At 34.8% G+C, this 138,071-nt stretch overlaps 8 protein-coding genes across 12 annotated transcripts; 3 read left to right on the forward strand and 5 right to left on the reverse strand.

Moving 5' to 3' along the window:
• Window positions 1-11,359: 11,359 nt before the first annotated feature.
• Window positions 11,360-31,933, forward strand: LOC121253988 (guanine nucleotide exchange factor subunit RIC1-like). 2 transcript variants are annotated; one of them, XM_041153979.1, is made up of 23 exons: window positions 11,362-11,769; window positions 11,927-12,034; window positions 13,342-13,490; window positions 14,154-14,235; window positions 14,385-14,800; window positions 15,496-15,928; window positions 16,020-16,243; window positions 16,498-16,693; window positions 16,818-16,963; window positions 17,043-17,217; window positions 17,348-17,401; window positions 20,001-20,180; window positions 27,117-27,229; window positions 27,650-27,826; window positions 28,564-28,621; window positions 29,504-29,563; window positions 29,685-29,726; window positions 29,808-29,935; window positions 30,040-30,175; window positions 30,261-30,338; window positions 30,613-30,729; window positions 31,330-31,392; window positions 31,496-31,933. In XM_041153979.1, the coding sequence occupies exons 1-23, from the start codon at window positions 11,623-11,625 to the stop codon at window positions 31,580-31,582; spliced, it is 3,369 nt and encodes a 1,122-aa protein (XP_041009913.1). In that variant the 5' UTR covers window positions 11,362-11,622; the 3' UTR covers window positions 31,583-31,933. The 2 variants fall into 2 exon arrangements, with proteins under 2 accessions (XP_041009980.1, XP_041009913.1); XM_041154046.1 differs by lacking the exons at window positions 29,504-29,563; window positions 29,685-29,726; window positions 29,808-29,935; ... (3 more) ...; window positions 31,330-31,392; window positions 31,496-31,933 and adding an exon at window positions 28,731-29,497 and having other exon boundaries at window positions 11,360-11,769.
• A 2,719-nt stretch (window positions 31,934-34,652) lies between these two features.
• LOC121242701 (ferric reduction oxidase 2-like) lies at window positions 34,653-39,954 on the reverse strand. Its single transcript, XM_041140635.1, has 8 exons — window positions 39,676-39,954; window positions 39,226-39,331; window positions 38,849-39,043; window positions 38,398-38,632; window positions 36,369-36,696; window positions 35,903-36,152; window positions 35,087-35,796; window positions 34,653-34,990 (listed from the first exon to the last, which is right to left on the reverse strand). Exons 1-8 carry the CDS (start codon window positions 39,899-39,901, stop codon window positions 34,851-34,853), a joined length of 2,190 nt encoding a protein of 729 aa, XP_040996569.1. The 5' UTR covers window positions 39,902-39,954; the 3' UTR covers window positions 34,653-34,850.
• Window positions 39,955-49,873: 9,919 nt separating this feature from the next.
• On the reverse strand, window positions 49,874-56,626 carry LOC121260444 (probable receptor-like protein kinase At5g24010). Its single transcript, XM_041162361.1, has 2 exons — window positions 56,608-56,626; window positions 49,874-51,788 (listed from the first exon to the last, which is right to left on the reverse strand). Exons 1-2 carry the CDS (start codon window positions 56,624-56,626, stop codon window positions 50,137-50,139), a joined length of 1,671 nt encoding a protein of 556 aa, XP_041018295.1. The 3' UTR covers window positions 49,874-50,136.
• Window positions 56,627-59,729: 3,103 nt separating this feature from the next.
• On the reverse strand, window positions 59,730-61,915 carry LOC121260530. Its single transcript, XM_041162481.1, has 3 exons — window positions 61,190-61,915; window positions 60,121-60,687; window positions 59,730-59,834 (listed from the first exon to the last, which is right to left on the reverse strand). Exons 1-3 carry the CDS (start codon window positions 61,913-61,915, stop codon window positions 59,730-59,732), a joined length of 1,398 nt encoding a protein of 465 aa, XP_041018415.1.
• Window positions 61,916-76,072: 14,157 nt separating this feature from the next.
• On the forward strand, window positions 76,073-83,466 carry LOC121268590 (mechanosensitive ion channel protein 1, mitochondrial). Of its 3 annotated transcripts, none has more exons than XM_041172922.1 (7): window positions 76,073-76,177; window positions 76,719-77,632; window positions 77,731-78,008; window positions 78,599-78,699; window positions 79,390-79,497; window positions 82,405-82,626; window positions 83,139-83,466. In XM_041172922.1, exons 2-7 carry the CDS (start codon window positions 76,833-76,835, stop codon window positions 83,259-83,261), a joined length of 1,632 nt encoding a protein of 543 aa, XP_041028856.1. In that variant the 5' UTR covers window positions 76,073-76,177; window positions 76,719-76,832; the 3' UTR covers window positions 83,262-83,466. The 3 variants fall into 3 exon arrangements, with proteins under 3 accessions (XP_041028856.1, XP_041028849.1, XP_041028863.1); XM_041172915.1 differs by lacking the exon at window positions 76,073-76,177 and adding an exon at window positions 76,186-76,357; XM_041172929.1 differs by lacking the exon at window positions 76,073-76,177 and adding an exon at window positions 76,206-76,382.
• A 13,874-nt stretch (window positions 83,467-97,340) lies between these two features.
• Window positions 97,341-101,759, forward strand: LOC121241005 (probable polygalacturonase). The gene is made up of 6 exons (XM_041138559.1): window positions 97,341-97,501; window positions 97,728-98,063; window positions 99,249-99,369; window positions 99,467-99,641; window positions 100,027-100,097; window positions 100,858-101,759. Exons 1-6 carry the CDS (start codon window positions 97,466-97,468, stop codon window positions 101,556-101,558), a joined length of 1,440 nt encoding a protein of 479 aa, XP_040994493.1. The 5' UTR covers window positions 97,341-97,465; the 3' UTR covers window positions 101,559-101,759.
• Window positions 101,760-103,846: 2,087 nt separating this feature from the next.
• Window positions 103,847-106,182, reverse strand: LOC121241006 (protein BPS1, chloroplastic-like). Of its 2 annotated transcripts, none has more exons than XM_041138573.1 (2): window positions 106,027-106,182; window positions 103,847-105,147 (listed from the first exon to the last, which is right to left on the reverse strand). In XM_041138573.1, exon 2 carries the CDS (start codon window positions 105,132-105,134, stop codon window positions 104,094-104,096), a length of 1,041 nt encoding a protein of 346 aa, XP_040994507.1. In that variant the 5' UTR covers window positions 105,135-105,147; window positions 106,027-106,182; the 3' UTR covers window positions 103,847-104,093. The 2 variants fall into 2 exon arrangements, with proteins under 2 accessions (XP_040994507.1, XP_040994513.1); XM_041138579.1 differs by having other exon boundaries at window positions 105,785-106,111.
• Window positions 106,183-128,232: 22,050 nt separating this feature from the next.
• On the reverse strand, window positions 128,233-131,244 carry LOC121267457 (probable serine/threonine-protein kinase At1g01540). Its single transcript, XM_041171319.1, has 7 exons — window positions 130,435-131,244; window positions 129,791-129,895; window positions 129,575-129,697; window positions 129,320-129,490; window positions 129,074-129,203; window positions 128,773-128,982; window positions 128,233-128,664 (listed from the first exon to the last, which is right to left on the reverse strand). The coding sequence occupies exons 1-7, from the start codon at window positions 130,992-130,994 to the stop codon at window positions 128,503-128,505; spliced, it is 1,461 nt and encodes a 486-aa protein (XP_041027253.1). The 5' UTR covers window positions 130,995-131,244; the 3' UTR covers window positions 128,233-128,502.
• Window positions 131,245-138,071: the final 6,827 nt, after the last annotated feature.

Raw genomic sequence — 138,071 nt, forward strand, 5'->3', positions numbered from 1 at the left:
TGTTGAGCAGAGAATAGTAATAGCTTCTATAGTTATTTTGTAAGCTTCCAATTGCATTCCATGGCATCATATATAATGCATAGCAAACAAACAATGCAACACCAATCCCAAATAGCCATCAACTATTATGACAAAGATCATGGCACATACATGCTGCTCGAGATCGACGGGAAAAATATTCAAAATTGTTGAATGTATATTAATGTTTGGTAAGCTTCCATCAAGAAGATGCTCAAATCAATTCTTTAATAGATTTAGCACTCCATGATCTAAGAATTCTTGTTGAAACTGCTTATTCGAAAGGACCTCAGTCATAAGGGACAGTTTTTTGAGATTATTCACAGCAGAGTTTCTCTGTCATGTCCATCTCATCTCATCATTACAATTTTTTCAAATTTGCACACAAAATATAATAAACAATTCAACTTTTTCAAATCTCAAAATAATAATAATATTATTAAAAAATAGTATTCTAACAATATTTTATTTAACTTTCATCTCATCTCAACTCACTATTCAAACAATACCTAAGTATCCAAACAGAGCTTTAATGGGAGTAAGCCATTTGCAACTTCTTGCAAGAGAAATGATATTTGCAGTCATAGAGTGTGCAAGTGCCGTACACTCTTTTTAAAGAAAGTGAATAAATATGAGATTCACATAAAAAATTAATTTTTTAATAGTGGGCCTCACTCTTTTTCAAAAGGAGTGCTCATCGCTAATACAACTCATGATTATATTTAACATTACTCAACAAAGTAAAAACTATCTCACAACTCCGTATATGAATAAATAGACTAAAATATGGATGAAGTTTAAAATGACAAAATCTTCTTTACCAACTTAAGCATCGAATAGTTCCTCCATTAACACTAAGCCACAAGTGGACAGTGGTCATACGTCTCATAAAACTATTGAAAATTCCCTCCCTTCCCGAAATTTAGAAAAATCCTCAATGCCCCCCAAAATTGTAAAACCTCATTCTACTAGCTCCTCTAAAAAGTTTTCCTTTGCTCCCTCCCAAAATTTAAGAAAACTCCCTAGCCCACAAAATTAATAAATAACCTTCATAATGTGCAGAAATTATACCAAAACTCCATATTTTCTTCCATGTTATTCCACAATAATAATTAAAAAAATACACATTTTTTAAAGCTCAAAACTTTGCCCTCCAAGAATTTATAAAAGCGAACAAATATATATTCTTTTGAAAGAAAATTGTTTTAGATTGAAGATGGAAAACCATTATTTGTAAATCTGTGATATTTCATTGCATGGACGCTCTCTCACATACTTCAATTAATTTTCTTTTTCTTTTTTTTTTTTATCTTGAATTATATTTACAATGTTGTTTTAATATTAAATAAAAAAAATAAAAATGCGTCATATTAAAAAAATTTAAGCTGGTTTGGGGGAGTGAGATGAGATAAGAATTTTATGAATAGTAATAAGATAGTTTATGAATAGTAGTAAGACAATTTGAATTGAGTATTTTTTGAGTTTTGAGAAATGAGAGAAAAAAAATTGAATAAGCAATATTATAAAATTAAAATATTGTAAGAATATAGTTTTATAATATTATTTTTGTTTGAAGATTTGAAAAAATTAGAATTATTTTTTATTTTTTATTTGAAAGTTTAAAAAGTTGTAATGATTAATTTGAGAATTTTGTATTTGAATTATGTTTGAGAATAAGGTGAGATCAGATGAAAATTTTGTGTCTCATCTAAGGCCCCAAACGAATATAACATTGGTCATCTGATCCCTGAGGATCATGGCTTGGTCTTTGCCAATGGGCTTTCCTTGTTCAGGACTTGTAGCAATGGGCCTAATTAAGCCTGGAGATGGATCACATCCTACATTTGTCAGAATATATAACATCCTATACATTTGGGCTTTTCCCTTTTTAGTCCATTTTTGTATGTTTGGATTCAAGACTGTGAGTTTGTTTTCAACAGTGGGCATACAAGTTTACAACTTAGTAAACTGTAAGGTCCCGTTTAGATATTGAGTTGAGTTGAGTTCTTTATGAATAGTAGTGAGTTGAGATGGTGGAGTGAGTATTGTGGGGCCCACCTAAGACCAGTTTATATGTTAAGATGAGTTTAGATATATTTATAGAAACTTGAAAAATGCTATGAGCCCCACGTGTAAAAAAATGTTGAATTGAAAAAGGTCGTGGATCCGACGTGTAAAGAAGTTTTGAGTTGAGATGAGTTAGTGATTTAAGAGTTGAGTGTTTGAATGCTAGACTCAGCTTAAAATTAGACTGAACTGAGTTGATCACAGTTTAGTCCAAGTTCCAAATGGAGCCTAATTCAAACCTCTGTGTGTGTTTGTAACTTTGTATTTTCCTTGTAAAAGCTTCCATGTTAATTCAGGCCATGAGCATATATCATGACATAGTGAGACAACAATATGGGAATCTTTAAAGTATTTTCATCCGCTCCTCATTCACTCATTTTCTCCAAAATATAGGAAAGATTTTGGAAAATGCTATATTTTGGGAAAATGACAAGTTTCACCTCACATATGGCATCGGTTTTGATTTGGGATGCTACAGTAGATTCCTATATTTGGAGAGCTATTGTAGATCCCATTTTTCATTGTTTATTATTTCCTCCTCTGTACTTTGTTCACCCTCCTGCACACACATTCTTTTTCATGTTCTATACAAGAGAGAAATCAATGGTAAAACCTCTCTTACTCTCGCACAAAATAAGTTGTGTTTGATTACTGAGTCGTATGATGAAATCTCATAGAGTAATTGCTTTGGGTCTTTGTTCTTACTTGTCTAGGCTTTCTAAATATGAGATTTTGTTTGTAAAATATTTGTGATAGATCGGTTTGGTTCCCATTCGATTCTTTTCTGTGTGATTTGTGCTATGTTCTCTACCTTGGCTTTCCTAAGATTATTGTTGGATTTGTAGAGCCTGGTTTAATGTTGTGGCGACCCGACTTGACAAAAACTCATTATGATTTTTTGAGTGGATTTTCAATGATTTTTGTACCTTGGAGCGCATGCTTGGGCTAATAGGCCCAAGCCAAAGTGAAGCGTAGACAGAAAGTGTTTTACTCTATTTTTGGCACTGTTCTTTACTTGAGAAGTGTCAGGTAATAAGTTTGCTTGACGTTCACGCGATAGGTAGCTCGAGCGAAGCTTAGGCATAGAGTTTGCTTTACTCTCGCTCCACAAATCCCTCAAGTAGACATTGGACAAAGAATTCGCATGAGGCACGCTCTAGCGGATATCGAAAAGTGAAAATTAGGATTTCCACCATGTAACCCTATTAATATGCTTGTTATGAATAGTGTGGCCGACTGAACAGTAAAACTTCCCCCCAAAGTATATTTTGTGATTCCTCATCATAATAAAATCTTCTGCAGCTCTGTGGACGTAAGCATGTTGTTGAACCACGTTAATTCTATGTCGTGTTTATTTTCTTGTTTACTTTTGCTATTTTTTTTTATTATCGTTTTCAAAACAATTACTGGCGTTGTGTGATCATATAACAATTTCCATTGTTGTTTGATAAATTTTTGTAACTCAACCAATTTGGGTGAGCTCAACATATTCTTTGGCTTTACTGTAATGTTTTGGCTTTGTTGTTGCTATGATATTTGGTTTTTACTGTTTCACAATTGCTATGATTGACAATTTATAATTTGTGAAGGATTGATTCCTCCGTTGTGTTGTCGGGTTTATAAAACAACGTTCATTCTCACAACTGTGAGTTATATGTTCTTGTGGTTTATGGATTGAGTATATGTGTTTGAGTTGTAAATCACAAATTGTGAGAATGATTGTTGTTGCATCTCTTAATAACGTTAATTTGATAACTCTATTGGTAAAGTTCGTAAATTTGTTATTGGAATTGAGATTTTGCAACTTATGTTGTTGTCATGTTGATGTGCACGGATTGTCATTGAGGTTGTATTTGTAATGTAACGAGGCTGTAATAATGGTTGAATTGAATGTTAAGAGTGTAAAATCAGTAGGTATTGTGAATTAGGCTCAATCTCTATGGCAAGATAACCCAGATGACCATCTTGATTGTGAAAGTTTCACAAAGGAAACTAGGATTTGCAGCCATTCAAGCTTGTGCTCCTTTCCTATGCCTAACCTTTGACCATTTTGAGCCCCATGTTCTTGAGTTATACCATTCATTGATTTTGAAGTCCTTGAAAATATGTGGCAGCCCCTTATGGTTGAGAATTTTGTTTTTCTTTTGCTTTGTTGGTTGACTTTTTTTTTGTGTTGTGATATATTCATGGTTAACTCAACCTATTCTTGATTAAAAATGGTAGTCCCTTGTGCTCAATAAAATAACCTGTTTTGTGCTTTTTTTCTTTAATCATTGATATTTGGCTATGGTATTTGACTTTTTCATTTGATTTTGAAGTCCTTGGAAATATGTGACAGCTCCGTGTGGTCGATAATTAATCCACTTAACTATGTTGTTTTTATTTTGTTTTGTTGGTTGGCTTTTCTTTTGTACTGTGATATATTTATGCTTAGCTCAATTTTTTCTTGATTAAAAATGGCATTCCCTTGTGCTTAATACGATAATCTGCTTTGCGCTATTTTTTCTTTAACCAATGATATTTGTCTATAGTATCTGGCCTTGTCATTTGATTTTAAAAGTCCTTTGGAATATGTGGCAGCCCATTGTGGTCGAGATTGGTCTACATAAGCCTGTTGTTTTTATTTTGCTTTGTTGGTTGGCTTTTCTTTTGTGTTGTAATATATTCATGTTTAACTCAACTTCTTTAAAATCTCAAATGGCAGCCCTTGTGCTCAATATGATAACTTGCTTTGTGCTATTTTTTCTTTAATCATTGATATTTGGTTGTGGTGTCTAGCTTTGTCATTTAATTTTGAAGTATTTGGGAATATGTGGCAGCCTTGTGTGGTCAATAATTGATTCACTTAACCATGTTATTTTTACTTACTTTATTGGTTGGCTTTTTGTTGTTGTTATGATATATCCATACTTAACTCAACTTCTTCTTGACTAAAAATGGCTGCCTCTTGTGCTCAATATGATAATTTATTTTGTATTATTTTTCTTTAATCATTGACATTTGATTGTGCTATCTGGCTTTATCATTTGATTTTGAAGTCCTTGGGAATATGTGGCATCCCCTTGTGGTCAAGAATTGACCCACTTAACCATGTTGTTTTTTTTTTTTTCTTTTTGCTTTGTTGGTTGATTTTTTTTTTTGTTTTGTGATATATCCATGCTTAACTCAACTTCTTCTTGATTAAAATTGGCAACCCCTTGTGCTCAATATTATAATCTGTTTTGTATTGTTTTTTCTTTAATCATTGATATATGATTGTGGTACCTAGCTTTGTTATTTGATTTGACAAGTACACTTATTTATACCACTGTTTTGGGTACCGTTCCGTACCGGCCAGTTGGCCAGTATCGAAAATCTACTATTCCGTACCGGTTTAAAAACCGGGTGTACCGGCCGGTACCGGCCTGTACCGGCCGGTATTTGATGTTTTGGCCGAAACAGAAATTTCGGCCGGTACATATTTCGGCCGGGTCAGTCGAGTGTTAAAGCTGATGGCATTTTCGAAATTATGGCAAATAGTTAGGGGCAAAGTTGGAATTTCACCTCAAAATTAAAACCTAAGGCCTCAGTTTCTTTTCTCTTCTCTGTCTATACTCTATTTCTTTAAGTTTTTAGCATCTTCCTTCATCACGTAGCTGCAGCTTGCAGCGCCAGCACCCGAGTCCCAAACCGCAGACAGCCAGCCAGCTGCCAACGTCCACCGCCCTCCGTCTCGTCGCACCGCACGTCGCCGACCACCGCCCTCATATCGGTATTTTACTATTTTTTTTTGTTTATTACTTAGTTTGATTTTTTTTTGTTACTTTTTTTATAAATAAATCATAATTGTATTTTTATAGATGTTTTAGATTATATGTTTGTAGATGTTTTAGATTATATTGTTATAGTGTTTATTTTTATAGATGTTTTATATTATATTTTTATAGATGTTTGTTTATATTTTTATAGATTATGTTTTTATAGATGTTTGTTTATAATTTTATAGATGTTTTATAGATGTTTATTTATATTTTTATAGATTATGTTTTTATAGATGTTTGTTTATATTTTTATAGATTATATTTTTGTAGATGTTTTAGATTATATTGTTATAGTGTTTGTTTGTATTTTTATAAATGTTTTAGATTATATTTTTATAGATGTTTGATAGATGTTTGTTTATATTTTTATAGATTATATTTTGATAGATGTTTGTTTATTGTTTATATTTTGATAGATTATATTTTTATAAATGTTTGTTTATATATTTTATAGATCTTTGTTTATAGTTTAGATTTGATTGAGTTTCTTCTTAATGGCTTACTTATAAGTGTTAATGTTTTATACTTTAATAGTTATAAATGTCTAGTTGTCAATCAACTGGTAGTATGACTTCAAGTTCAACTCCAGCACTTGCTCCTGTAAGATCAGAAGATCCAGCTTGGGCCCATGCACGTGCAGTGCCAGGGGCAAGAAATAATACCGAATGTTTATATTGTAATAAAGTAATTAGAGGTGGCGGAATCACTCGGTTGAAGTATCATCTAACTGAGATTCCAGGCGATGTAGAAGCATGTAAAAAGGTCACTGAAGATGTAAAATGACAAATGAATGAGTTGCTTAATGAAATGAAAAAAAGTAAAGAGAAGAAAAGAAAAATAAGTTCAGAGATTGGATGCGATATAGATTTAACATTTGATGATATTGATGATGGTAATAGTATAGAGAGACAGTCTCAGCTTTTAAAAGGTAAGGGGAAGTCGAAAGAATCTGGAACTGGAAAGTCAGTGGGTGGATTGAGTAGATTTTTTGCTCCAAGAACAACTCCTGGGGCCCAACCTTCAATTAATAGTTCTATGTCTTCAAATGAGATGATTGTAAAAGCAAAGATGGCTGTAGCACGTTGGTGGTATGATGCTAATCTGCCTTTCAATGCAGCTCAATCCAAGTTTTATCAACCAGCTATCGATGCCATGACTGCCATCGGGCCAGGATTCAAAGGCCCATCTTTATATGAGTTGAGAGGAAATTTGTTAAAGATGGTTGTAGATGAGGTTCAAGATTATTTGCAACAAATTAAGAAGGTTTGGAATGAGACCGGTTGTTCACTAATGGCAGATGGTTGGACAAACCAGAAGCAACAATCAATAATCAACTTTCTAGTTTATTGTCCGAAGGTACAATGTTTTTGAAGTCTGTTGATACATCTGGCCTTAGAAAATATGCTGAAACATTGTTTAATATCTTTGATGAGGTTGTTCAAGAAATTGGAGCTGAGAATCTTGTGCAGTTCATAACGGACAATGATGCAAGTTATAAAGCTGCAGGAAAAAAGTTACAACAGAAGTATGGCTCTTTCTACTGGTCTCCATGTGCAGCTCATTGCATAGATTTAATGTTGGAGAATTTTTCTGATCCAAGATGTTTTCCCCTTATTGATGATGCTATAAAAAGGGCAAAAAAGATAACAAAGTTTATCTATAACCATGGTTGGGTTTTGGCATTGATGAGAAAAGACTTTACCAAAGGTCATAATTTGTGTCGTCCTGCAATTATAAGATTTGCGACAAATTTTTTAAGTATGCAATGTTTGCAATTGTTTAAGAAAGAACTCAGACAAATGTTTACTTGTGATAAATGGATTGCATCAAGTCATTCTAAGAGTAACATAGGGAAGGAGATAGCTGAGATCGTTTTAAAAGATAAAGAGTTTTGGGCTCAATGTCAATTTATTGTCAGAGTTAGTGAGCCTTTGGTTCGTGTTCTACGACTTGTTGACGGGGATGAGAAACCTGCAATGGTATACTTGTATGATGCAATAGAAAGAGCCAAAGAGAACATAAAAGCAAGATGCAATAATAAAGTTAGTTTATTCAGTCCATTCACAAGGATCATTGATTCAAGATGGGATAGGCAGCTTCACAGTCCATTACATGCGGCGGGTTGTTTTCTTAATCCTAGAATTTACTATAGCCCCAATTTTAAAAATAAAAATGATGTTGTAAGAGGCTTCAACAGTTGTGTTATGAAGATGGAACTTGATCCCGATAATCAAGATAAGATCATTGCAGAACTTGACTTGTATAAGAATGCAATAGGTGAGTTTGGACATTCTTTAGCAATCCGCCAGCGTGATAAGATTAATCCAGGTATTATCATTTATCAATATCATTTGTTAAATAATGTGACTTTGTACTTTAAATTTTATCTTATTTTATTTTTACTGATTAATAATTTATAATTGCATTATTGTTATAGTTGCATGGTGGATCCAATTTGGTTGCGAGGTTCCAACGCTTCAAAGGTTTGCTGTTCGAGTACTAAGTCAATGTTGTAGTGCAACTGGATGTGAGAGAAACTGGAGCACATTTGATTTTATTCATTCGAAGAAGAGAAATATATTAGTGCATAAACGTTTGAATGACTTAATATTTGTTCGTTATAACTTGAAGCTAAGAGAGAGGTAAATTTTTTTAATACTAATGTTTTCACTCTTGAAAAATATATAATATTTTCACTTATGTTTGATTTTATTTTTACAGGAGCATAAAAAAGGGAAGATATGCTTTAAATCCAATCAATCTTGAAAACATTGATTTGATGGAAGAATGGGTGAGTGAAGAATCTGAGCTTCTTGATGGAGAAGATTTTGATTGGGCAAATATTGAGGAGCCGTTAGTCTCACTAAATGAGGAAGACAATGATAATGTTGGTATTGATGTTGATGACAGTGATGACGTTGATGAAAATATTTTGATTAACATGTCGAATCCTGATCCTTATTGTCTTTTTGATGATGATGAGTATCTTTGATGACGTGGTGACGTTAATGACTTTATCATGATAATATTGATGTTTATAACTTTATGTTAGTTGTAACTTAAAACTTAAGACTTGTATTGAGAAGTATTGAGTTTATGACTTATTCTGTTGTTATTTTAAAATACAGTTAATGCTTGTATATATATAATTTATTCAAGTATAAATTATTTCGAAACGGTATACAAAACAGTACCGATAGGGGTACCGAAACGGTATTGGGACCGAAATATTATCCCGAAACGATACACGAAACGGTACCGGTATCGAAATATTTCGTTCCAGTGCCTTGACCGGTACGACTTCCGGTACGGTATTCAAAACTTTGATTTATACACCAAAATATTACAATTTGAAAATATGAGTGTTAAGAAAATAACAAAAATTATTTTCGTTAGGAGAATGACAAAAATTATTACCGTTGATAATTTTGCCGGTAGAAAATATTACCGTTGGAAAAGGCAAATATTGGAAAAAAAATGTAATATTTTTGAATATATTATCGTACCCGTTAAAAAATAATTGAAATTTTTGTTTAAAATATTCCCTAGAGATCAATAGTTCAAAACAAACGAAAAATAATAAAATAGTGAGTAGTTAAGATTGTGAATAGAAGTGAATTAAAAAATAATAAAAAAAATATAAAAAAATATTATTTTAATAGAATATAGAAAGAACAGAGAGTGAGACATGATATTTTAAAAAAATGAGTAGTTAAAATAGAAAAAAGATGATTTTTGAGTAAAATTTTAAAAAACTTTTGATCATCCCAATGTGGATGGTCTTAGAAAATGATACGAGTGAGACAACAATATGGGGTCTTTAGAAAATGGTAATGACAACTTTCTTTTATAAATTATTTTATAACAATATTTTAAGTAGAAGATATTTTTAACGAAATAGAACGGTAATAATGTTGTTATTTTATAAAAATATCTTCCATATAAAACTAAGTTGCTAAAAAAAAATTGCTGAAAATGTTGTGTTTCTATCATTACTTGAAACTTCTACGCTATAGCCAACATATAGCATAACATGAGAGTGTAGGACAATGTGATAGCATCATTTGTGACAACATGACTTTATTGGAAAGCTTCTAAAGACTGGTTGGTTCATCAGGCAGTTTGACATGGACTGTAAGAGGTTATTCAAAAGGAAATTTTATTCTTACATCTTTTACAAAATTTTATTTCTAATAAATGGTACATTGATTTATGTAAAATAAAGTTGGAAAATAGTGATAAAAGAGTTTGTATCATTAACCTTCTCAAAATGCTAGTTTACGTTATGTGATATTAGGCTTGAATTATGATTTTAATTTAATAAATGTATTTGAGTTGTCAGTACGTGGTTTAGGTTCCGTTTAAATATAAAAATAGTTTCATTTCATCTCATTATTATAATTTTATTAAATTTTCTTATAAATATAATAAATAATTTAACGTTTTCAAATCTTAAAATAATAATAATATTAAAAAGTAATATTCTATAAATATTTTATTTAATTTTTATCTAAAATTATTTTATTTTATCTTATCTCATTATTCAAGCCGGTCATTAAGTTTTACTTTTGTTTTTGCCAGCGTGCTACAACTTTGAAGTGCCTAGAAGATGTACTTTCTTTGGTATTCACGAAATCTGTTTTTAATTTTCTAAATTCTTTATTAATAATGAAATAGGGACATTATCTTAATATCATTTACAATGCAAAAATGAAGGATGGAAAATCTCTGAAATCCAATAGATTAAATTCTACCTTCAAATTCTAATAATTATTTCGAAATCTAATATTCAATATCTTTTGATGTCAATATTGTTTTACTTTCACAATCAAATTTGATTTTTATACTATTTCATCGGTCATCCTTTCTATGCTTATCAGTTATCAATTTTTTCTTTTTTTTTTTTTTTTTTTTTTTTTATCTTTCTTGATTATTTTTTTTTGAGTTATTTTATTTATTGCATTAACTAAGACGTAGTTTGAATATTGATAGGTATTTTCAAAATATTTTATTATTATTTATTATTTATTTTAGATTAATATTTAATATTATATCATTATTTTTTTAATACTTTTTTAATTATTATTTATAGAATATCTGAGAATAATTTACTACCCAAATACAATCTTAAAGTGTTAAATATATATTTATTAACAAGTATTAAATATATTATTATTTACTTAATAAAAAGATGTTTGGATTATTTCACTTATCAATTAAAAGATAATAAATAAAATATCAATGTGTTTTAAAAAATAATTAAATATGTGAATCACACAAAAAAGAATGAATTTTTTAAAAATAAATTTTATTCTTTAAAAAAAAAAAAAACGTGACGCTGACATAGCTCACAACAACAAGATTACTCGGGCTACTTTGGTACAACGTCACGTTTGCAAAATTGCACTGACAACAGATTAATTTCAAATTTCCTTAAAAAAAACAAAACAGATTATTTCAAATTTCCTTAAAAAAACAACACAGATTAATTTCAAACCAAAAAAAAAAAAAGAAAAGAAAAGAGAGGAAAAAACACGAGAAATTGGGAAAGAGGAAAGAGCTATGGTGTTCAGAACTCGGTAGGTTGAGATCCAACTGAAAATGGGTGCATCACTGTGTTTTAGTGATAGAAAATGTGTCAGATCTCTCCCAAATACCATAATCTCTCTTTGATCCAAGCTGTCTAAGTCCCAGATCTCTACTACACCGCAATAACCAAAATAGCAAATCGAAGAAGATGTATATGGCATATGGATGGCCCCAGGTGATCCCACTGGAACCAGGGCTCTGCCCCTCTTCCCAGAAGATCATCTACCTCAAGGTCAATAATCGCCTATTGCTAGTCGTCTCCCCCTCTCATATAGAGCTTTGGAGTTCTTCCCAGGTACCAAATTTCCTCTACAGAAGGATATATTATGTGTGTGTTTGTGTGTGTGTGTGTGTGTGTGTGTGGGTATTTTGTGGGTACGGGTTGTTTTTAATGTGGGCATGCTGAGTATGTTGGGTTTTAACACATTTTCCTTGTTGGTTTTGGGGTTTAGCACAAAGTAAGATTGGGGAAGTACAAGAGGGGTTCGGATTCGGTGCAACGAGAGGGGGAGAATTCGCAGGCTGTTTGGAGCCCTGATGCCAAAATAATCGCTGTTCTGGTAAGTGTTTCATTACTTACTGTCTACTTTTTTGTTTCGTTTTGTTTGTATTAATATGTTCTAATGATCTCAATTTGTCAAAACAAAAAAATGTGTTGTAAGGAGTCCAAATTGTGTCATAGAATCTACTGGCATTAAGTTCTCCTACATTGTGATGCTTCGTGGGAAGGTGTTTAGCCACTTTTTAAATGTACATACATCAAATCCTTTAAAATCAACTGTAAAGTGGTGGGCATTATGCTGGGAAATGAATTCCCCGTGTACTTGGGCAACATCTGTTACTTGTTTCAATAAGACTTTATTTTACTTGTCAAAAGAAAGTGTTGGGAAATGAATGGACAAAGTGTTTACCATGTCAAATGGAATAGGGAGTTGGGATTTGGAGTTGGCTGTCCTGCGTTGTGCTGTTTATGTGTAACCATGAGAGTTTGTGTGCACCTTTGGAGAGAGAATGAGAGAATTGAATTTTATTTATCACTTAGTTATTGGGGTCAAAAAGTCTCCATACTTTTTTTTAATAATTAAGGCAGATTTTATTCAAAGCGCAAAGGGGCACTGCTCAAGTACACTGGAAATATACAATAGGGAAGAACACCCAACTATAGGGATGAAGAAAATAACAAAATTCCCTAAACTCTAGGAACCTATGGGAGTGGAACCTGTTGTGTGCTTCCATCCATACATAAAGACAGTCAAATGTAAGGGCTGTTAATTTTATTTCCGTCTTCTCGCAATCTCCAAATGTAAGAGCATTGCATTCCCAACAAATACTAAGTCTCCTTGCTCATGAATATTGTTTAAGATTTTGTGTGACATTAGTAGTTAGAGTGTATCTGCATAAAACTTGATGCCATTTGTGAAACAGGTGTTTTAGAGTCAATCTAGTGTCCTTAGCTATAAAACAAGAAGATTCAATCTGGTGTGCAGGTGCCTGACTTGTATATTACCATATTTAACTGTTAATAGTAAAAATGGGAAGAAGTACAAATAGAAATAATATTTTAGCTTGGTTGGTTAGAGCGTGTGGCTGTTAACCACAAGGTCGGAGGTTCAAGCCCTCCTTCTAGCGCTTCCTAGCTAATGTGAGTGATTTTTTTCAATATTATAATTATATATAAAAAAATAATATTTTAGTAAACTATAAGCATTTTTTGACTGAAGTGATGATTATCTTGGCTAGAGGGATGTAACTTCATTTTCTATAGGGCTTCATGCACTTCATGTTGTGCAATTTCTTTCTTCATTCAGATCTAGCTCTAAAGTATTTTCAGATGTCGCCCTGTTGCTGATATATTCTTTATTTGCAGACATCATCTTTCTTTCTTCACATTTTTAAGGTTCAATTCACTGAGAAAAGAATACAGATTGGAGGGAAGCAACCCTCTGGCTTGTTTCTTGCCTCCATATCTCTTCTTCTGAGTGAGCAGGTGCCTTTTCCAGAAAAGGTCCTTGCAACGTAAGTACCCTTTGACTTTAATTTACAAAAAATGAATTTCTATGTCAGATATTGTTCTTAGTCTCGATAAATTGGTGAGATATCTTTGGTGTTTACATAATTCCATCTGGTCATATAAAAATTATGCATTCCTTGTGTAATAAGGGAAATCAAATAGAAATAGAATGTAGTCTTTACGAAATGGAGTATCAATTGATCCCTAATTTTGCATTACTGGCATAAAGGCCTGAATGGTAGTACCTTATGCTTGATTTATGTTTCTAGAATAACTTGACTACATTGCTTAACTTCCATCTTTCTCTCATCCAAATAGCTTGCAAAGAAAAAAGAAAGAGAAGAAAAGTGATATATAAGTTCTATAAATGAAACATGGTAAAAAAAAGAATCTACTTGCTCAAATTTTCCATTGACATGAATTTTTTTCCTACCTTTTGTTAGATAAGCATCTTGTCGCTTTACAATGGGGTTAACTTGCTGATAATATGGCTAGCTTGATTTCTAATTTTTCAGATACTCTTTGCTTGTGATATTTTTATATTGTGTTAGATATTGATATTGATGTTTAACAACATAATAGTTTTTAACCTTTATTTTAATGATGTAATCTTGTAAGCAGTTTTTCCTAGTTTTGCACTGATGTCTGGTAATATTTTTTCTTGCCAGGAGCAATATTGTGTGTGATAATAAACACATGCTAGTTGGACTTTCTAATGGATCTTTATATAGCATCTCATGGAAGGGGGAGGTAACGCTAAAGTGATAGGCATAATCAGTTTTTTAGTTGTTTGCACTTATTTTTGGAGCATTGATGCTGTATCTCCTTTTCTAGAATTGAGTGATGTTTCACTGCTAGTTGTGTTGATCTGCTTACAATTATAGTCTTCTCCTTGACAGTTTTATGGATCATTTGAACTTGATCATGACCCACATGATAGCAGTGAAGTTTCTCAACCACCACCTTCTTTGGATAATGGCCTGTCTGCTGGTGGTGCTCCAGGAGTTGTTATCTCCAACCATAATATCTCCAAGAAGTCTGCTATTATCCAATTGGAGATTAATCTTCCATTGAGGTTGCTATTGGTGTTATATTCTGATGGACAACTGGTGTTGTGTTCAGTAAGTAAGAAAGGTATAAAGCAAGCTGATTGTATTAGAGCTGAAAGAAAGTTGGGTTCTGGTGATGCTGTATGTGCTTCAGTGGCTTCAGAACAACAAATCCTTGCAGTTGGTACCAGAAGAGGGGTTGTTGAGTTATATGATCTGGCTGAATCAGCACCACTTATTCGTACTGTGTCTTTGTATGATTGGGGGTAAGCCTTGTATAATAAAATGAGTAAAGTTAGGAAATTTGTGCCATAATATAACAATTATTGGTTTTACTCATGGCGCCAGATACTGAATATCCAGCAGCTTCCATAATGTACATTTACCTCCTAATAACATTCCTTTTCAAGTTGGGTTTATATTAACTTAGACTTCCTCCTTTCTTTTCATCTTCGTGTGATGGTTTGTACTCATGCATGATGTGTTTCTTTCATCTCTATTGAGTTGCAAGAGGGTTATAAAAAGAGTTGTACAAGTCTCAAGAGTTATGCTAGGACACCAAATGTGTCCAAGGAGGGGTTGAATCCTGTAATTAGTGCATTATAGCAGCTGGAGTGGAACTGTATTAGATCAGAGAATTGTAATGTGGCGCATATATTAATCATATGAGGCTTGATTTTGTGCTAAAGTTTGTGAATTTCCAATTTTTATTGGTTTATTCAAATCGATCAACCATGGTGCTCCAGTGGATTGTATATATCTTATACTGGATGAGTCAATTTGATTTTTTTTGCTAGTATCTGCTTCATGTTGTTATTTGTTGTGAGAAGTCCAAAAGTTGACTGAGGAGGATTATTGACCTCAGCATTAGTTTGCAGTTTGAATTGAAGTCTTTCATATAAGCTTTGGTCTAGGTTGTAGTTCACGAAGAATTTTATGTCCTGGTGCTGTTAATTTGCAGATATTCAATGGATGACACTGGTTCTGTCAGTTGCATTGCATGGACACCTGATAATTCAGCTTTTGCAGTTGGGTGGAAGTTAAGAGGACTTACAGTGTGGTCTGTTTCTGGGTGCCGTTTGATGTCAACAATCCGCCAAATTGGTTTAAGTTCTGTATCTTCTCCAGTGGTAAAGAGAAACCAGGACAGTAAGTATGAACCTTTGATGGGCGGCACCTCGGTGATGCAGTGGGATGAATATGGATATAGGCTTTATGCTATCGAGGAAGGATCCTCTGAGAGAATTCTTGCATTTTCTTTTGGTAAATGTTGCCTAAACAGAGGAGTTTCTGGCACAACATATGTCCGTCAAGTGATTTATGGTGAAGATCGTTTGCTTGTTGTGCAGTCTGAAGATACTGACGAACTTAAAATACTCCATCTTAACCTTCCAGTTATGTTTTGACTTGCAAACTTGAAAAGAAAATTTCTCATTGGTATTCCAGAAATATGGATTTTGCTGATTTAGATTTTCATTGGCTTAGGTTTCATACATCACCCAAAATTGGCCACTTCAACATGTGGCCGCTAGCAAGGATGGAATGTTCTTAGCAGTTGCTGGTCTCCATGGGCTAATCTTATATGATATACGGTTGAAAAAATGGCGAGTATTTGGAGACATTAGTCAGGAACAAAAGATACAATGCAAAGGTTTGTTATGGCTGGGGAAGATAGTTGTCGTCTGCAACTACATTGACTCTTCTAACACGTGAGATGATTACCTGTATTTTCTTGTTCTGTTGAGTTAATCTATTCCAAGTTTGGTTTGGTCTGTCGGATGTCATTAGTTTATAATTATCACTGTGTACTTGTTAAACTAAGGTAAGCATATTTGATTGCCAAGAGTTTCCATTGCTTTGTCAGTACGGATTCTGTTCTTTAAGTAGATGAGAAGTTTTGTCTGTTTATTTTATGCTGCAGGACATCATTATAATTAATGCTGATTTAAAATATCCTTTGCAGGTATGAATTACTTTTTTATCCGAGATATCACCTTGATCAGAGCTCACTGCTTGGTCGTAAACCGTTGGTTGCCAAACCAATGGTGATGGATGTCTATCAAGACTTCATTCTTGTCACATATCGGCCATTTGATGTCCACATATTCCATGTTAAATTATTAGGTGAAATGACACCTTCTAGTACTCCAGATTTAAAGGTAGAGGAATAATTGGAATAAATACTAATTTCTGCACTCCTGAAGTCTCAGTTTGTACTTTGAATGATAGTGCTTTAATGAAACTTTATTCTTCTTCATTTTTAAGTGATTAAATGACAAACAGCTTTCTACAGTACGGGAACTATCAATCATGACTGCAAAGAGCCATCCTGCAGCTATGCGTTTTGTCCCTGATCAGCTTCCAAGAGATGGCTTCCCAAATAATCATTTTTCTTCTTCTTCAGATTTGTTATTTAGAGAGCCTACAAGGTATGCATCCTCCTAAGTGATAGGTAGACTTTCATAAACCACTTGTGACATGCCTTTTAATGTATGTGTTCTATGCTAGATGTTTGATATTGCGGGCAAATGGGGACCTTTCAGTTCTTGATTTGGATGATGGACATGAAAGGGAGCTTACTGACTCTGTTGAATTATTTTGGGTCACTTGTGGTCAGTCAGAGGAGAAACAAAATCTAATCGAGGAAGTTTCATGGTTAGATTATGGTCACCGAGGAATGCAGGTAATTAATTGTAGAGATCTATGTTAGTGTTTATTACACTTCTCAGTTGTCATTTGCTTTATTGTTTAACTTGGTTTAAGTAATTTGTACTTGTCTGACATAGTTTCTTCTCGGAAGCTTCCTTTTACAGGTTTGGTATCCATCTCCTGGTTTTGATCCTTTCAAGCAGGAGGAATTCTTGCAGGTATGCATGTCTCTAAGACCATGTTGTGATCTTTTGGCAAAGAGTGCCAAACTGGGCAAGGGAGTTTATGTGTAACTTGTTTGTTTGTTCGTTTTGGTTTTGGTAAGTAAGCTAATTTTCAAAGTGCAAAGGGGCAAAACCCAAGTACACGTTGAAATATACAACAGGAAACATCCAACTACTAGACGTATGAAGAAAAAAAAAAAAACACAATTCTATAAAATTAAGAAAGCTAGAGGAACATGAGCTATAGTACACTTTGATCAAAACACAGAGAATTGAACATAATGGCTCGTAATTTTAATCGTTATCTTACAATCTCCTATGGTCTAAACATTTCGTTCTCGCTATACACCCATCCTCCAATCCGCTAAATTGCTATGGATCTAAGGGGACTTTGCCAACATTCCATCAAGTCCAACACCAACTGGGGCATGACCCACTTAGTCTGAAAGGTACCACATATCAATTTCCATAGGTCCTTAACCACCTTGCAATGAAGCAAAAGATGACCAATGCTTTCTGTACCCTACTTACACATATGCCAACAATTCATTGCTACGACATTTGGCTTTCTCAAGTCATCCATCATGCCAAAGGATGTTATTCTCGATGGCGCCTTATTTCTCCAAATATTCTTCCAAGGAAAAGCATGGCCATCTTAGGTGAAGAGCACATGGTAGAGCGACTTTTTCTTTTAATCAGTAAATAAGGATTTTATTAATGAGAAATAGGCATAATCCAAGTACACGGGATATATACAAGAACAATACCTAGGAATGATTAACTAGGGATACAAGGAGTTCGTGAACGTTTAGACCATTGAAGTCTATTACAATTAACCAATGGAGTAAAGTATTGAAAAAGAAAACTCTAAGCTCATCCATTGACCACTCTTGATCTTCAAAGCTTTTCTTGTTCCTCTTCCTCCAAAGACACCACCATTAGACAAATGGGGGCCATCTTCCATATTGCTGTGATTTGTGGATTACCACACAAGCCTCTCTAATTTGCTAGAAAATCAATTGCCTTCTTGGCATCACCCAAGCTAATCTCATTTTAACAATGAACTCATTCCATTAGATCATGGCAACCTCACAGTGGAGAAGTAAATGGTCCACAATCTCCCCTCTCTTTTTGCACATGCAACACCAATCCATTATGATGTGTGAAATCTCCCTAGATTATCTAAAGTGAGGATCTTCCTCGAGGAAGCCGTCATACAAAGAAAGCCAAAATAGCTAGTTTGGGCAGTAGAGTATTCTTAAGAATACTCCACTACTATTCATTATTTTATTATTACTTTTCACATACTTTTTACTACTATTCAATATTTTATTATTACTTTTTCTTTACTATTCACAGAATATCTGAGATCACCTCACTACCTAAACGCACAATTAGTATTCCAAATACTCTTCCACGGGAATGGATAGCTATTGTTCATAATGAGGCTTGTTGAATGAACGAATAGAAAACTTGCCTTTCTTCAATGTACTCCATATGATCCTATCTGCCTCTTCCCGCCCTCACTCTAGTAGAGTAGACAAGATTGCAAACTCAAGGAATGCCTCAACTTCTCAATCTTGTGTGGCTCTGAAGAAAGTGACATTCCATTGAGGAACACCGCTATACAGCTCTAGAAGATCCGCAACTGAGGTTTCTTGCTACCTGTGATTCCATCAATTCCAGGATAAGCTTCCTTGAGAGCCTTATCACGGGCATAGTATGTGGTAGAAAGACTTGACCACAAAGGTCTATCTTTTGGAAGATGAAAGGAATCCAGCATAAATGCCATCTTCACCTCCTGAAGAGTGTAAACGACTAAAGAACGAGGAGATTATCTCCACCTCCCAGTCATGTGCTGCTTTGATAACATTCCATGGGGTCTATTCTCATAGATTTGCAAAAGTTCTGCTATCGACTTCGTACAGTGGGGGATGCCAAACAATGCTGGGAGAGCTGTCTTCAAGGGCTGATCACCGCACCACATATCGTGCAAAACCCGATCTTAGAACCACCTTCACCTCAAATCTAACACAACAAAAGTGCCCCCACCCTCGCCTAATGTTTTTCCACACCCCCCACCTTGAAAGACCCACTAACCTCATTTGAATGCTAACCTCCTGGCCTTCTCACTCTTTTGTTTGTAACTTTTTCATATTTTGGATCTAGATGGAGTTAGTTCTGTTTTATGCTCTCATTCTTCTTTGATGCAAACAATATGGCTGTAGATGTTTTTACCTTTGTTTATGAAATACTAAGTTTTCTGATTATTGAGATGAGATACTAAATGAATTTAATTTACCTATTGTTTGTGTCTAATGTGCCTAGTTCATTCCTTGAAAGTCCTAATGTTACATTTGCATCTTTAAAAATAAACTTGTGGGATATAAGTTACTTCAATTTGTTATTTGGTCAACGCAGCACGAGTTGGTGCATTTGGCTTTGATGTAAATATCGATAGGTGTTTGTTTTATAGCTTCTTGTGTACTTGGGCTATCTATACGTATTGTTTTAAATTAGTTAAACTTATTGATTACTTGTAAAAAAAAAAATGTACCACAAGATGGTAAAGTAACTTGGCATTAATTTTTAGTTGGATCCGGAGCTGGAATTTGATCGTGAGGTATACCCCATGGGACTTCTACCAAATGCTGGCACTGTTGTTGGTGTTTCCCAGAGGATGTCATTTTCAGCCTGCACAGAATTTCCATGTTTCGAACCTACTCCGCAAGCTCAAACTATACTTCATTGCCTACTTCGACACTTACTTCAGGTACGACTTTTGCCTTTTTGTTAATGCTTTTAGTAGGGACCCCACTGAAACTTAAAGAACATTATTCTTCTCCCCAAACCCATCCTCCTCCCCCACTGTCTTTGTGATTCATGAGTTTTTTGCTTGTCTAATGCAACATCTTTTTTCCTTCTTATACTGACAAATTATATAACTGTAGTTAATGGTTATTGAACCCATGACCTCAGTCTCCATTCTATACTTATAGGGGAGTGGCTACCTATTAAGCTAGTGCTTAAGTGGCAATTCTTTGTAGATGCATAAATAATTTAAAAATTGACATGCATGATATGGACTTCTGGCAACCAATTAGGCTATTGGGTGGTACTTCAGATATTAGCAAGGCCAACATCTAGGCAATTGCACTTCAAAAACTTTGCGAAAATCATAGAAAATATGGGGCTCAATATCTTTGAGGATGGTTACCTGGTTGGTAGGGATTTGACTTCTTTCAGGTATTGCTATGGTCTCAGAGCTGCAGTATTGTTTTGTGAAGCTATGCATTGTTTACTAATGCTCCTGGATTGTCAACGATAAAATTATTATTGGTTGGCCCCAACCTTTTCAATAAAAGGCAAGCTCTTGCATATTGAGTAATCATGAACGTCAACCAGATTATTATTACCACACCTTGGGTTAGTTATTTAAAAAAGAAAAACTCCTATTATTCTTCTTAGTTTTCTGATTTCTAGTTTGTTTATCAGATGCTTGCTTAGCCAAATCCATTGCTTGTTCTTGTTGGAATATTAACTTGTACAGTAATATTCATGAATATCCTATTTGAATAATCATGAATTACATAGGTACTCTCAAAGTTTTCTATACTCCGTACAACCAAAGTTTTTCTCTCTGTACAACTAAAATTTTTGTACAACCAAAAACTCTGATGAGGCCTGGTGGGATTAAGTGGTGAGATCATGACTGAGCAGTGAGTTTTAGGGGTCGCAGAGTAGGATGGGGTTCAAAAGAAATCTAGCTATAGAATCAAAAGCATTTACTTTGAGGAAGGAAGGAAGCTCCTTGCTCATTACAGAAAGTAGTTGGAAGATAGTGAAGGAAGTGAGACTTGGGATGGTATAGGTGTAATGGTTTGCAAAAGTATTGGAGGAGTGTTTGAAGCGGGGACAAGGGATTTTTATACCACATCAAGGGAGGTTGCCAGGAGCTTCATTGCACAGAGGTGCTCAAATGCCAATTGCCCTTTCGTGGCATTAGTAGAATACGGTGGGGGTAGAAGGCGAAATTTTATTTTTATATTGGAAGACATGGAGAGGACGGGTTGGAGGAGGATGTCAAGTGCGTTGAGGGAGGCCATTTTGGGGGAGGGTATCGTGTTTTGTAACACGGGCGAAGTATCACAGATACCATCGAGGATGGGGAGCCAAACACAAAGTCGGTTGTACAGGTGCAGGCGACAGTGCCGGTGTAGTCCCGAGTACAATATACGTGTGGCGGGGCCCGCGGTGGTAGAACTCAACAACAAACCACGGTGAGATGCGTACAAGGTCAGGGGACAAAAATGACCCAACACACTACTGGTTCAAACTGTGTGAACTGGAAGGGTGGTGGTGGTAGGCCTGTTGTTGCTCTGGCAGGCGATGGCATGCACAATACTCTGAAGGAGATGCAATCCCAACTGACAGATCTGCAGGAGAAAGTGGCTGCTCTAATACGTTGTGTTGAGGAGGATAAGGCTATAGGCCTGGGCACTTAGGAATGATATTGGGCCTAATAAACATATGGTTGTAGGCAATAAAGCTGGGATTCAACCCGTGGGAATTAATAAGCACCCAAGGGATTTTGGCACAATCTGAAGGGCCTCGGGCAGTAGGGTCGTCAAAAGAACATGAAAGGGCAGGTGGCCCAAAGGTACGTAGGGGCCCACAATCTGGGCTTCAACCCATAGGAGAAAACAAAGGGAAGGCCACGGTGGGTATTCGGCTTGTGTGGAGAGTTAGAGGTGGGGACGTGGTTGGGCCTTCCACCGGCGGGAGGCTCTTGACCTCACCGGCAAAGATCCCCGACATACAAGGCCATATCCACGGAATTGTCGACGATGGCTCAGATGATGGACCTGATAGAGAAGGAGGTGTTGGCAGAAGAACCCAAAATTGATCTCGTGAATCTTGCTCCGGCGGATGTTTGATCCCATCCCAACTGGGATAGACAAGGCTGACATATAGTAAGGGCGAGTCTTCACTCGAGACCCAGGTGGTTTCCTCGCTGGCGAAGGTGTCGCAACATCTGGAAGTGGCCCGTATGTTGTTTACTGAAGCTGAGAATACATATGAGGTTTCAGACGGGCTTTCTCAGATGTTAGTGCCTATAACCGACCCCTTGGAGTGGGATGGTAGGTCCAACTGTGTTGAGGAAGAGATGGGGGTGCCGTTGAATTCACAGTGGACACCCAGGGATGAGATAAACATGGTTGGGGAGCCAGTATCCCCGAACTGCTTTCTGCCAGGTTAGTAAAGTGTCTCTGATTGGGTTTTACACGAGGTGAAGGAAATACAAAATTGTGTGGGCATTGAATGCGGGGGTTTTGAAGAACAATTCATGGCTTTGCTCACAGCCGTTGAAGATGGACATGTTCAGCAAAAGAAATTAGGTTCTAAAAACAGAGAGAACTACTTATAAAAAAAATAGAGGGAGCTCAAGAGATTAACTTGGTCTCTAAATTATGAGGGCAACTCAAGCAGAGAAAGAACCAAAGGGAAGGGAATAACATTGTCTTTATGAAGCCCAAAATTATTGCTTGGAATGTTCGAGGGCTCAATGAGGCAAATAAGTATCTTTGGGTGAAAAACTTGCTTCATGAATGGAAGGCGGACATTATCTTCAAGAATGTTGAAGATAATTTTTTATGGGTGTTCACTGGCATTTATGGGCCGAACTCAAATAGCAATAGAGGATTTCTATGGGAGGAACTAGCAGGAGTTCATAGTTGGTGGGACACACCATGGTGCATAGGCGGTGATTTTAATGTTATAAGGTTCTCAAGCGAACGATCAGGAGAAAGTAGGATGCGACTTGCAATGATGGAATTTTTGGAGTGTATTTTCGACTTGGGATTGGATTGTGGTGGACCGGTGGTATTCAAGAAGGGTGTCGGTATTTTAAATTCAAAAATATGTGGCTGAAAACTGAAGGCTTTGTGGACAGGGTTAGACAATGGTGGTCCTTATATTGGATTCATGGCACTCCTAGTTTCATGTTGGCAAGTAAATTGAAAGCCCTGAAACAAGATTTAAAGTTTTGGAATACTCAGTCCTTTGGTGATATGGGTGACCGGAAGAAGTCCATGTTGGGATAGATACAAGAATTAGAAAGGATACACGACAACAGGGTCCTTTCCTTGGAAGAGTTATCTTAGAAGGCAAAATTAGTGTTAGAATTAGAGAGGGTTATGTTATTGGAGGAGATCTCTTGGCGCCAAAAATCCAAAGCATTGTGGTTGAAAGAAGGCGATCGAAGTACAAAGTTCTTCCATAGAGTGGCCAACTCTCATAGGAGAACTAATACCATTGAAATGATGAATATAGACGGCATGGTTTGTACAGAGACTCCTGTGATTCGAGAGCATGTAGCTGATTTTTTTGAACACTTAACTGAATAGGTGGGATGGCGGCCAAAGTTCGATGGACTAGCCTTTGAGTCCATTGAGCCACAGAGTGTTTTGTGGTTGGAAAGACCCTTTGAGGAGGTGGAGGTTCATGGTGTGGTGAGGAAAATGGTTAAAGATAAAGCACCTGGTCCTGATGGTTTCTTTATGGGATTCTTCCAAACACGTTGGGATGTGGTGAACGAGGATTTGATGAAGGTGTTTCAAGAAGTTTTTTTGGTTGGAAAATCTGAAAAAAGCCTAAATGCCACTTTTATTGCACTTATCCCTAAGAAGTTTGGGGCAACAGAAGTGAAATATTATCAACTCATTAGCCTTGTAAATGGGGTGTATAAGATCATATTCAAGGTCCATCGTCTGGGGGAGGTGTTGCAAAAGATCATTTCGAAACCCCAAAACGCTTTTGTAAGGGGTAGGCAAATTCTGAACACAGTTCTCATTGCCAATGAATGCCTCAATAGTAGATTAAAATCCAACAATAAGGGGATCTTATGTAAATTCGATATGGAGAAAGGTTATGATCATGTGAATTGAGATTTCTTAATTTACTTGCTTGGGAGATGTGGTTTTGAGGAGAGATGGTGTTCGTGGATCAGATGGTGCATCTCAATGGTAAAATTTCCAGTGTTAGTAAATGGCAGTCCAGTTGGATTCTTCAACAGCTCGAGATGCCTAAGACAAGGGGATCCTTTGTCTCCACTTTTATTTGTCATAGTTATGGAGGCACTTAGCAAAATGATCTCGGCCTTGTTTAACAGTGCTTTTGTGACTGGTTTCTTGGTTGGTGACCCCAATTGGGGTACTATTAACATTTCTCACTTATTGTTTGTAGATGATACATTGATTTTTTGTGAGACAGAACAAAACCAAATGCGGGCATTGAGGGCTCTCTTACTTTGTTTTGAAGTGACGTTTGGTCTGAAAGTGAACTTCGACAAATCAGAGTTGGTGCCAGTTGATAATGTTTGCAACATCCGACAGTTGGCTAACATTCTTGGATGTAAGATTTCTTCTCTTCCCAGGAATTACCTTGGTCTTTCGTTGGGGCCAACATCACGGCTAAATTGATTTGGGATACAGTGATTGAGAAGATTGAACATAGATTAGTTGGTTGGAAGAGATTGTACTTGTCAAAAGGTTGCCAGATCACCGTAATCAAAAGCACTCTATCTTATTTACCAACGCATTTCTTATCTCTATTCCCCATTCTAGCAAGTATGGTGACTCGGATTGAAAAATTGCATTGTGATTTCCTTTGGAATGGTATGGGGGATGAATTCAAATTCCACCTGGTTAAGTGGTATAAGTTATGCTCTCCAATTTCTTCAGTGGGTTGAGAATTAGAAATATGAGGATCTTTAATAGAGCTTTACTTGAGAAATGGTTGTGGAGATACACTATGGACCGGAAACTCTATGGAAGTTGGTGATTGACCTTAACTATGGAGTTTTTTTTTTTTTTGGAGGGGGGGGGGGGGGGGGGGGGGGGGAGGGTGTTGGAGCACTAGAGAGGTGAGTGAGGCTTATGGAGGGGGAGTTTGGAAGCATATTAGACGAGGGTGGGGGGTTTTTACTCGTCATAACTTATGTTGGGAGATGGTTCTAAAATTAAATTTTGGAGTGATGTGGTGATAATGCCCTTAAGGATTAATTTCCTTCAGTTTTTAGGATTACTTATGAAAAAGAAGCTTTAGTGGCTGATGTTATGGTGATTTCTGGGGATCAAGTCCAATGGAATGTGAACTTTAGTAGGGCTGCCCAAGATTGGGAAATTGGTAGCTTAGAGGATTTTTTTCGTCTTCCTCCATGAAACCAAACATTCGAGGAGTTGACAGGTTGTGGTTGTTACCAACAGGTAAAGGCATATTCTCGGTTCACTTTTTCTATAAGTCTCTCACACAATTGCAAGACAATCAATTCCCATGGAAGAAGATTTGGCGAAATAGGGCGCCTCCTAAAGCGACATTTTTTGTTTGGTTAGCTTTTTTGGGTAAGATTTTGACAATGGACAACTTACAAAAACGGGGGGTGATTGTAGTAGACTGTTGCTGTATGTGCAAGAAAAGTGGTGAGACTATGGATCATCTTCTACTGCATTGCGAGGTTGCTAGAGTGCTATGGGATAATGTGTTCTGCAGGTTAGAGCTAGCTTGGGTCATGCCCGCCACAGTGGTTGAGTTCTTGGCCAGTTGGACAAATCGAGGAGGAGCTCCACAAATCACAGCTGTGTTGAAAATGATGCCTATTTGCATCTTGTGGTGCCTATGGTAGGAGCGAAATGACCGGACATTTGAAGACAGAATGCTCTATGGAGGAACTTAGATAACTTTTTGTTAGAACATTATTTTTATGGGCCATAGCTGTAGATTTTAATGGCCTTGGCCTTCATGACTTTCTTGTTTTTTTTTTCTTCTTCCTAGATAGGCATTAACTCGTGTATACCATCTTGTGTACTTGGGCTAAGCCTATTATTATTAATACAATCGTTTACTTATAAAAAAAAAATTATAATCATGAATTGATTCGTCCATGAACAAGTGATTGCAAAGACTGGTTATGTATTTGTCACTGTTTTTCACCATGGTTATATTTGGAGATAGATGGCAACTAATTGACAGACACAGTGAGTAATTATTTATTTTTTGGTTGCTTTACTCGTAACAAACTTAACAATTTCCATTTTTAATGCAATAACTGGTCATGATGTTTGTTCAACGAAGCAGGTACAACTTTATCAGGTTAAGCCAAACTCGAAAGGTGTAACACTTATTATTTTGGATTTTGATTACTCCATGATGAGGTTTAAAGTGCTTTCACCCTAAAGGAACTTTATGAAATTTATTTTTGGAGGGCTAGCGGAGAGATCACTCAAGCACTAACTCAACAATGAGCTTCGCGAATAATAAAAACTCTTATTCTCCTTATTATTGGCTTATGATACCTATTGTTGAACAGTTCTCAACATCAAGCTGATGAAGTGGAGCTTCAGCTAGAATTTTGAAACCTAAAAATGATTCCATCAATGTATAATGTGATTGTACTTAATTTGGAAATTATGCTGGTTTACAAACCTATTTTGGTCCAAAAGTATACTTTAAAAGATAACATCTCCCTACTATAAAACACGTGCTTTCTTGGGTTTGTCAAAAGGTGCCTCTCTAGTCCCTGGCTTGATTTTGTAGGCTTCATCCAATATCCCAAGTGGTGCCTGAAGTTTGTGTGATTTAGTAACAATGTTCTTTCGTATGTTTAAGATATTTTTTACACTTTTAGTTCAGTTTGTGTGTCTGTCTGCAGAGAGATAAAAGGGAGGAGGCTTTACGGTTGGCGCAACTGTCAGCAGAAAAGCCTCATTTTTCACATTGTCTGGAGTGGCTTCTTTTCACAGTATTTGATGCTGAAATAACCAGGTATACTAAGGGAAGGAAGTTAATCTGATTTTGAGCCTTGGTACTTCTCTACTGTATGGAGTTGTAGAAAGTCAGTCTCCAAGCTAGGTTCTTGTGGACTGTATATGAATGTGATGCGCTGCTCACTTTGTGGCCTTAGTGAAAGTGACTACTAGTGCTCTAGGGAGCAGTAGGTTACTCAATGTGGTAGGCTTCTCCCTACTGATAAATCACCCTACCTTAAAGAAGGTAGAACTTGATAATGGGTCTTGAACCATTATGCCGACATGCCAGTTGGAACCATAATCAAGTTTTCTGTTTTTTGACATTGGCTAATGAATTCATCCTTAAATGATTTTACTTTTAGCATAATTTTATTTTTTGGGGAAATTACTATCTTATAATTTCAACATATTGCTTACTATGTCAATTGCACTGCAGGCGAAATGTAAACAAGAGCCACATCTCAGTCCCTAAATATGCTAACTCTCTTCTGGAGAAGACCTGTGATTTGATTAGAAATTTCCCGGAGTATTTTGATGTGGTTGTAAGTGTTGCAAGAAAAACTGATGGTCGACATTGGGCAGATTTGTTCTCTGCTGCTGGAAGATCAACAGAGTTCGGTGTTCCCCTTTTAGTTTTTTCTAGTGATTTTTTTTAATATGTTTACTGCATGCTTGAAGTGTATTAGAATATTATATATACCAGAGGTTTTGCACTTTGCACCCCAAAGTGCATCCACAAACAATCAAAACTGGCACATTACATCCATAAACTATCGAATTTGACACTTTGCACCCTCCCTTAAAATCCAACGGTCAAGATTTTGTTACATAACCTATTTTTCTTTTATCTTTACAGTTAGAATTAAACGAGGGTGTAAAGTGTCAGTTTTTGGTAGTTTAGTGGTGTAAATTGTCTGTTTTGGTAGTTCGAGGGTTCAGTGTGTTAGTTTTGGTAGTTTGAAGTGCAAAGCTTTGATAATTTGAGGGTGCAAAATGTGTTTTTCCCATTTACTTGTCAAAATGCAGTTTTGAAGTCTTTCAGATCTCCTGCATATAGACTTGGTTAGCCAGTTCCCAGACTCAGCTTGATTAGTCCATAGTTTCTGCCTCATCAAGAAAAAGTTTTTACCTAGACATATCTTCCAAATTCCCCAACGTTTGTTGTCCATAAGATGCCTCAATTTGCTGCTCATATTTAAACTGATTTTTCCTCTTATACTAGCAAGTGTTAAATTTTACTCTTATTTACACATCTCCATTCTTGAAAACATTACTGGTGTCATTTAAGCTATAAGCTCCATTTGCTCAACCAAGAATGTAAGCACTCCCATTGTTTTTCCCATTGTTTAGGTTGTTTGAGGAATGCCTCCAGCGAAGATGGTACCGAACTGCTGCTTGCTATATACTTGTAAGAAACACAATGTTTCTTAAATAACTGATAAGCTTCTGGGTATTGAAAATTATCATGGTTTTGGTTCTTTTTCCTCTAATTTTTTCCATTACCTGTTTTTCTTTAGTACTGCTTGAGGTTAACTGTGAAATGGTTAAGGTTAACTGTAAAAATGAGGCCATCCATCTTTCTTCTGATTAGAGAATGGTAAGCAGTTGAGCCCCACAATTTATATCTCCAATAGATGAGCACATTTTCTCTCTACAAACTACCACAACATTGTTGTTTACTGAGCTTGACTCGGTACAATTTGGAAATTAATTTGAAATTTTAGTATCAGTTACACCCTCCCCCATGGGTCAAAACACCATATGAGTTCAACGGAATTATACAAAAAGACCAAATTACCCTTCATTCCATTAAAGGGCTTAGTTTTAATATTGAGGGTATTTTTATCCTTTTATGCATATTTTCATTGAAGTCAATGGTGAATTTTAACAGACAGCGTAACTGATGCTGAAATTTCAAGTTAGGGTCTGAGTTGCACTAATTCAAGGTTTAGGGGATAAGTGACAACTGACAATGGGGTGGTAGTTCGTAAAGGGAAAGTGTAATTAACTTTACTTTAATGTAAGAGGTATTTTAAAACCTCTTCTGCTGTGGTTAGAAGGCTATGCATGAGATGTAAAAATATAAGTTCCCAATGTAATGAATTGCATAATCTGGTCAGAGGAACTATAAAAGTATCTTGTGCCCGGTGTACTTTCATGAGGCTTTTGGCTTTTTTGAAATTATCTTACTTACAAAAAGAATCTGGTGAGTGGATCTACTAAATGTATATCTGAAAGTTTCCACCTATCACTGTCATTTTATCAATTTATTTTGTCTTGAACATTGCAGGTAATTGCTAAACTTGAAGGCGCTGCTGTTAGTCAGTACTGTGCTTTACGCTTATTACAGGTAGAGACTAGTATCTGGTTACAATTTTATTTCAGTTTTATTTTCAACCTTTGTTTTCCTCTTTTATTCATTCTCTTTCTTTAAGATTTATTTTTGACAATGATTGTTAAACCTTCTGCAGGCGACACTTGATGAATCATTATATGAACTTGCTGGGGAGCTGGTATGAGCAAGACATGATCATATGCTTCTATGATCGATGTATTTTAAACAGGGTATAGTAACTTTTTAATTACGTTTTTAGGTGAGGTTCTTGTTGAGATCTGGAAGGGAATATGAACAGGCATCTACAGATTCAGACAAATTATCTCCTAGATTTTTGGGCTATTTTCTATTCCGTACCAGTTTCCCGAGGCAGTCCTTGGAGAAAAGGTGGTTATAAATTGTTTGATATAATTTTCTATAATTCTCAGTAGGCAGCTTTGACATTCCAAATTTTACTAACTACACTTCTCTTTCTGCCCCTGTTGGAGCAGCAATTCAATCAAGGAGCAGAGTGCTCATGTTGCTTCTGTTAAAAATATTCTAGAAAACCATGCTAGTTATTTAATGTCGGGAAAAGAACTTTCCAAGCTTGTGGCATTTGTAAAAGGCACTCAGTTTGATTTAGTGGTAAGAAAGGCTTCTGTTTTTCTTTGTGCTTGATTACGTTCTAATGAGATGTGATATTATGTTTTCTGATGACAATATATTGCAGGAATATCTTCAAAGAGAAAGACATGGATGTGCTCGCTTGGAGAACTTTGCTTCAGGGCTTGAACTTATCGGGCAAAAGGCATTACTATCTGAAAACACTCTAAATCTATTTATCTCTATTGTTAAAAACTTCAAAGTCGTATAGTCACAGCTTAGTTTCCTACATGAGGAAAACACCGATCATAGTGTACAGGTCTTAACTATAGAGGAAATGATTCGGAGACTTGAATATTTATGGGGATTTAAGCATAAAGCATGAAAAACAGATAAAGCATTTACTTCCAGAATATTACCTTTTTTTCATCACACAAATTTCCTCTCTCTTCCCTCACTGAATTATTTCGTGTGCCCAGCTTCAAATGGATACGCTGCAGAGCAGGCTGGATGCAGAATTCCTTTTGGCTCATATGTGCTCTGTTAAGTTTAAGGAGTGGATAGTTGTACTGGCTACACTTCTAAGACGATCTGAGGTACAGTTGGATTCCTTTATACAAACCTTGGTATCTAATAAATATATGCATCTGCATTATTTGCGTAACATGTACTGGGATCAGTTTAGCCTTCATGAACTAGGAAGAACTCACAAAATAACTTTTTTCTGTGGGGCGGTAGTTTCTATGATAAGAACTTCCAATCTGGAACAGCAAGTATAACTTTGTGTTCACCCTGGAAGGGGAATTATTTGTGGAAATTTCGTAGTCTGACAGTTTTCTTTAGGGAAAAATGTATATAAATACAGTCAACTGAGTTTTTGTAATATATTGCGAGATTGTTTCTTGTCAACCTAGCATTGTGCCAGTGGAAAGGTCTTTGACTGTTGCATGTGCGGTAGTTTCTTGTCAACCTAGCATTGTACCGGCAGAAGGGTCTTTGACCTGTTGCATGTGCAGAAGGCCATTGATGCATTCTGCAGCATCTACACACATGCATGAGAGAGCAGCATATAGGTGTCATGGGGATATCCTGTTTGAGAGAGTGAAGTAGAAAGGGGTACTTAGATCTCATATCAGGTTGGTCTTATGCCAAATCTGGAACCTTTATCAACCTATGTTCATTGTAAATTTGCGCAGGTTCTTTTTGATATTTTCCGGCATGATATGCGGTTATGGAAAGCATATGGCATTACCCTGCAGGTATTTGTGCCTCAAAGCTTTCACGATTTTAAAAATAATCATGCCATTGATCATTTGTGCATTTATATCTCCTCATTGTCCTTTGTTGATCAATGATTGTTAGTCCCATCTGGCATTTGCTGAATACCACGATCTACTTGAAGAGTTGGATGAGAAACTTTCAGCAGTTGTGAATTTGGAAGAGAAATGAGGGCAGATTTGGATTTCCAATCTAAGCTCTGACCACATATATGTTGCCAAATGAAGTATTCCGACGGTCAAATCCAGTACACATGACCACGCATGCATCAGTAAATGGAGCAGACAATGAGCACAGGGAAACACAAAAAAATGATGGTGACCGTTTGGTAAATAATCAATTCAATAAAAATGATGGTATTGATGGTCTCATTGGGATTACAGAATTGTTCATTCTTGTAGAATAGGAGGAAACAAACATGTGGAGACCTATGGGCAGTTCATTTCTAATTTTTTGATTGTTTTTTTTTTTAATTATTTCACACTTATAATCTCTATACATATAAATGGCTTGTTCTTCTATATCTGATTTGTGTATAGGATTTTCTTCTCTCTGAGGTTGGAAACTAAATATATATTGGACGAGAAGTTCTATTTGCAGTCCTGAGTGGGAGATTGCTTGTGCAGTCCCATTAATGAATGAGAGTAAAAGGAAAAAAATCATCATTTTAAAAATGATATTATTGTAATTTTAAATTTTTTTAAACATAACTATATGTGCTTGTATGAGCAGTCCGAGGACTATATGTAGACTAATTTATATTAGATTGACAAGAGTTTTGTTCCAATTTCTCTCGATTCAATATGAATTTTGCAGGCGTAGATCTACTTGTTAATAGATCCATATGAATAATGATTCAATAAATATATATTATATTATATTTGTTAGGGGGAAAAGATTAGAGCTATAAATTCATAAAAAAATAAAAAATAACGGATATGAGCTCGAGTGAGTAAGAAATAGAACATATCTATTGGTCAAAACTTCCTAGGTTTTTTGTTTTTTCTAGCCCGGTTTGGATATAAGAGTGATCTCAATTATCTCAATTCATCTTATCTAATCATTACATTTTTTTCAAATTTTCATATAAAATATAATAAATAATTCAATTTTTTCAAATTTTAAAACAATAATAATATTAAAAAATAATATTTTATTTAATCTTTAACTTTTATCTCATCTCAATTTACTATCTAAATGACACCTTAATTTCTTATACAATCTCGTACTTTTTTTTTCCCCTATATATCTTGTTGCATGCCCTTGGAATAATTTACCTATACTTCTATTATATTAATATTGATTAATTTGTTCATACATAATATTACTAATATCATTGCTCAGAATGATTACCATGAGTATTTCCAATGAAAAATATTGTATTTTCTATAAATAATGTTTCTATCCCTATAATTGAAATATAAATTAGTTCTAAGTTCTCAACGTCTTGGGAATAAAATATTTTCAAAGAACAAAAAATCTTGTTCTTTGAACTTAAACTTAATTCTTAAAACAAAAAAGCAATTTTCTATGATTTGTTTATCTCTATATCTCTATCCTCTATTCAATCATTTTCCTCCTCGTTGAATATCTCTTTTGTGAATCCTGTGTTGGGGAAATCCACCTTGGTGCGGGTGGTGGGATAGATACCCACGCACCCGAGATAAGGCAGCGGCTGCCACAGGATGGTCCAACGAAGTCAAGGGGTCGGTCACACCCTTTGGGGTGGGCAACCACCAATTGCATGTTCCTTCTTCCTCTTTTTTTTTTTTTTTTTTTTTTTTTTTTTTTTTTTTTTTTAATTTAATTTTATAAATTTGTTTTTAATTGTTTGTGGAGATTCGAGAAGTGTATTTTACATGCTGATATAACAACTTTTGGTTAGAATGTGTAAAATATTTTTTATGCCGCATCATGTTGTAAGATTAATTAATGACATCAGGATGTGAATTAATCTTAGAGAGAGAGAGAGAGAGAGAGAGAGAGAATAAAAGCTAAGGTAAAATTTCCTAAGATCAAATTTGAAGTTAGATATACTAGTCAAATATATATCATTTCATAAAAAAATGCTAATAAACCTTTTTGAGTTTTCCAACAAATTTGAATTTTAAATTACATGAATGCATTCCCTTTATTTAAAACTAAGTTGTAAGAAGTATGTATATGTATCATTACTCAAAAGTTTTATTTATTCATCATTGAATTTTGTATTATATGTCACTATGATCAGTGCTTTGACATGAATTGTGAAGTGGGAAATATTTGGTTGTACCAACTTATGATCAAGTTTGCTCCTCCCTCCCTTCTCCCTTTTGGCTTGTCCAGAAATTGTTTAGATTGTTTTCTATTGGTTTTTCTCTAGTTTTTCGTCCATATCAAGGAGAAGTGCGGATCTACTACCTTTTGACCCTCTAAGACTGCCATGCACCCCACCGCAGGACTCCCTTGCCACTGATCTTTCAGACGACAGAAGCCAAATACAAAAAGAAGTAGCGCGTGAGCCACACGTGCGGCTCAAATCATGCCTGAGATTCATGAGCTACCGCATTGAGGAGTGCTTGTTGTCGCCAAGTGTGGCATTTTCAGGGCCAATGACCTCGGATCATTCAGACCCGACCATCCGCCACTCTCCTAGTGTGGTGCGTGGCCTTCACACGCCACCATAGTCCCTAACGATCATCCGTCAGCAATTCGATGCATCTCCAGTTTGCTATCTTTCTACGTTCTTACTTTTCTTACCAAAGATCGTGGGAAAGAGGTAGTGGAAGTTTCCGACAGCCAGTCCAGACTAGCGAAATGCAACACACATCATTTCATTGCAACTTCCAGTCACATTATTACAATCCATTTTTGGTTTGTATCAAAACCTCTTCAAGCGACTTCCTCTTGTAGGAAATGGGTGAGAGTCAAGTCATTAACTCCAAATTCCTTATTTATTTATTTATGTCTTATATTATATTTGCTAGTTTGGAATGAATACGAGACCTCTTACCCTGTTGGCTATTATATTCCGTAACTATTAAATATATATTACTTGCTTAGCTAAAAAAGAAAATAAAGAAGTACTTGATTATGATTCAGTATGACTGAAAAAGTACTGTACCAGCCAAAATGGGTGTTTGCCTTTACTTTTGTCTTTCTATTTAAAATATATTTGAAATTTGTCTTTACGAGAGATGATCGATCAAACAGATATATTCTTAATTAATATTTTAACAAATAAAAAAAAAGGGCCAGCAGATTGACAAAGCTGATCCTCTCCATTTGATCCGTTTCATTTCAAATGAAGAGTATTTCAACATAGACTACATGCACCTCTGATTATTGTATCGAACAAAAACACGAAGTTGCAACTTCTACCAACACACACACACACACACGCATATATATAGACACAACCTTAATTCTAATTTGTAGCAGAGCCAGACTTTTGAGGATTTCACCAAGTAAAGCTAATGGATTCAAAGTGCAGATTATCTGCAGAACCTGACGAACAAATGGCCGCAACCTCATTTCTCAACCTCTTCGGGCCTGATGCCAGAACTTTGATACTTGATTCTTTGCACCCTAGTAGCATTCCTGCAAGAGAAAGTTCGCGTTCGTTGATAGGTGAAATGACCAAAATACTCCATATATAGTTTATGCTTAATGGATTCTACTGTATTAATTACTCACTCTTTAGGTCGGGTCTTCCACCAAAGTGCACGTTGATAGCTTGGGCAAGAGACTGGTGAGGGAGGCTTTCCAACTCCATATCATGATAAGAGCTCGGAGACCCCATTGCCCCTTGTTCCATGTTCTGAACTTGCTTAGCTTCAATGGCATTCTGCCTCTTGTTCCAAAAAAATGCTACACTGGCTATCATGGCTATGCAGAAGCTCAAGACTAACATATTAATCACTGCTCTCCAAGAGGTCGAGAATATGTTATTGGTATTGTGGTCGATAGGATATATATAATAGCGAGTAATGATTCCCGTCAACAAAAGGAAAATGACAAAGGAAGATGCTATTATCATGCCAAGCCAAAGCCAGCTTTTGGGACCTAAAATGGCAGACAAGGGTGCATCTGTTGCATGGGGCTTGAACCATATGGCTCTAAGGCCGGGCATTGAGTTATCCGTTTTGGGTTCTTCTTCTCTTGTTATGAAGGCTTCAATCTGTAGCTGCAGTTTGGAGATCATGTCAGAGCTGGCCGGAGTTGCAGAGATAGGAAGGATGAGGTCTAGCATGGTGAGGTCGGAGGAATTCTTGAATGCAGAGATCAGGATCACTTTTGGAATGTTGCAATTCATGGGCGTATTGCTCATGAACATGAGCTCTCGAATGATAGATATGAATGGAGTAATGCCGCTGCCTCCACTCACCATCACAAGAGTGTCAAACCTGCAGAATCAATCACTAATTAATAATTTTTAATTAAGGAGGTAAAAAACAAAGCTATGGAATAGTTTCGAAAACAAACTTGAGATGATGAATAATATTTTTTAACCTGAAAAAATCTGTTGAAGCCGGCCCATACGGTCCTTCAACCGAGACCTCGAGGCGATGGAGGGAATTATTAGTAGGTGATGAAAGCATGTGGTAGAGCTTCTTGGTCCAACTTCCATCGCCTTTAACAACAACGCTGAGCTTGTCGCCTTCCAAATTGCTGTTGGAAGTCACAGTAAATGGATGCCACTGTAACTTGGAAATGCTAGGCACATTTATGAACACCACGCTCAAGGGATTATATCTCAAACCTGGCAAAAATTATCAAATCCAAATCTATCTTTAAAAAAATGCAAGACTCTCGTATTAATACTAATCATGAGCATCTATTATTCAACTTAATTTTATCATCTTTAGCCACGTCGACTAATATACGTCAGCATGTGACTAATTAAAGCCGATAGATATATAGTAACTGAAAAAACAACATTTGATACTAAATATTATCAGGCATAAGCTAGCTTTACCCAAACTCTTGGCAAAGTTGAGTTCCAGAGTTTGACCAGGCAGAACTCGGGCAGAAATCAATCGAACATTTTGTCGTGACTGTAGAAACCTGAGGTAACGGTCGACAACGAAGAGATAGAAAGAGGGCAGCATCATGGTGCAGAAGGTGAAGCCAACATGGAGAATGAAGAAGATCATGAAGAGAATGTAAAGGTAATGGGTGTAAAAGAAGAGCTCGAAGAATTTTCTGCGTATGCGAGGGAATGTTGTAAACCACATGGCTAATCCGGCTAGCAAGGCTAGCTCTCCTGCCACGTTTGATACCCCAGTTTTTTCCCAGTGAAGCATCTGCATGCATGCATGCGTTTCATTAATATCATCATGATCACAATGATCAAATTCCACAATATCCCAAGATAATTAAAAGGGGAAAAGGTTAACATTCATGCATTAATTAGAAAATAGAATAAAAAATAAAGTTGAAATTGATCCATGATGACTTGACAGTACATGAATCTCACCAAGGATAAAGTGTTATTAGCCATGCAGTTGGTGGCCAGGAATAATGAGCATGAGTTGTCCCAAGGCGATTTACATATCTATAGTAAAGTACTACTGTATATCACTTTCACAAGCTTGTTTAAGTTAGATGGGCATCATTACCAATTCGTGGGAAGTACTGTAGAAAACACAAAGCACTTTCCAATAAATATGGATGAAAATCAAATTCATGAACTCTAATAATTCATCGAATCATCTGGGTCCAACATCTTTGTGGTGGTCCCAAGCAAGCAGCCATTAAAATCAAAAGAAAAGGAATAAAAAGCAATTTAGAAGCTCCTTCACTAGTAGTGCCGGATGAACAACCTTTTTGGACAGACCTAGCTAGTTTGACTTCACACACACTCACGAATATGGGTTGATGGTATATATATCGTGTGTGTGTGTCTATATGGCCTAAGCGCAGGCTCACTTACGCACGCGGCCTCTCAGGATGGCAGGACCATTTTCCTCTTTTGCAGAAACCCCATTCCTTCTGCTCTCTATCCATGATCTGATCAGACAGAAAGAAAACAAAAAAACAAAACAAAATCCTGGGTACTAAGTATAAAGTTGATCTTCATGATCCACCATAATATATAGACGTGTTTTCTGCACTATTAATCTCTGGCTCCTACCAAGAAAGTCAACCTACTGTAACAACCCAAAACCATTCAATTTATGAGCCCCTACCAACAGTCTTGTCCTAGCTGAAACAGTTCATGATTTTCTGCATGGAAAACAGGTCATGCATGTGAAATATCGACATAGCTAGCCACAACAGCAAAGCAATATTGACGCGTAAAATATATGTAACAGACGTCTGCCTCTTTGCAAACCATACAAGGAAGCTAGGCTAATACTTAATTGTCGAGCAAAGCACTGAAGCCGAGTTTACGTACGAGTGGGTCCAACCATGCACTAACCGACCTGCATACCGACCTGCATACCATCACGATGATCATCATGTGAATACCACCGTAACCACTTCTTTCAGCATTACTACTTTCGGCGTTCATGATCTTTCATGACATGGGGAAGGTCGAACCTAGACGCATGCATCATCTCCCAATTAAATGTATTTCTTTTTCTGTTTTAATTTGTCACTAAACAGGCCCAATGAAAAAAGTATCTTAGGATGTTCTGAAACTACGTACATGCTAATCATGTATTGATCTTTGTAATCGACCAGTACTTTAATTTGTATTAATCTGAGATGGGATTATTAGTCTTGTACTTGATTGAATAATTACCACCGGAATAATTCGATAACAGAGACAATCTACTTAATATAATAAAGAGCAAGCTAGCTTATACCCTAGTGGACGAACCCTAATAATCAAACGCAATAAATTACATACAGTTAATTATTTGATCAAGAAAATAAAAAAACAAAATGCTATATAAAAAGCTTCAGTACACACACACACACACAAGGATTGTATCTATTGATCAACCAGTAGTACTACTTACGGTAATAAAAGGTTTCTGTAAATATTAATTAATTACCCGGGAAATGTTATTGGTGAAAGCCCAGTAGACAAGGTAACAAATGCCATGAGCAGTGAAGAAAGTCATGACGATGTGACCAAGCCATATGTGGTACTTGATGCTACCCTCTGAGGTGAGGCCGAATATTGGCAGCACCGATGACCCTCGAGTCACCGGGAAGAACAGAAATGCCAAACATAAGTTTCCGACCAGTCCTAGAATTAAACCTGCTGTGTCCAACTTAGATTGCCATCTGCACAAAGATCACGGAACAGTACAAAGATCGATTTCAGTGGCCTGAATCATGAGAAATAAATTAAGATCTTTGTCAAAATTGACAATTAAAATAATTTAGTAATTTTAAATATTTCAATAAGAATAATAATAATAATAATATTAAAAAAAGAAGATGATGAACACGAATATCATAGTTCTGATGATCTGCAGGTCGTTCATCAGTACTACTTACACTTCCTCGCCGTTCTTTGCTGCTGATGATGGGGTGATTTTAGCGAATTTGTTGCGTAGATAAGTTGCAAAAGACCAAACTAAGAGTGCAATGAACATGATGAAAAACCCCAGCTCTATGCCTGAAACTATCCCCAGTGGGCCTTTTACCAGCGCCGGTTGCTTCCAGGTTGCAAACTTATGATTTTTGCCATTGCTGCTTATCAATACTCATGATGATCATAGAAAACTGTATCAGGTCGAGTTTTCGTTCTTATATTCATAATAATTCGTGCGGAAAAATAGAAAAACTAGCACCCTGGCCATTATTCTTTATTATCAGTATTAGCCATAAAAAAAAAAAATGTATAATATGACATATTTGTAGTACTGATCTACCTTTGCATGTTACTAACGTTATTCAATTTGGTTCCAAAATGGAGGAAGACACAACCCACGGCAGCAATAAACAGAACGGGAAAGGTGTAAATCAGAAGTGTTGCACCTGTGAATTAAGGCATATATGTAAAACTATTAGAATACTAATTATGATAAAAAAAAAAGAAGGGAAAGTGTTAATTCTCATCAAGACACATCAGTACCGGAAATAACTGATCAAATGGAAAAGGGAAATGCTTCGTCCGGTAACAATGTCACAAAAATAAATTTATAAATTAATGTGATTTGATATACGTGAGAGTTGAGTTTATAAACTTCATTTTGCAATTAAATTTGATATATCACGTTAAGTCACGTCAATTTGTAAATTTATTTTTATCAGATTCTTTTGTGGATATAACATTTATTAATGAAAAATGAAAGGAATATAAATAGTATTGGATTGTTAACCTTCCGTCCCAAAATATGTGGAGTTAGTCTTTGATCGGATAGTGGGCAGCCAGTCCAGCTTGTATGTGTTGGTGGGCATCATGATCCACATCAAAAGACTCCCCAGAAAGACTGCCATCAATACCAGCCTCATGGCTGCCTTAACTTTCAGCTTCATGATTTCTTCATGCGAAGAAGAAGAAGAAGAAGAAGAAGGTGGCTTTTTGATCACCATGTTTGCATCCATCTCTCTCTATATCTATGATCTCTCTCTCTATTCTTTTTTATTATGTATGGGTAATGCAAGAGGAATTGCCCTTTTATAGGGAAGAATGTGTATATGATTTTATATTAGATACAACAACAGGAGTACTTTGGTCATGTGGGCAAAAGCAGCATGATTCATATCTTTTGTCCCAGTGTTAGAATGTCAGCCCCCTTTTTTAACCACAGAAATCAAAGGGCCAGCCAGCATAACATATAAGACAGACGTCTGTACGTTATGCAAATTAGGAAATTAATTAAATGGTTTTTTCAATAATATATATTATCTGAGATTTTTTTTTATAAAGAATAAAAAGGAAAATAAAATCTAATTAATTACATGATTTCGCCTACATGCAATGTGCATGTGGGGATTACTGATTAGTATGGATTTATTTCTTTTTTTGGACATGCGTGCAGTGTGTTTAGGGTGTGGCTGCTTGTGTTGCCTTCTGGCTTATTTGTAAGCACGCCTTCCACGTCATACTTGCCACATGTCCTATTTTTAATTTCGATTTGTACAAATTATATATATATATATATATAATATCTTAGCTTTAAGAATGATTTTTTCTTTTTAATAATCATCTAATATTATTTTTTTTTATCTTAAATTTGATATCATCAATCACATCATTCAACATATTATAATTCTTAAATTACATTGTATCAATTATTGTCCTCTAAGATAACAAAATTTACAACAAAAATAATCATGATTATTTCATTTCTACGCTAAAAGATTTTTATGACGGAGTATTACATACCATCTTGAGTCGATTCGAAAGCGACGCTAAAAAATAATTGTGATGTACATGATCATATTTTTTACGACGATTTTAAAAACCATTTTTTTTGTAATATCATTTCTAATTTGATAATACAGTGAAGAATCGAGACTTTTGGAAGAAGAATTAGTATTGAGTATGCTAAGTGAGTATAATTATTGAGTAGTTTTGGAATACGAACATGTAATTAGGATTCTTACTCTATCATAAGATGCCATGTCACAAAAAATTAATATTTTTATAATAATTTTCATATCATGATATGCTGTAAAAAGTTGAAAATTTCATATTATGATCTATATAACACTACAAGAAAACTTTTTATTTGTGGCCAGTTAATTCCAGCGAAATAATTATTTACAGTCAAAATGAATCTGTTTTGGTCACAAATAATCTTTTCGTCGCAATTAAATGGCCACAAAAACTCATTTTTTTTTGTAGTGTAATTTTGGGATTATCTAATAATTATCTCTATTTAAATTATGAATACGTGTGTAGTAATTCCACCGGTGATAGTGGGGAGAGGCAACCGGATCGAAGTCGGATTGTGAGTTGACGATTAACACTTGCATGAACCTTGCGGTTGGCCCACGTCACTCACACGGTTGACATGACTTAGAACAGAATTTTGTCAAATTGCTTTTCCATTCCCACTAGTACGTACGAAGTATTAATCTTCTAAGGTGGAATGGAAACTACACATCTTATTCTTTCTAACAACACACACAAGCAAAGGGACGTGATCCTTTGTTTCTTTGATCTTCTCATTCTCTCTCATATGAATTAGGGTGTAATCGGTTCAATCCAGTCAGGTTCGATTTAATTTTAGATAAAATTTAAGATCGAACCGATAGGTACTAGTTTTACATTTTCGAAAACTGATTACGCACATATTATCCTTCTAAACTGATACATTCGGTTTTACCAGTTTCGGTCCAATTCGGTCCGATTTTTCAATTTTAATAAATGCATAAAGATTGGGAGAATCGTTCAAAGTCAGACCAATATATTTTGGGCAACATATAAAAGATTGTCGTTTGGGAAAACTTCATTTGGATAAGCTTCTAAATGTAAACATATATAAAATAAAATGCTTCTGATTGTAAGGCTTCGATGATTGGACTCAATACGACAACATATAAGGGCATGCATATTTCATGCAACTATTTATATATGATAGAATTAAATTAACTGAAATTAATAATATTTCTTTATAAAGATCATATATATATATATATGCATGCCAGCAAGAATATTTGTGGATTCGCTTGGGAATTAAAACAGTTAAGAATATATATATATATATATATATAATTTGTCCCCAAAATATGTTATTATATATATGAATAAAGATCATCATCTTTTATATTATTCTGTATATTATATATATAAATTTTATATAATATAAAAAATATTATATATAATATTAAAAAATTAATTTAAAATATATAATAAAGTGAACCGGTCCGGTCCGGTCCTAAAAAGTATAGAACCAAAACTGGACCGGTTCTACCGGTTTGGGCAGGTCTGGTCAGGTTTTCCAGTTTTTCGATTAAATTTTACACCCCTAATATGAATTGACATATTATTTTTTTGAATAATGCTAGTATGCCTTATCATTTTGCCTCCTCATTTTGACAACTATTGCACTTAATTTTTTTTTTCTTGGGGCTCGTTTAGATAGTGAGATGAGATGATTTTAGATGAGTTGAATAAACTATTGTTAGAATATTATTTTTTAATATTATTATTATTTTATGATTTGAAAAAGTTGAATTGTTTATTATATTTTGTATGAAAATTTGAAAAAGTTGTAATGATGAGATGAGATGAGATGAAATGGGTTGAAAGTATTTCTGTATCCAAACGGGACCTTAATAGTTAAAGAAGCGACTATTAGTGTATCGGTGTTTTTCTTATTTTTTAAAAATGTTTGAAAAAAAGAGAAAAAAAGAAAAGAAAAGTGCAATTTGTACTAGGACACACCAAGTGGGCACATGCAAGGCGGCAGAGTAGCACCACTTTATTTTTTAACCAACTATGCAATAAACAGTGGTACAAGAAGAAGGTGTGAGATGCCACATTAATGCAATGCTCGGGGAAGAGTGAGTAAAATAAAATAGAAAATGACAATGAATCATAGGTTCAAAGCCATGTTGCTTAGATGAGTTAAGGAGGAGACCACCAAAAACTGTTTGCATTGATCTAACAATATGTATTGATTGATTGTGATTTCAAACAACAAATGATACAGAGACACTGCAGTTTACTGCTTTGTTGTATTAATTTTGTAGGAAAATTCCACTTCCACAACCTCCATATTATCCTTTTAGGGAAAACAAAATATAATGAAATAACTAGAGATGGAAAAAATGATCATCATGAGTATCAAATGAGCGTTGACAACTCTATCGGCACATAGGGCTCACACGTTGACAAGAAATGAGTGAAGTTAAGTGCATTTTGAAGATCTAATAAGGCCAAAGAATCCGCCAGTGCCACGAGTATAATCGTTAGAATTTGCAGAATCATAGTGTCGCATGCGACTCATGTACAACTTGGACAGTGCATGAACCTCACGTGCTAGTCAATCGATTGTGTTTGTTGGCCTATTTTGTATATCTGTGTCTAGAAAGTGCAGTGGTGTGGCGGGTGTACAGACTTGCCCTGGCTAGAAAGAAATAAATTAGACATTTTCTGACATAATAGAGAAAAAGAAACTAGAAAATAAGAGAGAGGAAGCTCTTCCCTTGCCCTGGTCGGGAAAAGTAGCCCAGGAACTCTTGGGCTTTTAGAGAGGAGAATTTTCTGAAGAGAAATGGAGGGAAATTATTGTAAACTTTGCTTTCACATTCTCTATATCAAAGTGCTAAAACTGGCCTTACAAAATTTAGTAATTTATCTCATAAAAAAATTCAAAAATTATGTTTGATTATATGAAATTTTAGGGATGAAACTGTGTGACATCTTGAATTTTCGTAAGAAATTGTATTTATATTTTTATATGGATGATTATGTGTCTTTGGAATTTTGGATAAGTATGGAAGAGCTCATTGGACTAAATTTTATTTTTAATGGTATATAGATATTTTAATATAAGGTTTGTTAGCCTCAAAAGGAAATAGAGGGACTTGGCCCAAGGGAATATGCCCATGGTAAGTGTTTGGTTTAGGAGGCCCAAGTTAGGTCATGGGACAAGGAGGAGGCGCCATTTGGTTTCTAGAAGGAGTTTTTGGGCTTTTGAAAAAAGGCTAAGTTGACACTTGTCAATCACATATTGGATCCTTAGGTGAAAAGTTAAAGAAGCAAAAAGAGGAACTTAGGGTTTTAGTTTTGGAGTGTAAGTACCACTTCAAGTTACCATGGACACATGACAAGTTAGGACAAAAAGTAGGGGTGGGCAGCGGGGCCCCGCCCCCGCCCGGCTTCCGCCCCGCCCCCGCATGGGCGGGCGGGCTAACCCGCTCCGCCCATGCGGGGGCGGGGTCCCCCGCCCCGCATAGAGAGGGTATAGTGGGGGCGGGGGCGAGATGACCCCAGCGGGGCCCCGCCCCGCCCCCGCCCCGGCCCCACATTAAAAAAATTTTTTTATTTATATATATTAAATAAATATATTGTATATAGATATACACAATTTATAAAAGACTTAAAATTATATTCAAGTCATTGGATTGTTTTGGCCTCCTAGGCCAATCTTTATATAGGAGGCCAAGGCAATACAATAGTCATCCTTAAGCAATGTGGGACTTAGTAGTAAGTCCCACATTGCTTAAGGATGACTATTGTATTGCCTTGGCCTCCTATATAAAGATTGGCCTAGGAGGCCAAATCAATCCAAAATCTAACTCTAATGAGTTTAAATTTTTTTATATTTATAAATCTTAATTTATTATTTAAAATATATTATAATTTTGGTCTAAAAAAATATTTTTAGACTAAAAAAATTTTTTTTTTAACATAATGGCGGGGGCCGGGCGGATGGGGTTTTTCCCCCGCCCCCCGGCACCGGGGCGGGGACCCCGCCCCCACCTCCCGGGGGCAGGGGCGGCGGGCGGGGGGAAATCCCCAACCCCGCATGGTGTGGGCGGGGTGCGGGGAAGGGCACCCCCCGCCCCGCACCATGCGGGTAGCAGGCCTAACAAAAAGTAGTTTGTGAGTTCCAAGATGCATCATACTAGAGAAGACAAAAAACATGTTTCTAGAAGACTTTTTGAAAAAAAAGAAGAGCATGTGACCGACGGCTACAAAGGGGAAGAGAAGAAATCCAAAAAGCACTTAGGAAATGACACAAAAGTCATCTCAAGTGACATGGGATTTCGGCAAGTCCAATAACACACCTACACGCCACTTGTCAACCATGCACATTAGAAGAGTGTTTTGGAAGATTAGGGTTTTGAAAAAATTACCTTTTAACTTTTTGGTGCTTTGAAGTTTTGAACCTAGACATAATTGGAAGGGAAAAATGAAGAATGGAGGAAAGGAGAGTTTCGGTTTAGGGGAGAGAAGGCCACAGGACAGCACCAACCCAAGCCATCCTTTGGTCTTCCCCATGCAAGTCTCATCTTGCTTGTCTTGCATGCATTTGTTGGTGAAAAGCTTAGAGGGGCTATATAAGGAGGTAGCTGAAAATGAGAGAGACCTTTTGGTAAAAAGTTTTCTTGTTTTCCTGGTGCATTTTGGTCACCACCTTTTCTCTCTTTAGTCTTCACTTTCCCACATTTTCTCACTAGCTAAACACCATCACACCTACCACCATTTTCGTGTATCACCAAGAAACCACTCACCATATTTTGAGTAGGAGCTCTACACTTGGAGGTAAGAATCACTTCACTTATTTTCTTGATACACAAACATGCCTAAGTGAAGAACTCATCTGGTTATTTTTAGTTTATGGTTTTTCTCACACAACCACCCATTTTCACTCTAGACTTCAAAGAAGATGGGACCTGAATTATTCTTAATATTTTGAACACATGAACACATGATCTAGGACAGTGCAAAAATCAGTTTTAGCTCAAAAGAAAAACTAGGGTTTTTAATCTTCAAAGGTTTCGGCCCTAGGGTGATTTTGAAAATATCACTACACAACTCATTCACATTTTCGAAATCTAGGATTTTTGGTGAGTTGATTTCTAATATGCTACGTTATATTTTTTAGATTTTGCTAATATTATCGTTGGACTTTTGTAAGTAAACTTCCAACCTATCTTTGATATTATTAGTATATATTATGTGAACTCTTGTTTCTTTACTTGCTTGAACCATGTGATTATTTGTTTGACTATTGCTATTATTTCATATATGTGTATTCGGCCTATGTGATGCTATGAATATTTGTATGAAATTGTGGTTTGAAGCATGATATTCCATGATGATATATTTGGCCCTTGTGTATTTATGCATGAAGTTGTTGCTAAAATCTAGTAGTTCTATGATGTTATTTTTGGCTAAGGTTAGAAGTGATGAGATACAATTCTTGTGAAGTATGATTAAGCTAAGTCTCAAATATGATACATGTTAGTTTCGGTTTTGTCTTATACATTGTTTTGTCTTATACATTTGTTTTGCATGTTTGTTTGGACATAAGAGCTAATGGAAGCATAATGTTATGAGTTGGATTGATGAAAATACATAGTTTGGAAGTCCTAGATGGATCGGCCAAGACATCTTTTGGGTTATAAAAATATGTTTGGTGTTTGGATGAAGAAATAGATTATGTTTGCATGAAATTATCCTTACTTATATGTTTTAATATTTTCAAGCTATGATATGAGATGCATGCTATGGAATGAGCTATGTTTTTCGGCTTTTACATGTTGCATGAACAAGATTTATGTTTCGTCATGAGTCCATGTCACATGTTTCATGCATTTGGGTTCATGTTTTAAAAGAAAAGTCAAAGATATTTTATAAAGATCCCAAATGCTAGGACGGAGAAATGCTCTAGTGGAACTCCCTATCCACTATGGAGTGTTTAAAGTCGAGTGGAAACCCCTAAGTCGACGAAATACAGTCGACGGACTTCGAATGGTTCCTATGGAAGGATACCGGAGCGGGGTTGCATCTAAAACTAGTGAGTGCATATTACGATGAAGGCGAAATATGCGAACTGCTGTAAATGAATATGTTTATGACGTAGTCACCTCGATCAAGTATATCGTTGGTTAATGCGGTAACTAGCGGAGAACACACGGTACTTAGGAGAGCCGTGAGTATCCATATATGTGAATGATATGATATGAGCAAGACATTTGAGCTCCATGATATGAAATGACATGATATGTTATGAAATGATATGACATGATATGTTATGCTATGAAATGCTATGATATGATATGAAATAAATGATAAGGAATGATGAGACTTGTTCTCAATATGATATATTATGACATGATGTGAATTGACATGATATGTTATGATATGAACAAGAACCCGAGCTCAAATGATATGAACATGTGTTAAGAGCTTAAAAGATAAAAGTCATTTTTACAAGAAAATTCCATGATGCATAAGTCAAAGTTTTATGTCATAAGTACATGTCCACGCATTTGTTTGTGTTTGCTTTTATATGCTTATGATATTTGTGGTATGTTGTTTGTTTACTTACTGAGATTTCTCGAAATCTTACTGTGGTAGTTTCCACTACTATTTCCCACCCGAAATGGTAGAAGTTATAACAGGTACCCCGAACTCCCAAGAATTATGAACCTAGACGGTTCTATGATAGAGGACGAGTATACTGTACAGGCTCGTTACGACTATATTGAAGACAAATTGAAACATACGACCTCGCTTCTCAGAGAAATTCTAACTAGTAATAGTCAGATCGAGATCGATGACACAATCTCCCAACCATCCAAAATTCTAAAATTTTGGTGAAATATGGATCAGCTGTCTACTTTTCTTGAGTGAGCCTCAAAGGCCTCGACTAACGCAAAGGCAATGGTGGAAGACTTAAGACTGTTACCACCAAAGCCTCAGAAATCCCATGGGGTCTTTTGGTGTCTGACTCCTGATGGGACAGTAGTAATGAAGAGGACAGGAACCTAAGATGTTTTGTGGGAAAATTTATGACTTAAGGTTACACTTTTTGAGGAACAATATTTTGATGGATCCCGTGTTTTGGGAATGGTTTAAAACACACTATCTTATTTTGGAAGTCTTTTGAAAAACACAACTCTTTTTTTGAAGTGTTTATGCTATATGAAAGCTTTGGGATATTTGGACTTATTGGTACCGTATCTCTTTTTATTTTGCCATTATGCTTAGGTGAGATAGGAAAAAAAAAATTCACTGCGATTTTTATTTCATATTGCTAGATGCTAAGTGCATTACATCTTAACTATCATGTACGAGCTTGTGTTATATATCCTGACGCATTCAGTCACCGTCAAATCCTAAGCGGGGGGCTGGGGGTGTCTCAAATTGCCAGGAGTATACGTAGTTGAGCCGTAACCAAGAGTCTATAGGCAAACTTCAATGAGAAGGCACTGGCTCCTAGATGATGGTAACAAAATTAGTTTATCCTCGATCCTTTGGATGTGTACTTGCAGTTTGAATACTGTTTTTCAAGTTGTTGATTACAAGGACTAGTTTGTACAAAAATGAAAATTGTAACATAGGAGAAAGGGTTTGGTAGTGGTCAGACATAAGTAGAGATGGTGTCTTGGGTATTTGGAATGCCCCTCTAAATAAATCCAAGACGAGCTTGTGTTTAGAGGGACTTGGACCTTGGAGAAAAGAACATTTGAAACTTGTAAGGTATTTTTCCTCGAGGCAGTGAATCTTCAGGTTCCTTTTTCATTTTGTAAATTATTTCGGCTAGCTGCTTGAGGGCCCAAAATTGATAAGCCTATGCTCAATCAACATGCCAAGAAAGCTAAAAGCGCAGGCCTCAAATACCCCCTAATCCCATATATACCATAACAGCCTGATCTCACCAATATAGACATTTATGAGATATTTTGGTTATTTCAAACTATGTTGACAAACCAAATTATCAAAATACCTATGCTTCAAATTAAATGACTATCCATTTCATTTCACTTAAAACGGAAAAATCATTATCCCAAGTCGAACATAAGCCACTGCAAGTCCAATACACAGTGAAGGGTAGGTGGATAAATCGTAGGAAGACTATAGGGTTCAAAGAAAATGGTTTTTATAACGATTTATTATTTAAAATAAGGAAAATGAAACGCATACAACTATTTATGTTATTTGGGGTATCACAGTGTAATGCCTCAATGGAAAGCCCAAACCACATGACCTATACTTCAAATGAACTAATCAATGATACAATTGGAACCCTTTTAGAATCTTATAAAGAGCAATAACTTCTCATTTTCAAGCAATGTGAGATCTTATACACCATCTACCCATATTCTTATCATATGTGGTATCACAATCTACCCCCTTAAATTCCCGACGTCCTCGTTGGGCCAGTCTGTCGTAGGTGGCATGGCTCAAGTCTCACATTTCTCATTGACTAGTCCTTTTGGAGTATAAGTCATGTGATTTGAGTCTTCCATTGAGGTATTACACACCTAACTAATGGTAGATTCTGACTCCAACTCTAATTGTACATATTAATCTGTTGCAAATTTCTTAATGGAAAAAACTTGGGGGAAATAATCCAATTTCTATCTAATAACTACTTTTGTTTAAGCATCAACTACTGAAAATTGGAGAGATTTTCCAGAAAACCATCCAATTGTATCATTGACTAGTCCTTTTGAAGTATAAGTCATATGATTTGGACCTTCTATTGAAGCGTTACACACCGAACTAATGGTAGATTCTGACTCCAACTCTAATTGTACATATTAATCTGTTGCAAATTTCTTAATGGAGAAAACTTGGGGGAAAGAATCCAATTTCTATCCAATAACTACTTTTGTTTGAGCATCAACTACTGAAAATTGGAGAGATTTCCCAGAAAAGCATCCAAGTTATTCGAACCACCCCTGTAACATTAAGCAAACAAATCTGGTTCAAGCATGCCACAAACAGAATTTAGATAATCCCAGAAGTTGAAGCATTCAGAATGGATAAATATGGCACCATTTCATCCCTACAGGCTTATTGAACAACCTCAGGTCTCTTAGGCAACATCTGGGGAAGCGTTAGATATTTAAGACCTTTGACTCTGAAAGTTCAATACAACGTTACAAAATAACAATATGATACATACCAATTACATGAAGCTCTTTAAAGACTTCAAATTCAAACTTACACTTGCCTTCTTCTAGCACAGAAAATATAACAGGGAATTCTACTATCCCTCCTACAGACAACCAAAAAAAAAAAACCGGAAAAAAAGTCATAAGCACTATACTAATTTTCTATGGCATGCGAAAGTTTTATGTTACATAAACCCTTGGGACTCTTTAGAGGTAACCCAAACTACCTCTTATGGCTGTGGCTAGCCCTACTTGACATCAGCACCAGATACATCCGTTGGCAATTTTGACCACGTCAGAGAGTTCTTTAACCCAGTCATCCTCCCACGCAAGAGCATAGATAGGCTTACCAGCAGACAAGCAGCAGCTACCAAAGGAATCAAAACACCAATATTTCTTTTGGGCCAACTCTTCAAAACCAACTCTGCAGGCAACTTGCCAGCAAGACTGCCCATCGAATTATTCAACTTCATAACCTCAACCGCATTCAGCATACCAACAATTGTATATGGCATGCTGATATTCGAAGGCCCAACACTGACACTCAAAACCCCAGAGGCATCTCCATCGACAACGAAGTCGGCATAGAAGGGAGAAGCCAATACATAATTGGTAGCTCTCGACAAATCCAAATCTTTATACGCCAAATTCCCATTAACATACACGTTGAAATACAGCAAACCGAGTGAAATGCTAGCAATATCACAAAAATGCAACCGAACAAGATACTTAAACCCTCCAGTCACGGGAAACACCCATGTAATATTGACATCAGGAACTGAAGCATTCGTACTACGAATCACTCGAGCAGTGTTATAGACGTTATCAGGAGCAACCTCACGGCTTGCACCTCCCATCTGATACCAAATTCGACCACTAAAATACACCCTTTTTGACCCAAAGCTCGAAACCAAGAATTCATCATCGGGAATCCAAGTCCTCCACAAAGTATCGTTAAAAGGGGTCACTTTAGGCCCTCCCACACTTACCCTATGCACAACTTCAAGCGCTTGCATAGCCAACCCATCAAATTCGTCAGTTTTCACAGAATTAACATACTCTGCCGTATCTAGGATCAAATCTTTAGGCGCAGAAAGCACTTCAAGTGCGTTCACAAAAGCAAATTTAGACGTTTTAGCGGGAATAAACGTGATTACAAGCTTTTCAGTATCAACCCAGATCAGGTACTCCTTCACCCTAGGGCTTACTACCTCCCCACCGATAAAATCGCTCAGAACCACAAACCCATTGACCAAAACGTGAAATTGCGCATCCCCAAAATCAAATTTCGAAGAATTGAGCTTCTGGAAATGGAAGCGTACCATGTGGGTCCCTTTTTCTCTGATCTCAAACTCGTACCTGGAAGGCCTGGTGAAGACCCTGGCCGATTGATAGATTCGGGGAGAAACATCATAAGGGTTCTCGTTTCTGAGCAAAGCGGACCGGCTCGAGTGGAGTGAGTACTTGTTGCGACAAGATGCGTCAGAAACAAATCGGCGATTGTCCACGACAGAGTCCACGATGGATCCGCAGTCGACGAGGTAGTTATCTATGGGGAGAAGAAGGTGTAAGAGAGAGCTGAGAGGGTACCGAGAGAGAGTAGGAGGAGAAAGAAAACAAACTTTCCATGTGGAAACTCCATTAGAGAGAGATTGAGAGCTGAGCTGAGAGCCTGAGAGGCCAAAAGTTTGGGGTTTGTAATAAGCTAGCTCGCTGGGGAGGATGAAGAAATGGGAGTCAGAGAAGACCGAGGTTACGGGTCCACGCGCACTGGTGTGACTGGCTAAAACAGCCTGGCAAAGTTGCGCAGGACGCGCATGAAAGCGGGACCCTTCACCTTTCAAAGTGGGATTCACTTTGGACGACAATGAGAGGATGCCGTTTTTGACGGGGTTCAAGTCTTCAAGACCACACCGCACAATTCTTATTGATGTATAGATATACAATTTTTTATTATTTTCTATTATATGAAAATTATTTTTATTATAAGATAATAAATATCATTTTTTTATAATGTCTCACAAATTTACTTTTCTTATTGACATTGACTAAAGAAAAAGTAAACCTTTGACCTATTGTAAATCTATCATTACTCTTTTTTATATTAAAAATAGTCGAGGTTTTGATTTTTTTTTTCTTGAAAAGTAGAAAAGTATCACCATTCAAAAAATTATAACAATTTTTTTTTTTAATCATCATGGGTTTATTAAAAGCTTTTTAAAACAAGTAATTTAAATATATTTAGATCTTAAATTTATTTCAAAATTCTCAAAATGTTAATAAAGTCAACACAAGAAAACTGCTTATTTATTGTTATTTATTTTTTTACAAAAATTACTATTTTCTATTAAAATGAATCTAGTATCGTTACAAATAGACATTTTCTTCACAAATAACTCGTTATAACTAGTTTGTAAAATTTTCTTTAAATTATAAGTTCTTACGCAAAGTTTAAGACCTCGAGCAAAAGAGAAACAAACCCATTAATTGGGTTTTATAATATTTATACAAATATTAAAAAGACCCACTTCATAGGTCTCTTCTACTTAAAATCTCTTTCACTTAGACATCTTTATAAAGTCGGTATTAGATCATGTGTTTTTTTTTTTTTGGGGGGTTAAGAGGGTATATAAAAGAAAGAAGGGGAGAGGAAAGGGATTAATGGATCATGGATGCCTCCAAAACTACAGAAGGTTAGCTCTCATGTAAACAGCGAGTGGTCTTACGCGGGACTTTGGTTGCCAATCAAAGACAGAAAACGAGGTCTAGTGGATGTCATTATACGTAAGAACTCGTTTTCTTTAAGGTTAGGGGGTAACCCAATTTTATTTTTTTATTTTTTTTTCATTTTTAGGAATTAAGTGGACACTTATTTGAGAATGTCTCTAAATAATCAAATTAATGAAACCTCAAACAAATTCTTGATAATTTTCACATTATCGGAACTCATTTGAAAATTAATGCAACATAATCGTGTGTATTATATAAATATGAATTATGTATTGATTCGTTCACATTCAAGGATAAAACATTAAAAATATATTTCAATTCCACGTCCTTTTGAATGGATACTTTGTCTTTTCCTGCATTATTCTTAGTTGTGCACAATTTGCACCATACACTATAAGAGAAAGTACCTTTACCGATGATTCATTTTCGCTGGCAAAATCAGTAAAATCGCCGCCTCTCACATTTCCTTAAATCACTGGAGGTTTGCCAGTATTAAAGTCCAACTTTTGATCTACTCTAACGGAAGTCAAAAATTGCCGGCAAAGATTTTTTTACCTGCGAATTTTATTTGCCTCAAATAGTGCCTTTAATCGCCACAATTTCAAGATACGATTCAGTTATTAATCGTTGGGAAAGATTAATTCTAGCGATTCATTTATATCGTTAAAAGAGGAAAAATCGCTGAAAATATACTTTCCCAACGATTTTTTGAAATTGCCGCAATAGAATTAATGGTTTTAAAATAACAATTGCAGCGGTAAAAATCCGCCGGTATAGCTTAATGCCAACGATTTTCATATCGCTGCAATTGAGTTATTATTTTGGAGAATTCGGTTGCAGCGATCATAACATCGCTAGGAATACATCAATTACGGCGATTATAAAATTGCCGTGAATTAGCTTTTCGTTTTGAAAATTAATTGGTGGCAATTTTTAAATCGCTGATATTGATATTTTACCAACGATTTTCATATCGCTGGTAATGACTCATCAGGTTTTTAATTTATTTCCCAGCGTAAAATTATCACCGATAAAGATCTAAAAATCGTCGAGAAAAGAGAATTCTGGTAAAACTTTTTGACCCAATTTTCTTACTAGGCCTGGTTTTTGGTTGTTCATAAATGCAACATTCAACCAACTTCTGCTTCATTCATTCAACTTGAACATCGAAAACACATGAAACAAATTAAATCCATCAACTCATCCGAACTCATATGTATTTATATACTGGGATGGTACATTATATTCTCATATCAAGTACAAATTGAGCTACATCTGAAATAATAGATAACCATCACGGCCATAACAAATTGTTTAACTTTACTATTCACTGAAATAACCACTACCAAGTTCCACAACTCTAATTAAGTGGGACCGTTCATCGGCATTAGCACCTATAGTTTTGCATATCGTCTTCGATCGAGAAAGGTAGCAAACACGAAGATATATATCTCACGTCACTTCTCATACTCCTAATCCGTGTATTTGACAATATCAACAGACTGCACAACATTAAGAAAAACTAAAAAATTCAGTTATGATATTAATCAAGATAGGTTTGATGACATTATGACTAGAAGGAAAAGCAATGAACCAAAAAAAAAAAAAAAATCAAAAAATAATATTCGTTTAGCTTATAAAGATAAGTACAGTAAATATCCTTTAAAACCATTGCACAAAGATGAAAGCAGATGTGAAATACTAGTTGCACGTTTTCTTTTTGCACTTAGCTTTCAATTCCTCTCTCTCTCTCCTTCTTCTTCTTATAATACAAAAAGATCCCTCTTTATTGATTCAAATACTGGTTGGCTTATTCAAATACCAGGTTTCAAATTATACCACGACTCATTTTCGATCAAAAGGAACTTGATAATTTGGTGCTACCATGTATTTAGAAAATAAAAAAGGAACAAGAAGGAAACATAACCTCTGGAATGGGACCTGGGGCATATATGTCATAATCCTCAGCTATAACAAGGACTTCATCCCCTTCTTTCAAAACATAACTGTCATATGGATTTAAAATTATCTTCCCACATCTGTAGCCACCTTAATTCCACAAGGAATTGCATCAGGAAATGAAATATATGCATCTTCAAAATGCAGGCCATCCAACCCCAATACATCCTCCCAAATCTGCCACAAGAAACCAAATAATACAAAATTTAAAGACTAAACAGTTGTAGTTTCAATTTGTGAAATTAACACTCTAGTATTTAAGAATTGCATAATCAAGTTTCCTGCTTAAGGCAATAGACCTCGAAGCCATAGCAAATATAATGTTCAACATATGTATAAAATGTAAAATATGTACCTAAATTACAAATGTGACTCTGTTCTGTAGATAAACTGCATAAGGTACATATACACAAGTGAAACTGAGTTGCAATAGAAAATGAAAAAAAATAAATTAAAATCAAATAATAAAAATTTTGAGAATCTCATCAAGATTTTCCAAATAAAGAAAAGGAGAAATCTAACTACATCAATGTATTGAATAAAAAGGAAAGTTTAAATTCAATAACAGGGTGATATGCTTGTGAAAAACTGGTATTATAAATGTGAAGAGCATCCATACCTTGTTTTATATTTTCTTGAGAACCTAATTGCAAAACCCTCGAACAAGTTTTTTTTCAATGACAATATTTTCGTGTAAAAAAAAAAAGCAATAAATTATTTAACTTGCTTTAGGTGACTTTCTACATTGGTTAACCAAAAGACATGTACCTTGAGGTTCAATCTTTATTCTCATCCTTTATTTCTATTATCCCCACTCCCTAAGAAACTAACCAGTCTTTATTCTCAAAATGCATATGGATCTGATTTCTACTACCAGATCCAAATTAAATTCCCCTACCACACACACACACACAAACACACAGAGCATATGAAGCAAATGTCTGTCATTAAATAAGTGTCTATATGTAACACTTCTCCAGAGAGGGCTTGGGAATTGAAATGGACTTCTCACTTAGAGGGTGAGGGCCTCCAAGATTCAGATGAGAGGAAGAAGAAGGTAGAATTGAGGGAAATCAACTAAATATTACCTTTTGCATAGAACTGAACAAATCATCCTTCTGAAAATACATACAGTAGAGGTAAAACAGAAAACACATTTCAACTTCGTCTTGTTCCTTCTCAAATTCACCCAAAAACTCTGAGTCTTGGTCTGAAACTATAGTTAGAGGAAGGCCAGGTAGTTTAAATATATGTTTGAGGAAGAGTTGGGCTATGTGTTTGGCTGTGTATGGATGGGAAATGGTTGTGAAATGGTTGTATTTTGTGAGTCGATTCACCACGAACCATAGGCTATTATACCCTTGTGAAGTGGGGAGGCTCTCAATGAAATCCATGGTTATGTTCTAAAATGGTTGCTGAATTTTCTGAAAATTATTTGGTAATTTTTATTAAGAAACTTCTATAGTAAATTAAGAAACTTTTGTTTTTTAATGTAAAACAAAAAACAAATTGTGTAGTCTCTGTTTAAAACCTGGCCAAATGCTATGTATCATTGATTAATCTTTGGATACAGACCTTCCCTTGTCTTCCATTGTGTTCGTAAAAGGAAATACTGTACCATTTCATCAAATTAATTACTATTCTAGCTTCCAAACTTTAAAGGGACAACATTATTGCCAGAGACTGTGTTGCTTTCAGTTGTTTGTCAAAATGAAAGAACATCATCTTGATTCTTATCACAAAGAACAAACCTACCTTTAATTAAATATAAACAGGATTTTGTCAAATGAATTTTTGGATATCATGTGGTACGGAGTGGAAATGGGGCTAAGGCCAGTTTAGGGTAAAGTCTCAAAGTATAAAGCAGCTAAACTGGTCGAAGATTTTGGTCATGGGGTTAAGGCCAAGTGCTCAATTTGGCTTATACACCTTGTGGTTGACATAGAGAATTTGTATTTTTGTGATAAGTCATACAAAGCTTTAGACATAAAGAATAAAAATAAAATCAAGAGATAAATAAGACAACTTACTCTTTGAATTGTTCCCCATAGTTCAGCCAACTCCAATTCATCAAGTGGCATATTTCGTACCTACAGACAGAATACATAGTGCCAATCTATCAAGACAAATCTGGGTGCCAATCTCAAATAAACAAGCAGATGTGAGTCAAGCATGTGTTACGATATGTGGTCATGAATTCATGGTGACATGCAAATGTACATCAGCACAACAGACTTTGAGTATGTTATACCACCTAGCCCGCTTCATCATCCAAGAAAAAAATTACAAGAATAACTAAAAAATAAAAAATTCAAAAGTAAAAAAATAATTAAAAAAACATCATTTTTTATTAAGCACCACAGATGCCAAACAACAATCTCTATAGTCAGGTGACTTGACTAATGTTAAGCATGTTACTTTACACCCATGTCTAGTAGGACTATAGACAAATGATTTCCATCCAACGCTCATGGATTATACCTCATAATATAATCCATGAGCATTGGATGGAAGTACAAACAACAAATTGTTTAAAATAAACCTTTGTCCTGCACTGTGTTGCAAGCCACATCCCATCAGATGATTCACACACCACATCACTGCAGAGCATACCAAGCCGAATCAAATGTGAAATAGGAAGAAAGAGTCAACAAGTATTTGTACCATTTGGGTGATAATTTTATTTTTGAATTAAGGAACTTACACTGGGATTTAACTGTACTATCATGATCGTGATATATATCTCTGCCCTGGTTTACTTGTGAATAAAAGGGACATGGACACTAGATAGCCATATGAAGGACCAGATTTTCACTTGTAAATTTCATTTAGAGAAGAGTCTGGTATGGTGTACACTACAAGGAGAAAGCTGACTTTTCTTTTATTGATCTTACCCTCCTAATTGATTTTCCATATGTGGTATTGTTTAGGGCAATATTATAATCCTGGCCTTGCGCCTGTATACAATTTTTCTTATAATGGTATATATATATAGTATTCTTAGTTGTCCAGAAAAGTCCAAGCTGCTAAACTATTGTTTAATTCCAAAGGCTCAAATTATATTCTTATAATATATATCAGCTACGTGTATATAATATATATATATATATATTCATTTATATATAATAGCTAATTATAGCATACACCCATTAATGATCTTCCACCTCGATCCATCACTTTGATCTTTCAACGATGATGACAAATCACATCATCCTTCTTTCTTCTTTTTACTTAAATTAATTGCTTCGAATGAAATCTGAATTACGACATTATGAATTCAGAATTACAAGCAGCTAGCAAGTAGATAGGTAGAATGCATGCATGCAAACAGAAAGAAGAATTGGAAGAAAAGCAATGAAATTCAACCAAATTTCTAAATCAATCTTCCCTAACTGCTCTCTTAGCTAGAAGCGAAGGATCTTGATATCTCATCACGAGTTAGGTTTCAATATTACTTTCCGCAAGAAATTAATACACTTGTATGTTTTCTAATCTAGAGTCTTGTTAACAAGGCATTTATTTCTATTTCTAATAGTTATAGATGATCAATTTATCATACAAAACTAAGAGAGATGGATCTAAGTATTTGTATATATCTAAAACAAAAAATCGAAGGGCAATAAAAAAAGGCATTTATTCTATATGGATACAAAAGAAAGAGTTAACGTACAATAATTCATGATCAGCAAAACAATTCTCACAAAACTCTAAGAAATGCACATTCAAATAAAGCAACATTCTTTACAAAAATCTTCTAATTACATATTAGAAGATACCAAAAAGGGCCATAAACCCTGCAACAGAAAAGGCTCTGTTTTTGCAAGAATATCACCCACGAATCGCTACATTATGGTAATATCCACAGCTTAGACCACCACGTACACAAAAGGCATAATACAAAAATTAAACCTCAAGGAAGAACATGGGAATCAAATTGACAGTGACAAAAAACTATTGTACAAACAAACAAAAAACCTATGAAGCACTATAAGAAATGCAGGAAGGTTTCTCTGATAGAAAAATTAGACCCCAAAAATATACCTGAAAGAGAATTTATTCCTTTAAAATCAGCTTCGGTCGTTCGCAAAATAGAGCCCAAAAACTTAGTTCCCAACCGAATATGGAGGCACTATTTCCCAATCTAATTCAAGGGGCAGGAAACGACTCGAAATATTGGAGCGATACCGCCGAGGAACTCAGAAATTAGCGTGTAAATTGGGTAGGAGGAACTTTAAGTTGTAGTTGAGCTATCCATGGAGGAACATCAAAGTATAGGGGGAGTTAGAGAAGGGCGCTGGGAAAATGGGACTCCGAATGTGAACGGAGGAGCTTCGACAGTGAGGCCTTCAAGTGGCGTTCCGTCCGTCACAAACATGAGTGACCGTCGGCATAAACAGGAGGTGGAAGCATCGGGAACGTATTTGGCGAAGTGGGTTTTCGTATTTCTTGGATTTCGTCGAAGTGGAGAAGAACAAACCGTGGGGGGGAAAATGCTTGGGGGGAAATTTATCTATTTTCATGTTTTGGGGCGAATCAATCCCGACGTAAATTACAGCGTCGCAACAAGTTAAAACCTTTTGTGGCGCACACATTCGCTGCTAAAACTAAAACAATCGCTGCAAAAAACTTTTTAATTGAAGTCTTGGACTGTTTCGTGTTAAAACCTGCGGCGAGTTGAAAATCGTTGCAAATAATGTCCATTTGCAGCGATTTATAAATCGCCGGTAAAGGAACTTTTTCTTGTAATAATATGTGTTAAAAACAGTATACAAATAAGATTAGAATGTTTAGAGTTTTCCGCCAAATTAATTAACCTATTTATAAATATTTTGCATGCTTTTTGTTAAGATATAAATTAAATAATAAAATTTAACAAGTGTTAATTTCACATAATATCTATTTATATTATATCTTAAGTTCGAACACTGATTTTATACTTTATCCAATTTAATTAAATATTTTATCGTGTGTCTAGATTAATCTTACATGATATTTAAGGAATCTGAGATATTATGGAAAATTTATATAGACATAAGACATATAATATATTGAAGAAAACTTTCTACAACCTAATTTAGAGGAAAACTCTATTGGTAAAGGAATCAACTTACTAATTAAGAAGACAGTTAAAAAAAAAAAAAACTTGTTTTTGTCAGCGAAATTCAATAATTTCATCCTCACTGCATTCTCCCACGTCAATAACCATTGTGCCATTGTCCTGAGTCGGCAAGATCCTGCAGCAGTTTCTTCTTGGAGACTGCTCAAAACACAAAGATTAATCTAATTAGTTATTACTTATAATCAATATGCAGATCATTGTAATTAATTAAGCATCTAATTAATTTGGTCCCCAATTTGAACATCCTTTTTTTTTTTTTTTTTTAAGTCGGGGAGGGGGGACAAACCCAAGAACTCCATTTTGGAGTTTGGATCATGTTATGCCATCAGGCCTTTGCAATTTGAACATCTAATTAAATTAACCATATATATGCAACAAGTTTTAAAAAATAATTTTAAAAAAAAAATTCATCAATTACGTATACCTTCTCCCATATATATGGGTTGGGCTTCTTGTAGACCTCCACTTTATCAATCCGAGAAGGGTCCTCCATTTTCCAATTACAGTGTGGATGTGGACTTTGATGAAGGGAATAGACGCTAAATATTGTTTGATTATTTTGTGCATCATCATCACATGATGTGGTAGTAGTGGCAGCGTTGGAAATGTAATACACAAAGGGGTATTGACAGGGGCTCTTGCCTAGGGGACGAGTGTTAAAGGCAAAGCCTTTGTAGTCAGCTTTGGGGTACCAATTGTAAAAGGTTCTGGCTGGAATCTCTAGCTCTCGAGCTGTCAAAATGCCCCGAAATATCTGAATTGCGTAGCCCCATGACACAGATACTGTCCATCTCCGAGTCTTGTCGTAGCAAATGGATTGTTGCATGAGCCCCGCTGAGTCTAGCTTCATGGGGAGCGTCAGGCGTTGGAGGGCTCGGAATCGGTCCATATGAGGGAATATCGGCTCAATCACGTCTAGGTGGTGGAGTGACACCAATGGGGCAATTGGGTGCGCCGCAAGGAGTCCGAATATGTTGCCGTATACATCAAACTGAAATTAGTACAATTAATCTACCAATAAGTAAGATCATGCAAAATTCATATATATATATATATATATATATATATATGAGTTTTGCTATGTATAAGCAAGTTTGCTTACCAATCTGGGTACTAATATTGTTGCCTTCATATTCTAAATTTAAATTAGAACTGTTTTCAATAAAATCTACTTTTTGACCAATCATATTGAATGAATACGCATATTAGTGATCATAATTGCTTACAATTAGATTTTTCATATATATATATGCATATCATCATGTGGTGTGGAGTGGAGGGTTTGTCCAAGCTCTCTGCCCAAATTTACGAGTAAAAAGACTTATATATGTTATACACCTCTAGATTCCCAAGCAACGTTGCTTGGGAAAAATAATTTAAGCTGATCATTGCTCTGAAATATGTACCGGACATGATGAGAAGTAACACAGTATATATTGCATGTATTCTAAACAATTAGCAAAAAGAAGCAAGTCATGATATGAAAGAATAACCTGGTGAAATCCTTGTTCCTTGGTGAGAGGAACACCAAGCTCCGCTATGCAAGCCTGAATCCGATCATCCGATCCGTACAAACCCGGGTATCTTTGTATACACCTATCCTGCATTTTTTCAAGCGCCTTTGCTAACCCATAACTAATAGCAAACCCTCCACCGCCATACGCCATATTGTACGAAAAATGTATGTTCTGCAGATGACTCTCGGACGTGCTACCAATATAATAGTAGTGATTATGATCGTATTTCTGTAGAACTCTGACCAAATTGTCAGGAACAAAAACAGTGTCATCATCCCCCATCACAAACCACCTCACATCCTCCAAACCCAGCCTCAAAGTCTCCGAAACTATGCGCGATATGCGTATCGCCGATCTGTGGCCTGCTGGGTTTTTGTACGTGAACTTCGAGGTGTCATTGGAGAACTTCAATGGCGGTAGAAGTTTTTTTTCATCAGCTTCTGTTTTGACACGCTTGTCCAACCAAACAAATCCACGCGTTTCGTTTGGTCTCCACCATATCTTGACATAGTTTTTCCTATGATCCCAGAGCTTGGCTGAGGCTCCAATGCCGAAAACTACGTGGGAGAGGTTCGTTTTGATCTTTGGGGGTTCAGGATCATGACCCTGATCAGTTCTTGGCAGTCCGGATGGCGATAAGATTATGTCGGATCTGTGATGAGTGGTGAGATCTTGTTTGGTACAAAAACAGGAAAGATCCATGAATCTTAGGGAGCAAAAGACGTATATGACAGGAATCAAGAGGAAAAGGTAGGCCAATGATTTTAGAACAGACCAAGTCGTGCGAAGTTTTTCTGAATTTTTTGTATTGGTTTTCATGGTGTAGGGTATGCAGAGATTAGAGGCCGGTGCATGAAGCTTTTTCATGGTGTACTAGGGTTTACAGATATTAGAGGGGAGGGTTTGAGAATTTAAGAGGTGATCAGATATTGATATGAAGAGGCTTATAAATTTGTAAAGTTGAAGTAGCCCTCTGAAAACAGAACTCTTTTCTAAATTCTACCGAGTTATCCAATTCAAGTTGAACAACGTATAAGTTTAATTAAGTTTATCCAGAAAACTGAAAATAGTATGTGCTATTTTCGCGTGGGAAAAAAAGTTTCAAATCCTTCCCCTACTAAAACCAAAGTAATTTAATCCCATAAACAGCTAAGAATTGGGTACGTCCCTATCCACATGAACATTTAATCTTATGTACCTCTCTCTCATTGAATTAGGCATACGATTAGAGTGGAATAAAGGAAGTAAGGTAAGTAATTCAGATATTCTATGAAACCCAAATAGCATAGTCTCTCCAAATACTACAGTGAATCTGGCCTTTGCAATGTTTTTCACGGTACAGGGGTTTATAGATATTTGCAGTTTTAGAATGTGTAAGTTCCGTACATTTTCATTGAAAAAAATTGATAAATTTGAACATGAAAATTTTATCTTTTTTAATGGTAGATTCTACTTTTTTTTTTTTTAAAGATAGTGAGTGAGACTTGCACACTCTATGACTTATCAAGCATTACTCAATTTATATTTAATTACTTTCTCTACCTGCAGAATTGATTTACTTGTAACTAGGGATATTGGCAATTCTGTTTGCAGATCGTGTTCGTGTTGCATCAAGTCATGGACATTTAAATATACAGGTTAACCTAACCCCGATCCCGATCCGTTAAGCTAAACGTGTCAAACTCAAACTCAATTCATTTAAATAATGAGTCGTTTCGTGTTACTCGTTTAATAATTAATTAGAAAGAGGTCAACACAACACGACTCATTTCAACTCGTTTCATGTAAATATATTGAACTAACACGCATATCTTATTTGATATGATTAACATAATTTCATACAAAAATTAAAATTTATATTTATTAGTAGTCACAATATTTAAAAAAAATTATATATAAGACTATCTACTAATAAAAAATATCAAGATTTTTTAAATTTTAACCTATAATAAAACCAACATTACAAACCCTGTAATAACAAATATGAGCATAGATCTAGAATTACAATCCCAATAATAAAAACATAAACATATTAAAAAATACCAATATTACAAACCAATAAATATAAGTATATTGAGAAATATCAATATTACTACGTAAACATATATAGTATTCGTCTTAAATTTATAGGTCGTGTCACGTATTATCACCCTACCCATGACCTAGAATTATTTTCACAAATTATTATGCAGTCTTTGGGTTTGGTTTTTTTCAAACTAATTTCCCGCGCTGAAACAGTTCTAAAGGATTATTGGCTTTAGTTTAGTGACGCAAAATGCTAACGTGACGCATACATTGATACTTGTCATGTCATAAACAATATTCATACAACGGGCATATCTTCTTTGAAAAATTTTATTGATCATCATTTTTATATTATATATTTTTTTATTAATTTTTTTCTTTTAAATATATAGTGTAAGATGATAAATAGAATAAGTTAATTATTATAACAAAGAAAAAAAAATGAAAACATGTATGATTTGCGTTGTAGGCCGCTATAGGAAAGTTCATCCTCTTCGCACATAGTTAGCATTTAAAAAAAAAATTTAAAATTTCCAAGTCAACATGTTTGGTCAACATAAATATTAAAAGGTAAAATAAATTTAAAAATCAACTAAGTCAAATATAAAAATACCCCAAAAAAAGTAAACTTCAAAAATGAAAAATCTAAACAAAAATTCATAAACTAAATCTAAGAAAAATAAAATGGATAAATTATAAACTAAGAACAGAAAATAGAGAACTAAATTAAAACCCAAAAACTAAAAAGAAAAAAAAACACAATAAATTAATAAAAGAAAAAACTTTAAATTAAAAATAAAAATAAAAAAAAGATGCCACCCATAATAGACCTTGGGTAGGGGTGGCGAATCATGTTTTTGGATCGTGTTCGTGTCATGTCAAGTCATGAACATTCGATTATATAGGTCAACCCGAACTCGACCCGTTAAGCTAATCGTGTCAAGCGTGTTAAATTTTGACCCTCAACCCATTTAGATAACAGATCGTGTGACCCATTTGGACCCGTTTAATAATTAATTAGAAATAAATTAACACAACATGACTCATTTAAATCTGTTTCATGTAAATTGATTGAACTAACACACAAAACTCATTTGACCTAATTAACATAATTTCACATAAAAATTAAAATATATATTTATTAGTAACAATAATATCTTAAAATATATATATATATATATCAATATTTTTCAAATTTTAACATATAATAAAATCAATATTACAAACTATACAATAACAAAAATGAGCATATGTCTAAAATTACAATCCCAACAATAAGAACAATAAAAGCATAAGCATACCGAAAAATATTAATATTACAACTTAACAATAATAAAATTTAAATTTTGAAATAAAATCTAAATGTGTCAAAACAGGTTAATTTCTTGTTAAGTGGGTTGACCCGTTAATAAATCATGTCTTAACGGGTCAACCTGTTTTGACTCAAATCCTTTAACATCAAATCCAAACCCGGTAATTTCGTGTTATGTTCATGTTGGGTTCATGATTTTTGTCACATATTGTCACCCCTAATCGTGAGTGAACACCTTGGTTTCTCGCCGTTTTAGTTTATTATTTTAGGTATTAGTATTTCTTAAAAAAAATATTTTATGAATTTAATTTAATTATTTTATATTTTTAGGTGTTTTATTTTTAGTTCAGCTGTTTTTTTTTAAATTTTATTTTTTGACTTTAAATTAAATTTTATTTTATTACTATTTTATTTTTTAAAAATGATAGTATGACTCTCAAATATGCCCATCAAGTGTGCCCATTTATATATTTTATTTATTTTTATTTGTCCTTAATGGTGTGACTATTAATAAATTTATTTATTTTTTTCTTAATGGTTAAGATGTTTAAAAAATACTTAAAGAAAAACAAAACAAAAAAAATAAAAAAAATTCATTTACACTAATGTGCATATTTGAGATGCACATTTGATCTGCACCCTAACATTGCCCTTTACTTTTTAGCATTTTATGTTTCCTGGGATTTGATTGTGCTTTTATATTTTTTAAATATTGGCTGCGTATATATGAAATGTGTCATTTTATAATTGATTATGATCAAACAAGTATGTGCCATGTCAATATTTTTGTCAATAAAATAACAGATTTTGAACAAATGGATCAATTTGGATATAGAGAAATGATATTTACAATTTAGGGTGTATAGGTCCGCACACTCTTTTTGAAAAAAAAAAATGATACTTGGCCCCATGATTTTGCCCCTCACAGTTACCGTTCGAGTATTTTAATTTTTTTTTTCATAATAGCTAAGGAATTGATTATTAGTGAAATGTAACACTCCGTATTTTAGTGTATTTTTACTAAAGGATTATTTTTATTTATTTAAATTTTTATTCTCGTATTTTAAAATTGGTTGGATTTTTAATGAGTTTATTTCTATGATTTTAATTGGTGAAAATTAATTTTTATGTGCTTTCTTAATATTTATTTATTGTTATGCATTTAAATTATTTTTTATATTTAATTAATTACTGTGGGATTTAATTATTTTAATTTGACTTTACCATTACGTTTAAATTATTTTATTTAACTTGAGGTTTTGAAATCGTTTCCGTTGGATTATTTTTGTGACCAAAGTTATGAGGATTAGACCTCATTTCTTTTCCCTCTATTTTTCTTTCCTCTCCTTTTCTTTTTTTTCTTTTTTTCTTTTCTTTCCTCCTTATTTCCCCTCCCCGCGCGCAACTCCCTCTCCCTCCCTCTCTCTCCGTCCGTTCTTCCTCTCCCCCAGCCCGCCGCCGTGCGCCGGCGGTGGTCGACACCGCCTGGCTCCCCAGCTCCCCCAGCCACCGGCGACGCCACACCTCCGTTTCCAGCTCCATTCGCGCCGCCGTTAGCCACCACGAGCCCATTGAAGCCGCGGCACTCTTTCCGCCGCTGCGCCGCCGTCGCACCACCATTGGCCACCATCTTCTTACCACATCATCCTCGACCTCTTGGCAACCCATTGGACCCAACCCCACCTCCGATCCGCCACCGGTGAAGCTCCACCATCCACATTTCCGATTGGGTGTTTTTGGTCTTCTACCACCTATTTCGCCGCCACCCACGGCCAACCACCACCACCACTAGCTTCACCGACCTCCCTAGGCCCTACTCTATCAATCTTGGGTCTTCGTTTGCCTCCGTTTGAAAGTTGGTATTGTGACCCACGACCACAATGTATTTTACACTGTGGTGTTGCTTAAACGTCGTCTTTTTCAACTTCGTGATCCTTCGAAAATTGTTATATTGCACTGTAAGTATTTCTCCAAAGAACTTTCGTAATTTAAATGTATTTTTGCACTAACCCATTTCAATGTATTTTTTGACATGCCGGACTGAGTCCGAGGAGTTCGGGGGTCGGATGGATTTGTGATTGGAGTTGTTTGGTTGGATTTGATTGGATTGGTAATTGTTGGTTTGGATATTGTGTTGGTACATGTGCATTTCATTATTTCATGCATGATCATGTTTGTAAAAGAAAACTGGATTTTCGTGTATTGCATTCATGTTCATGTGTTTATGAAAACTGGATTTTCATGTGAGAATGAATTTTTGGTGCGTGTGTATCACGACCCCAAGTCGAGATGGGGCATTAACTCGGTGGAGCTCCTCTGGTTACTCGGGAGCGGAATATACTGAGTAACGTCCCCTGGATTGTCGTCGGGCGACAATGGGATCGGACGAGATGGTCTTGTGCCGACTCCGTGGTCCTTTTGCTGGCGGGGACTAGAGGATGTCTGGCCACGTACGCGCTGGGCGCGGAACTGAGCATCGCTCGTTGCGTAGTGTGGGTGCTTGGTCATGTACGCGCTGGGCGCGAAACTGAGCACCGCTACGAAGCCAGGACGTGCGGATGGTCCATAGGGGAGGCCATGGTGCATATGGAAATAATGCATGGTGCATTTGGAATTAATGCACTATTTTCTGGGAAAATAGTGCGAGTTGGATTTTGGGTAAATCATTTTTTGAGAAAATGTTTTACGGATATTTTGGGCCAAAATGGGATTTTGGCGTGTGTTGGAAAATTACCATTTTAGGGGAAAATGATGTTTTGTGGAAAAATGCATATTTCATCATGTGCATGCATGTTAGTTGCATTTAATGCATTTTATATTACGTTGTTATTTGAGGTCATACTTACCTGCGATACCATTTTGTGGTAACGCAGATTTTGATGCAGATGAGGAGGAGGAGGGCGAGCCTGAGGAGACGGCTCCGCCTGAGGAGTGATCTGGGATCACTCGTTTGTTTATTTGAAAACTATTGTATTATATTTTTATGGATGACTGTATAACTGCTATTTAAATTTTTACTGATGTTTGATTGTAAATAAATTCTGGTACTTAGTTGACTATCCGCTGCGTTATTTTATTTGTACACTGTTGCATGTACACACACTGGTACTTCGTTGGGATGTGTGACCGTGTTGTCACCATCCTGGCGTCTCGATCCCTGTATATTTATATAAGGGGGATTGGGGGCGCCACAGGTGGTATCAGAACAGTTCGGCTCTGGGTAAAACCACATGTCCCTTAGGATAGTACCAGAAAATTATTTTTATTATTATTTTAAAATAATAAAATTTTTGTTTAAGTGGTGTAAGTTAAGTTATTTATTTTATATTATGAGTTTATTGCTATTTTATTTTTATGTTAATTGATGTTATTTGATTTTATTGCTTTAATTAGTGTTTACCTTTGGTTGAGTATGGTTTTATTGGCTTTATTTATTTTATTGTATAATAATTCTGTTGTTTATTTATTTTATTGTACAATAATTTTGTTGTTTATTTATTTTATTGTATAATAATTTTGGTGTTTATTTATTTTATTGTATAATAATTTTATTGTTTATTATTTATTTGTATGTCATTTTAATTTAATTGTTTTATTTTATGGCGGATTATTTTATTGTTATATTTATTTTCTGGTGAACTACTTCATTGGTTTTATGCATTTTGTCGTATGTTATTTTATTTATGGAATTTTACTTTATTTTGTTTTGTTCGAAATTGAAAGGCGGGTTAAGGGTTATGTTATGACAGGAAGATGGTACAACTGAGAAGGCCATTGTTAGGCTTAAACATTGGTATAGTAGGCCTGAACTCTTGGTGATTGGTTGTTTTAATATCAAGGCTTGAACATCAGGGTCTGGGTGAACTCTTTGGATTAGGTACTCAAGTTGCTGCTAAGGAGGGGAATAGTTTTTAATTGCTTAGGATAATTGAGGATTTAGGTTCCGTAGAATTTAGGTAATGAGTCTTTGGGGTAAGAGGTTGTAAGTTCAACGAATGTCAATGTTAGATTTATGAGAAGTTCATCTAAGGTTTGTGGCCCCATAGTTTTTTAGAAAATAAGTTAATGGGATTTAAGCTGGTAGGTTCAACAAGCAATTAAGAGATTACTTAGACTAGAAGTTTTTGATCTTGCCGACCTCGATAAGCAATTTGATAATATTTGGGGTTTTAGAATTTACAAGTTTTATAAGGCGAATGTTTTAGATTTGAGTTCATCGATCTTGAGGATTTCAGGAAATGATTTATATCTGGATTAAGGTTTTAGAATTGCAGAGTTGAATGGCTGCATTAAAATATGGATCTGAGTTAAGTTACTGATATGAGAATTTTTTTTTTAGGGAGAATTTCTTTGGAGATGGAAGATGTTGATCTAGTTCGGTTAATAATTGTTTTTAGCTTGAGGTTACAGTGACAGGTTAATGATTTAATCCATACCAATTTTAAGGATAATAGATGGTGATGATTTAAGAAATGATTCTTATTGATTTCGAGGATATAGGTTTAGTGATGGAAATGGTAATGATGATCACCTGCACGTTTGGAGGATTATTGATTTTGGCTAAGGGTGCGTAAGATTGATGTATAGTAGTGGTGAGTGGTTATGGATTTCGGAGAGTATAGGTCCTAGTCTCATGTGGTTTGGAAGAAGTGGTTTTAGTTGGTGTGGAAGAGGAGTCAACACAATAGTAGTAATTCAAGAGACCTTGGCTTGGAGTTTTTGGTGAGTCGATCGAAGTGTGCAATTGAAGTGGGTTACTCAATGAATCATGGTTGGGAATAGTTATTGTGATTATATTCAGGAATTAATTGTGACTTGAGGTTACCTAGGAATTTAAATTTTTGAGGCTATACTTTCTTTTGGAGTTTGAACATCTAGTTGGTTGAATGAAGGACATTGTTATTTAACTTGAAGAGATTGATGGGATGTCATGTATGGTGTATGAAAAGATCTTCGAAGTTGAAGCTTAGGCATCAACAGTGGATAATATGATCAAGTATGTGGGGGTAATAAAGCATTAGGATCCTTGGGTGCTTTGCAATGGCTTTTGGTAGATTGAATATTTGATCAGTATGGTTTGCCCTGAGGTTTAATAGTGATGTGCTATTGAAGGAACTAGTTGTGTTAATACTAGCTTATTGGAGTAGAAATAGGTGGGCGAGTTACCAAGGAGGTTTTGTTTATGTTTTGGTGAAGTCAATGGTGGTTCGTTGTGAGTTTGGTCACCGTTAGATTAGATGATGTTTAGAATGTAGATGGTGAGCTTTCGGGTTTAGGTTGTTAGGTAGAAGTCTCTAGGCACTCTTTTGATTCGCTAGGTTGGAATTGAGTCTTTTAAAGTATGTTTCTTATCTTAGAGGAGATGAATGTATTTTGGGTTGACGTTGCTTATTTTCAATTTGAGATGTTGAGGTTGTTTGATATTGATTTTCTGTCAATGATCATGGGTGTATTTTATGGAATTTGATTTTGATCAAGGCAGCTGGAGTTAATTGAGGAATTTGAGTTATAACTCATGGTTTTGGGAGAGAGTATTTTTTTCTACCAAATTGTGATAAGAGTTTTGGTTAGTAGGAATGGAGCCACCTTGAACTCGATGGTGTTAGTTTCATGAGGATGTAAGTTTTATGCATGTGGCGAATATCAGAGTGCACAGCAGAAGCGTGGTATTTTTGTTGTAGTCAGGAGTTCAAATTGTGCTGATTTGAAGAATTAATGGTGACTTGAATTTTGAGAAGATACTTGTAATTGAAGTTTAGTTCGGCGTATCACCCCCAAACATACGGCCAATCAGAGCGTACTATTCAGACTCTTGAGGATATGTTGCGGTCTTGTGTCATGGAATTCTCAGGAAGTTGGGAGAATCACTTACCGCTTATTGAGTTCTCTTATAATAACATTTTTCATTCCTCCATTCAGATGGCCCCGTATGAAACTTTGTATGGAAGGAAGTGTAGATCGCCCTTGTGTTAGGATAAAGTTGGCGAGAGCAAATTGTTTGGGCCTGAGATAATTCAAGAAATGAAGGATCAAGTTCAGTTTATAAGGACTAAAATGGCGGAAGCGCAAAATCGCCAGAAGAGTTATGCAAATACAAGAAGAAGAGACTTATCCTTTGAAGTAGGTGATTGAGTTTATCTTAAAGTCTCTCCTATGAAAGACGTTATGCGCTTTGGTAAGAAAGGAAAGCTTAGTCCAAGATATGTTGGCTATTTTCAGATCGTAGAGAAGGTTGGGCTTGTTGCTTATAGAGTGGCCTTGCCGGACTATTTTGGCGGTATATTCTTAGTCTGCTCTTAGTTGAATCTTATTCCTGTCTTAGTCTTAATGTTGACCTTGCCAATTTCGAGGACGAAATTTTATTTAAGGGGGGGAGGATGTAACACCCCGCATTTTAGTGTATTTTTACTAAAGGATTATTTTTATTTATTTAAATTTTTATTCTCGTATTTTAAAATTGGTTGGATTTTTAATGAGTTTATTTCTATGATTTTAATTGGTGAAAATTAATTTTTATGTGCTTTCTTAATATTTATTTATTGTTGTGCATTTAAATTGTTTTTTATATTTAATTAATTACTGTGGGATTTAATTATTTCAATTTGACTTTACCATTACGTTTAAATTATTTTATTTAACTTGAGGTTTTGAAATCGTTTTCGTTGGATTATTTTTGTGACCCAAGTTATGAGGATTGGACCTCATTTCTTTTCCCTCTATTTTTCTTTCCTCTCCTTTTCTTTTCTTTCTTTTCTTTTTTTTCTTTTTTTCTTTTCTTTCCTCCTTATTTCCCCTCCCCGCGCACAACTCCCTCTCCCTCCCTCTCTCTCCGTCCGTTCTTCCTCTCCCCCAGCCCGCCGCCGTGCGCCGGCGGTGGTCGACACCGCCCGGCTCCCCAGCTCTCCCAGCCACCGGCGACGCCACACCTCCGTTTCCAGCTCCATTCGCGCCGCCGTTAGCCACCACGAGCCCATTGAAGCAGCGGCACTCTTTCCGCCGCTGCGCCACCGTCGCACCACCATTGGCCACCATCTTCTTACCACATCATCCTCGACCTCTTGGCAACCCATTGGACCCAACCCCACCTCCGATCCGCCACCGGTGAAGCTCCACCATCCACATTTCCGATTAGGTGTTTTTGGTCTTCTACCACTCATTTCGCCGCCACCCACGGCCAACCACCACCACCACTAGTTTCACCGACCTCCCTAGGCCCTACCCTATCAATCTTGGGTCTTCGTTTGCCTCCGTTTGAAAGTTGGTATTGTGACCCACGGCCATCGTGTATTTTACACTGTGGTGTTGCTTAAACGTCGCCTTTTTCAACTTCGTGATCCTTCAGAAATTGTTATATTGCACTGTAAGTATTTCTCCAAAGAACTTTCGTAATTTAAATGTATTTTTGCACTAACCCATTTCACTGTATTTTTTGGCATGCCAGACTGAGTCCGAGGAGTTCGGGGGTCGGATGGATTTGTGATTGGAGTTGTTTGGTTGGATTTGATTGGATTGGTAATTGTTGGTTTGGATATTGTGTTGGTACATGTGCATTTCATTATTTCATGCATGATCATATTTGTAAAAGAAAACTGGGTTTTCGTGTATTGCATTCATGTTCATGTGTTTATGAAAACTGGGTTTTCATGTGAGAATGAATTTTTGGTGCGTGTGTATCACGACCCCAAGCCGAGATGGGGCATTAACTCGGTGGAGCTGCTCTGGTTGCTCGGGAGCGGAATATACTGAGTAACGTCCTCTGGATTGTCGCCGTGCGACAATGGGATCGAACGAGATGGTCTCGTGCCGACTCCGTGGTCCTTCTGCTGGCGGGGACTAGAGGATGTCTGGCCACGTACGCGCTGGGTGCGGAACTGGGCATCGCTCGTTGCGTAGTGTGGGTGCTTGGTCATGTACGCGCTGGGTGCGAAACTGAGCACCGCTACGAAGCCAGGACGTGCGGATGGTCCATAGGGGAGGCCATGGTGCATATGGAAATAATGCATGGTGCATTTGGAATTAATGCACTATTTTCTGGGAAAATAGTGCGAGTTGGATTTTGGGTAAATCATTTTCTGGGAAAATGTTTTACGGATATTTTGGGCCAAAATGAGATTTTGGCGTGTGTTGGAAAATTATCATTTTCGGGAAAAATGATGTTTTGTGGAAAAATGCATATTTCATCATGTGCATGCATGTTAGTTGCATTTAATGTATTTTATATTACGTTGTTATTTGAGGTCATACTTACCTGCGATACCATTTTGTGGTAACGCAGATTTTGATGCAGATGAGGAGGAGGAGGGTGAGCCTGAGGAGACGGCTCCGCCTGAGGAGTGATCTGGGATCACTCGTTTGTTTATTTGAAAACTATTGTATTATATTTTTATGGATGACTGTATAACTGCTATTTAAATTTTTACTGATGTTTGATTGTAAATAAATTCTGGTACTTAGTTGACTATCTACTGCGTTATTTTATTTGTACACTGTTGCATGTACACACACTGGCACTTCGTTGGGATGTGTGACCGTGTTGTCACCATCCTGGCGTCTCGATCCCTGTATATTTATATAAGGGGAATTGGGGGCGCCACATGAAATGATGTATTTTTTTAAAATGTTTAAAAGAAAAAAAAAAGTGGAATTGTACTAATGGTAAGTTTGCGGACGCAGAATCATAGGGCCCATTAGCAACACTATTTGAAAAAAAGTGGGTAAATTTGAGATTTACAAGAAAAAATTATTTTTTTAATAGTAGATCCCATATTTTTTAACTAGAGTGCGTAAGACCTGTACATCCCAGAACTGAATCTAGCATTACTCTTTAGATTAATATCCAATACTTGTAAAGGTTTCACATTTTAAAAAAATTATCTTATGGACACATTTGAATCATAAACTGACTGAGGAGAAGCTGGAAGAGGCAGCTAGCAAAAATAATTTGGTCAAGGAGGAATTCAATTACACATGGAAAGGGCTTCACTCACCAAATACGCTTGTCAAAAAGGCTAAGGAGGAGATACATGCATTTAGGAATGGCTCATGTCACTCTTATGTCCCCTAGACCAAATATCTTACAGGTGGCTCGGTCATAGAAGAAACCTCCAGTAGGAGCCTATAAAGTCAACTGAGATGCAGCCTTAGATAAGTCACAACGGTAGCCCTAGTTTCTTAGAGAGAGCAACTCCTCATTCTCTCTAAAAACTCCCTCCCTCTCTCTCTCATCTCTCATTCCTCCCATCTCTAGTTTTCTCATTTTCTTTTTCATTTCTTGGTATTTTTTAAGGTTAAGTATGGAGGAAGGCCGATCTGCTACTCTCTGACATCCGTCGACCACCACATGCCCCACCGCAGGCTTCCTAGAAGCCGATCCTTCAAACGGGCGAATAATTTTATCGAATGGAGCAACGCATGTATTTCACGCACCGCCATTCAAGGTGCCTTTCTGCCGCCACATGTGACATTTCTGAGTTCAAGACCACTAGTTACTTCAGACCTAATCGTTCGCCATACCTCCAGCGTAGTGTGTGTCCCTCACACGCCATCACAGTCGTTGTTTGTGTTATTTTTTTCTTCCAAGGTTGAAAATCCAGATCTATATCTTTCAAAGATGTAATCTATTAGTTTTCTATTTTTTTAATTTTTGTAATGTCTTTTATTTTTAGAAAAATAAAAATAAAAAAATACAATCTCTTAGATTTTCATTTGTAGAGTGCGTCCTCAACTCCGTCTTAGCCAGAATGCGGTTTACTCTACTCCTTCTTAAACGGAGTACATGGTTTGATTAACTCTGTCTTGATCAGAATTGTGCTATTTCTCAAACTTTAGATCTATAGAGGTTTTCAATATTGGATTAGAACATGCCAATCATGTGTGTATTGAAAATCTATTAATATTATAGTTGACTTGTAATATATGTTTGAGATTAGTTTTTAATATTCGTTATTAATTAATGAATATGTTTTTTTTTTTTTTAAAAAAAAGAGATAAGTCAGAAGGGAAAAATAGGCATTGGGTCCATAGTCGGGACGAGTAATAGACACTTTTCGAGTATTTAGGGTGCTGCCTGCAAGTGCTTTTCTTGCAGAAACCTATGCATTTATGATGTCTATCAACTTCTGTCAAGACCTTGGTCTAATCAGATTATTCTCAAGGGATGGCTTCAGGTGGTTAATGCACTAACCAAGGAGACAAGAGATTGGAGCCAGATTGGTTTTCTGATAGAAAATAAAATAGATATATATATATATCTATCTCTCTCTCTGAATTGGTTCTCAAACTGGTCAGTCCAACATATCAAACGTGATGATAACACTGCTGCTTATAAGCTTGCTAAAGATGCCTTAAATATGAAGATTGGATAGACACTGGGGAAGTTCCAGTATGTATTTGTAAAAGAGTCGGGCTACTCATTGACCGACAATTGCTTTCTGTAATTTTTTTTTATTAATATATTTAAATATTTTTAAAAATTTTAAAAAAATATACAAATATAGTTAAAATCACTTTTTTAATTATTAAATAATTTTTTTTTTTTTTTTTTTTTTTTTTTTTTTTTTTTTTTTTTTTTTACGAACGGTGAAGTAGAGCAGTCAAGTAGAGTTGGCAAACTAGCTTTTTCCTTTGTAAAAGAGTCGAACTACTCTGCTACCCAGAGTAGTCCACTCTAATTGACCGACAGTTACTTTCTACAATTATTTTTATTTTTATTTTTATTTTTTAATATATTTAGATAATTTTAAAAAATAAAAAAAATACACTAATACTTTTTATAAAAATATAGATTCTATCAAGTAAAAATGAGCTTTTTGTACTTTCTACAGTGGAGTCCTTTTTTTATTATTTATAAAAAACTTCAGTAAAATTTATACATTTTGAGATTTATATATATTATTTTTCATATTTGAAACTCTTATACCATCTAATCTGTGATACTTTTATCGTTTTTTATATAATTCTTTATCTGTTTTAAAGAAAAATAAAATTAAATTGTTGGTCAATGTAATTTGATCATAAACATAAATATATGAAAGTCGGATAAGAGTATATTACCGATAATTTTCTAAAATTTATATTGTTCCAAAATCTTAGACGAGCTCCATCAATCTAGAATTAAATCATCCGATCACAAAGACTTATTGTCTATTTAACCAGCCTGTTCTAGTCACTCTTTTAAATATCATACCGGCTGGTATCGTTGAAATATGCCGTACTGGTTATTGGTCTGATACAGACATTACATAAATTTCGTATAAATTGTATTGGTTTATATTTCAATCCATATTGGCTTGTATTTCTATCCGTATTGGCTGATGTTTTGATCTTTAATATATTTTTTTACTTATAAGCTCATTTTTCGATTTCTAGTTTAGACTAGTCTGTTTATAATTTATATATATATATAATTTATTTATATATTGATTATTATTTTATAATATATATTTATATATAATTTATTAGATTATTTCGAAAGAGACTGAAACGGATACAATCCCTTAACCGGTACTGCGTCCAGTTAGATACTTCTTCTAGCTGTTCTTGTCGTATTTTCCAAGCAAAGAAGCTCTCTTTTTTAGTTTCTGAAATTTCATCCATTGAAAAAAAAAAAAAGAAAAAAACCATAGCAGGTCAGTTCCTCTAAATTTTCTATTGTTTGGTTCCGGAGAACGCGATTAAAATAAAGATAAATGAGAAGAAATTGAAACAGGGCTGTTGTGTATTTTTGTTCTTCTCTTTTGGTGTGTTCAGGGCCATGCTGATTTCTATCTTTAGCTGAATCTAGGACTGGTGAATGTGTTCGTGGATTGGTATGTCCAAGTTCTGGAATAAAATGTGAGAAAATATAGGATTTCAAGTTCTATTTTCTTTTCTCCCCCCTCGCCCAACCATTTCTCGGCATTCAGACTGGGGTTTAGAGTTTATGTGTAGTTTGGATTTCATCTTGTTATATATCTGAGTTTAGGATTTCTGTTATGTTCTTTTCCTTCGTTTTACCATCACCCAAACAGAGGTTTAGGGTTTATGTATACACGTTTTCTCATCGTTCTTGTAGCTATAATACTGGTATTTATAACGCCTAAATCTGATTACATTGCCATTGGTAAGTTGAATTTCTCGTAGCTGAAAATAGTTTGATGATATTTCTTTTGCATATTTTATAATTTGCAGATTGAGCTTCTTTTTGTAAGTTACTTGATCCCGTTTGGTCCGATCTCGCAAGTTGGCATATATCATTTTCAACTGATGTCTTCCTCAACTCCTCTGATTTACTAAGTTCCTATTATGGCTGGAGTGAGGTTTTCCTTTCTAAGATCACTGCATAGTTCGGTGAATTCTTGTAGGAAAGTTCAATCATGTCGATCATACAACTATGATTTGAAACTTGTGAAGTATGATAACCTGATTCATGTAAGACCGTTGCATGGTATTGTGAATCGCAACTACTACACAAAAGAATCACAATCTCCTGAAACTCTTACAAATAACCATTTTAGAGCAGTAGGTTCTCAGTCTTTTGTTCATACTCAACACTACAAGATCAGACGCTCAACTCTGTTTTTACCTATCCTATCAAACTTGCGCTTCCAAAGTACTAGTCCTCTTACATTGATCAGCCCCTTGTCCAATTACCGGTCATATTCATCATCTTTTGGTAGCAAAGCTGATAGAGCTGGGGACACAGGAGTTCCTGATGGTTCTGGTGCAAGTGGTGTTGTTGCAAGTGATTTTGTTGATAAGGCTAAAGACACCTGGCAGAGTATAGTGGATGCGGCAACTTATACTGGGCAGAAGGCCAAAGAAGCTTCTGATGAACTGACCCCCCATGTTCATCAATTGCTCGATTCCCATCCCTATCTAAAAAATGTAATTATTCCAGTTGGTAGTACTTTGGCTGGTACCATATTGGCTTGGGTGGTTATGCCTAGGCTTTTGAGGAGATTTCACAAGTATACCATACATGGTTCTTCTGCTTTACCAATTGGAAGCCTGGCTAGTGAGCAAGTTCCATACGAGAAAAGTGTATGGGGTGCTTTGGAGGATCCAGTGCGATATCTAATTACCTTCATGGCATTTTCGCAGATGTTAGTGGCTCCCAAACATATGCCTCATCATATTTTGATTTGCATTTTGTATCATCTTTTCTGTTGTCTGGGATAATCATGACGACTTTGATTTGTAGTTGTGTGATGGTTGCACCAACCACTGTAGCATCACAGTACCTTGCACAGGCATGGAGAGGTGCAATTATCCTTTCATTTATATGGTTTTTGCATCGGTGGAAGACGAATGTGTTTACTCGTGTGTTGGTGGCTCAAATTTTAGCGGGGCCTGATAGGGAAAGGTTGCTGGCTTTAGACAAACTTTCATCCATTGGTCTATTCGTGATTGGTATAATGGCTTTAGCTGAGGCATGTGGGGTTGCTGTGCAATCTATTTTGACTGTTGGTGGAATAGGAGGTGAGTATTAGCTGCTAATCTAGCATGCTCTTTGTTTCAATTTCATAAATGATGATCTGTTGGTGGAATGGGTGGTGAGTGTTAGCTGCTAATCTCTTATGCTCTATCATTCCTTTTTGCAAATGATGATCTTAACCTTATTGTGGAAAAAACTTCTGAGAATAAACTAAAATTTTTGCAGTCCTATGTCTTTTACGTTTCTTATTCTTGATCATCCATTTGTTTTGGACGAGTGCTATTTAAGCCAATACTCATTGGATTTTTGCAACACTATATGTTTCTGTTTCTGATGTATCACAGGAAAATGAAACCTTGTCATTGCTGCTGTGTGAGGCCTTTCACATTTTGTGCATTAATATTTCTTCTCCTATTTTTTTTAATTAGTCCTTACATGTTGGATGTGTCTTTTCTCTTACCTGTATTTCTGCTGCAAATTCTTGTGGTTAATTGATTATAATTTAACTATCAAATAATTATTTTTTTGTATGGTAGTAATTCTGTCATCCTTACCTATTAAAATATCATTCTGCCATCTTGTTTAGAGATGTCATATATAAAACTAATTTTTGCGTTATTGTATCTTTATGCAGGAGTTGCTACTGCATTTGCTGCCAGAGATATCCTCGGTAATGTACTCAGTGGGTTGTCTATGCAGTTTTCAAAGCCGTTTTCACTTGGAGACACAATAAAAGTATGTTTATTATTTCCTGTTCTTTAGTGGACATAGTACCGATTGATCTCATTAGTTTGCTTTAGATAGCAAAAATGTTTTCTCACTTGCAGCTTTTCTTTGGTTTTAGTATGAAAACATGCCCCAACTCCAATGGATCTTTCTTAGTTTGCTGAACCATGATGGAGTGAAGAAATATTCTAGTTGTCCACTTAAATAGTCCGTTCTGCCGAAAAACAGAAGCTCCCAGCATGCCAGGATTTGAAAATTTGCAAAATGTGATAATGTATTTATAAAATTTTAGACGGTCACTGCTTTCCAACTGCCTGTTTTCAATGTGTCTGAGTAACAGCGTGACTTAGCCCTCAGTTGGCTACATATTAACCATGGAATGTTCATTAAAAGATAATAGTTCAACAGTTATTATTCGATGGCTCATCACATGACAAATGGGGATCTAGCATCTGTCTGTTTTTTGTCCTTCATTTGGCCGTCGCATGGAATGTAGATGTGTAATCTTTTCGTGATCCATATGATTATGGTTTTTCTGTTTGCTTATTTGACTGAAAACTGGAAGAGAATATTTTTTATGATCTCAACAATCTTGAGCAATCTCTACATTCAAGAGATCTATCTGATTTTATTTTTCACTGTTTTTATATTTTAGTTTTTGTTTCTTGTATGAACTATCAATATGTTTACTTATTGCAGGCTGGTAATATAGAAGGTCAAGTGGTGGAAATGGGGCTAACCACCACATCCCTATTGAATGCGGAGAAGTTCCCTGTCATAGTTCCAAATTCACTGTTTTCTAGTCAGGTGGGTGCTTCTCTCTTTTTCCTGTTTTTCCTCTTGTTTCCTCCTTTTGTGTAACTTCTCAAAAGCTTCATCAGAAAATCACACTGTCATTGTTAAATCATGGAAGTGGACCATTTCTTGATACACTGATCAATGTCTTCTAATTCTAGTGGATCCATGATTCCATTTCTAGTTCCTAGTTGTGATGCTAGGTGTATTCTGTGTACACCTTTTGTGTACTTGGGCTATGCCTCTTTCCTATTAATATATATTTATTTTTACTTATAAAAAAAAAAAAAAAAAATTCTAGTGATGGAGTACAAAGGAGGTACAAGGGTGATATGGAGTAGGTATGTGGAAGAATATTTGGAGAGGTTGGGGGAAGTTCTATGCGCAAGTTAGATTTGACGTGGGAGATGGATCCATAATTAGATTCTGGCATGATGTGTGGTGCGGGGATGGGGATGGGGCCCTTAAGGAGGTGCATAGCGTGGCTTGTGCTAAGGAGGCTTTTGTAGCGCTTAATTGGTGATTTCGAGTGAGTTTTTTAACTTGTTATAATCCACTAGAGCGAGGAGGGGAAATGAGGATAAGATTCGATGGATTCCATCAAAGAGAGGGTGTTTAAAGTACTATCTTGTTATAATAGTCTCTGCACTCATGATAATAACCCTTTCCCATGGAAGAGCATATGGCGAAGAAAGGCACCCATGAGAGTTACATTCTTTGCTAGGACAGCCACACACAGGAAGATCCTCACAGTGGATAATCTGAGAAAGATAAATATAGTTGTGGCAGACTGGTTTTGCATGTGTAAGACGAGTGGGGAGTCAGTTGATCACCTTTTAGTTCATTGTGAATTGCAAGTGCATTGTGGAGTGACTTCTTCAATTGTGTTGGACTGGTGTGGATAATGCCTTCAAGAGTTGTAGAGCTTTTCTATGCTTGGAGAGGGCTAGGTGGCAGCCCATGAATTGCAGCAGTGTGGAAGGTTCCCTATATGCCTTATTCAGTGTATATGAATTGAAAGAAATGATAGAGCCTTCAAGGATCACGGATGGGCGACGAAGGAGCTCAAGAATTTCTTATTCACACTTATCTCTTGGGATGTATATGTAAACTTTAATGGTCTTAGACAACATGATTTTCCAGAATCTTTTCATCTACAAGCTAGGTGTTTCTCATGTATACTACTTGTGTGTACTTGGGTTGTGCCATTGTGCTTTGTGAAATCACAACTTATCCCAAAAGCTTAAATTGATGGGAGAAGATGTAGATTTAATTAGTTGTATTATATTCTTTACACTCCCTCTCAATGAGTGGGCTCAACAAGTGAAATATTTAATTAAATAGAGCAAAGTGTAGATTTAGGGCTGGTCAAAACCAAACCATCTCATTTCATCTCATCTCATATAATCATTACAATTTTTTCAAACTTCCACACAAAATATAATAAACAATTCAATTTTTTTCAAATCTCAAAATAAAATTAATATAAAAAATTTATATTATAACAATATTTTATTCATCTTTCAACAAAACATCTCAACTCATCTCATCTTATTTAAACTGTGTAACCAAACGAAACTTTAAAGTTCGAACTCAGGACCTTTGCACTGATGCTATTTGAAATTACCACTTGTCCCAAAAGCTTAAATTAATGGAAAGAGGTAGATTTAGGCCTGGTATGGATACCAAGACACTCTCATCTAGATATCCAAACACCACAAAGATAAACACTTTTCAATTTCAAATTTTCAAATTTTTTATCTAATCATTATAACTTTCTCAAACTTTCAAGCAAAACACAAAAAACAATTTAACATTTTCAAATTCCAAAATAAAAATTATATTATAACAATATTATAACTTTATAATATTTTTCTTCAATCTTTTCTCTCTCATTTTCCAAAATCCCATAAAAATCTTAACTCAAACAATTTCACTACTATTCACAGATCATCTCATCTCATCTCACTATCCAAACCAGGATTTAATTATTTGTATTATATTCTTAGGCGCTAATTAATGAAATCTTCTTACTTATTATCAAAAGGAAAGAAAAAAAAAACTTATATTGAGGCTCTTCCTCAATTTCTCCCTTCTTAATTAGGGTTAATTGATTTAGTCATGATGTTCATCTGTAGTCTAATATTATTTTGAGCTTGTGCGCTTGCCATAGGCGGGTATTCTCCAGAAAGAATGAGTTCAGATGCATACTAGAATTTAATACGCAATCTGGCTCAAGATCAATTAACCAGTTCACATATTACTTGGCAATGACTGTTGGAAGTGATGGCTTGTATTAGAAAAGAGCTATCATAAATCTTTTGAGTATTGTTCTCTGAAAATCACATTACTAAATAACCATTTCTTTGGGATGACAGATGTTTGGAAAGAAGATTCCTTACATAGGATGAAATGTCCTCTATTCTTCTTTGCAGTGCTATTCTTGCAATTTCCTGAATGGAGCTTTTGATTACACACACCACACGCATGATGATACAATTGGTAATCACAAGAGTTGAAAAAAGAAGATAAAATTAGTTATATTTTACCACAGTACTTGTTTGTCCAGATTGTTTGTCATTTGTGGGTACTATAAGAGACATGCTAATGTATTATGTCCCACGATCATTTATTTGATAGTGCACATTACAATGTATCTATATTGCAATGCTTCACTGAGGCTAATCTCTGATTGTCATTATGATATGAATACAATTATTTGGGTCTCTCTCTCTCTCTCTCTCTCTGACACACCCACACCCACACCCACACATACATTCTCAGCGAGACACAAACCTAGAAAATTGCTGTTTCATTATTATCATTTAAAGTGGTTCTTATTTGCCTGCTGTAGTATATCACCCTTGTCATAATTTATTGGTCCTGAGAAATTTAGCATCTATCTTGAAATTTTTTTAGGTTATTGTGAACAAGTCGCGTGCCCAATTTCGTGCCATGGTCACCAAAATCCCAGTGCAAGCTGATGATTTGGACAAGATTCCCCTTATATCAAATGATGTAAAGAGTATGCTAAGATCAAACTCAAAAGTTTTCCTAGAAAAGGAGGGCCCTTACTGTTTCCTCTCTCGAATCGAAAGTTATTATGCTGAATTAACTATTGGATGCAATCTCAAACATATGGTAAATTTTTATACCTTCAGTTTGTTGGTAAATGAATTGTGCTACGACGCTTTTTTCATTTTTGTTATGAAAATCTCTTTTAAAGCTGTTTCTGTGTCCTAATCTACAATAAATTCTGAGAATTAGAAACTAAAAAACGTGCTCGAAAAAAGAAAAAGCAGAACAATTTGAATCAGACTTTCAGATTAGAGATGTGATAGGCTTGTCCGTAAGTTCTCAATGCAGAGGTTGATTTTTGTTGACAGCTGATGTCAAATTCCAAAGCATGCAACATCTTGCATCAATTCAGGCTTTTGGTCTTTTATACGAGGAAAACATAGAAATAGTTTGATCCGTGATTAATTGGCACTGTAATTGTCTGGACTAAATGAACTGCTTATTTATCTTTCTAATAATTGTGCTATATTTCACTATTTATAATCTACTTGATTTTACATTATTTATTTTTCTATTTATTTCTTCATGTATATATTTTTCACTAAAATACCCGCTTGAAATTTTTGATCATGTAGAGCAAAGACGAGTTATACGCTACAGAACAAGATATTCTTCTGCAAGCAGTGCAGATAATTAAGAAGCATGGTGCTAGATTGGGCAGCAGCTCACAAGAAATGAGCAGTGGATATAACAAATGACAAGATGAATCATTCACATTTTACTGAATCATACAGATTACAGGGTCCAAATCTGAAAATCCGCGCCTTGATGTAAAATCTCTCCTCTCTCTGTTTTTTCTCCCTTTGGTAAAAGCTGAAATGTTGGATATAATGATTTTATGCTTGTGTTGGAAAGAGAGCTGTTCGTTTAAAATGAAAATTTTGGAAAGTGGATTACATTCTATGATCATCGCCCATCGTATATTGGAACCTGTCCACATGAAGTTTTTTACTCCATCCAGCAAGTTGTTTTAGGTAAGACTGGAGTACTTACTCAATCTGTTCCACCTGGAAAAGAAGTATGTTTCGAGTAAAGCTTGAAACCCAGTGGAAATCCATGCAGCCTGTGGCACTTGTCCATGGTATGGCCTTCTTTGCCACAGCGAGTACATATGTACTCCTGCTACGTATAGTCCATTTTGCGGATGAATTTGTGCACTCTGCGCCACATCAACTGTTGTTTTTTATTAAAAAAAAGAAAAAAGAAAAACAAGAAGATGACGGAAGAGTCCCAGATTCCATTTTTCTCATTTATCTTCCCAAATTCCATTTTCGTTCTCTCCATTTTTGCCGTTTGTGGGTGGCGTTCTCTCGTTCCTCAGCCAGTAGATTGGCTGCTCTCTTCCACGACCCACGTTTCTCTCTCAGATACTGATGGGCGGCTGCACTCCACTGTCATCAGATCGGCTAGAAGTTCCCCACTCCGTTTGGTAAGCACATTTCCCCCACTGACCTTTTGTTTGGCCAGAAGTTTTGGTTTTCTTGGGTTTTACAAAGGAAAATTCTAGGTCCTTTGTTTTTGAAAAAGTTACGAACTGGAACCTCCTGCACACCCATTATCCTTTCCCTTTGAACTAGGGCTGAGCAAAAAGTCAAAGTCGAAGTCGAAAATGGTGGTAGCGATGTACCGACTCCGCTTCGACTCCAACTCCGACTGTCCAATCCGATTATGATATTGTACATATTTTATAAAAAAATATATGTATTTTTTATATATTAATCATATATAGTATGTAACTATAACTTATATAGTTAGTTAAATTTAATAATACACTAGTATGAGTAAATTATTATAAAATAATATATTTGTACTATAATATAAATAGACTAATAATAGTTTAGTATATGTAAACACCATACTATTAACTATTACTACAATGTAACACTAATATATAATAACTCAAGTATAATAATTTGTATTAGTAATATATAATAATCAATATGTAATAACATGTAATACTAATGTATACACATTAATATATAATAACATATAATACTAATGTATAATAACATTAATTTGTACAATGATTTATTTTATCAATTTTAGTTATGTTTTAATAAAATTAAAATTTGAAAAAATATTTTCTTAGTGAGAGTCCAAAATTGTCAAATTGAAATTTCAAATGGGTTAAGAAAAAAATCCAATAAAAAAATCGAAGTCTGACTCCGCTCCAACAAGTCAGAGTCGGATCAGAGGCTATGCGAATCGGAATCAAAGTCGGAGTTGGAGTTAGAGGTAGGACACTTCGACTCCAACATTGTCAGTGCTCAGCCCTACTTTGAACATTAATGTTATATGATTCCTCATGACTTGGTTCAAATTCATCCTTGTAGTTCACTTCCCCACCCAAGACATAAAGGTCTCAGATTATAGTAGTTCCTACCTGTTAATACAAAAAATCACAAGTACAAATATTTAATAGAATTGGACACCATTCGCTATTCAAGTTTTAATTAAACTCCTTTAAAGATCACCAAATTAACAAGTTATTTTTTATTTGATACTTTCCACACAATAGAACTCGTACCTTTTATATATCGGCATGGAGCGTGATTCATGAAAGCCCATATGTCTAGAGCAAAGATTATTTTGTGCTTTACTAGTTGGGCCACGAGTATCATTTCACAAATGAATTGGAAGTTAGAAGACACATGCACTTCAAATTTTCAAATGTTATACACGATTAAATTGAGAAAAAAAAAAAAAAAATCATGTCATCACATTTTTTGGGTACATAATCCATCATTTTTTTTGGGAAGTTAGAAACACTATAGCAAATTCTCAAATTGCTATTTTTAAGTAGAATTCGAGGATATTTAGTATTGACTATTGATATAGTTCCACTAAAGCCAAGCGAGTGCGCAATGAATGTTTTATATCTTTGATTTTCATAAATTCTAGGTGGTTTTGAGCATATAGCATGCATATATATATTATATGTATGCTGGTTCTTGTGACAAAGTTACAAAGAATTGAAAGTAATTAAGCATTAGTTTAAATTGCTTTTATTGCAATTAGGCCATCCAAAATTAGTGTGATGTGGAAAAACTTTTGTTTATTGGAGTTTGGTGATCAAGAAAACAAGAACAATCCAAGAGAGCATGTAAAATATAGAATCACAAAAGGGTTTTCTTTTGTCCATGAATCGGAGTGGCACTAGTTGATACCTAGCTCATAAAGCTAAAGAAGACAAGGTTAATTCCATGTTGCCATTGTAAAGATCTGTGATTGTGTGCATTGACATGTAAATTTCTGACATAGAATAATTTGAATTGTCCTTTCAATTATGAATAAATCATGTTGTTATATGGAAAAACACACCACCGTAAGGTAATGCATGTCAAAATTGAAAAGAACACAAATTATTTCTCTCTATACTTCCAAATGTATATAATGAATTAAAAATGTTATTGTCTACTCTATCCAAAAAATAATATTACCAACAGAAAAATTCTCTCCATTCGCATTTTCTCTTATCCAACGGATTTTGTGTTGATATTTTGTGTTTGATTTTTTCTTTTATAAGATGATTTTTATCATTCTAAAATATTGATAAATATTCTCTATATGGGAAAAGGGTAAGAGCACACATCTTCTATAACACATCTTACCACAAATTCATCAACCCAAGTATTCAGAATATTATTTGAAATTTAGTTTTGGTTTATTATCATGACTAGTTTATATCTTAGGTGATACCAAAATCATTTTATCCACATTTCTTAACACCTTCTACCACAAATCCATCAACCAATCCAGCAACCCAAGTATTTAGAATATTAATTCAAGTTCATTTAACTATTCTATTAATGTCTATATTTGTTACTACATCTTTGGTTCATTATCATTATTGGTTTATATGTTAGGTGATACTAAGACCATTTTATCTGGATTTCTCAAACTATATGCATGGTTGCCATGTACCAATGCCACATGTGTGGTTATCACCCTTTGTTTCTTATCTTGATGCCAACCCATCTCCATGGGCTAGTTAGGTGATAAGTTTGTTCTTTAAGTAGTGTGCTTATTTTTCACTATTCTTATATTGATTTAAACATGAATTTTTATTGTTGTAAACTGTAGGGAAATCTGTGTCCTCATTTCACTCTTCAATTAACTCTCCAATTGGTTTAAACTTTGCAAGCTCAAGTCTTGTGGAAGAAATTTAGAAGACCACTCCTGACTCCAAGGAGGCCAAAACTTTGTCTACGCCTTATGTGCGTAATACTACTAAATCCAAAGATGACGATGCACCCATACTTCACAAAAATGATGTCTTTTTTGCACTAATGAGTTTGGATGATGACTTCAAGTTGGGGAATGTTTTCTGGGTGGATGCATGAAGTAGGGCAGTCGATAAATATTTTGGTGATGTCGTAACATTCAACATCACATATTTGACGAATAAGTATGAGATGCAATTTGCATCGTTTGTGAGTGTAAACTACCATGATCAGTCAATTCTCTTGGGGGCAGATTTGATTTCTCGTGAGGATACAAAAATGTTTATATGGTTGTTTGAGACTTAGTTGAGTTGTATAGATGGTAAAACCTCGAAAGCAATTATCACAAATCAAGATAGAGTAATGAAAAAGGAAATTGCTACTATCTTTCCAAGCCAACATAGATTTTGCTTGTTGGCACATGCCAAAAAAAGTACTTGAGAAGCTTGGTTCTCATGGTGCATACAAAACCGTTTTGAAAAATCAGTTGCTAAAGTCTGTGTATGACTTTCAAACTATTGAGGATTTTGAGAAATGTTGAGACGTATTAATTACGACGTACAACTTGTAGGAGTATGCCTGATTGTAGAGTTATATACTAAGCGTACATATTGGGCATTAGTATTCTTGAAAGATTTCTTCTAGGCTGGAATGAATACAACCCAACAAAGTGAGAGCATGAATACTTTCTTTGATGATTATGTTCATACTAGTACAAACTTAAAAGAGTTTGCTGATAAGTTCGATAATGCATTGAAGAAGAAGATTGAGAATGAAAATATGGTGGACTTCCACTCATTCAACGTCACAATTCTCGTCGTCTCTACCTCTCCACTTGAAAAAATATTTCAAGAGTTGTACACGTACTCTAATTTTAGAGAAGTTTAACAAAAAGTAATGGGGATGCTTGGTTGTCTTTAATCTCCACACCAAAAGGATGGTGTAATTGCAACGTACTATGTAAAAGAGGAATATTGTGTACTTTAATGAGGCTGGGTGCGAGGTGAAGTGTTCATGCAGATTGTTTAAGATCAGAGAGATATTGCGTAGATATGTATTAGCCATTTTCAAGGCTAACTGAGTCCATTCGTTGCTAGAAAAGTACATATTAGATCGATGGAGGAATAACATAAAAAGAAGATACACTCTTATTTGAAATAGTTATGACAATGCTGATGCGAAGCCAGAAGTGAGTAGATATTCACATATATTGAAAATATATTACCACGTTGCAACAAATGTAGTATCATGTGATGAGCATGTTAGGAATATGATTGATAAGTTATGTGCAATGAACGAGGTCTACCGCACCAATAACCCATCCAACCAAACTGGTTCCAACGTTGCAATTACAACTATCGGTACAACTGCAACTATGAGTTCAAAGAAAATACTCAATCCCCTTATTATGAGATGCAAAGGTAGACCGCTATTTCTTAAGAGAGTATCCAGGATAGAGAGAGTGTGCAAACCCATGAAAAAAAAGGCTAATCAGAAGGAAAAACGTAGACAAGTAATTGTTTGTTATATATACACATTGTTTAAGTCATTGTTTAACCTTTATCTTGCGCAATTGTTTGTTATATGTAATATGATTTTATTTATTGATTCTTAATTGTGTGGAGGAGATACCAAAGTTGTTGACACGTGTAGGAATTTATTTAGCCAAACAATAGTTTGGACACAACAAAGTATATTGTATTTTTATTTGTAGTTAAATTATATGATTCAGATTTGTTGTGATACAAGTTATTTTGATCTTACCTTTTATTTATTTTTATTATTATTAGCCGCATGGAAACACCACCAAAGTTTTGGACTCTAGTGGAACCCATTTTGGCCAACTAGTGATTGAGATTTAAGAAAATTTACTTAATCATGTTTAACTTTTTTGCTCTCTAATGTTCATGTTGGCGTTGGGGTGGATGGAACACAACTGGATAATGAGGATGAGACATAACCGAAGCTGTAGTTGAGCATGTGCTTGGTTCGGTTGGCCATATCATTCTTCTCATTGGTACGTCTCCTGAAAAAGAGTTATTTGGACTGAAGGTTTTCTAAGACTATGCATATTGATATTTGGATTTAAAATGTTTAAAGTTGTTCGTTTATATCAAGTGCTGGTGAAGTTACTAGTTTTTTTATTTGATTCCCAAATGCTAATGATACCAAAGTAGATTATAGTGGGGAGTGTAGTTGGGCATTTTGATAAGAGCAATATCTTAACCTTACAGTTGAAGGCAGCAAAATATATGCTGGAAAAATTCTATCGGGAAGCGAAAGAAGTTCGTTCCATTAGGAGATTAACGTATCTTGGAGCTGCTTTTGGAGTTTTCACATTTGGTCCAAGGACAAGTTTTTTTTGCATCGTGATGTAAACAACATGTAGTATGTAGTGTATTATATATTTTGATGTTTATTACTATTTATTTTATTTTATAAAATCTTTCATTGCCAATAGATGTAAGTTCTTTCCCTTCATTTTGTTCTTATACTTAACATGTTTTAACATCATTAAGACAGATTTTGTAGTTTTCACAATTAAGACAGATTTTATTCGGAACTTGTCATTAAATTTTGGAAAATACTCTAACCACAAAGAAATTACACAAAAGTAATCCCACAAACTGACGTGACTTGATGTGGAGACAGTCCTCTTAAATTTTTGTGCCTTCCAATCAAGGCAAGTTTTAACAAAGGTATTGCATTTATAAAAATATTTACTAATGAAGACAGATTTTAAATTTTAAATCATCATGCTTCATATTAAAAGATTGAAACTATTGGTCATTTAATCTTAGTTAATCAATAAAATATAAAAAGAAAACAGTCGCTCTTAAATTTTTACGTACAAAATTTGATGGGTTGACTTAAAAATGCAATACATACCAATATTTAGATTTCAATGTTAACCATCACATTTGTTACCACAATCCTCTTCATTCATCATTTTACAACTATGACCTTATACTTTATTCACTAAGAGGAGAAGTAAATATTTCAGCATGCTTTAACATAGATGAGTATTCTCAAAACTATCATGAAATTTAATGACAAGTTCTAGAATAAACAGCATTTCAAATAGTCCTCATTATATGATGTACAAAATTCTCATTAAATGGGGCTTCACTTTGATCGAATCAAGTACAATGACATTAATATGATAATAATCTAATACACACAAAATAGTGTGCGCTTACGCCAAATATCTACTTGTTTTCTTTGAATATCGACTTGTTCGTTGTGGACTCTCAACTTCCTCTCGACAATATCTTCCTCTCTTTTTTGAAGTTATTCATCATTTCTTAACAATTCAGTTTCTATATTTACAAATTCTTTCACTCTATCTTCATTACAATCTGCCCATTTGAAATAGTTATAGTATGGTAATCCCTAATTATATGCAAACAACAATGGGTATGTTAGATATCAAAATTTTGTACAAACCTATGAAACGTCAAAGTAATTAAAATATGCTTTATCTCTTTATTCTACTTTGGACACCCAAAGAATGATCACCTCGGATTTTTTGGCGTATTTGATGTTCTAAGTGGAGCTTTATGACAACAAATGCACATCGGGTCTTTCCTTGAAGTACGATTAACAATAGAAGACGAAGAAACTAACGATGCCATTCTAAATTTGTCACAAGGAATGGCAACGACTGTTCTAGTGACATTAAGTGAGTGTGGCCAGGAAAAAATAATAATGTCACCATAAAAATAAAAAATCTCTATTTCAAATAATTTATAAGTCCATATATACATATACAATATTTCAATTTAGATTCACACAATGCATACATACAAGCTCAAATAGTTCAAGTGAAGCTATTATACCTTATGTGAAGTGTTCATACCTTATGTAAAGTTTCCATACAAGCTCAGACATTTCACAGGGTTGTTCGCGTTGTAGATTAACACATTATTATCACTCAATCCACACAACACTTAGTGTAATTTTTCTCTTTCAAGTAATATCTCTCCACATACAATTTTCAAGTTTCTTAAAATCTTTCTTATATATAAGATGTACATGTCATCTAGTTTCAACAAAATAACATACTACCAAAGATAATACTAAATTGTTAAAAAGATTTGAAAAAATTATGAATGGCATTTGAGCATTGTCTACTATTAGTAGCACAAAAAAAAAAAAAAAAAATTACAGATTACAATTTCTCAGTTGATCCTTGACTATAATCTATTAAATGAAACTTATAACATGTCTTGGGAAGTAAGCATGGTACCTCGGGAGTCAGAACGATGGAACAATTTATGTATGATGTTCAGTGATGTGGAAAATAACAGCAAAATCCAGTAATATGGTTTTAGCCCATTTCCCTTTCATTTTTAATCACGTTACCATCCTCGTACCCAAACAAACAAATTTTGATAAAAAAATTCATCTAAAAACTAGAAATTAAAAACCTAATTTTTACACTCCAATAACACATTGCATTCCAGATAGAAACAACAAAAATAAAAACATATCCACAATACAAACTTAATCCACCTAAATTTTAACAATTGAAAATTACAAAGAGAGAGAGAGATATACTGGTGGTGAGAACGAAGAAACAACAAATGAAACGGAGTGAACGACAAATCGCGGAGAAGATGGAGAGTGAATCGATGGCTTGTAGAGTGGACGAAAAATCCAATGAATAAGAAGAAAGGGGAAATAAAGAAATGGCTAAGGGTTAGGGAGAGAAGGAGAAGGGAGGGACTGTCGCACTTTGGCTATGGTTAGGGTTAGGATTAGGGTTCAGAAATGGAAAGGAGAGCAGGATGGAGGAGATGAAGGAAACACATCATTTCTTTTGCTATAGGGGCTTGTTCTGATGGAATGCACCGTTTCATTTTCCCTTTTTGTTTTCCGCACATTTTCGTTCATTTTTCCTCTCCCGCTCAGAGTGCCACACAATCCCTTTTCTCTTTGCCAAAATGCAACGTTTCATTTTCTCCGTGACATGCCAACTTAATTTGTGCACAAGGAGTGCACAAAATGGACTATGTATAGAGTTTTTCCTCATTTATTCCCATCAGAAATTGCAACGCATATTCCCTCTGTTGGTAATCAAGCACAATTTGCAGTGCTCCACAAGTACACTTTGACATTGGTTAGGAACTTTTGTATCTCATCCAAAATTTATTCAGCCTAGGGAAATGTGAACCAACAGAATATTGATCTTCACGACTAAAACATGAAATATCTTTCTTTAATTGAAAAATAAGAGGTTAGTTTGCATGTGAGAATATTTCCTTTAAGATCTTTCCACATTGCTTTAGTCGTATCAATGTATAAAACTCTAGATCACACAATTTCCTTTTAGTGAGTTGATAATCCAAGATAGCACCATAATGTTGCAACGAACCCAAAGAACATACACCGGATCATCTGCAGAAGGTTTAGATAAACTTATGTCAACAAAGGCATACTGGTTATTTGCAATCAGAACTATTGTCATGGATTGGATCCTGATATGGAAGTTTCTCTGACAAGTTTTTGTGAGGCAAGGAGAGCTCCAGGAATATCGTCTTGATGGAGGAAGTAAGGATTTGCTAGATCATCAACAATAGCCATAATATTAGCAGAGCAAAGTATGGAAATGAGAAATTGTAATAACATCAGAAAAATAAGTCTGACAAGTTGCAGGATAGATGCGTCATAAGCTAACTAACTAACTAATTAGTTTGGTGAACATTTTAGAACAATAGTTATAAACGTGCTTAAATACATATAAGTATGATAATAAAGTTGTTCATTAATATAAAACTATAGTAGATTATTAAACAATAAACTATTTTAAAGTTTGGCTCAACTGGTATAAATTACTTGTATAAATTTGAATAACTTTATATATATATATATTATTTTTATATATTTTATTTTTAATGGTATTATTTATATTATAAGCTCTTATAAATTCGAATAACTTTTATAAAGTTTGTGAACACAAAAGTAGGTGGATTGAGAAATTTTTTAAAAATATTTGTACTTGGGTTTGAAAAAGTGGAGAGCTCTAGTAAAAATATGCTTGAGAAGAAAAATTTTGTGTCAATTTTTTTTAAAGCTAGTTTTGTGAAAGTTGTTTAAATTTTTATTTATTTTAGAAATCTGGTTAAGATATTAAGATGGATATTTATTGTTGTATTAAGGGTAAAAAGATATGTGGATTGAGAGTAAAAAGACCTTATTGTTCAAACATTTTTATAAGTTTTCATTTATAAAGATGTTTGGATTGAGAGTAAAAAGATTTATTGAATATTTCACTAATTAATTTCTTGTTCCCAAACATGTCCTTCGGTTTGGAGTGATTTGGATTCAGAATAAGTTGAGATAGTTTATGAATAGGAGAATAAAAGTTAAATTGTTTATTATATTTTGTGTGAGAATTTAAGAAAATTATAATAATGAGATGAAATGAGTTGAGGTAGATTTTGAATTCAAACGAGGCCTAACCATGACTCTAAAAGGAAAATTCTTCACAGCTGGACCAAAAAAAAAAAAAAAGTGCCTATACTACTTATGCATCAACTATAGAAGCACCACACGTACACTCTTAGTAGCCTCAAAAAGTCAAAAAGCTCCAACTTATCAAGAGTGACGATTGAAGGCAACTAGAAAATAGTCTACGAAGCGCTAATCCATGAAAAATTTGGAGAGATTCGACAAGTCATCGAATCAGTCGCATCCAGTATTATTCTATAGAAAAACATTAACTCCAGCAAACTCAAGTGCGCACGACTTGTAATGTCGATGATTTTGATAATCATCACTTTTACTCTATGGTTTCTATAGTTCATTAGATTATATTGAATTGTATTTGGTTTGATCATCATCGATCGCATCATAGTCATGTCATGTACAGAATCATGTCATGTTGTGATCAATAAATTTAACTTTGCTCATATCCATCCATGTGCAAATTACATAAAAGATTATTCATAGATGGTGAATTTATTATCATAATCTTAAACTATTAAATCCATGCATTTTGAACCATTGTCATCTTTGATAATATTTATAAAAAAAACTGTTTAATTGTGACTAGTTATTACTTAAAAAAATGATTATTTCATGTTAAAATGAGTTAATTTTCGTCGTAAATAATCATTCTCGTCATAAATAATCTGTCATATATATTCATTTTTCTTGAGTATATATACTTGTTTTTCTGAAGATTTCACTAATTTATACTAATTAATGTTAGGATAAAATGTATACTTTTTTTAAGAAAATTATATATTGATCGCCTAGATTAGATGTGAGAGTTTCCAACATCACGAAAATGAGAAAATGGGACGCATATGTACCCTCAATCGTTATATCCATCTTCATCAATCCTCATAATTCATTTATATTTGTATTAGTGTTGACACCATTGAGGAATAATTGTCGTTATATTAATGTATCACCCATAACTTTATATTAGACAAAAATAAAGCGGTACTAATCATAAAATGTGAAAGACATGATGATTACGTCATGGGTTTTGGCTTTTAACTTTTTTTCAAATCTTAGTTTGAAAAATTAAATGCTAATTTTCTATCTGGAAAACCTAACAACTACATGATGCATGGATGTCATGTCCTGCAAAAGCCATATGGAGATTGATAGTGGGTGTCTAATAACCAGAATCATCTTGAGCGTGGTCTGGTTTTGGATAAAGAATCATTACGTCTCCACCAAGCATCTTCAACCTCCAATTACTAGCAGCAATTACCGACCAAAGAGGAAAATCATGACCAACTTGCAAGCTATTCCTTCCATGAATGAGACAAGCAATCTTTGAAAAATGAGTGAGACTCATGTGATTGTGCACTGAGTGAGTGAGAGAGAGAGAGAGAGAGAGAGAGAGAGAGAGAGAGAGAGAGAGAGAGAGAGAGAGAGAGGTTCATTTTTCAAACACAAAGCCCCACTATTTGGAGTTGTCAGCTTAGGACATGCATTTTTCCTTCTCGTGAGTGAATAAACAAACCTGTGAGGGATGGATTGAAACTGCAATGCAATGCAACCGTTATATCACTTAAACTGTTTGGTTTAAACAATCTCGTTTGTTTTTACAACTCTTTTCAACTCATCTCATTTAATCATTATAATTTTTTTAAATTCTTACAAAAAATAAAATAAACAATTTAACTTTTTCAAATTTCAAAACAAAAATAATATTAAAAAAATATACTCTAACAATATTTTATTCACCTTTTAACTTTAATATTAATTTATTTCATCTCATCTGCAAAAACAAACGTATCTCTCAATGCATAATAATTAATACTAGAGACTCACAAAATGATATCAAAGCAACAATATTCTTAATATCGAACTTCGACGTTAGTCTTAACCCAATTTTTCACGAAACATTTTTAGAATAAATGATGATTTAACATTAGAATAATCGATTTGAAAGATTGTCTGCTCGAACCATACTACAAACTTTATATCTAATGTTTCCCAACTTGAAAACCAGAATTTACCTACATAACCATTGCATAAAAAAAGAAAAAGAAAACAAGAACCTAACTATATTCAATCTCTACTTTGATTTCATTCTTATGGCATGAACACAACTCAAATTTAAAAAAAAAAAAAAAAAAATGTGTGCAGTCGACCATGCATATCCATTAGGCATCCCAATGTGTTAAAAAGTAAAGAGCACCAATTCCGAATGACAAATGAGATGCAAACAGCTCACTACTTGTTATAATTTTCATTATAGTCGTTTGTCTGAAAGTAGGGGAAGCTAACAAAACTTATATATATATATATAAAACAAAACAATGGGCTATACAAACCTTTTTCACCCGTGAAGATCTGAAGTGGGTCGGCAATAGTGGGATGGTGGTGCAGAGAGAGAGAGAAAGTCACGAGAATGGTTGAAATGCGAACCCCAAGAAAGTGAAATGAAAGAGGGGACCTACTATAACTACTTTCCAACAGAATACAGTCCAAAGAGACACAACAACATCAACTACCCTCTCTCCTCAAACTCCACAAGCCTATAATATAATTATCACACCTCTTCTTTTTGTGTAATGATATACACTTAATATATTATATAACAATATTATAAAATAATATTATTTTTATAAGATATTTTATAAAAATATCTATTTTTTGAAATATAATTATATAAAGTGTTGTAAAAAAATATTGTGTATAAATTATTTTCTAACTTGAAATACACATAAAAAAATTAATTTGTAATAGTGTGTAAATGTGAATAGCCCGCACCCATCATGGCTTGTATATTGGCATTTAACTAGAATTTACAGAATATATGTACAATTATGTTGGTAGTTGGAAAGTACAAGAAGTATACATGGAAAGTATAGCTAGACTAACGATTATGTTCAGCGAATAAGAATCATAGAAACAGAAAAACAGAGCAATTTGTGGAAATTGGAGAGTGATTTGTGGAGAGATTGTGGCGAGATTGTCTCTTTACATTAGATCTCATCTCTTTTCTAAAACGATTGTCTTGTATTTACGCACTCTATAACTATATATAACATTACTTTTTTTTTTTTCATAATACTCAACTTTCATTTCAAATCATGATTTCATTAAGCGATGCCAAATCCTGTGATTGTGTGGTTCTTAAATGGAAATTAAGTAATATAACATTAAATAGTTACTGGTGTTTCTTGATTTGAACAAATTAAATTTTTGAGATTTGAAAGAAAGTAAAGCGATAAAAAAAAATTAACCAAAATTTTAAAAATTAAAGAATTACTAACATTGCAGCCATTCTTTCAAATAAAATGCCTAAAACTATAAGCAAGTAAAATATATGTGGTGTTAAAAAGTTTTAGGCATTTTCTTGTACATGATCAATCTACAAGAAAAATAAGAATTTGTGATAGATTATTTACGACGATAACGATTATCTGTGATAAAAATAAACTCATTTTAACAGATAATAATCATTTTTACTGGAAATAACTGATCACAAATAAATAATTTTCTTACATCATCATGTATTTTGACAACCACTTGTCTTAAAAGTGAAATCATCAATTATAGCACTTTAAACATTAATTCCCTTATGGCAATAATTAGTTTAGTCATTCTATCACTTGGAGGCATTTCGATTGGTAGTGCAAACAAATAGAAGACCCGACTCATAACTTATTATTATTATATATTAAGTGGATTAATAATAAATAGTTATTTTCTAATATATATTAAAAGAATATGAAAATTGAGAAATGATTTATACAGTCATAGGATATACAAGTCTCGCACACTTCTTTTAAAAAAATAAAAAAATCTAGAATTTACGTAAAAAAAAATAAAAATAAGAACTTAATTTTTAATAATAAACCCTATTATCTGAAGAGAGATGATCTTTCACATTTGTAAAATCCCACGAGTCCTTTTTGGAAGTTTTTAAAGGTCATGCAAGAGACTCACTGCACATACAACCACTCTGTTTCACCACACTTCATGGCTAAAGAAACTAATTTGTAACTGTCCGCTAACGACGTTTGTCTTTTATATATAACAAAAATATAAGTAAAACCATAATTATATATTTTTTCTAATTTTTTATAAGAACAGGAAGCCTACTTGAGAAAATATGAATCCCATGTTCACATGCTGTGTACTTGACATTATAAATACTTCCTTTGTCTTCACCACCAAACATATTCCAATTTGCCATCTCCCCAATGGAGTTCTCAAGAAGAAGTCCCATGAGAGCTCAAGTAAATCTCCAAACCCCTTTACATTTTCTACTCAAACAACCAAAACATTATGGTTTTTTCAAACAACTCCTCCTCAGATGTGCACAAACTCCTAGTCATATGTTTCTTTAAGTTTTCTGGTTTCTGTGTGTGTGTGTGTGTTCTTTTTTAAGAAACATAAGCTTCCTTGCTTCCCTTTCAGAATTAGAACCCATCATGTTCTTCATTTCCTTTTTTTTGTTAACAGGTGATTAAGGTAGTTTCAGTGTTTATGGTAGTGGCGTTTCTGAGCCAAAGAGGAGCAGAGAGCAGAAAAGCCAAGATTCAAGGTTCCATGTTTGAGTACAAAGCAATAAGCTGCAGAACTCACAGTGCATCCCTGACGGATTTCAATGGTGTTGGTGATGGCAAGACTTCAAACACAAAGGCATTTCAGGCTGCAATCGACAGCCTAAGCCAGCATGCATCAGATGGTGGTGCTCTGCTTTATGTTCCTCCTGGAAAATGGCTCACTGGGAGCTTCAAACTCACCAGCCACTTCACTCTCTATCTCCACCAGGATGCCGTTCTCCTCGCTTCTCAGGTCTTCTTTTTCCGTCTTAAATTTTATCACACAAATTGACGTGGTTTTATACGATTCGTCGGATCTGTTTTACAATAAAAATAATTTTACAATCTGACAAATCACATGAAGCCACATCTGTTTGTGAAATTATTTTTACATAATGACTTTGTAGCCAGAGTATTTCTCTTTCTAATTACATGTGCCTCGTGTCATAATGGTCTATGCCTCTGTTATTTAAGCGAACTCAATTAAAATGAATCACATCAATAAATATGACTAAAGATGACAGAAATGGTAAGGATTGAAATCAAAAGTTCAAACTTTTTACCTGCTACAAGGACAATAGTAACCTTTCTTATACCTAATGTTGATCTAAATTTCAACTTGTTAGGTATGGTATATCAGTTAATTGACACTTTTTGGTGAGAATTGGGTGCAAGGAAATCCCTTTACTGAAATTAACATGCTTTATGGTATTCTATCACAAAAGTACAAAACCCCTGAGCATGGGACTGTAGCCAAGTTCCTAAAAGACAGAGTGATCTGTGCTTGCTTTTTCAGAGGCAATTGCGTCCCCATTCCAGCATCCAAGCAACAATTTCTTGTCTACGGTTTGTCACTTCCAAGATTTTAACACCTTAATGAGAATCAACATCTCCCATTTGGATCGTGAGATAAAATAAGATAGAATTTAGATGAAAATTAAATAAAATATTATTTTTTAATATTATTATATTTTTAAAATTTGAAAAGTTGAATTGTTTATTATATTTTATGTGAAAATTTAAAAAAGTTATAGTAATGAGATGAGATGAAATCGTTTTTATATTCGAACTACAAAAGAGTGTTGCACTTTGCTCCCAAAACTGATAAATCTAACACATTCTCTATTTCCATTCATCCCAACAATCATAATTGAAAGAGAAAATTTATTTATCATCTATTTATTCATCATCATCTTATCATCTCACGATGTGATATTAGATGATATAGTCTTCAATAATCTAAGATTATATTATAAAATGATGAGAAGATGATAAATAGCATTACTCGAAAAATATAAAATCTTTAGTGATTTAAGAGTGTAAAGTGTACATTTTCCAACGTTTTTTACACTTAGAATTTCTATTCAAACTTTCAAGCCTCTAAGGTGTGAGATTAATCAAATAATATATATATATATATATATATATATATATATAGGATATGAACGAATGGCCGGTGCTTACACCTTTGCCGTCATACGGTCGAGGACGGGATGCCGCCGGCGGAAGATACACCAGTCTCATCTTTGGAACAAATCTCACTGACGTGGTTGTCACAGGTACGTATAATTCAATTACCTAATTTTTCAAAAAAGAAATAAAAAATAATAATGATTCACATACATAATTTTTGTTGTTGGATGGATTTGAAATCAGGTGCCAACGGTACGATCGATGGTCAGGGAAGTATGTGGTGGCAGAAATTCCACGGTGGAAAGCTCAAATACACCCGCCCTTACCTCATCGAACTCATGTTCTCTGACAATATTCAGATTTCCAATCTAACGCTCCTAAACTCCCCATCTTGGAACATTCATCCTGTTTACAGTAGGTAATCCAACTGCCCCTATACTTCTCTCCTAATTTAATTAGAAGAGTAATTACTCATTGTTTCAATTCTCATTATCCTTCCATTATTCTATAATGTAATATTATGTGATCAAAAATTATTTATTATATTTTACTTGTAAACCTATCATTTAATACTACATTATAAGATGATGAGAAGATGATGAGAGTTTGAATGATGAATAAATTCTTTTTAATTAGAAATATTTTAGCTACAAATAATTTAATTATAAAGTTATTTTTATCGTAAAATAGATTTAACGAATGTTTACTTTTTCTTTTTTATATGTAGTGATTCTCTAATCTTATTAACTGATCAAAATAATATATTTAAAGAGGATAACGAAATTGTGAAAATATATTTACAGCAACATAGTTGTGCAAGGGATCACGATCATAGCTCCGGTTAGATCTCCAAACACTGACGGTATCAATCCAGGTAGGTTCGTTTCTTCATAAGCATTTGTTAATTATTATAATCTTTCTTTTAACTATTTGATTATGATGATGATTATTATTATTATTAAAATTCATTTTGGGTCTGTTTGGTTTAGTCTTTTTATGGATAAAAATGGCAAATAAGCTCAAAAGGACTTTACACAAATTTTAAGGAAAATAATTTACCCACAACATTTTGTACAATACATTGTACAATAACAATGTGTTAAATAAGAGGTATTTTTATAAAATTATATTATTTTTATAAGATATTTTATAAAAATATTCCTTATTTAACACATTGTTGTGCAATGTATTGTATAAAATGTTGTGAGTATATCATTACTCAAATTTTAAATTAAGAAATGATTAGTCCGATTCTTGGGCGGTTTATAAGTCCTAGTGTAAAAATTTTATAAAATTTAATTAAATTACATGGTTACATTGGTTGATTGTAAGAATATCATTTTCTAAGATTTTCAATCAAGATTCAAAAAGAAAAAAGAAAAAAAATAACTAGACAATAAAATAATAGTAAATGAAGTATAAGGATTTCGTTACCCTTCTCGAAAATGTGGTTTCTAACTTTCTATCCATAATTTTTAAACACTAGTTTTCCAAAATAATAAAAATATAATAAAAGCACTATACGAAACAAACCTAATGGAATAACTTTGCTACAATTTGTTGGAATAAGAAGTTTTTAACCCTTTTATATTGTTTTCTTGTGTTTGTTTTTGGTTCTTTTATGTAAAACACAGATTCATGCACAAACATTAGAATAGAGGACTGTTACATCGTCTCTGGAGACGACTGTGTGGCCGTTAAGAGCGGTTGGGATGAGTACGGAATACAATTTGGATGGCCCACCAAACAACTAGTAATCAGACGGCTCACATGCATCTCCCCGTACAGCGCTGTGATCGCATTGGGCAGCGAGATGTCCGGTGGGATTGAAGATGTCAGGGCCGAGGATATTGTGGCCATTAATACCGAATCGGCGGTTCGGATCAAGACAGCGGTAGGAAGAGGAGGGTACGTGAAAGATATATACGTGAAAGGATTGACCTTGCATACCATGAAATGGGTGTTTTTGATGAATGGCAATTATAAAGCACATGCTGATGGTCACTACAACCCGAACGCCTTGCCGGAGGTCAAAGGGATCAACTACAGGGATGTGGTGGCGGAGGATGTGTCACAGGCGGCTAGATTGGAAGGGATTTCAGGTGATCCCTTTACGGGTATTTGTATTTCGAACGTGACCATTAAGGCGGCAGCTAAGTCAAAAAAAGTGCAGTGGATGTGCAGTGATGTCGCAGGGATCACAAGTGGCGTGAATCCTCCGCCGTGTGATTCATTGCCTGATCAAGGGCCAGAGAAGATTGCGGCATGTGATTTTCCGGCTGATAGCTTGGCGATCGATAGGGTAGACTTGAAGAAGTGTTCGTATACAATCTGAAATGCTTGAGCCTTGCTTGATTTGTACCAGCAAGTATTAATTAGTCTTACCTATAAGGTAGAGCTAGATTGTTGCTAGCCAACAGAGACAAGAAGAAAAAACAGCCGAGAGATGTCTACTTAAATGCATCCTTGTATTAATTATTAGTAAAAGTTGGGAAACAAATCCTTTGAAGGCTGGTTTCTTCATGGTTTAAGCTTAGCTATAGAACTAATGTTTTCAGAATATACATAAATTGCACAATCATATCAGAAAGACCCCATGCCCAAGTGAGATAATGATGATGATGATGTGTCCAGGACCAAGGGTTAGCATTCTTGGCTACCGAAAACAATGAATCATGCATGACAACATCTACCAGGTGTTAACAACTTTCATCACAAAGATATGAGAAAGATGATTAGCTCAGCCTGGCAGCAAGTCTTTATAGCCACATCTACTATTTCAAACACAGGAAATCTTCAAAATCATACTGTTTAGAGCTTGTGACCAAGAATAATCTCCAGTACAAAAATAGAGATTTCAACTTACTACTGAGTGAAGTGGGAAGAGACCAAACTCCCATCAGCAGCAATCAGGGATTTGAACTTGAGATAAATTGTGTTTCTGATTAATTTGCATGATCGATATGAGTTAAAAGAAGGAATAACAGTGAGCTTTCTATCTTTGATGACCCAACAATTAGTTCAATTGTTCGAGTCATCAGCTACTATCTAAGTGAGTGTATAGAGCAGATAATCCTCAATGAGTTGGATCCGGTTTGAACGTAACGCCTCCATATGAGCTCCTTAATATTTTACGAGTCATTCTACTTGCAAACCGGTGTGGAGAACATGTCATTCACATGGCACAATTTGATTCGCAAGTTTCAAGTTTTTAAATTCCTCTCACAAATCAAATCATACCATATTAGCAGTGTGAAAGGTGATTCAGCCACACCAGCTTGAAAATAGAATTTTTCTTTCTTCAATAAATGATGGTTGCTCAAAATGAAAACTGAAAGGGTTGAGCAAACAGGCTTCTCTGACATCATGTAGAGTTGCCAAGAATAGGTGACACAGGGCCTCATCAACTACCAGTATAAAACGTGATCTTCAAATAATAATAAAAAATACATCAAAATGAGTAAAATGTATTGTTGTTTTGGATGAGATCCCTCCCCTAACATAAATTGTCTGTTTGGCAAGCATTGAATCACAGAAAAGGGAGTTCCCATTACAGGAAATGGATCAAAGTATGGCTAATACTAAAAGGGCATTTGAACAATGTAGGAGGTTTTTAACATATCAAAGTCATATGTCAGTTTGTCATTTTTTTTAAAGATATTTTTGTAGATCAAACAAACAGTTTTCTTTTATTTTCTTTACACAAATAATCACACTTGGGTTGACAGCCCACTAAAAGAAAACTAGCAGGCCCAAAACAAAAAAAAAAATGAAATAAAACAAATAAAACACATGCCTATTTAAGATTTCAAAACAATGGTAAAATAATGAATAAAAAAAAAAAAACAATGGTAAAATAAATTAAGAATTAAATACAACAAGTCCATATTCTATTAGCCTTAGTATTAGAACTGGGTACGTTTAGATGTTGAGAATGGTTGAATTGAATTGTATATTGTAATATTTTATAAGTCTCATTGAGATGAAATTAACTTTTTTTAAGTTAAGTCGAGTTTCTCTTATATTTTTCAATATTTAAAATACTCTCATTACAGCATTAAACATAATGTTATAGAAAATAATAAACTTATTAAATGATAGCATAAGTTAATCGAGTTGAACACAAGTCGTCGAGCCGATTTCAAATGACTTATCAAAGTCTGTTTAAACCTAATTTTCTATGGTATTTTATCTTTTTTCTTATGAATAAAAATAAATATTGATGACAGGTTTCTCCCATCCGGTTTCCTCTCCTCCCCGTGGCTGCTGCTTCTTCCTCATCTAATTAGCTTTCTTCCAACGTCAAACTTGGGGAATAGATATGTAGGTTGTAATATAATACCTGCTCCGAAGGTGATTTCTCCGCGAGTCGGATCTTTTACTTGTCTTGTATTTTGACCTCGCAAGAAAATGCAAATATGCTTACTCAAGGCACATCTCCACTGCAAAATAAGAAGAAACTCCTTGCCAATGATCCTCCAAATGAGAATTTCAGGATAAAGAAAGACAAAAGATCTCATCCATGAGAGAATCTGAGCATCCTACAGAACAGTAGAATTTTGTTTGCTTGGGGAATGGGGGGAGGGGGGGATGTTGAAACATTTAAGGATAACAATCTTCTTCCCAAACAATACCAGCCTTTTATATAATAATGATGATGATATTAGGCAGTACATCATACATTTACAGATCTGCAGTACTGTAATACAACATACCTTGTAACTCACACCATACTTAATACAAAGACCAAAAAGCTGCAAAACAAGATGGTATACTATCATCAGTAATAAGAAAACAGAAAACCCCACACCTAAGCCCATCTGAATGCCGTAAAGGGTTTAGTTCCAACTTCATCGACTCAGAACTCGTTCTAATACATTGCCCCAAGCTTTGTGTCAGAGTCAGTAACAGTTAATCTTAAGTTAGAAAGCAGAGCATCACGCCCAGTTAAAACTATTTGGAAAAAGCTATCCACTTCCTTTGTAAGTAGATCTAGTCCTAGTGAAAGTTTCTCCCCTCTCATTGCCAAATCTGAAACAGAACTCTGGAATGCTTCTGCTTCAACGGGGTCATCCCCATCTTGGATCATGGGATGCAATTTCTTGACACTTGTATCAACCGCTTCAAGCTCCTTCAAAACTGTAAATCTTCCACCCAAAAACATGTTTCTAATTTCCACATTAATGCTAGTCTGCAGACAGGTAAACACTTGTGCCCATACATATTTGTCAGCAACAGCCAAATCTATCAACTTTTGCGGAGAACCTGAGAAGGCGGCTGCAAAGACACTACAGACAAATATCGTCTGCACCTTAACTCCATACATAGCACTCATCAAAACCTTCCCCTTGGCTGAATTCTTAACCTTGGGAAGATCAATTGACTCCACAAGCTTGTCCAAAATGGTGCAACAGTTTTCAACTCTGGGGTTCTTTGAACTGATATGACGACTCCAGCTATCAAGGGAAGAACGGGCACGGATAAAGGGTTTTGAACAGGTGGGTTCCAAATTGTGCAGCACGCACTGAAGCAAGAGGTTTCCCTGGTTCAGCCGGGATAGCTCAGAGCTAAATGCAATGCATATATCAAGCAAGTTCACACTGATGTCCAAGTACACATCTATCCATTTCTCATCCCAATCAGAAACAGGGAGATCAAGGTCGGTTATGAGTTTTTTAATGTCATTATGAGTTTCACAAAGCGACTCCATTGCGGATTTCATCCATGACAAGCTAAGGATTTCTTCCTTGTCATCTGGATTTAGCTTTTCCAGCCTCCCTGCCAATGTTTCCTCAAAATTGTTCAACAGTGAAAGAAGCTTTCGAGACAGATGAGAACCCTTCGGTGATAACCTTCGGAAAGGATTCCCAAAATGGAAGAAAGGCTGGTGTGGTTCTTGTGGACGGCTCATGTCGATGATTTAACTGCATATATGAGAACAGATAAAAGCTTCAGAAAAACCATATGAACAGGGGCACAATTCCATAGACCATGGTAGAATAATTATGAGCCCAAAAGACCTATTGGGGAGATTAAAAACGAATCCTATTTCATGGAACCCAAAAGAATCATTATGCTTTGCTGATCTAAGTTTTCCAGCAACCAAATATCAAGAAATAAATATCGATATTTTGTACTTGCTTCTTCTCATCCATTTTCCCCAGCAACCAAAGCCATGCCAGAAAAAATAAAAATCCATAATCGCTCCTCACTATTGCAAACCATGTGCACACAATGAAATTATAATCCAAATCCACGTGGAGAAACAAAATAACATAAAATCTGAAAAAGAGAATTAATTTCCCTTTATATTCTCATCTTTACAAGTTTTTTAGAGCAAATGAAAAGACAGCCCAAGAAAAATCAACATGAAAAGCCCAAATTCTCTTCTTGCAGAACAGAATATCAACACCCAAAGGTTTCAATCTTTAATATCGAGCTTCTCTGCACCTCTTTCTTTAACATCATCACAAAAATAATCAACCAACCTATTCTACCGGAAATCACAAAGATCCACAAAAACAACAATTATCCTAACCAGAAATAAACGAAATAACTCACCTAACCGTCAGATCTTTGAATCAGACCACTGATTAGAGCAATATGAAGCCGAAATTATCCTCCGATTGTTAAAAATCAGATCAAGATCTAAGTCATAGGTGATTTACCCAAAAAGAAGTAATCGACTACTTTTCGGGTACTTCTTATTCGGAGATTGGAGAGAAAAATAGAAAAATAGAAAGAAAAATTACCAAAACATGAAAGAAAGAAAGAGAGAGAGAGAAGGTTTATATGGCTCGAACCTGATATAAAACGCGGAACGATCTCAAATATCTTGCAAGAAAATTTCAGAGGCGGCGACTATTACGCTTCTCTTTGCTTCCTTGAAGTTTCCGGATCTGTGAGAGGTAGGTTCCTTTTAAAGCTGGTGACCTGGGCAGTGATAGAGTAACCGAGGCGGTGAGAAAGGAGGTGAAACGTGTGAAGAGATGGGTGGGATTAGGGTAGCGGATATTTTATCTTTTTATTTTTCTATTAATAATATTAATATTATTTTGTTTGGTCAATAACATCGGGCAGCATACAGGCTGTCATGGGGCCCGGCCGGTGTAGAAAATTCTTCTCCTTTGCTTTAGGTCAAAAAACGTGGGCAGGTTCTTGAATTCACCTGCCACTAAAATAATTAAAATATTTTATTAGTAAGTAATTATTTATTTATCTTGCTTGAAATTGAGATAAATTTTATTTTATTCGATAAAGCTCGTCGCCCTTCAATAGAAAGGCCAGCCAATAATTCTTTATTAAAGGTCTCCTATAATTTAATGAGAGTAAACTTAGATATGCATTATGTAGTTATATATAATTCATTACATCAATTTTAAAGTAAAATAAATTTTATAATCTGACGTATCATATCAAAATATGTTAATTTTTAAATTTATTTTTAAAAAATATATTATGTCTGAAATATTTTTCTAATTTAATTCGATAACTTTTGTTTATTTAAAGTAACATTTTTTTTTTTTTTTTTGTAATATAGCTACTAAACTACCAAAATTTTCAATTTATGCTCTAAATAACCATTCAATTTAAACTTGTTCCATAGTTTTAAGATTTGAAATTTATGATCATATTAATTATTATGTTACCTATTATTATTATTTTCTCATTTTATTTAGATAAGATCATTGCAATTGAGAAAATTGGAACTTAGATCTCATATCGGAAGTTAAATGAAAACTTTAATGATCTAGAGATAATATTATTAAAAAAAAACAGATTTATGGGAAAATCAAAATTGAATGGAAATTACCGTGTAAGCAAAAAGTTTGTCAAGTTGAAGACTTTTGTAAGTTTAGTTCCAAGTACAATTCATGTCTTTGCCATGATAATTTGACCCCTAAATTATTCTTCTTTTTTCTTTATGTAGCTTGAGTGTTATGTCCTTCATTGGATAAAACATTCTTATAATAATTTTAAAACTAAGATTTCAAATTAAATTTGGTCATATAAATATTTTACTAAATATATTTTTACGTACACACCGGCTTTGGAATATGATTTTCCATAATAAAGAAAGAAGCTCTTGTTTTCTACCATGTAAATAACGCATCCAAACATCATGTAAAAATAAATGTTTTTCAATTTCAAATTTTAAAATTTTTAATTTTTTCAATTAATTATTATAACTTTATTAAACTTTCAAATAAAACACAAAAAATAAAATCAATTTTTTAAACCCAAAATAAAAATTATATTCTAGCCGTTTTTTAACTTATATTTTTTTTTTATCTTTTCTTTTCTAAAATTCTATAAAAATCTTAAGTCAAATAATGTCACTACTATTCACAAATTATCTCATTACTATTCATATGTTTCTCATCTCATCTCATCTCATATATATAATCAAACGAGACTGCTTTGTATTTAAAGTTTTTTTTAATGTTTTTGTTTTGTATATTTATTTTTTAAGCAGTATTAATTAATCAACTCTATTTTCAAGTGATTTTTAACCTTCTCCTATTATGCTTTTAAGGTTATCTTTGATTATTTTTTTTTTTTCATCATTTTTCTTATCTGTCTCCTTGATCAATTAACATACACTAGAGGTAATTAAATTTATTCTCTATTAACAAAAGTTTTAGCATCTTTCTCCAGCAAGAATGGATTTTTTATAATACATTTAATTTTATTTATAAAAAAAATATATTAGTATATTAATTTGGACATTTTTATTAAAGAAAAATATGAAAACAACCCTAAGAAGTAATATAGTAGTCTTAGGATGAACCATATAAAGCCAAAGTGTTATGGATTCGAAAGCCTGTGATCAGGACTCCGTTCCCACTTACCCGATGCCAATTAAAAATAAATAAAAATCAAAACCCTTGTTTTAAGTTTTTTGATATATAGCAACTTTACATCCATATTGTATTTAATGTGTTGATAAATACACTAATTGATTTGCAAATAAATTGGTTCTGTTTTCCTCATTTTCTAAAGTAGCACTGACATATTTGGTACGATATTTTGGTGAGACATCATCACGTGAAACTGCTGCATCACCTTTTTTATAAACTAAAAGAGTAGGTATCTAGGGGCCGTTTGTTTTCAGAAATTTTAGAGATAAGATGAGATGAGTTAAAATTAAAATTAAAAAATTAAATAAAATATTATTAGAATATATTTTTTAATATTATTTTTATTTTAAAATTTAAAAAAATTAAATTTTTTATTTTATTTTATATTAAAAATAAAAAAAAATTATAATAATAAGATGAGATATTTTTTAAAAATAAACGAGAACATATATCTTAAGCATTCTCCTACTTCCAAACAAAGAAAAGCATGGTTTTTCTATCGTCATTCCTGTTTCCAAACACCCAATTCTTTCTTTGTCAAATGTTTTCTGCCTGCCCGCCTGCCTTTTCCTGGCTTGGCCGAACACGTCTATGATGTCATCTTGGCTTTTATTTTTAAACAATCCGACGGCTGACGGTTTTGTCTGTGTCAAAAACCAATCGCCACCGTCCATCCATGGTTAGTGCCAGAATCCGACGGCTCTCTGCTAATTTCAGCTTCACACGACGATGAAGTCGACCCAAGACCTACGAGAAAACGTATGTTTGCTTAATTTGAAAGAAAAATTATATTCATGGTCTATGCGACACACATTTTTTTAAATTTTTAATTTTTTTTATAAATATGTAATATAAAGATAACGAATAGAAGAATTACTTTAATTTAATAAGAATAAAAAAAATTAAAAAATTAAATCTAATTTACAATATAAACACCTAAATAAAATGTCTAGAGTCACTCCTGGGATTTTTATTAGTGTATTTTATGTGTTTTTTTTTATATATATATATTAAAAACATTAATATGTATTTTTTAACACTTTTAAATATTAAAAAAAATCATAATATCATTAAAAAATATTTTCTTAATCACGAAATAAAAAAAAAAAAATCCCAACGAAAGACAGCCAAAAGACTAGTATTGTTCATTTGAAAACAGTTCTGTATCCTACAAACAAACATTTCTTTGCTACTCATCCTTGCTTTTCCCTCCCTTTTGTTAGGTATGATACTTCCGCTAAATAATTATAATCATAACCTCCCAATCTTGAGGTGTGGATGGATGGATATCCAAGACCTAAAAATATCGATCTTCCATTCTTCTATGAGAATATCTAAGTTTGTTCAGTATTTTTCACACCAAAGTTACGGTATGATTACTCAAGGGGTTTGAATACTTTGTACACATATCTGCGATATGGATGTTTGAGAAATAAAATGAGATAAAAAATATATAATAATGTAAATAATAGTAAAATAATCTGAGTTAAGATAGTCGATGGAATTTTGAGAAAGAATAGAAAAAAAATTAAAAAATATTATAAAGTTTAAATATTGTTAGAATATAATTTTTTAATATATATATATTGTATTTGAAAAAGTTGAATTATTTTTTGTATTTTATTTAGAAGTTTAGAAAAGTTGTAATGATTAGATGAAAAAGTTGAATATTTGAAATTAAAAAATATTTATTTTTTAGTGATGTTTGGGAAGGAAATGAGATGAAAAATTTTAAGATGAGATGAAATCATCTCTATTCGCAAATAATCCTTTAGAATTTTGTGAATAGCAGTGAAATAACTTGAATTGAGATGTTTTATTGAGTATTGAAAAATGAGAATGAAAAAGTTGAATGAAAAAAGTTAAAAAGTTGTTTGAATATTATTTTTTAATATTATTTTTTTTTTTAAGTTTATAAAAGTTGCATTAGTTTTTGTGTTTGTATAATAATTAGATAAAAAAGTTAAAAATTTAAAATTGAAAAGTATTTTGTATTTAAGTGATGTTTAAGAATAAAATTACGAGAAGTTTTAAGAATTTTCAGACCCACCCGCAAGTAGCCCAAGTGGTAAGGGTTGACTTGTGTGCATGAGCCCCATGTCATATGTTCGTTTCCCCCTTGGATCAATCATCAAACTGCGATTTAAGTAGGAGATCATATCGATGGATTATTGTGCTAGTCTTCACGGGAGTCCAGGTTTTATAGGTGAGTCCTAAGGACTTTGTTGTGGATTGGCTTCCTTGTTATCAAAAGAAAAAAAAAAATTTTAAGAATTTTAAAAATTTTGTGTCTCATCTCTATGTCCATACCAACTATTCATGACTTTCACAAAACCTATAAACGTTATATCAAAATTTTTTCTTAAAAAAAATCTCGAATTCTTTTCTCATTTCTCAACGTCCGAACTTCCACTATCAAAGTCCACAACCTAATTCTAGGCTTCTTCGGATCAAATGCAAAGACTTGGCTGTATTGACTTGGCTGTATATATGAGGGCCATACAATAAATAGTTAAAAAATAATAATTAAGAGGCTGTATAATTTGCTAGAACTTGACGTTGAAGGCTTTAGAGAGTTCAGAATATTTCAAAGAGTTTGTGGTCCACAACGTAGATATTGGTGCCATTATGACCTTAGAACATGAGCATGAATCATATTATGATAATCTTTTTGAGGACTTTTTTCAAATCCTTTTTTTTTCATCATCTAAATCTCTCGGACATTATTAAAATTTACAGTTTAGGATCTGTAATTCAAGTAGAAATTCACATAAATCTTGATCTTATATATTTTAGAGTTGATTGCAAATTCAATACCAGAGTTTTTACATTTTTGCAATGCAAGACCTCAGTTTTTAACTTTTGCTAAACTGATACTTGACATTAGAGCATCCTCGTTAGCTTGGTCAAATGTATTTTTAAAATTTGGCTAATATTACATGAATTTTTATTTGCATATTTCATTTAAATTCAATTCCTATATTAGATTATCCATTTATTCTTTATATAATAAAAAATATTATTAATTTAATAATTTTTTATTTAATTTATTTTTATCACATTTTGTAGTTCTACCAATTAAATTTTAATAATAATTATATTCTAATTAAATTAATAATTAATATTCTAACTAATATTAACTAATTAATTTATTTTTTTTTATCACATTTTATATTTAATAATAATAAATCAAAAAAAATTTCTTAATTACAAAAAACACCTACATATTTGGTGACATGAGTGAGAAATGAATATTATAGTGTTTGGCTAAGTTACTGTACACTCACATACTTGGTGAGTTACTATAGTTAATGTCTAAATTTATATAGACATGCCTAATTAAATGTGGGGGTATTTTAAGTGTCTTCTTAACTAAATTTGGTTAAAGTTGAATTTTAATCAAGCCAATGAGAATGCTCTAAGGGTGTAATTGGTTCGGTCCAAGGGGTTCATTGAAAAAAAATTTTGGTCTATCATTTTTGTTGGACCAGATTGTTAGCTATTGGTCTGGTCAGTTCATGAACATTTTTTTTCCTCTTTTTTCTTCTTTTAACAGAAAAATTAATATAAAAATTATTTAAATTAGTAAAATTTTTTTATAAGTAATTAAATTAGTAAAATTAAAATTAAGTGATCTATTTAATATTTTATATATGATTAATAAATATTAAATAATTTCATTGTATATACGATTAATGGTGATCATTTGAATAAAAATTATATAATTAACTTATATAACAATTATATAAAATAATATATTAAATATTATATATATATATATATATATATATATATATATATATTCGGTCCATCTTGATCTACTCTAATAAAAAACATACATCCCGAGACCGACCAATAAGACTATCTATTGGTCCGGTCTGATGGATTTTTCAGGTCTGAATTGATAATTTTACTGCTCTACCTGATATCTGTTAATTTTTCATTAGAAAATTATTGGGAGGATCGGCATGTGACATTCTGATGCCACTTGTCATTCTTGGATTAGCTTATGAGGATATTAATCTCATGTGTTAATGAATCAAAGACTGACACGTGACATATCATTAATTAGTTTTTAGAAAGAAAATTGAAAAAGGTATCTGATTGCAAGTTTGTTAAAGTTTAGGTAATAATTTTGCAAAATTAAATAGTCAGGTCTAGATTTTATAATTCATGGAGGCATTAGAGAGAGAGTCCATGAAGCTTTTGTCAGCTGACGCAAAGAACGTGAACAAAAGGCCGGCTTCATTAATGACCTCAAAGGACAAGAAAGGGAAATTGGACAATCCTTAGAACTTAGTTTTGTTTTAATAAGATCAGAAACTTTACTTTTTTAACATGATGATGAGAAGCATGCAGATATTATAAGTAGTAGGGTTGAAAAACCGACCGGTCGGTTCGGTTTTGGGCCCAAACCGAGACCGACCGGTCGGTTTGTTAGAGCCTCAAAACTGGCCGAAACCGACCGAATGAAGGTGTGAAAACCGACCGGTTCGGTTACCGGCCGGTTCACGGTTGGTTTGTCGGGTTTGGGCCGGTTTGGGCCACTGTGTTTGGGCCGGTTTTGACACTGTTTGGGCCATTTTAAGACCCAATTCAACCTCTTTTTCAGCTCATTTTGTTATTCAAAATCATCTACTACAAAGACTTTTTTTTTTCCAAAATTTTTAAAATTAATTAATTAAATCAATTTCTTTTTAATTTTAATCATGCCATGCATATATTATTAGTAACTAATAACTATTAACTAGTAACTACTACATATATACTACTTATATTTTATAGTCTTATTATCTTATATAATAAATTATTAATTACTAGATAAATAAAAAAAACTCCACTAGATGTTTAATACACATTACAAACAAAATTAAATTGTCTTAAGCAACAAATAACAATTGTTTTTGAATAAAACTCAAAAAATCTTCATTCTTCAGTCTGCAGTCTTCGACTCTTCAATCATCAATAGTTGTGATGTATGATGCTCCTAACTCTATAAGAAAACACCAAATAATCAAATTATCAATATTAATAAATTAGGATAATGAAAACAAATTAAATTAAATAATAAAAATAAATGAATATGGAATTGAATGAGAAAAAGTTAAAAACACATTACCAGATTCTACTACAAAGCTCTCAACATTATCCATGGAGTCTCGAATATCAATTGGCGTTGACGGATGTCGCAACCAATTCTGAGTACAAATAAGTGCCTCAACAGTTCTTGAAGCCAAGGAACTCCGAAAAGGATCAAGTACCCGACCTCCCGTACTAAATGCGGACTCTGATGCAACCGTGGAAACAGCATGGCTAACACGTCTCGTGCAATTCTCGCAAGTATAGGATAGTTAGGCTCATTCACTTTCCACCAATTCAACAAATCAAAAGATTGACTGAATGCCTCACAACCATTTGATAAATACAGATCAATCTCTGTTTTGGTAGATGTAGATCCAGAGGCAGTCGATGCTTGCAACCACTCATAAAAAAGTTGTGACTCAAGATTGTCTTCAACATCATCTGGAGGTGCAGATGACGGAGGGGAAACATGTTCTCTGCTACTCGAGGAAGAACCGAACGTAGCATTATACTCCTCATACATGTCTGATAATAATTGTCTCACCCTCGACAATAAATCTTCAGCCCAATTATGATCATAAATTTTTTTCAAGTGAAAAGTAAGAAGCCCCAACTTACTACGTGGATCAAGGAGAACTGCAATCAACAACAACAAATTCAGTCTATCCAATGAACCCCAATACTTATCAAATTACATTCTCATGCTTATGGCCATGCTCATCAAACAAGTATTCTGACTCTCACACAGTCTAACCAACTCTTTTTGGAGCCTACAAATCTCCAAAAAACTTGTGTTTGCCGTGACATGTAAAGAACCAGAAAATCGACAAGTGGCATCATAAAACATTTTCAAAAATTTTACAAAAACCCGCACTGTCTCCCACTCGTCAGCTCTAGGAGGCCCAATGTTTCCATCCTTAAAGTAAGAAAGAAAATTGTAGTCCTCACTCTCCATTCGCCTAAAAGCCTTTTCAAATTTCTCAGCAGCCTCCAACATCATGTAAGTTGAATTCCATCGGGTTTGTACATCAAGGCAATCAATTTTTTCCTTTTCTGCACATCTCTTAAACTTGTCTAATCTTGCAGGGGAGGAGCGCACATATCTAACAGCATTTCTAACCATTGTAATGGCATCATCACACTCCTTAAGACCCTCATTCACGACAAGATTTAGAATATGAGCACAACATCTCATGTGCATATACTTCCCTTCCAACATATTCTCCGTCACAAAATGTCTCAAATATGCAATTGCAGTATCATTTGAGCTAGCATTATCAACAGTAACAGTAAATATCTTATCAATGCCCCAATGAAGGAGGCACGATTCAACATATTTTCCAATGGTATCCCCTCGATGATTAGGGATTAAACAAAAATTTATAATTTTCTTCTGTAATTTCCAATCACTATCAATGAAATGGGCAGTTAAACACATATAATTAAGATTTTGTACCGATGTCCACGTATCGGTAGTTAATGAAATCCTCATTCCCCCATCTTTGAATAGCTTTTTAAGTTTGGCTTTTTCAGATGCAAATAGTTTCATACAATCTCTTGCAACCGTCACTCGACATGGCACTTTAAATCTAGGTTCAAGCAACCAAACCATCTTCTTAAATCCTTGCCCTTCAACAATTCTAAATGGTAATTCATCGAGAATTACCATCTCCGCAAGCGCCATCCTCACAGCCTCCTCACTATATTTATGAGTTACAAGATTTCTTAAAGAATTATCACTCTCTCCAAACCCCTCCGAGGATACCTCACCTGCCAATATTGTTTGGTATTTATCTAAAGGCCCACGCTTATGAGGATTTTTGAGACATGAAGGTAGATAGTTTTGCATAGTTGAAGTTCCGTTCCTCTTCGAGTGGCAAGCGTATATCTTGCCACAATAATTGCACTTGGCCTTAGGATCATCTACGGAACAACCCTCAACTTTTGTAAAATGATCCCAAACAATTGACGGATCCTTCCCCTTCCGTTTCTTAGGAAGTGGACAATTACTACTATTAGGGGCACTTGAAGTCGAGAGTTTTGGTATTTGGGAGTTCGAATCAAAATCAATTGGACTTGACAAAGAATCCATCTAACATGTAAAAACAAGAAAGAACAAAAAATCACCCCAATTGTTAATTACACAGCAGCTAGTTTGCAACGTGGCAAACATCACAAATCTAAGATTCTAATCTACATTTTAGATCGCTCATAAATCTCACAAATTATTTTACTTTCAATAAACATCACAAATTATTTATAACATAAAATTCATAAATTTTACTTTCAATAAACATCACAAATTATTTATAACATAAACATTCATAAATTTTACTTTCAATAAACATCACAAATTATTTTTTTTCAACAAAATTACATCCAAATTCCAATCCGTGAATGGCAATGCACATTGCGAAAATCAATCAAAATTCTTCATCAAAATGATATTCACTATTTCAATCATCTCAAACAAAGCAAATACAATCCCTAACCCTAGATTGAAATACCAAATCAGAAAACAAAAACCCTAATCCAAAAATTGATCCTCGGATTCTAAATAAAAAAATAAAAAATACTTATAAATAAATAAGTATGAAAATCATACCTAAAATGCTAAAAACAACAATGGAGAGTCGGTTTGCCGGAGGAAGTCTCGCCGTGAGTGGCTGGAGTCGTGGACGGCGTCGTGGCGATGCGGCGTCACGGCTCGAACTCGAACTCGCCGTGAGTGGCTGGCGTCGTTGAAACCGAAGGTCCGAAACGGCGTCGTTGCGAAACGCCGAAATCGTTAGCTGAGAGAGAGAGAGAGAGAGAGAGAGGGAGGCGGAAAGAGAGTGAGAGTGAGTCTGTGAGAGTGAGTCTGGGACTGGGGGTTGGGGCCTTGGGGGCGAAGCCGCGAAGCCCGAAGGGACAAAATATGCCCTAGGGCTGAACGGCGCCGTTTCGGTTATTTTTTTTTTCTAACTTTAAGAATTAAACGACGTCGTTTCACTTATTTAAGTAAAACGGCGTCGTTTAATAAATTAATATATTTAAAAATATATATATATACGGCGTCGGCCGGTTTTTCGGTTTTTGGTTGGTTCAAACCGCAACCGAACCGGCCGACGCCGGTTTTGATGATTTATCACCGACGGCCGACCGGTTCCCTACCGGTTTCGGCCGGTTCCGAGCTCCGGCGGTCTGTCTGAGTCGGTCTCGGCCGGTTTTACAATTTTCTGTACAGCCCTAATAAGTAGACATTACTTGTACGGCTAGAGAGAAAAATATCTTTGCAGCTCTACATTTCAAGTCATGATACAGTCACTAAAAGATCTTAGGGGATATTTGATGATCTCATGGGCAACATCGTCTGCAAAGCCAAAGAAAGAGCACTATAGTTTTAAAGGTATACTCAATTCTGGTAATAGTTTGAGGGTCTCAAGTTCAAAGAGAAATATATGAAGTGCGCCCTATAATATTTAGGAGTGGTTTGAATTCAGAAATGAATTGAAATGGTTTGTAAATAGTAAAATAAAAATTAAATTGTTCATTATATTTTGTGTGAAAATTTAAGAAAATTTGTTTTGAGATTTGAAAAAATTTAATTGTTTATTATATTTTGTGTGAGAATTTGAGAAAGTTGTAATGATGAGATGAGATGAGTTAAGATGAATTGATGTGAATTTTAAATGCAAACGAAGCCTTATTGTTGCGGCCTGCATTAAACGAGTCATAAATGTTGCAAAATTCATTCTATTTTGAACAGCATACATAAGACCCTCAAATTTGGATAAAAGTTTAAATAGATATTTCTTCTTAAGAAATGGGTGAGTAACTGTGACCAACTGCTTCTTTTTTTCTCGATTGGTCACAAATCTCGCCTTTACGTTTTAAATCTTGAAGTTGTGTCTTAAAATTATGTTATACGCCTACTGGAAATTTAAAGAAAGATAACTCAGTTCAAGGGTGAGAGCCTCTAGATCAAGAAAGAAAGAAAAATATTGTTGTATTAGAATTTTTGATAAGGGGAATCATCTCACACACGAGAAGCTTTATGCTCCCAGAATTGTAACTGACTCGTAGAGTAAAGATAAAAGCTACAGTGAACAATAACAAATAAAATGACAGACACACAAGTAGGCTCTATCCCTTTTAAAATGGGCTCACAATAACACAATGGGTTAAGCCCATACCCAACCTAACTCAGAGTAACTACTTCATTTTATTTTATGATGAAGATTATTAATTTTAATAAAACAAAGTTTGAATTTTATCTATCCCCATTTTATTTCTATTTCTTTTCCTATTACTTAGTTAGTTATTTTTAAGTGTTTAAATCTCCACCGTCGGATCTAGGCTAAGGACCCCTAGATGAAAGGTTGTGATTAAATCCTTGAAAACCCTAACCCCCCTCACTTTTCTTTCTTCCCTGTTTACTCCCTCTAGCCGTCCCCCTTCTCTCTCCCTTCTCCTTCACACCCCACCGTGGCCAGCCTCTCATCACCGCTGCATGTCGACGGCACCACCTCACCAGCGACCTTCCTCCACCTCTGATCCCCTCCCCCACGATGGATCTCTCTTCCTCCCAGAATCAGCCTTGAGCCTTACCTCTCTCTCAGGTTTCCTTATCATCGCCACCACCTACAGCTGCCATGACTACCACCGCACCTCACCGAGGCTGCCAACCCCTCTGTTGGAGCCCTCTGCTCCTCCATGCCAAGCCCAGCAGCCCCTTCATCCCCCCCCTCTCTCTCTCTCTCTGTGTTCCGCAACCCACGACCTCAGCCCATCCTCCCAACACCATCTCGAGCTGCCATGATGCCACACCCACACCATGCACCCAACCCCTTTCGCCTCTCAAATCCACTCCTCTCTCCCTCTCCTTCATTTCTCTCTCCACCATAGCTTCAGCCATGCCATCCCTGGGCCGCTGTGCTCCACCTCCAACCACGACCATAGCCACCATCACCAGCCACCCCATGCCACCGCTATTTACCCTAGCTCGGTCCAACTCATCTCCCCCCATCTCCCTCACGAATCTGGTTAGTCATAACTAGGAGTGTAACCAATCCGGTTTGGTCCAATTTTGGACAAATTTTGAGACAAAATCGGTATACACCGGTTTTGCACTTTCAAGAATTGATATCGCACTGGTTACCCTCCAAAATCGGCACTTTCGGTTTTACCGGTTTCAGTCCGGTTCAATTTTTTTGATTTTTAATATATATTAAATATCTAATCTCTTATATATATATATATTATATATATATATATATAAATATTAGTTACACTAATACTGTTAGTATATAGTAATACTATTGGTATAATATTATTAATATATGTTAGTGATAATATAGTAATTAATATACTAATGTATATTAGTATTACTAATATATTTATCAAAAGGAATATGCTGAAAATTTATTAAGCCATAAAATGTAATTAATATATATTTTATATTTAAAACATATGATCAAATAAATGTTGATGTTTAAGATTAAGATTAAGATTTTATGTTATAAATTATAATATAACATTATTTCTTATATAATTATAATTTATAAATATTATATATAATATTAAAAATTAATTAAAAATATATAAATATACGAGTCGGTTCGGTTTTGTCCTAAAAAAAACATAAAATCGAGACCGGATCGATTATGACCGGTTTTTAAAATGGAGGAACCAGTCCCGGACTAAGCCAACCGGTCCAGGCTGGTTCTGGCTGGTTTTTCGGTTCTCCGGTTTATTTTTACAATCCTAGCCACGACCTTGTCACACCACCCATGACCACCACTGCTCAGCCACCTTGTAGCCCTTGCCACCACCTGCACAGCCCTGTAGGACCACCCCAAACCCTCCCACGGTAGTCCAACAGTCATGGTGACCCACCCATAGCTGCTAAACCCTAGCTCCAATCCTCCAAATCAGCCCCTATTTTAGGTCACGACAATGACCACCAAGGGGCAGTCACCACCCAAACTAGTGGCTTTTGACGCCACGAGACCATGCCGGGTAGCGAGCAATGCAACGAGTAAGCCCCAACGCATGGTATAATTCCTATTCCTTTCCCTCGATAGTTTATAATGTTTGTGAAGTTTGATGGTGTTATGAAGTATGGATTGTGGTTGTGGTGTGGCGGTGTGTTACGAAGTGTTGGGATGGTTGCGTAATTATGGAGTGTTCTGTGGGTGATGTGAAGTGTTGGGATTACTGCAAACAATGTTGTGGAGTAGTTTGTGATATGAATGGGTAGTTTGAAATGACGAGTTTATTGTGCAGGTGTGACGTAGTTGGTGTTATGAAAGTGTGCTATGAAGTGACGAGGGTTAAATGTAGAGTTGTGCTTTGAGAAGAATGGGGTGATTGAGTAGTTGTGCAGTGGCCAGATGCCATATGAAGTGATGGGATCACGGTGCAATTTGGAAGTGGTTGGGAATTGTGTAAAGTGTTGGGATAGTTGTGTAGTCTGTGAAGTAGCATGATGTCAAATGAAGTGTTGGGATTGTGAAGGTTGAGGAAGACTATGAAGCGTGATGATTGTATGGGTTTGAGTTGGATGTTAGTGTCGGGTGTATGAAGCTTGTTTGCACAAGTAAGCGTTTTAGTGGATTATATGTTGATCTTTGGTGATAAAAGGGGCATGGTACATGTTTAAATTGATTAGACACATATGCCGGACAGACTTATCATATGTAATGCATAACATGTCTTAAGCATGAGTACATGATGTTTAAGTCTCAGAGTTGGCTCAAAGTTATGTATTGTGCTTGGGTTAGATTATGATGAAGTGTTGGTTAGATTATATATGAATGGACGAAGAGATGTTTGTATTGGCTAAGGCTGAGATGTATAACCTAGTTGGTTCAAGTTATGTATTGGGATGGATGGTTTGATAGGAAGAATATGATGAAAGTGATTTTGTGTCTAACATTTAAAGTGAATAATGGAGGTTCACTTTAAAGAATAAGAACTTGAAGTAGCATGTTATGTGTTGGAAATGTGACCTCAAGTGGGTCTCAAGCTATGGGTTTGAGAATTTGGAAAAGTGATAAAGTAAAGCATAAAAAATAGACTTGAATAGAAGAGTATGTCTGAGCGAAGGAAGTCTAAGTGGAGAGAAGTTTATATATTTTCTAAGTTTAGTTACTTATGCACTTGAAAAGGAAATTACGTTAAGGTTATATATGCAAGTAGGTTTCCATCTAATACGCACATGAATGGACTACATGAAATAAGAATATCATGGAGTCTAGATAAGTATTATTTTCATATTCTTTTAGAATTTTCTAATTATATGAAAATGAAAATGGAATGTTTTTTTTTTATGATATTTTATTAAATGAAATGATATTTTATGAAAGTATGCTAAGTATTAAAGTTTAAAAGGTATACGTATGTAAATGCCTTCTTTGGCAGTCCCTATTTATGCACCCAAAGTAATAGTTGTTTACATATGAATGGATGTTATACGTAGTAGTTATTGTTCTTATTTTCATGAAATGAAATTTCGGGGTTTATGCTTGATGCTTTTATATATTTACATGATACGATGAAAATGTATTTAAATGAGGTTATGAAATGATTTTTAAATGATATTATGAAAGGATGTTTAAAGAATGCTATGAAATGATGTTTACTGATGATGTTTATGCTTATACTTTTAAATGATGTTTATGAAATGAATGGAATGATGACTAAAAAGAATGAAAAAGAAATGACTGAAAGGATCGAATGAATGAAATGAAAGGAAATGAATAAATGTTTTAATGAATGAAAATAAGTAACGGTCATGACTGAATGAATGAATGATAATACTAAAGGACTGGGCATATTGCAATAACGGTTAAGTAGTATTGGTAGTGCACCCAGTGCTACCCCTGACTAAAAGAGATTTTTAACATGTGGCCACGGTCGGAATCCAGGTCCAAAAGACAGTTAACCCCAATACATGGGGCGTAACGGTGTGTACCGGCCAGAGGAAAAGTGATAACAGTTAAATTAAATGTTGTGAAATCATTTAGCTCTTTATGAAAGATGTACAAGATGTGAGGAATGTTTTATGAGAAAGGAAAACATTTTTAAAGAAAAACTCCACATTGTAAAGTTTTAAATGAAATGAATGTTTTATGTAAAGTATATAGAGAAATGATGAATGCATGAATGAAAACCTATATCGGTATATTTTTACAATATGAAATAATAATTACTGATTATTTGACTCACTTTAATTTTTATATGTCCCTCCCCCTCTCAAGGACAAAACGAGAAGAAACGTCAGAATAGACATGGCCCAAGGGAAGTGTGATAGACGCCTAAGCAGGTTTTTACGTAATGTAGGAAAGTCAATTTTCTATAAAAAGACTTTTAATTTAATTTAACGACTTCCGCTGCAAAACTCTCTCTTAGATTTATAGAGCAGATTGTAATTTTAAATTTAGAATCTTTCATATCCTGAGAATGAATGAGAAAAAGTTTTAAAATGATAGTAATTCTCATCTAAGTTTCTAAAATTATTTTCTAAAGTCCCACTACTAGGACGGTTGTTACAATAACTATGATATATATAATTTCAAATTATTTTTCTTGGCCCTTAAATCTGTGTCGATGATTAGTCGAACCGAAAAAAATGGGAGGATACTTTTCTCTCGAGAGGACTAGGGATTTCATGAACAAAACTGCCCTAATTCACTTGGTTTCCCAAGCAATTCTTACACTTGAGATAATGGCAGATTCGTAGATAGAAGTATTAGATCATCTTAATCTTGATTGGTGCACTACTTTTCCCAAAGGTATCAACGTACCCCCACGCCATCACCGCAACCTCTTGGCTTAAATCACTAACGTTCTTGATTACAATTTGGAACTTTTTCAATTCAAAGAATTCAAAACATGATAGAATTTAATTAATTCTATCATTAATGTTGCTGAAGCTTGGGGCTGCATAATTGAAGCCAGAAAGAATATAAATTAATTGTGACGGCTAGTTCGATCAATACAGAGAAGATAAGAGATTCGTCCAAAATACATATAAAATAACTCTTAATAATATTGATTAATAGTAAAATTTGAAATTATTTTATGAATCCCACAAGCCGAACTTAAATAGCTACAAAATTTGAAATTATGATGATTTTCTAAAAATGAAAAAGTCTAAATTATTGTATGAGAAATAAACACATAAATAAACAAGAATCCTACCAAAATTTTGGCTAAAATCGAAATCGGAATCATTTCCAAAACTTGAAACCAAATATTTGGTAATAGGACAAAAATGAGTATAAATATATTATTTGATGAAAAATTACTAATATTGCCCTTAGTCCAAGGAATATATTAAGCTTTTCCTTCCATATTTATACAGATTCATCTTCTTAAAATAACACTTTAATGCAATTAACGTAAAATTTGAACTTAGATATCCCATGTCAATTTGAGTTTGCATCATTCTCATCAGGTTGGAGAGAATTCGTCCTTGAATTCTTAACTTTCTTACTTCGATTTTTTGGATGTCCAATTAAATCACTCTTTCTTTCATTTTGCTGTATCGTCCAGGTGATCATGAAAAAACTAAAATTGATTTTAGCAGGTCAAAGTAAAATAATATTGAACATCTTATACTCCAAAATTAAATTTCTTTCCCACATCTCAAATAAAATATATTTTGCATAGGAGAATTTGAAAAAAAATCCTCAACTCCAAGAAAATCAACATAGTTAATTGTCTCAGAAGTTGTTTCATGATTTTCGAACTTCAAAACTTCACCACTATTTTCTTTTTCCAAATTTTCTATGTTTTCAATAAAAATAGTTACCTCATCCACTAGATTATCTTCATCAGGATAGGTATCATAGATTGGACAGAGTTCCACCCTATGGGAGAATATCCATCCTCAAACTCTTCTTCCTCTAGATAGTAAATCTACTCAACCTCTTGTAATAAATTAACGAAACCTTTAGCTTGAATAGTACCAAAGAATTCTGGTAAATCAACTCTGAAACCAAGGTCTCTATGACGCTCATCTCTACCAAGACACTCCCAAAATAGAGCACACTTATGAAACGAGTTCTCAAAACTAGAATCGAAATCATGATCTTCAATCTCATGGTCACCGATATCTTGCACCGTTAGACACCGGGTTAACTATGCAACTTGTCTCTACAAATCCTTAATCATCACATCCTAAACACTACGATCACGGTGCGGGACTTCCTCGTTCGGAACCTGCCACAACAACCATGACCACGACCACTAGCCATGGAAACTAATGAGATATCACCAAGAAAAGATGTTGAAGCTCTGATGCCAGCTGATGCCGAATAGAATAGAGATTAATTTTGATGGCTATTTCCAATAGAAGATCAACACAAAGAAGACGAGATTTGCCCAAAATACAGATAAAACAACTCTGAATAATATGATTAATTGTAAAATTCAAAATTATTTTAGCCTAGAAGCTAGACTTAAATAGCTACAAAATTTGAAATTATGATAATTTTTTCAAAACTGAAAAAATCTAAATTATTGTATAAGAAATAAATACATAAATAAAAAGAATCCTACCAAAAATTTGGCCAAAATCAAAATCGCACTTCCAAAAGTTGAAACCAAATATTTACTAATATGGCAAAAATGAGCATAAATATATGATTTGATGAAAAATAACTAATATTACCCTTAGTCTAATGAATAAGATTTTATTTCTATATTTGTACAGATTTATCTTCTTAAAGTAGTACTTCAATACAATCAACGTAGAATTTGGACTTAGATATCCCATATCAATTTGGGTTTGCATCAATAATACATTCCCACAAGCTCCCCTTCGCCTACAAGTTTTTGTAAAACATAAAATCTTATAAGTGAATTGATCTACCAATGCAATATAAACTTACATTTTTAATGGCCTCAAAGGTAGTGCTCTCTTTGATCTTCTTGCTTAACGAGTTCTAGCTTATGCATTGAAAATTTTGGGCATGTTTGGGATTTCGTTAGGAATCTTAAAAAGTGTTTAAATAATATTAAAGTTTCTTTAATGAAAAAATTAGATTATTTGAGTGTTACATAATAAAATATTTTTTAGTCTCAAATAAGTTAATCATTTTTCGTCAATCATGTTTTTTTTAATAATATAGAATGTAGTTCCAATTTAAAAAAGACTGTCAATGGGCGAAAACACACATACAATTTTAAGATAATTATAACTTTTAAACTTTCAAGAATATAACCATAATCTTCAATAAAAATAGTTACCTCATCGACTAGATTATCTTCATCAGGATAGGTATCGTAGATTGGACAGAGTTCCACTCTATGGAAGAATGTCCATCCTCAAACTCTTCTTCCTCAAGATAGTAAATCTACTCAACCTAATGCAATAAATCAACAAAACCTTCATCCTGAATAGTACCAGGAAATTCTAGTAAATCAACTCTGAAACCGAGATCCCTATGAAGTTCCTCCTTGCCACGATACTCTCAAAATAGAGTACGCTTTTGATACGGGTTCTCAAAAGTAGAATCGGAATCGGAATCGTGATCTTCCATCTCACAATCACCGATATCCTATGCTGATAAACGCTGGGTTAACTCTGCAACCCGTCTCTGCAAATTCTCAATCATCACATCCTAAACGCTACGATCACGGTGCGGGTCTTCTTCGTTCGGAACTTGCCCACGACGACCATGACCATGACTATCAGTCATGAAAACTGATGATATATCACCTAAGAAAGATGGTAAAGCTCTAATGCCAACTGATGCCGAAAAGAATAGAGATTAATTTTGACAGCTAGATCCAATAGATGATAACACAAACAAGACGAGAGGTTCACCCAAAATACAGATAAAACAACTCTGAATAATATTGACTAATAGTAAAATTTAAAATTATTTTATGAAACCCACAAGCCAGACTTAAATAGCTATAAAATTTGAAATTATGATGAATTTTGCAAAAATAGAAAAATCTAAATTATTGTATGTGAAATAAATACATAAATAAACAAGAATCCTACAAAAAATCTGGCCAAAATTGAAATGAATATATTAAGCTTTTCTTTCCATATTTGTATATATTCATCTTCTTAAAGTAGTATTTCAATACAATTAACGTAGAATTTAGACCTAAATAGCCTATATCAATTTGGGTTTGCATCAATAATACATTCCCACAAGCTCCCTTTCGCCTACAAACTTTTGCTAAAAAAATAAAATCTTATAAGTGAATTAACCTACCAATGCAATATAACCTTACCTTTTCAATGGCCAAGGCAGTGTTGTCTTTGATCTTCTTGCTTAACGAGTTCTAGTTTATGCATTGAAAATTTTGTGCATGTTTGGGGTTTTATTAGGAGTCTTAAAAAGTGTTTAAATAACATTAAAGTCTCTTTAATGAAAAAATTAGGTTGTTTGAGAGTTACATAATAAAATATTTTTTAATCTCAAATAAGTTAATATCTATGTTTGAGGAAAAAATCATTTTTTCTCAAACGTGTTTTTTTTAATAATACAGAATGTAGTTCCAATTTTAAAAAGACTGCCAATGGGTGAAAACACCATACAACTTTAAGATAATTATAACTTTCAAACTTTCAAGAATATAATCATAATCTTCAAAAATCAAATGATTTTTTAGTGTCAACTTGAGTGTTGGCGGAAACATTTTGGGTGCAAAAAGACATATTTCTTGTAGTATCTATCTAAGAAAGCACTTTTTTAATTTGTTTTTGAATAAATGTAACATGTTTGAAAATAATTTAAATATATGGTTACCAAATAATAAATAACTTTAGAATAATAGAACTTATTATTTAAGTTATAAGTTGTAAACTCTAAAATTATAAACTATATTTTCCACAACAATCCTAAAAATACACTTTATAATATATATATATATATATATATATATATAATATATTATATATATTCTATGCATGGTGCATGGACACAGAACGGAAATTCTCTCCCAAGTTTTTCTCTCAAGAAAAATAAAGAATCCATGGCAGCAAGATGCAGGGTAGGAATGAATATTATGTGTGTATGATCTCATCATTCTCAATAAGGCCACTTAAATACATACATGCATACATACATATACATATAGGCCTGCAACCAGATGCACTATTTACGCACCAAACCGATTCGCACCGAACGAGTCGGGTCGGGTCGGGTGCCTGAAGAGCCCAAATCCTGGCCTACCCTGAAGCTGTGCTGCTTGTCAAATCCCAGCAACCCAGAGAATAAGTGAGAGGTAATACTTCCAGACCCATTTTTTTTTTCCTTAATTTGTTATTTTGTAAGGGAAGATGATTTTCTCCCATTTTTGTGCATGTAATCAGCTCCAAAGAAAAATAGCAACTCTCCCAAATGGCAAATATCATCAAGAAATATAGCAAAAATCAATTCATAGAGACTGAGGAACTGACAGACTAATGGACTTAGTCTAGAGAGAGAGAGAGTGAGAGAGATTATAGGTGCAAGGCGTTGATAGTGCTCGACGTGAAGACTAATGGAGAGAAGCTGAAGAGGGTGACAGTGGGTAGGGTTTCGCAGTGGGGAGGAGACTCACAAAAGTTTTATGTCTGGACAATTTCGACATCTCTAAACCAATTATTAAACTTTAACCCAATGAACCCGTATTGATTCGGGTTGGACGGATTGGGTGTTACGGACGGTGCGGGCCAAAGCCCTTTATGCACAGCCCTACACACACACACACACACATATATTCCAATGCATATTCTCCATCTCTATCGTCTTAGCACTTAAAACAAGTGGTCATGGAAATCAACAAGTCTAGTGTTCATTTTCAGTAAGAATGTGCATCTCGATCCATGCCACCACCTTTCTCTCCTCCATCCTAGGCCTAAAGATCACCGGCCCCCAACCAACGCGAAGTACCGAAAGCAAGGCACTAGATGGTGCAATGGAGAGACTTACCTTTGGTATATATGCATTCAAAATCAATTAATATATAGCATCTGATACCCAGGCATATATAGAGACGAGGAATTTTGCACTTATCGATCACACATCCGCTGAGTGTATGAACAAGATCAGAAGAACAAGGCAAAGAATGCATGCACATGCCAAGAGTCTATCCTTTCATGTGTACAGCTAGTACCTACGAATACCTGGTAGACCAAATTTTAAGTCTGTACCAATCAACCATATCCATGCATGAATATATAGTCACTCACTCGGACATTTGAGTTCCCAGATGTCCCTACGTACCTTTAATATTGAGATAGGACCTTACGTGCATAGCTATTCCAGATGGATTAATGCATGGCAGTCATTAGTACTTATAAAGAGAATGCCATATCTATTTAAGCAATATCAGTACTACTGCTTTGCTTTAACTTCTCATATCTTTAAGATAATATATACTTAATTCGCCTTCATTTTGGACCTTCCAATTAGACTAAAATCAGGACCCCTTCCATAAGAAAGAACGCAAGCCATGCTCCACAAGCATGATAAATTATAATGAGATGAGGGATAGGAAAAGAATGCGTGTTTTCAAGTAGTCGGAAACACTGGCTGTACACAATATATAGGACGGACAACCGAGTCCCTTGAGAGCTGGATATGAAATAATAGGGCAACAACATGTTCTGGCAGTAATGCTAAAATCAAAACCATGACCCCAGTTCCAGTCTAGATCTTTGGCATGCAAGCTGTGCAGGTCGAACCAGGACAAGAAAAACCACATGGATAAGAAGCCGCAAACCATTCAACTGAATTAGCTGGTTGATGGGTCCATTCCACAGAACCATCTGGTTTTGATGTTGGCATCGATGTGATGTAATAATTCGAATGTTTCCATCAAAGCAGCTGGTGTGCGGTCCACCACCCCATAACCATCCGGTATGGGCGCCTGGCGTTGATGGTAACGTGGAAACCCAGGCATTGCCGAGTAGTTGGCCTCTTGATGGAATTAGGACACGACAGTTAATCCAGAAAGTTCGAGATAGAGATGCAATGTGAATACTGAACTCTGGTTGAGACTTTGTTCTCAGATAACCGGTGGCCGGAGGCCAATAAAAAACAAAATACCGAAAGAAGACACATTTGAAGAAATGCCAACCGTATCCTTTCGTATTACATAGAACATATCGATGAATCGAAATTCCTATAGGAATGATGAATGAATGCTTTGAATTATACAAATGAATCCCGATTTGAGAAAGGGCAGGATAAAAAATGTAACCAAATATCAAATATATATGCATATTATTGTTCTTGGAATTAAAGGCACAATCAGAAAAGTGGGGAATCGAAATCTAGAGAAAAATAAGCTTAAAAACTAAGGATAAACTTGAGCGTTAGTCACAACCCTTGAATGGTGTTATCTCCATCTTGTTGGCTGATGATGTATCCTAGCTCTATCACCTTCACTTGTATCAGAGGTCCCTTCACCCAATTCTCTATCGCCTAATTTTGAAACAGACTTTTCTTCTGGTTGATAATCATGATGTGAGCGGGAAGAATCTCTCCCAGTCCGGCGTTCCTTCATATTAATCATACAATGGATGGAATTAGGAATTAGATAGGTTATAGAACATCCTCAAGAAAACTTGGGAAAGAAAAAGGAGAAAAATACTAATATGGTGCATACATCACGGAATAGCAAGTCATCGGCGTCAAGCATGTGAATCACATGTCCCATTTTTGGCCGCTTTGTTGCATCAGGATCAACACATCGAAGAGCAACCAGCAGAACACGCTTAAGCGCCTTTGAAGCAGGCATCTCGGGCAGCTTGGGATCAACAACTTCTTCAGATTTCCGGTTTCCAACCATGGTTTTCAACCACTCTACCAAATTCACCTGCAATTCTTTAGTACTTACTATAGTTAGCAAAAGGAATTTTATAGAAGAGGGATCCAAAGAAATAAACAAATTACAATTCAAGTTTAACCTCTCCTTTTGGTCGACTGTAATCAACAGGGCTCCTCCCCGAAATTAACTCCATGATAAGTATTCCAAAGCTGTACACATCACTTTTCTCATTCAGCATCCCAGTGCAAGCATACTCAGGCGCAACATACCTAGAGAGACAACCAGATGAGTCATCTTTCCAACTTAAAGAAGCATACAAATAATTTTCTCAATGCACAACATTATATTAAGGTCGCTTTTAATGAAAACAAGGCAATGAACTGACCCAAATGTTCCCATCACGCGAGTTGTCACGTAACTCCTCTCAGAACACAGGAGCTTAGCAAGCCCAAAATCAGATACCTTAGGATTCCATTGACGATCGACTAGTATGTTGCTAGATTTCACATCTCGATGGACAACCTTTGGTTCAAGACCTTCGTGAAGATAGGCCAATCTGCAAGAGTAAAGGTCACCAATTGAGCTCAATTGCACGCATCAGATAAAAACAAACTAATGTAAAACTATACTATCATAATACCCTTTTGCTGTTCCCAGTATGATGTTCATACGGATATCCCATGTTAGAGGGCTAACATCCCCAACATCACCATGAAGCCATTGATCCAGATTTCCATTGTCAACATACTCATACACAAGCATCCTAAGAAACAAAACAGCTTCCAGATCATTACATCTCTAGACACTCCACAGAAATTACATCCTCAGGCTCAAACAAGAAGATGACTATTGATACCTGTATGCACCCTCAACACAGTATCCAAGCAACCTGACAAGATTCTTGTGCCGTACCCGTCCAATTACTTCCACCTCCACTTTAAATTCCCTCTCAGCTTGACCCCTGCTCATCAGTCAGCTTATTGAGATAATTAACCAGACATACATGTTAAAAAGGCAAGGAACATAGAAAAGATCCGTATAGCAGCCATTCATGATACAGTTAAATGAAGGGGAAAAGAGGACAAAAAGCACAATTTAACTCATTATAACACCATTTAATCATGCTCGATCAGGTGCACAAGGGACTAAATAAGAAAATGGCACTTTCTTTTTTCTTTTATTGACAGCATGTTACTTTACAGCAGATTCTCATTTTCGCGCACTCAAGACAAGAATATTGTACAAAAGAAAGGATAATAAACCAGAAGAAAAGAAAACAATGGACAGACATAACCTCAACCAACAGAAAAAGAAAAGAACCTGGTTTGGTTGCCGAGAGAAGGCAAGAGAAGAAAATAAGATTAAATACACACGAATGCAATTACTCTATTTCCTTAGCAATTAAACGTTTTCAGAGAAATATATGAGACCCAGATTAACATCCCACTAAACTGTACCTCACAAATAAAAATTAGTGACATAAGATGGTAAGTAGAGTACTTGTTATTCATGAGGTTTTTTACGGCGACTTTAGTGCCATCAGGCAAGACCCCACGGTAGACAATCCCGTAGCCACCTTCGCCGATCACATTCTCCTCACACAACCCATCGGTGGCGGCCTCCAGCTCTCTGAGAGTGTACCACCTTCCCCACCCCAGGTGAGACACCTCCGGACCCACCATGCTCCCGCTCCCGAACGACCCAGTTTCGACCGTAGAAGTCCCCTTGCTCTCTCCGCTAGAGTACCGATCTGACACCACCACCACGCGGTGCTCTAGCTTCCCGATCTCGATTTGGATCTCTGCCGGCGGAGCAGGGTGGGGCACGATTTCCTGGATTTCTTTGGAAATGGGAGGCGTGGTGGCGTTCGCAGCGGTGCTGGGTTTCGCGTGTTTGGGGTGGCGGTGGCGGCGAGAGGTGATGCAGAGGGAGAGGAGGAAGAGGGCGATCACGATGAGAGAACCCACGAATATGCCGATGACGACCCAGAGTCGGAGCCCAAAGATTGAGGTCGGCTTTGACAGCTCCGTGTTCACGAATGCCGCGTCGTAAACAGACATTGTTTTTTCTCTCTGTTTGAGTGATATCAGAGAGAGGGGGAGGGACAAGGATTAAAGTATAGGTATCATGGGATTCGCCGGAAAAGCCAGGAAAATGGGGTTTCCGGTGAACACAGGCCAGAGAAAGATGGTTGAAGATTTGGAAACGATACTAGAAATGTTGTGTGGTGTTGTGAACTTGGGTGAGAGAGAGAGAGAGATTGAGTATAGTGTGTATAAATGAAGTGTCTGTTTGCCTCTGTGGCAGCTGTAAAGATTCTGCACTTATAAATATATATATATATATATATATATATTTATATATTTATATAAAGTTTATTTCTGTTACTTTAATTTGTGTCGCACTCTCATTTTTATTTATAAATATATATATACATATTTTTTTAATATAAATAAAAATTATGTGTATAGATCATGTTATCTACTTTATAGCTTTTGGATAATTTATTAGCTAAGAAAATATCTTCAAGGTTCAGTCAATAAGAAAATAAACGATTCTTACAAGAAAATAAAGGAATAATTTTTAAATGTTCCCAAGTAGAGATTTTCTTAACCATTGGGTTATTTAAAAATATTTTATCTTCTTCCATCATGTGCAATGGTGCGTTTATTTAAAAGAGAAGCCGCTACTGTGAACTTGTGAGTATTCTTGTGGGTTTAGGTGCTCTCTCTGACTTTATCATTCCCCTTTTCCCTCTTTGTGGAAGACAAGTATGGATGGGTTATGGGTTATCTTTTTTAAGTGTTAGGAAGAACTTCTTAGTATTTCTAGTGATTTCTCTCTCTATGGATGTAGTGATGGTATAGAACTACTTGTGACTCTCTCTCTCTCTCCTTTCTTTGGTCCTAGACTTTGGATCTTTGTAGACAATTATTGTTGTGTAATGATAAGAAGTAAGACTGTTCATCCGGACCAAATTTTTTTCAGGCCCGGTCCAGTCCAAAATTCGGATAACTGAGTTCTGGCACAAAACATATCTAGGCCAGTACCTGCATGACTAAAATCGGTTTCATCCAGTTCAGATATCGGATTGGATTGGTTCCGAATTTAAAACCTGGAACCTGAGTTTTTTTAAAACCTTCGTATCAAAACGAATCACTCATCATTCATTCAGATCTCTCTCTCAGCCACTCTCTCTGCAACTTGCGCCGATGTCCTCTCTCACTCTCATGCCAAAACCCTAGCCTCCTCTGCCTAGGGATACAAATGGTCCGGTCCAGTCCGACAATTCATTTTCGATCTGGCCTAATTTTTTTTATTTTTTTAAATAATTAATAAAAAAAATTATTTAAAATACTAAATTAAATTAAGTGACTTATTAATATAGATTAAGTAACAAACTCAATAAAAAAATATTTTATATGGTCAATGATAATAAATTATATGAAAATTATATTATTAATTTATATAATTACTATATAATTAACTAATTGATATTATATATTAGTTAATTCATAGAATATTAACAAGTGTTAGTAACATATTTAAAATTTTATATTATTAATAGTGATAGGTTAGATGAAGATATATATAAAATATTATTAATTTATAGAATATTAATAAGTATTAATAACATATTTAAAATTTTATATTGTTAATTGTACAATTATTATATATAAAATATTTTTTTTTTTATTTTTCATTCGGTTCGGTCCGATCTGATCCGGTTCGAAAAAACCCTGGACCATGGACTGGACCGAAACTTTTTGGTCCTCTAAAATGTGGACTGAGACCAATCAGACCAAGTCTCGGTCCGGTCCGGTCCGAACCGAAACGATCGGTCCGTTCGGTCCGACCGGACCGTTTATCACCCCTACCTCTACCTTCATCACCTTCGTTACTCCATCATATCTATCTCTCTCTCTCTCTCTCTCTCTCTCTCATCATCAAGGTCCCATTCCCCGACCTGGTGAGGGAAATTTCAGTATTTTCTATCATAGGTTTGAGTTTTGGATTGTTAAGTGCCGAAATCCTAGTCTTCCTCTGCCGAGGGCCAAAACCCTAACACTTTTAGATCTACTCTTAGATCTAAGACTTGGCTTTGAGTTATTTTTGTTTTTTTGTTCTAGGTCTACTCTTAGATCTAATCCCATAACTTGCATTATATTTTCTATTTATTTATAGATCTTAGAATCCTTGATAAGCTCTGATATCTGGGTTATTTTTTTTTATTGTGAGTTGTTTTTTTGACTCGTGGAGATCTAGTATATGACTTTGATATTCTTAGAAAATCAGTTTCTTACATTATTTTGTGGAGATATGCTTTTCAAACAAAAAAACATAGTTTAAGAACATAATAATATGGGTTTTTTTAGGGTTTTTGTTGAATAAAGTATCTCCTTTACATGGGTGCTTGTTTTGTTTTTTGAATTTGCATGTGTTGGATTGATATTTGGATCTTATGTTTGGTTTGTCCACACTTCTAGTTGGGGATTGCCATTAGAAACATCATATGTTTGATAAAATGATAATCTTTATGTATTAAAACAAATCATTTGAGATTAAGTAGACAGCTATGCTTGTAAATAGATATATAAGGATATTAGCAAACAATGTATATCCAATGTGTTCCCTTTGCTAACTAAGCATAGCAAGAAATAAGGGTGATGAGTGTCATGTGTTGGGGCTTCTCATACTTGACTTTCTTGCCTTCTTGTTATTTGGGTTAATTTGTTATGATGTTCATGGAGTGCTACTATCAATGCTACTATCAAACTCTATATGTAATAATGATCAGTGCTTAACATACTTCTTCTAATATGATCATATTCTATCCTCAAGTTAGCTTATACTGAAAATCTTCGATTATTTGTCCCAAAAAAAAAAAAGTGATAGTGCAACTCTGGTGTTATTTCTAATTTAAAAATAATTGGTAACATGCCTAGAATCAATATCACTTCTACTAACTAAAAACCAGTTGGTTGTCATGAAGCTCCCAATTAAATGTCACCATGCATTGAGTAGGTGATTTTTGAGGTATGCATGCATGTCTAGGCCGATTTATTTGTTACAAACAGGTGTTTGTTTGGCTCTATCCCTGCATCAGTCATTAATTAGTTGATTGCTAGTTGCATTCTAGAAGAATTAATTATACATCATCCCTAATTTCTTGCATGCACAGTAATATTGTGGAAAATTATGAGCAATTTTGAACTATATATTTTTTCTCTAACATGAGGTCATGAACAAGTCAACAACAAAACTGACTATGAGATAGCATATTTTTGTTTGTGCTTTTTTTTTTTTTTTTTTCTCAAAGGTAAACACACGAAGGCAGAAGATTTCATATTGCTCAAGCCTTTTGCTTTGTTTTTCTCTCTGGGAGTCTTTTCAGAGTGGATTGAAATAGAGTTTGTGGGATGTTGTGGGGTTCTAAGCTATTTATGTAACTGATTTCCATGTCTTTTACTTTATATATATATATATATATATATATATATATATTAATGTGAAAGGGATACCGTGGCATGCCTCTGGTTTCTAGAAGCTCTACATGTTTTGAAATTGTAATAGAAACTCGACGTGCAAGGGGAGTAGTGAAGGAGATCTGGTACCAAGTATTCTAGAAGCTCTTCCTGATTAAACTGATGATGATCAATCATGGCTTGTAATTTTGTGTTTTGTAATATAATATATAAAATATCAAATAATGTAATATGTAGTAGTGAGTTGCATTATATGTTGCATGCCTTTTATATGATAAATATTGAATTTCTTTTTTTTTAGATGCATTTAGTTAAAAAGATAATTAGTTGTTTTATATATAAAAAATATGTTTTTCAAAATTTTTTCTTGAAAAAATTGTAATAGAATATAGGCTTCTAGATTAAAAAAAAAATGATTTTCAACATTATCCTTTTCTTAAAAAAATTTAATAATATAGCCTTTGTATAAAATAAATAAATAAAAACTACTCGGGTACAGCTTGGAACCCAGATTTTTGGGTTGTAAAAATCCGAATACATCTGGGTTCTGGCCCGGGTCATAACCCGGTCTGGAACCCAGCCTGGGTTTGAAATCTGGGTTTTGGATCGGGTATACTTGGATACCCAGTCCGAAATCCAGATGAGTAGTCCTAACAAGAAGTATTGACAATCAAACAGGTAAGTGGAAAGAGGTAAACTCCAAGTAGATCAGATGGATCGAGTGGTCTTAGATGGAGTTGGTGTTAGATATGTTTATGGATGAAACAAGATTCAATCTGAAAAGGGAAATCCCTCTTATCACTCTTTCCTATCCCATTTATGCAAACATGTAAGGTGACTACGTACCTAGATTTAGAGCACATTCCAAAGGAATTTAATGGTTGATAGCACCATTGGCGTGATTAATCAATAAATAATATGGTTGATAGACTCATGGTTCCTCTTCCCTATTCTAAACGTGCCAAGACCCACGATTGACCCAAGCTCTCAACCATCATCATAACAAGACTGAAACAATTCAATTGATTTACACTCTTTGCATGAAATGATCCATATTTGCATGAAGGATTACAACCTTCTCAGTTGCATCTCTTTTTTACTAATTTTAGGGTATCTTCTCAAATATTTACTTTGAATGTTGTCTTTTGCTTTTGTAGGTTCTTGTATAATAACATGGTTGAATCTTATTAGTTATGCTTTGCAATGAGAACACTAATCAAGTTGCCATGGGTTTTGCCTTAGCCTGATTAGATTTCTTTGTGCAGAAGTGTTGTTTGATCCCCTAGAATTTATCTCTTTGTGGTTGAGGCTCCAAGATAATGTATTGAGGGTGTTATCTAGTTCTCGAGGAATTCGTGGCTACCCTTGACATGATATAGGTGGGTGTTGTCTGTCTATGTAACACTCGCACATTACATCTTGGTCCAAAAGCAATTCACATAAGATCTCTCTTAATTCAGCCTCCATGGAAAAATAAAACGGAGCACCAAACAACGTATCTTCACATACCGACGACTTCGAGATGACCTTTTAATTTACTGTATGTTACAAGTTGTGAGCTAGGGTAGAATAGAATAATAGTTCTCAACATTGTTTTATCAATAAAATATCAACCACTTATATATTCTAGCACCTTCACATGAGTGTTGAGATTATTTGTCAAACTTGCAGTGCTTTGTTTGGTAGAAAATAAAAGGATAAATCTTCTATCTAATATTGCTTGTATAGTGAGTCTTGACTCTTAAGGGAAAAAGTGTAAGTTTTATTTATTAAAAAAAAAAATAGCCTTAAATCAGCACTAAGGTGGCGTGAAAGAAAAGCGCATGAAAATTTTTTCCCTTGAAAAATAATCAATCACAAAGTTAATGCCCAAGGTTCTACAACTGAATCAAGATGGAAACCACTTTCATGAGATAGATGGGATAATGGGAATAACGTTTTGTACAATCAAAAGATGACCATTTAAATTGAGCTAATTTGGATTCAGAGATGAAATGAGATGATTTTAGATAAAATATTAAAGTTAAAAAAATATATATATTGTTAGAATATTATTTTTTAATATTATTATTGTTTCGGGTTTGAAAAAAATTAAATTATTTATTATATTTTATATATGAATTTGAGAGAGTTGTAATGATGAGATTAAACACTTTCCAAATTCAAACGGGATCAGAACTTCCTCATAAGTCATAACTACAACTTTTTCTCCCTCCTCTCTCTAGAAATCTTCTCTCTCAAGAATCAAACAAACCCCCCCCCCCCCCCCCCCTCCCCCCCCCCCCGCCCCCCCCGGCAATTTTCTGTCGATAGGGAGGGACAGCAGCAACTCTCCCTCATTTTCTCTTCCTCCACGTTATTGTGTATATCTATTTTTTCATTTTTCTTTCCATTAGGTGAAAAATTGTTAGATCTACCGAGTTTTGACTACCAACAGTCTATGCATGCCACACAAATGCATTCTCCATATGCCAATACAAGATAGATCAAGAATCGCCGCCATCAAATTAGCGTATGAGCCTCACGCACTGTCAACGCTATGCTTGGGCTCCATTTCCAGTGACGATTCAAATATTTCTCAGACCACACAAACGTCACCAACAGATTCCTTAACCTCAAATCTTTAAGATGCATTCTACCACACTCCATTCCCGCCAGTGCGTAGGCCCTATGCGCCGGTAGAGTCGTTAATTTTCTTTCAATGCAGTCAAAGATCAAGTTTTTCCATCTCTAACCATCCAGCTATGTTCATGCTTTCTCCGAATGAAAGTGAGTTTCTCCTACAAAATGTTCCACAATAAATGATCACAGTGTATTTGTCCTGCGTGTGAACCATTTTCTCTACTTGTTAGATCGAAGTAAACCACTTTTGATGGTCCTCTCCTTGGATAAGCCAAGGAACATGGGCATGAAACTATGGCTCTTTTGGCATTTTCTTTTTATTTGATCTCTATCCCTCCAAGCACCGCAATCAATGTAATGTGGAGCTTGTGTACCAGACACCCCACCATCTCCTCTTCCTCTTGTATCTATAATTTAATATTACTGCACTTTGATTGAAGGAAAAAAAATGACCATTTAATGATAGACAATTAGTTAGACAATGCAATACAATAGATTCTTTGTATGGTTATAGCATACTTCCAATCGTGGAGTGAAATTTCTGGGGAGGTTCCAAAAAGAAATGTGATTGTCACAGATGTTTGCTTGTGGGTAGGCCCCACTTGTAATGGACTTTGGTGATCACAAGGACCCAAGTGATGATAATATGATTGACTTTGTCGATTGAAGTGCAAATAACCAAGTGCATGCTAGAATAGAGAGGTTTTTGTCTATAGCAGGGTAGTTTTTTCTCAACTTCTTCTAAACATAAAAAATTCCCTGCTTTTAACTTTTTCACTTTTTCATTGAATATATATTATTTAATAGGAATGTTATGCATCAACCACTGTCCACTCCTACACCTCAAACTTATAGTTTTTTTTTTTTTTTATAGTGTGAGATGTGGGATAATAAATAGTAACTGATGAGAAGAATTTTTCATTACTTAAACATATTTTTAAGGAGAGACGCACAATTTCTACAAAAACTTATAAACTTTTAGCTCAACTTATTCCATCAAAATTCATCAAAAACTTTCAAACTCTTAAC

The sequence above is a fragment of the Juglans microcarpa x Juglans regia genome, chromosome 1D (genome assembly GCF_004785595.1).
Source record: "Juglans microcarpa x Juglans regia isolate MS1-56 chromosome 1D, Jm3101_v1.0, whole genome shotgun sequence".
Classification (NCBI taxonomy): Eukaryota; Viridiplantae; Streptophyta; class Magnoliopsida; order Fagales; family Juglandaceae; genus Juglans; species Juglans microcarpa x Juglans regia.

What these genes read in the sequence shown, in the direction of transcription:
- LOC121253988 (XM_041153979.1), top strand. Translation starts at nt 11,623, where the DNA reads ATGTATATGGCATATGGATGGCCCCAGGTGATCCCACTGGAACCAGGG. An exon ending in ATGGTCACCGAGGAATGCAG is followed by an intron (nt 17,218 to 17,347) that starts GTAATTAATTGT and finishes TTCCTTTTACAG; the next exon opens with GTTTGGTATCCATCTCCTGG. An exon ending in GCACTCAGTTTGATTTAGTG is followed by an intron (nt 30,176 to 30,260) that starts GTAAGAAAGGCT and finishes AATATATTGCAG; the next exon opens with GAATATCTTCAAAGAGAAAG.
- LOC121242701 (XM_041140635.1), bottom strand. Translation starts at nt 39,901, where the DNA reads ATGGATGCAAACATGGTGATCAAAAAGCCACCTTCTTCTTCTTCTTCT. An exon ending in AACGTTAGTAACATGCAAAG is followed by an intron (nt 39,044 to 39,225) that starts GTAGATCAGTAC and finishes ATTGATAAGCAG; the next exon opens with CAATGGCAAAAATCATAAGT. An exon ending in CAACTTTGCCAAGAGTTTGG is followed by an intron (nt 36,153 to 36,368) that starts GTAAAGCTAGCT and finishes AATTTTTGCCAG; the next exon opens with GTTTGAGATATAATCCCTTG.
- LOC121260530 (XM_041162481.1), bottom strand. Translation starts at nt 61,915, where the DNA reads ATGGATCTTTCCTGTTTTTGTACCAAACAAGATCTCACCACTCATCAC. An exon ending in AGGAACAAGGATTTCACCAG is followed by an intron (nt 60,688 to 61,189) that starts GTTATTCTTTCA and finishes TACTAATTTCAG; the next exon opens with TTTGATGTATACGGCAACAT. An exon ending in ACCCATATATATGGGAGAAG is followed by an intron (nt 59,835 to 60,120) that starts GTATACGTAATT and finishes TGTTTTGAGCAG; the next exon opens with TCTCCAAGAAGAAACTGCTG.
- LOC121268590 (XM_041172922.1), top strand. Translation starts at nt 76,833, where the DNA reads ATGGCTGGAGTGAGGTTTTCCTTTCTAAGATCACTGCATAGTTCGGTG. An exon ending in TTCATGGCATTTTCGCAGAT is followed by an intron (nt 77,633 to 77,730) that starts GTTAGTGGCTCC and finishes TTTGATTTGTAG; the next exon opens with TTGTGTGATGGTTGCACCAA. An exon ending in ATTCACTGTTTTCTAGTCAG is followed by an intron (nt 79,498 to 82,404) that starts GTGGGTGCTTCT and finishes AAATTTTTTTAG; the next exon opens with GTTATTGTGAACAAGTCGCG.
- LOC121241005 (XM_041138559.1), top strand. Translation starts at nt 97,466, where the DNA reads ATGGAGTTCTCAAGAAGAAGTCCCATGAGAGCTCAA. An exon ending in CACTGACGTGGTTGTCACAG is followed by an intron (nt 99,370 to 99,466) that starts GTACGTATAATT and finishes ATTTGAAATCAG; the next exon opens with GTGCCAACGGTACGATCGAT. An exon ending in ATTCATCCTGTTTACAGTAG is followed by an intron (nt 99,642 to 100,026) that starts GTAATCCAACTG and finishes ATATATTTACAG; the next exon opens with CAACATAGTTGTGCAAGGGA.
- LOC121241006 (XM_041138573.1), bottom strand. Translation starts at nt 105,134, where the DNA reads ATGAGCCGTCCACAAGAACCACACCAGCCTTTCTTCCATTTTGGGAAT.
- LOC121267457 (XM_041171319.1), bottom strand. Translation starts at nt 130,994, where the DNA reads ATGTCTGTTTACGACGCGGCATTCGTGAACACGGAGCTGTCAAAGCCG. An exon ending in AAAAACCTCATGAATAACAA is followed by an intron (nt 129,896 to 130,434) that starts GTACTCTACTTA and finishes ACTGATGAGCAG; the next exon opens with GGGTCAAGCTGAGAGGGAAT. An exon ending in CGCGTGATGGGAACATTTGG is followed by an intron (nt 129,204 to 129,319) that starts GTCAGTTCATTG and finishes TTGTCTCTCTAG; the next exon opens with GTATGTTGCGCCTGAGTATG.